The sequence below is a fragment of the Coloeus monedula genome (assembly GCF_965178545.1).
Source record: "Coloeus monedula genome assembly, chromosome: 2".
Taxonomy (NCBI): Eukaryota; Metazoa; Chordata; class Aves; order Passeriformes; family Corvidae; genus Coloeus; species Coloeus monedula.
The window spans coordinates 57518303-57640198 of record NC_138782.1 but is presented as its reverse complement, the minus strand read 5'-3'; the positions used below and the strand labels follow the sequence as shown (position 1 = coordinate 57640198).

The 121896-nt window shown below is 42.8% G+C and overlaps 2 protein-coding genes across 2 annotated transcripts; one reads left to right on the top strand and one right to left on the bottom strand.

The window, feature by feature from the left end:
- Positions 1–2527: 2527 nt before the first annotated feature.
- Positions 2528–31639, top strand: SYTL3 (synaptotagmin like 3; the record flags this gene model as incomplete). The annotated part of the gene is made up of 15 exons (XM_082302429.1): positions 2528–2637; positions 4054–4269; positions 8043–8107; positions 10688–10739; positions 12033–12099; positions 13031–13103; positions 16442–16566; positions 20025–20168; positions 22917–23095; positions 25271–25373; positions 27492–27662; positions 27871–27970; positions 29072–29180; positions 30066–30271; positions 31509–31639. The coding sequence occupies 15 exons, from the start codon at positions 2528–2530 to the stop codon at positions 31637–31639; spliced, it is 1851 nt and encodes a 616-aa protein (XP_082158555.1).
- A 1052-nt stretch (positions 31640–32691) lies between these two features.
- EZR (ezrin) lies at positions 32692–70171 on the bottom strand. The gene is made up of 13 exons (XM_082276667.1): positions 70070–70171; positions 52449–52532; positions 47354–47449; positions 46283–46557; positions 45407–45490; positions 44619–44765; positions 41168–41264; positions 37936–38099; positions 36875–37005; positions 36043–36203; positions 35642–35734; positions 34458–34709; positions 32692–34165 (listed from the first exon to the last, which is right to left on the bottom strand). Exons 1-13 carry the CDS (start codon positions 70079–70081, stop codon positions 34001–34003), a joined length of 1761 nt encoding a protein of 586 aa, XP_082132793.1. The 5' UTR covers positions 70082–70171; the 3' UTR covers positions 32692–34000.
- Between the last annotated feature and the right edge of the window lie 51725 nt (positions 70172–121896).

The window sequence follows — 121896 nt, the reverse complement described above, 5'->3', positions numbered from 1 at the left end:
GTTCTGTTGTTTAGTAGCAGGAGATGATCCATCCTTTGCGTCCTTGTCCCTGTTGGCATTCTACTGTTGGCACTCTACTGTTGGCATTAGATTCAGTGCTTATGATTTATCACCCAGAATAGGGCATGAAGTGTAGCTAGTTTGAAGTGTCATCTGAAACCCATTTGCCCAAACAGGCTTCATGTATGGAAATCTTTGTGCTCTTCTGTGAAGAAGAGAGGTAATCCTTTTTTAAAGAATTTGAAGGAGACATCAAATAGCAATTCTTTCTGTGCTTGCTTAACTGCAGGTGTTGCTCTTTGTAACTGTTTTACTGTGGCACATTCTTAATGGCTCTGTAAGACATTCATGTATTTTCTGTAAGATCACCAGAGCAGTTTTATTGGATCCACTTAATATTGACTGTCATGCACTTGCTAGCTTTTACTGATGCTTTAGTGGGATTTTCTGATGGTGTTTGAGATATGCCAAAATCTTAGGAGTTTATGGCAAATGTGCCTTGCCCTGTAGTGGATGTTTTGGTATCCTATGTAGGGCAGAGTGGCCAGAGTTTGTGCTGACTCCTCTTTAGATTATGTTGACTTAAATCGAGTTGATGGCTTTAAACACGCTCATCAATCCCAGCAGGTATTCATAAGGTAAAAGATGAAAGCAGGTGAAGGATGCAGAAGCCTTTGAAAATGACATATTGTGTTAAAAAAAATTGCTCAGGCTTTTTATGTTTCAAATGAGTAATTTCCTGTGAAACTGCAGTTGGTAAGGAAATAAAATATGATTATGCCTATCTCTGTCTCTTTTGTTTCCACAGGAAACCAATCTTTTTTTTTTTTCTTGAACACAAGCTTCTGTGAAATGCTTTGTCCTTTTGGTATCTGTTGAATGGTTTCACAAAAAACCCCCCATACACAAATGGAATGCAACCTGTTTGTGTATACATACTATCATCCTCTGCTTTTTCTGGGGGAAAATTAAGTAACTTAATTGGGGTAAGCTGCATGTAAAGTAATTCCCTGCACTGACAAAAGTACAGTGTCACTATATGTCTGAAGTTTTAGTGGGTTATTTTGGTGGTTTAGGTTTTTGTTTGTTTTAAATTTAAAACTTAGTATTTGAAAATAATGATCCGGCAATGCAGATGGTTGATCAGATTCTCAGCTGACATCCATCAGTGAAGCATCAGTAACTGCTCTGGGAAAACTTTACCCTTCTGTCCTAGTGTCTACACCTGCCTAGGGCCTGACCATGTGTATCTACTTCAGATTAAGTTTGAAACACTTAACTGGTTTCCATATACGCACCTTTTATATTGGTATACCATAAGTGGAATTGTATTACAGTTCTGGTAATATGCACTAAACATGAGACAGTAATGTTGAAAATTAATGTGGTGTGTAAGCTGGTTTAAGTGAACAATCTTCTTTCTCGACTTTGCTGCAAAGCATATTAAAATTATTTTATATTTTAGTGGGGGTTTTGCAAAAGTGAAGGTCACAGAATATATCCAAACTACAGTCGTGGTTCTGTTTTAATTTTAGACTTCTCATATATTAGTACATTAGTTTTATCAGTTTGGGACCAAAATTTTTAGTGCACTCAGTTGGAAATAATATATATTATCTTAACTTTTTAGTGTTTCTGTGTATTAGCAAAGATAATAGCATTATTTGGTGTCAAACTGTTTATCTGGACTTAACAGACACAGGTAATTGATGGAAGTGACTCAGAGGTCTTTTTTTCCCCTCTTAGTCTTGTGATGTCTTGTCTTTTCAATAAAATGAGATTAGAAAGGGACATTTTTTCTCCAAAATTTTGTCTCAAGCAATATGACAGTCGTGGGGTCTGTAGGCCTGTGTTCAAAACTAACTTAAGCTTTTTTATTGGTTGTTTTATGTTGACTGCATGAAAAATGTGAAGGTATGTGCCTGAGTGCAAATGGACAATATGGTGAGCCTCCCTGGAGAACAGGACTGTCTTAAAACCTCTCCTGTGTCTGAATTACTGCATGAAAGGTTTGAGTGTAACAAAATATATCCTTCACGTTATATGCAATGTCTTGAAGAGGTAATGTATTTTTTTTTTTCCTTAGGCCCAGAAATCCTAACTCTACAAGACCAAATAAAGAAACCCAAACCATTTCTGCCACTGCTTACTCCATCTCTTGACAAATTGTCCCTCCATCTGGTGCCAGTTCAAGCCCTATCTGGGACACTGCTGCAAGCTCTCATCTCTTTTGGGGCAACTTTCAGTGGAGAAAAGAAAAGGAAGTTAAAAGACATGTAAAAAAGTCAAGACTGCTGTGACCTGGATAACTGTTCATATTCCCTGGGTAGCAGAGACATGTAAATGATGATCTGTGCAAAGACAGACGAAGTTATTTTTCTTGTCAGTGGTATGACACAGTGAAACACATCAACAATCAAGTAAGAGCACAGGCATTTAGGAAACACCCAGACCATCATTCTGGATGTAGTGGAACCCATAGGACAGGAGTCTTATGAAACAAGTGAAACAGTGGAATTTGGCAAAAATGTCCTGTGAATTTAATCTGAACTTCCTTAAGGAATTGGAACGAGAGGCTGTTCTGGAAGTCCTATACCGTGACCAGATGGTGAGAAAAACAGAGGAGGAAAGAATAAGGTATCTGCTGTTCCCCTATTCCTGTTTTCTGTTCTTTTTTTTTTCTTCTCAATTACTCTTCTTCCACTTTGTTGTCCTTCTAAATGTACTCCCCTTTTGACTTCTTGTTAGCTAATGCCTTTGTATTCTCTGGGAAATCTAAGGTTATCCAGAGCCTCCTGACTTTGCCATTCTATTGACTTTACACTAAAGATCAGCAAATCCTGTTCACCGAATAATCTACTTGGTGAATTTTACTTCCCAGCCTTCACAGAAAGTTCAGTTGTTGGCTGTATTTTTTTCTCTTAAGGCTTTATGGCATTCTCATAATGTTCCTATGTACGCATATGTATAGTCTTGGTAACACGGAACATGTTCAGATCTTTGGCTGGCTTGTTCAGCTTACATTGTTCCAAGACAGGAGTTAAGAATCATTGGATACTTGTTCATTGTGCTAAATCCATCACTGTCCCTTCTCACACACAGCAGGTGGCAAGCATACCCTGCTGCCTTGGAGATTGTTACTTGTGTCAATAGGTGTCATTGGTTAGGAAAGGATTTTATTTACTAATTTCACACTGTGCAAGTATCTCAGCTAGGGAGGATAAAGGATATTTCTCCAGCACTTTATTTGATTTATATCTTGGCTAGGACAAGGATTTCCTAGTACCTTGTTTCCTGCTTTGTGATATTGCATCCCCCTGGAAAACTAGGTATTGGTGTGGATAAGTTATAAATATTTAAATCCCTTAAATGTGGAAACTTAAACTTTGTCTACATCAAACATTTACATAAGTATTACGGGACATATTAAATGAAAATAATAATAATTATGTGTAGGGTTATATAGAAAGTCTGAATTGGTTAGAAAATCCCTTTCAACTGGTGATGATGTTACTAACAATTAAAAACATAGATCTTGATTATTGGTACATGCACTGGAAGCAAAGTTAACAACAAGGAGAGGTTTTGATATTTTTGGCTGGTGTGCTCTTTTGTTTTGGTTTGGTTTTTTAGCTTTCAGATGATGCATTTGTTATGATTATTATTTTACTTGGTGGAATATTTAGTTCTTGGATAAATATGATAAAAAAAATATCAAATGGAAGGGAGCACTGTTTAGTCTCAGTTTTTGTAAGTGAATGCATAATCACTTACATAAAATGATTTCAGCACCCTGCCCTGAGTGGGCCTGAAATGAACAAAACCCCATTTATACTTTTTCTCTGTTAGTATGCACAGTTCTGGTCACACACACAGAGTCACGCAAAAATGCTGTGCGTGGATGTTTTCAAACAGTGCTCAACAGAGGTCACACTTGAGGGCATATCTCCCACTCAAAATGGTATTGCACAACCAGGGTATTATTAACTTGTGCTTTACATGAGGATTTTGTCCTCTAATTTTTTTCTTTTCCTTTCTTACCCGTGGGATTAGGAAAATGAAACTGCAGCTGCAGCAACTTCGGTGGAAGGGGGCAAAAAATGCAAGGCATGAATACCAGGAGAGATCTTGTGCTCGCTGTCAGAAGTCACTGGGGTTGTTGATGAACAGAGGCGCAGTGTGCAATGGATGCAGTCATCGGGTGTGCTCGGAATGCCGTGTCTGCCTGACCCCCTGCCTTTGGAAATGCACCATTTGTTATGCTCATGGGTAAGGAATTTTGCTGGTTTACTCCAGTCATCCAATGGATGCCCACTGGTTTTGTGTATCTGTTGCTTAAACAGTTAATGAAAATGTTGGCTGAAGTCCTGGTAGTGATGAAATGGTTGAGAACTTCGTGTGATACTTCACGTAGTCGGTATTTCCCTTCCTGTGTTTAGCAAAATGAATCCTCAGGGTAGGCCAGAGGTACTGTGAGTGTGATGAAGGTGAGAACAGCGAAGCATAGAAACAGTCGTGAGTTTCTGAGCCACACAGAGAACTCCTTCCCCTGACTCAATGTTGAACCAGTGCGTCCTCACAACCTGCTGAAGGCGCTGTGCTTTGATGTAGTATAGCCAATTTCTTGACAATTTCCTAATCATTATTTTCTGCCTATTACCACAGGAATGAGAAACCAGGATCAATGAATAATGTTGTCATGCTTTATAAAATTTTAAAAAGCAAAACTAATTAATATCATTGCTAAGATTTATTCAAATATGGCCAAAAATCCAAATTTGTTTACTTTGAGTTAGTTGGTTTTTTCTTTTACTGTATCACATTTTTGTATTTCAGGATACAGGAAACAATCTTTCTTTTACTGTACTGGTACTTTTTTAATATCAAAATGTTCCTTCGTGGTCCATTCTATTCATTACAATCTTTCTAAGCAAAATGGTTTAGATATATTTCCACATTTGATAAAAATAATACGTAGGCAAAGAATGAGAGTTTTGGAAATTATTCAGAAGCTCTGCTGGATTATATATATCCCTGTAGAAGGGGTGAGGATTTGGATGAAAATTTATTTTATGCCAGTACAAGATGAATCCACCACTCTACTCCCTCTGCAGGTGCAAAAATGATATTAAAATGAAGGGAAATATAAGGCAAAGTATTGGTCTCAAGTTAAACAAATTTGTACTAGTTTGAAGTAATTTTTTATAGTTTGTAAGAGAGTTATAAACTATCCCCAACAAGATATTTTCTGAATCTTCAGTTTATTTAGCAACTAATATGCAAAATAGGTAGATCAGCTCTATTTATACTTGATACAAAACAGTTACTAGACTTTGGTGCATGTGTTTTGCTGTGTTTCAAACTATATGCATTAAACTGAAAATTCAGAAGTTAACTTTCCATATCCTTCTCTAGGTAACCCTCTCCACTTCTTCTTGGTTTAAATTAGTTTCCAGTTATTTGGTGGCCACAGTGGAAATCCCCTATTGAGAGTGGTTGGTTGTTAAGCTGCTTTGTGTAGTGCTGCACACCTTTATTTATTTCATAAGCTGGTCCAGATATTTAATGGTAAAACCAGTAAAACATTATTTAGATTAATTAAAATACCTTTTTACTTTTTTTCAGGAAATTACCTTTTTTAAATCTTGCTAATACAGATGGATATGTCAGCTGTTAGTGAATTTCTCTTTATAGCGAAGAGAGAGCACATTTGATCTTTAGTCATGATGTAAAGTCAATTAAATTCAGTCAGACTTCTTCCATCGCCTTCAGCGAGCTTTACATCAAAGCTGCAAATCTCAAGAAGGGTAGGAAGTGCAGCAATGTGGTAGATGCTACTCAGCACCTTTTGTTTATCCTGGTAAGGGGAAAATAGGATGGCTAAGAAAGGTAAGAGCTTATTTTCAAGTCTCAAGTAGCTCTAATTTTGAGTCTTGTTTATCACTAGAGTAATTTTTTCCTGAACCAAACAGCAGCAGCAGCACTATGTAGATTCTCCCCTAGACACTGGGGTCATGTTTGTAAGGAACTTGCTTATACACCTCAGTGAAAGAGCAAGCAGGGATAAGCAAATTTTGTATTTCTTACAAAATAAGAAAATTTGCAAGCCTTGTGAACTGACAAAGTTTGTATCTTTGACCTGGAAGAGACATCTCTTGTGTGGAAGGAGTTGGTATAGCGTGTTGGGGTTTTTTTAAAGGAATTTTATCTTCTAGGAGTCTAGAATGATATTTTCTTTGGAGGAGTTTAGTCTATTTTACCTGACAAAGGTTCTTTATTAGGTTTGTTTTCATACTTTTGGTCATATCTTAATACACTCTTTATCCACAAAAAAAAAAGGTATTTTCATTCGGTGTGGTCACATTATCATAGAATGGTTTGGGTTGGAAGGGACCTTAAAGATCATCTGGGTTCCACCCACCCTGCCATGGGCAGAGGCACTTTTCTCTAGACCAGGTTGCTTAGAGCCTCATCCAGCCTGGCCTTGAACACCTCCAAGGAAGGGGTGTCCAAACTTCTCCAGGTAGATTCAATTATCACATGAATCCGTGCAGAACTGGAGATTAAACTCTGGCAGATAACCAGGGGCTAGTGGGAATAACATAAAGGAAGAGCTGGGGTTGAAAATCAAGGCACTATACCAATGCAAAGCCCTTGAAGGCAGAGATTTCAGACATTTGTTAGTTAATAGATGTCCATCCAAGATAAGTAAGTATCCTGTCTCAGTTATTTAAACCTAATTTTCAGACTCACCTGTGTTCAGTTATGCACAAGGATCTATGGTTAGGCATGAAAATAAATTGTACAGTTTACATGGGTAGTGTTTTTCTTTTTAATATTCTGCATTGCTACTTACAGAGTTACAATTTAAATGCCTAAAGGCTTTAAAATCAAGCCACAGAGCAAAAAGCATCCTACCTACAGTTTGTATGTTTCAACACAATAAGGTGAGGTGTGGAATGGCAGACCCAGGGGTTTTGTTGCCTAGCCATTGGTGGATATCACTTTAGCTCTTATGTTTAGAGATTTTGCTTTCTTAAGAAGATAAGCCCTACATGAATTTACTGTTTATATGCTGTTGCCAGTTTCAAGCCATTTTGGCAGAGGGAATGGTAATAAAGAGATTAATTTTATAGAAGGAAAATCAACTACTGGGTAGAGAAGAAAGTTTAGTAGTGCCTGCACCAAGGAAATTTTTGCAGTGAGACCTCATCTTATAATAAGCATCACAAAATTCACAAGGAAGGGAGATGTCATATACAAATTAGGAAGACATTTAGGTGAGAATTTGGAACCTGAAGAATCCAGAGAATTCTATTATCAGTTAATTTTTTTAAAATCTCTCTTTAATAATGGCAGAGTTCCAATTGCAGCCTTCAGCAAGAGTAAGATTTGCTGAAAATCTGATCTTGACAGAGCTATTTAATCTGATATAATTTTGTACTTGTTAATCATTACTTTTCTGATCCTGTGGTCCTGGTGCCTTTGACATCGATGTAACTGATGGTAGTCTCCACAAAATGAAGAGATGAGCCATGAAGTGCTTGTGCTGTCAGGCCTGTGGAGCTCAGTGCTCCCTGGTAGCCATCCCAAGTTCTGCTTGGAACCGTGTCCTCTACCATGGCCACTCCCCACTTCTCAGAGAAGCTGCAGCTGTAAGCAGCCAGCACCCCAGTCAGCACAAGTGCCTGTGCTGCTTTGCAAGTAGCTTGTACAGGCTGGAGTGCACCCAGGATTCCTGCCTTCAGAGCAATGCCTAGAGCAGTGGGTATCCTGTTCCATGGGCAGTCCTACATTGCAAAAAGGAAAACAAACTATCAAACAAAATTCCTGTCAAAACCAAACTAAAAGTCCCCAAAGGATTCCTCCCCTCTGTGTTTTTTTTCAGACCCACAGCAAAAACAGTCAGTGGATTGAGTAGTCATGGAATCTTAGTTTTATGGTAGGATTAAGAAAGGATGTTGGATTGTTAAGCAGTTACTGAAAACTTGGAAATGTACTTGCAAACATTTTGATTTAAATATCTTTTAATTGTTTTTCAGAGATGTGAAAGTAAAGGCTGGTGAATGGTTCTTTGAGGAACGAGCAAAGAAATACCCAGGTGAAGGTAATCCCTGGGACAGATCATAAACTGCTATATAATGTGTAGTTGTCATCTAAGTGAAACACAGAATGTAGTCTGATACTGTATCTAATGTTTCTTCCATTCTACCATGCATTCCATCTGTCTGTGCAGTAAATAAAACATGAAGACAAATTAACAGAATGCATTTAAAGGTAGAACTTATTTTGTCTGAGTGATAAAAATAAGAAAATTACTGACCCTGTAAATTCAAATTAATGAGCATGTAAGACTTCTAAGAAATACAATGGCATTAAATTAGTATAGAAATGTTATATGTACAGGAAGAAAATGATCTTGCATTCATCATTTGTCAAAGTTAAAATTTCAGTTGTTTTCACTGAGATGGTTCTAAAGTTTAAAGAAATGAGAGAATAGAATAATCACCCCTCCCCCCCATTTATAGCTATAAATCAGCAGAGAGCTAAATGCTTACTGTTTCATTACCTCCAGCCAGCTGACTGTGCCACTGCCTTGTGCTGGGGTCTTTTAAGTGCCATTGAAAGTACAAAGCCCTAAATGAAATTATAGAGGATGTGGATGGATTGCTCTATGGGGAATGTGTTTTGCCAGCCAAGGAGCTATTATTTTTTGTTTTCACCTACAATAATTAGCGAGGTGGAGAGGATTTCTTTCCTCTATCCCTTGAAGTTCCACTTCAGATGGGCATCTGTTTCATTTTGTGCCTGACTGTAGTTAAATGATACAGTTTTGCTTCCAGTATCTGTGGCTATGTTTAGGAGTAGCTGGTGAAAAGGAAGCAACTGGGCCTTAAATCTCTCTTGGGAAGCTTGAATAGGAAGAATTTTATAAATGGAAGAGCATAACCCAGCAAAGTTTGGGTTCTAGGTGTTTGTGAAAGGCGTCAGGCAGCATATTAGGAAACTAAACTAAAGTTCCTATTAAAACAATTAATTTAAAATTTGAAAGATTCTACTGAAGTCCATTCTAGCTAGCACAATTTCTCATTCTGAAATGTTAGTTGGCTGATTTTTTTAAAGCACAGTTTCATACAATAACCATTGATAATAATTTCCCCTCATTCTTCTCAGCGAGTCTAAAGCTGGTAATTTTATCAATCTCTCTATTACTGGAAAATTTTGTTCTCAGATACTGAATCTGATATTGCAAGGCACTGACTGTCTGTTTTCCCAGCAAAATAAATCAGATCTCACTTTGAATTATCAAAGCTTTATGGGTGCTTGAAGCATTTTGCTTAGTTAGTCTAATGGTAATGCTGTTGAAATCATGAAGATCTAAGGATGTACAGAAGATAAACCTGCAGGGAGAAAAATGTTTTGTTTAGTTCCTTTGATTAGACCAACTGATATATTTAAAGGGGTTAAAAACGTGACAAATTTTGAAACACAGCCGCCATTATGCATCCTTCAATCCTGGAGGGACAGTGCCCTCTTTTGGTTTGAAAATATAGCATAACTGAAGTAATCACTGGAAAGAAAGTGTAACTGAAAAAAAAAAATTTACAGTGAAGTTTCTCATGTTGTAGAGTAAAAAAAAATTACACTGTTATGCTTTTTATTCATCTTTTTGTATCTTCTACATAAAGAAAAAGATTAATATTTTCATAAAAGTGGTAGATTGGTCACTAAAGGCAATTAGTTTAAAATCTAAGATAGCAAATGTTATTTATCAATAAAAGAGAATTCTGGAGTTCCGATTGAAAATCGTAACATCCATGAACTGATTATTGTTTCTACCATTACTATGGTCTATTTCTTTTATGTAAGTAATGTTATAATTAATGACATCATCAGCAAAACATGGATCACATGCATGTATCAGGAATTACTAGCAATTAAAGTCCCTCCAGATAATTTTGGTTGGCCATTTGTTACGTGCTTTTAGCCCTTTATTATATTTGTGATCCCCCAGGAACAAACTACAGTGTTATGAGTCTTCATTGTTTGTGCCTGATGGAGCTCTTGCTCCTTGGTGTCTTCACATCATGTGGCTGCTCACCTGAGGAATGTGCTGTGGTTGCCATTTCCCTGCAAGGGATGCTCTTGGCAAAGGGTCCTGCTCATGTTTGTGAGCTAGTCAGGCATTTTCATCATTGCTCGTCTCTAGTAGGAAAAGTGAAAAGAATTTTTCATGAGATGCAAGAGTTGACCGTGTGCCTGCTCTTGTACAGGTTTTCAAGCTTCCCTTAGTGTTTGAGTTTTGTGGTTAAAGTGTGCTTTAGTGCAGTGGGCCTGTGCACCACCTGCACTTAGCAACCTGTAGGAATGGGCTTGTTGGCATCTGTATGTGATTGTCCTTAACATTTGTGAGGAGTTCATCTGAATGTGTCACCTGCAACAGGGGAGGAGGAAATCATGGTATGGTTTGAGACGTTTGAGGTACAGGAGAAATTTGTGTGTTGCTTGGCGTGTGTGCTGATACATTAGTTGGGAATTTACTTCACTCCTGACTTGCATGTGCATGAGCTTCTGTAAATACAGGCCAGTTCCTGAGAGGCACTGATTTAAAAAAATGTTATACAGGCATAAGTAGCTGCTGTTGCTGCTAAATGATCTTTGGAATTTTTCTTTTCCTCCTTCATAGGCAGACATGAAACAGTTGGTGCAAAGCTCTTGGAATCTTATCAGAATCTGAGGTAAGGCTCATAAAAGGACAAACAGTCCTAGGACACTGAGAATTTGTATAGGTGATCTATTTTATGTTATAAACCAGCCAGCAGTTTGTATTCCTTTATTATGAAAAAAAAAATCAATACTTTTGGAGTTCAAATGATAAAAGCATAGAAAATTTTTCCCTTTTAGTTGCCAGCAATCCATAGAACAGATCTGATGTACAACAGAGTACTTTACTCTTTGTTTAGAGTAATAGTATCCTACTTGAAACAAAGGGGCATGCATTATTTTTGTTTCATCTGCTTATGTTTTTTTGCATAATTATTTATACAATTTTTTGTTAAACTTGCAAAATATGTTCAAATTATTGTAAATGCAACTTATTTACTAGCTGTCATAACAGCATCGTTATTTGTTCAATGGGAGATATTGCTGATATGATAGTTTTACAATAAATAGTAGACAAGAAGTTAGACATTTTCACTTACCATACTTTAAAAAAATAAAAAATCTAGTTTACAGTGAATAAGTACTTTGACTAGAGGCTGAAGCATGACCATACTTAAATTATTACCAGTGATATATAATGATGTAACAGTCTGCTTAAAATATGTTATTTAAGTAACCCTCTGCCTTAAAATAAACCAAACCAAAAAACCACAACACCAAACAGCAGCAACAAAAATTACTACCAAAACCCAAACCAACTAAAAAACCCCCCAAAAGCCACATGTAAAATAAGATACGAATAAATGTTTTCAATTTAATATAATTGTCTGGCAAGGCACAGCTGTATAAGAAAGAAACTTATATTCAGCTGGATAAGATCCTAACCAGGACTCGATTTTACCTGGGTGTGGCAAAACTAAAAGAGAATCAAAAAGGAAGTTCACCAGCTACCTTAGGATCTGTGATTGTATTGTGATAACAGAATCAGTCAGATTGGTTTTTTTCACAGACCAGGACTATTGAGCACAGATGGAATGACAGGAATGTTTAAAGGGTCTTTAACAGCTCTGAACCTAGGCAAGGAAGGATCCTTTTAGTATTGTAAATAAAGATGACTGTTGTCTGAAAACATCTCTGGAGGAGACATGGGGTGTGTTTTACAGGAATTGTGATTTAGAGCACAGGACACAGACTGTAATACTGCCAGCCATATAGAAGTCTAGGGAGCCTGTCCTAAATTAGGTCTTCCTGGTAGTTCTAATTTAATAATTTTACCTGGAGCACCCCAAGATTGGGAAAATAGAAAGGTTATTCATCTGTTGGCATAATATATTAATTGTTGCACTGTTTATCTCTTAAATTTCTAGTAAAATTTCTGTCGTACCTCCAACTCCACCTCCTTTCACAGAATCAGCAGCAGGAACCAATGTGATGGTAAATGTATGTATCTGTAAAATACACATATAAGTGCACCACTTGGGGTGTCATTCATATGAAAAGGTCAGCCACAGCAATGTGGTAAATAACTGCTGTAATATCACCCTGCAATATATATGCAGCCTTTTGTTGATTTGTCTTTATTTTTATTCTGCATTGGTACTCAGAAAGAAGGTTTAGAGGCTATGAGGGCTGTTTTCCTTTAGTTTTCAGTTTTTGAGGGAAGTGGCTAACCACTCTACTTCACACTAGAATGTTGCATCTGGTTTTTGGTGCCTCATCACAGGAAGATTGGACTGAGATCTGAGCACCATTGGAACCTGAAGGATCCCATGTTCCCATGGCGTTCAATAATCATGTGTCACTTTCATTACTGAATGAAAAACAATGAATTTGATGGGTGCCTTTGCATTCCAGTTTCTAGTGACAGAATAGTAGAACGTGGCTTGAAACTCATAGAAATTGCACTAAATTACTGTTTCATTTAGTTTTGGATCCTCAGGCCCTGGTTTTGAAGCCCACTGCATTTCTGTAAACATTTTTATGTGCTTACCTGGAGTTTGATGAAAACTCTTTGATTTGGAGACACAGGAGCATCTTTAATAGATAAAAGTATTAAATACCTTGCAACAAATCAGTGATGTCATTAGTTGTATTTATGAACTCGCTATGTGATCTTTCTGCAAGGAGTTCCACTTAACATGTGAAGGACCATGGAACTGAAAAGATTACTTTCCATCTTCATCCATTAGTGTGACAGTTTCCAACCATGTCAATGTATGTCCTCAGAAGTATTTCTCTACAGAAGTGAGCAAAGGGCTGCAGCCTTACCATCTGATTGTTATGTGGTCTGTAGATATGTAATCATGGAAACTTTAAAATTACAAATATTTTGTGTTTTCTTACTCTTTGCGTCTCCTATTTGCAGGAACTTGGTGAGTCTAAAAGATTTAATAAATCTGTGGAAAACTTGTTTTTGTCTCTCACGACACATATAAAAAGTAAGTAGCTTTCATTGTCTTGTCATTCCAGAATAATGTAGTCAAATGTTTCAATTTTTTGGCCACAGTGTTGGCCAAGAAATTGTTATTAAAAAAGGCTATTGAGTAATGGCTGAAACAACTAATGCCAAGGCTGTGCCAATCTGAAAAATAATACAGTATATCGAATTCTCCTAGTATTCTGCCAGTTGTTAAATAACCTGATTATATCAACCCAGAACACCTTTCTTGTAAAGATGTGAAAAGACTGTATAATGTTTTTTTTTAAATTCACCAGGTGTTCAGATGCAGTATATTTAATTCATGTTAGAGTAATAACCAATTGCTGATCTTCATGTTATCTGGCTGAACCCCAGCTGACCCTGTCAAAGAGTCTATCATTTAACAGGAGTTTAATGTTTTCATTAACTGGCAGTATTCATGAGGACTTCCTTCCTCTTTCTCAGTCTAGTTATGTGGAATTTTTCAGTGCACATTTCTAAGTGCTATCCAGTCCTAACAACTCTTGTTCCATTCTGATGCTTTTGGTTCCTTCCATTCTCTTGCACTGCCTGCTGTTCCTAGGGGTGCAGGACTGTGTGTGCACCTCTAAGGCAAACTACATTGATGACAGTCAGCCTTTGTGCAAAACAAATTAAAGGCATCAGTGACCAGAGGAAAACAACTTCTGAGCCTTAGGAAGATTACAGAGGCTTGCACATTTGCATGGATTTGAACAAACCGTAGTATTTTCTTGCTAGCTTCAACTTACACAACCCCACATGTGAGATTAGACCTGAACAAATCTGGCTTTAGTGCCTTTCCGCCTTTCCCCCTAACTCTTTTCTTAGCTTTTGTTTGATCTTTCCTTGAGCTTCTTCCACCCATCCTAAAGACCTATTCCCCTTTAACTATGCAAATTTAATGTTGTGTCTGTGTGAACACAGTAAAGCTATGCAAAGACATGGTGACTTGCTCCTAAACAGAAGTATATGGTGTTGTAGGACTCTGCTACTGGAGGCAGTAATACTGGCAGCACAGAATAGGATGCAGAGTAATTTATTCAGATTTCTGTTAGTTTGAAGCCTGGCCATATCCCAGAGTTACTGGTAAAGACTGTCAGTTCTGCAGCAGAGTGATTTATTAATTCACTGCTACCAAAAGGAAGGTCCTTCTCCACTCACATCTTTCTTCTCTCTCTGTTTCTAGCCTTATGCTGCCATAATTGGCATCTGGGACCTTCTATAAACTGGTTTAGCTAATTTAAAGGGCAGAACATTAACCTAGACAAAACACATGGGTACTTTTCTGCTGTTTTAGTGTGGGCTCAAGGTAAGATATATGTTGGAACATGTGCAACAGAGTGCTGGTCCGTGTGATCAGGAGCTAGGGATGGAGAAGAGCAGAGCAATGGTTGCAGAGGGAGATGGAAGCAAGCTTTTAGTTCAGTTCAGCTGTGGATGAAACCCCACTCAGGTGCTCTCATCCTCAGTTACTGTGGAGCAGTTTAATTTGGGAGAAAATAACAGGCTGCTGCAATCATTGAAGTCAGTAATTAAAAAGTATAGGAAGTCTTACAGAGAGAAAGACTTGGGTTTCTTGACTTAAGAAACCAGATTTTTCAGACAATATGGCCTCTCAATGAAACCTGGTACTGTGCTGTTAAACGTTTTTTGTGACAAGTGTCTAAAGTTAGTACTCTGTATCTTATCTTGACAAAAATGTCCTTGCTTGCAGAGGTATTTAATATACCCAGCTCTTGTTTATTGCAGTAAATAAACCTGGAGAACCTTGTTCTGCCTCTGACTCTCTCACTGGAGCCTGTGTGTGTGTGTGTGTGTGTGTGTCTGAGAGCAGCGGGAACGAGGGATCAGCGCATGCAGCACAAAGCTGCCATTGTACAGTCTGCTCCTTTATGCTGTTACCTCCTGTTCCAGTGTGGCTTGGCAGCAAGAGGAGATTATAATCCAATGGTTGCCATTTGGTGAATGTAAAATGAATTACTGGTTGTAGTTTTATTTGCAATGAAAAATTCCTCTTGGCACTAGAGAGAGCATCAGTCTTACTGACACTTGGGTAGAGAAGCCAAAAGAGGAATAGATATGAAAACTGAACATTTGTTTTTTCCCACAATAACCTGTTCTGTAACCTGTTCATTCTAAGAGAATGTGAGGCAAGCTGGTGTTTCTGCCTCTTCTGCTGGTCAAGCTACTCACATTGTATCTATTCCATTAGAACTCTCAATTCTGGTCTCTTTTATGATCTCTGATTTCACTGTGTATGTTAAAATCCTGGTTTCATTTACAGAGATGGCTTAATTGAGCTTGCCTTTGAATAGGTCACATGGTGCCTTAATGGTGTACACAGAGTACAGTAAACATCTGAGGACTGATTGCTACTAAGAACAAAACTAACCCAGAGTGTCTTTAAAAATCACACCCGAGTGCCATTGTTTTTGAATACCATAATGTTGTACTGTCTGCTGTCTGAGGTTTTTCCACAGAGGCTCATGTTGTGAGAGAAGTGTTTATTTCTTCTGTATGAATTAAACATATGATAGCTATTTCATGTACTACTTATAAATTTTTAATTCTTCATGAGAATCTATCTGGGATTGACAACAAAGTATCTGCAGCTAAGCCTGCTCATATTCAACTTCAGAAGTCATGGATGAGTGCTGCCCTTCCCTTTAAGTGAAGTTCTGAGTGTACACTGAGGAATAAGAAGCGAAAAGTGGAGCATTAAATATCCAGTTGTCCTGTAGATTTATTTGCCGATAAACTACATGTTACTGAAGTGCTAATTCAACAAGGTGCTTAAGTATGGACATAAGCTTATCCGTATGAGTAATGTTATTGAAGTCAATGAGGGCTATTCACATTCTTAAAATTATATGTTGTTTGGGACCAGTGTGTATTATCCCTCCTGTCACCCATATTTTGGATACATTTCTAAATATTTTCCAGTATGATCTTCTTTCTACTTTTCATTATCGTGTTGCTTTATGTTGTTATAACAATCTTGCTTTTATCCTGAACCAAATCAAACTATACATAGGGACTGTAGTAGCTGCTTCTGCAAGGAAACTATATTTGATGGCTTACATTTCCTTGCAGTGGCTATAATGATAGGGAGCAAGGAGTATAATTTCCAGTTGAAACAGCATGAAAGATTTAGGCAGGCAAAATATAATTATATACAATATGACAAGCACTTGTCTTCCTATCTCTTTCTTACTGTTAGGAGATCAATGCTAAAGGTGCAGGATGACAGTTTGAAAGCTACGGAATTATCCTATAAATCTATAGCATTGCTTGCAAAGTTTGTTATAGTGACTTTTCTCTATGTTTTCACTTCAGAAATATCAAAGTCCCAGAATGATATGGCTGACAGGTGTGTCCTAACCACAGATTATGGGAAGAATGTGGAAAGAAGAAAGCAAAGAAGGAGCCAGTCTGACACTGCAATCAACATTACAAGCAGGGTATCCATATTATTATACACAGTCTGTAACTGTAAGAGCTGTTTCAGGAGTGAAATTTATTTGTGAGAGCAATCTGTACACAGTGAAATTTTGCATTTATTTTATGAACAGGATGTAGCTGATGTTCACTGACTGTGGTCAGAACTCTGATTCTTCACAAGGTTTTTGACAGATTCTGCACAATTGATTTCAGCTCAGAGTTGAAATATTAGACTGAGATTTTTGCAAAGGGAGGGAAGGATTGAGGGGATGGGGCATTTTGCTCTTAGGTGCTCACAGACACTCTTGACATTGACTTGATATCTGCTCTATGCGATTGTTGGGCTGCAGAGAGGTGCTCTGTCTTGTCTTCTTCCTGCCCCTTTTGCTGCTGAACAGGACAAGCTATGACTATCCCAAACCCATCCTGATGTTTTCAGAGCATATTTTAAGTTGGCAGGGAGAAAGCATTGCTGTTTGTTGCTATGCAACTTCCCTTTTCCTTTTGCTTTGGTTACAGTCTCTAGCTTTCAGTATTTCCTTGAGAAGTTTGAGAAAAATCCAGTCATCTGTTTTCCTACAAATTGTGCAGGGCTGAAGATGATGTCACATTTCTGTTTTAGAGTTACACTGAAGATTTTGTTTTGTACACTTTCAGCTCTCTCAAGTGACTGAACTTTGTCCATACTTAGTTTTCCACATAGTGGATACTTACTGAATTGCCTTGTTCATCTGAATGAGGTCAATGTGGTTTGCTAAGTGCCTGGATTAGATGCTGAGAAAAGGCCTTGCTTTGGGCCAGACCTTGTGGGACACATTACTCACAGCTCCCTTGTGCACTTTGCTTTCCTCAGAAGGGTTAGGTGCTGATAAATGGGAGAGACAGGATGTCAGGCTGCATGGACTGGGCAGTTTGAATTGGCCCAGCAAGGTCTGAGAACTCAGTGAAATTTGTTCTGGTATTTTTGTATGCAATTAAATTATCAACAGAATTGGCAACAATTATTAGTTATGAGTGCTGCTTTCATTGTGGCAAGCCACACTTTGGTGTTAACTTTATTCCGCAGGCAGAGCACTGCTCTTCTGGTGTGTTGTAAAACATTACAGTTGGAATTTAGACTAGGCTTCATTGCATGGTGGTCACAAACAATCTGCCACATTTAAAAGACGGATATGGAGTCTTTGTCTTCAGAAATTAATTAGCAGAAAAATCCGAATTATTTGTATGGGTTTTTAATTGCCCATTTAAAGATTTAGGACTTATGTCCACACTTTGTGTTGCAGGTTTTGAAAGATAGATTTCAATATTTGTGTGCCAGAGCACTATTCCTCTGAATCATTTGAATGAGTTGGACTATATTTAAGCTAGAATTTTAGTTTTTCTAGAAGTACTGTTGATTTTTTCCTTGTAAATGTCATTCATCTTTGTTTTCCTTTAGGAAGGGTAGCTGTTTACATCCTTACTAGAGCTATGCCTTAAGTTATGGGACAGAACCTGTTTTAAATTACACTTGCAAAACAACTAATTATATTTATAAGAAAATATCACGTTGAAATATTACTTGTTGTGATTTCCACCCCAGAAAGAACTTTCATTTTCAGAGAATGAATCAGAGCAGAGGGTTTTCCACCTAGAAATAGTGTATTTTGCTTTTAGGAATGACTGTGAAGTAATAACTGTAACCACAAGTTCGAATGTGCAGTGTGTAAGGCTGAGGCACTACTTAAGCCTCGAGAACACTGTCTGTTTTTTAAGTAAGCTTTCTAAATTTGTCATGTGTGCAGAACTTGATTCCTTCAGATTAAAGTTGAAAGAGATCATATTTAACCTCAGTATTAGTGAAAAAACCCAATCCAATGGCATGAAGTACCAGCCAGTGTAAAATCTGGATTTGGGAAATAAATGGTGTTTTCAAGGGCCTCTCATCATCAGAATCCCTAAGTTTATTAAGGGAAGTGCAGTTATATCTGCCTCACTGGGGGAACAAGCAGGCATGTGCCACGTTTGGGAGCTGTTTGTGGTGCATTGGTAGCTGTGGGATACCTCTCCTGTGGCAACAGAAACAGACATTAGAGCTGGCCTGGGCTTGTGACCAGATGCTGAGTTTAGCACTGGTAGCTGTGTTGCCTTGTCAGTCTCTTATGTTCTGTACAGCACAAGAGAGAAGTCTTTCTGATTCAAGTAGAAGCTAAAATTCAGTGTGTAGTAGGTTGTTTTGGTTAGCAAGTGAAATTGATTGTGTTTCAGCTTTTATAAAGCAGAAGACAGTTTCTGTGATAGGCAATACTATTTTGGGTTTGCTTGGGGTTTTTTTGAGGCTGTATTCTGAATGCATTTTCTGTCTGTTTCCCTCTCACAAGATAACTTAATTCTTGCATCTATTCTTAAGGTAGGACACTTAATAGACATAACAATTTCCGTGTGTTTTAATAACAGCAGACTGGTGAGTATTTTGCACATCCTGTTTTTTTCAGAAGTAATCTCCATCTATTATCTCATCTCTCGTTGTCGTTCTCTAGTGCTTTCTGTTGACTGTGCAGGAGGGATTCTCTCACATTTTCTGTTTCTTTTATGCAAATAAGTCCTAATCCTTTCTATTGATTCAGTCACACTAGACTCTTTTTAGTCTTTCAGGTAATCTGTTACAAAACCTTTTGAAAGAAATTATTTTCTTAGATCCTAACTATATACAATTTTACCTTCCTTTTTTCCTATCCATTGAGGTGTTAGCATACTTTTCATAGATTGTAATATCCCCAGGAAGTGGTGTGCCAGAAGCACCAATATTTTGAGCATATTTCCAGCCCTGTGTATTTGTGTTCCAGCACTTCATTCCATTAACTGTTGCTCTTGGTAACAGAGGTGGCTGTAGATGAATCTCAAGGAGTTTTGATTGATATATGTATAACTCTCTCAGAAATTAGCAGGGTTTTCATGGGAAAATTGGAAAGGTGAATGGACTTAGTCAAAGCAAAGTCAAGCTAAATAAGAACTTGGAAGTCTGTTTCTATTTTCAAATCTCTTTCCACTTATGTTCACTCTTGCATAGGTAAACACAGGCATGTGTCATGCATATTGCAAAATATAGTTTTTAATTTCCTGGAGTCAAGACTATTTTTTTCTTCCAAAATTACTGTTTTGTTAAGGCCTAATAAGGACTTTTATTAGTATATTGCTACTTTTGGTGTGTTATTAGTAGATGGCTGTTAGTAATTACTGTGGTTGTGATACTTAGATTAGCTGGTCCTATGTTGATTTTAGAGAATTATTAATATAATGAGTGTACCAATAACTGGGTTGAGAGAGTTATAAATCAACATTTAAATTAAGTTACTACATTATCTTTGAAGGTGTGCCACCTGCATGACCTTAATCAGTGTCAGTTGTAGCCATTTACTGTATTTTTTCCTGAAGAAATTGGGACATTTTTCTTAAATTAGAAAAAAAAAAAAACCCCAACTTTCTGAATTTCTTACAGATGAAAAGTACACCCAGTCTGCAACAGCTCATCACTGGGGCCCAAAATGACAGTGAAACTCAGAGCAAAAGTAGTTGCCAGGAGGAAGAAGACATGACAACCAGTCCTACAAGTGATACAGTTTTCTGTGATGGCAGAAAACATGTAAGTTAAGGGTGAAACACAACAGAAGAAGTGTTTAAAAGGAACAGATATAAAAGCTTGTGCAGAATGTTGGTGTATTTTGGATTATATTACAAAATGAAAGAGGAATTGTACTTGAGTTTGTATCTGATGAAAGACTGATGCCTTTGGCACAGTCCTCATAGTAACACTGTGAACTTTCTGAAGCATAAGGCAAATTAAATTAATAATGGATAATTGATGGATATATCCACTGGTAATGAATAATTGATAGAACAGCTTCTTATGAATTTTGCAAATGCAACTAACATTCTTCCCATTTGATTATTAGGATTGGGGTTATGAATGTGGTACTTTCTCACCTAGTATCTGGCTTTTTCTCTTCAAGCTTCATTTACTAGAAGGGTTTTGTCAGTCTGCAAGAACTGTGGTATTGGAAATGTCAGTGGAAACTCAAATGTCAGAATGTGAGTGAATGAAGAGGATGGCAGTGATGGAAGCCAGGGGAGCAGTTCACAGGCTTAGGGGAAGACATTGAACCATCCTCTGTTGGATGGCATTTTGAATACTGCAAATGAGAGAGAAGGAAGCCAGTTATAAATGAATTCAGCACATGCTTTAAAGCCTGTATGATTAACTGTGGAAGCTAATTTCTCTCTGTTAGTGATGAGGTTAAGCAAGGTGAAGTATCCAAAGAATTCATGACTGATCTTGTAAAGAAGGGAGCTAAAATGGCTTAGGGAATCAGAATTAAACCAGGCTACTCACTTGACAGAGAAGCAAACACACACACAGGGGCCTTGGTCCTCTCTCATAGTTTACTGCACTGTGGAGTCTGAGGTGTTAAGCTGACAAATGGAAAACAGTTTTGTATTACACTTGTGATTCTCATGACAACCATTTGAGCTGGGCTATAGAAAGCTCAGGCTTAAAACTGAAATATTTTCTACTATCTTATAAAGGTGGAGGTCAAATTCCATTAAACTTCCCTTTATATAGGGTAATTGTTGGATGTTGAAGGCAACTCCATAAAAAATATATCTTCCAAAACATCAGATGGCATTGCTTCCAGTTATGCTAGCAGAAGTACGATATGTTAAGTCATTGCTAAATCCTTGCTCACTGAACCAAAAGGGGTGACTTCCACCCATCCATGCGATGCCTTATCAGATGTGAGGCATATGTAATGCTATTCAGTCCAAACATCATTAATCATAACACCTATCCAGCCTTCCTAAATAAATAGGGTGTTCTGTGGAATAAATATTAGGGACTTTTGCAGAATTTTTTTTTAGGACATATGAACTTAGGAAAACTCTGTTTGCATTCCATTGCCATAAAGGATTTTGGTGGAAAATAAGCATTTTCTGGTCTGGTGAATAAAAATATGTCAGTGAATGAAAGAGCAAAGCTGAACAAAGCTGCAAGGGAGATTGATTACACTGATACACGTCTTGTGGAGGGGGCAATATTACCTGCAACAAGCATCCGGTCAAAGCAGTCCTTACACTTCTTTTGACCTCCTCAGTAAGCACTCTAACCCTTCTTTTGACACGTGTGTGTTGCTTAGAGCTTAAAAGAGAGAGCAGATAGCCTCTTTAATAAATCTTTTGGTGTGAATTGAATATTTGGCATGCTGTACAAAGGAAGAAAAGCATCTCCATAGAAGAGAGATACAATCTTGCAAACACTACTTTGCACTCGTAGCTGCTGGGTTGTACAATGCCGAACTCCTTGGTCAACCAGTCCTCTGTGGGTTGGTGTTTATTTTCAGGGGGAGGAGTGATCTAACACAGATCTCTTAGCAATCTAGGGCAGTGTTGCTGAGAAACTGATCCCAACAACAGTGGTGCCTTCGTGACAAATGCTGTGTAAAAAGTTTCTAGGGCTCACCTTAAAGAATATCATTATAAATGAATGGAGACCAAACTGTTCTGAGTTGATAATTTGTTACAGTGAAGGCAAGATAGCACCCTAAAGTTAAGTGTCTGGGCTGGGCCACACGAAGGATTAGTCTCTTCCTTCTTTGCAGTGTCCTGGCTTCTGTAAATGCTAGACATAAGTACTCTTTATATGTGTGGATGGACCATACATAAAGCATACAGACCTTTGCCCCAAAGGTGAAAGTAGATGAAGGGAGAACAAAGGGCTGAGGTGAGCTAGGGAACGTCATCTTTATGCACCCACATACAACAGCAGGAAGTATTCATATTTTAGTCTCTCTTGAATGGTCTGCAATACAGAGTATGTAGTTTTTATATAGAATTGGGACATCTTGTAAAATATTTACTGGATGTGCAGGCCACTTTGGTATTTCCTCTAATACATGGTAGAACTGAATGTACCCTACTATGAATGTTCCCTACTATGAGCTATGTATTAAAAGCAGTCTAATTCAATGGGTTTTTAATGTTTTTTAGATTTCAGAGGGTGTTTTCATTCCCTTTCAGATACCCCATTTTTTCTCATGGGAAGTGACATAGCAGTTTTATATAAAGACAGGTTCTAAATCTAGAAGTTACTTCAAGCATTTTCTCAGCCTAGAGAGTTTGCTGAAGAGAAGGGGGCAAAGCAGTAGAATTGCAATTACAGTCATAATTTTCAGGGATGTTATGAAAGCAATGGAATGTTTTATACAGGTTACCTTTAATTTCATGATTTGCAGTAGCTTTACAGTCATGTCTGTAAAGGTACTGGCTATTGAGGGAAATAAATGTTTTTTCCTGTTTGATCTGAAACTGCTTTTACCAGACATTTGTCTTTTCTTAGGGGAGTTTGTATAGTCTTAACAGCACTTGCACTGAGTCTGGCAATTTTGGCAAGGCTAACATCACAGGAGAAATAGAGTTTGCCCTAAAGTACAACTTCAGAGCTTGCATCTTGGAAGTTTGCATCAAGGGATGCAGGAACCTGGCTTATGGAGAAGAGAAGAAGAAAAAGTGTAACCCGTAAGTATTTCTGTAGAGAAGGAGAAGAAACGTAAGGAAAATATTCTGCTTTTTACAATTCTCATGTATGTTTGGAGTGAAACAGATTTCTATATGATTGTATGCTGAATTGGCACCTTCAGAACATCCAGCATACACACCAATGCTTTGCACACATACACACTGCAAGACAAACAGGTTTCATACCAGTGCTTATTCCATTTTGACTATTTTCTGCTAGGAATTTTCTTTCCCCGTCTGTGTGCAGGCAGTTGGGTATGTGTGTTGCTGGTGAGTACCTTTGGGCTTCAGGAATAGCTGTTCACCTTTTAGTTCTTAAGTTGTGGCTGAAACATGAGATGTCCTGTTTCTAATTTGACTGCTGACTCACTGTGGGGCACTGGGTGATTGCTATACTACTTGGGTGCTTCCATCTTCTGTGATAAAAGTAGAAATTTCAGGTGCTGCAATGTATTTTAAAATCTAAAGCTGTTTAATGATTATGTACCATTGTAAGAGGAAAAAATATCTGCTTCTGTGATTAAATATGCCATAGAAAATTTTGGTTGGAATAAGCCTTAGTGATTTCTCTCTTTATCACTAGAGTCTTCTCTAACCATGCAGTAACCATTGATAGAAAATCACCAGGTAGAATCCCTAACTACCTATTCTTGCCCCTGCTGTCTCACTGTATTTGAGCATTTGAGTGCCCACATTGGAATTGTGGACTTGCAGTCACCTTCACCCAGAAGGATGATGGGTTTTGTGCATCTTGCAGAGAATATTCATAAAGACAAGCTTGATGATGAGCAGTGCCTTGCTGGAGGAGCAGCCTGTGGAGAGGGGCTGTTTGGGAGCACCTCAGAAGTGGGTCAAGGTTCTCTAAGTCCCCTGGTAATTAAGCCAGGCAAACACTTGCAGGAAGCCTGAAGGGAAATGTGGGAAGTGCTGTGTAGCAAACGTTATGTTCTCTGTGGGTATATATTCATATATTTCTGTTGGTTTCCAAGCCAACTGAAAGAGTACAGCACAGTTATTTGACGTGCTTGCTGAAAAGCAGGCTTTTAACTGATGTTTAAAACCTGATGAATTATTTAGCTTATTTGCTGGTTTGAAGTCTGACTGGCTATGTTTTAATTAAAATTATCTAGGTTCATAGAACAAGAAGCTAAATCTTCTAGTACCTGTATATTTTAAAAAGTAGCTTTACCTATGGATCAGTTTGGAAAAAGTAAGGAATATGTGTAAGTTCTGCACTGATAATATGAGATACAGCTGATTTTGTTTACCCAGTAAGTTAATCAAGAGGCTGTTTTAAAATTCATTTAAGTCATAGTATCTGAAATATGTATATCTAGTTTAAAAATGGTTTGTATTATGTAAACAACCACTCCTTTCCCTGACAAGCTGGGAGAACTCTCTATTGCTGAAACTCTTTACTTTTGAAGCCATAACACAAGTACAGCACACTGAACTGATATTAAGGGGAATATTTAAGTATTAGTGTTCACTTGACCTACACTTGAGAAACTTTGGGTATGAATCATTGGTGCTTGACACTGGTCCAACTCAGCTTCCAGAAATTTTTTGGCTGGTTTTCTTTGAATCAATGTTAGGGCAATTTTGAGCCCTTTAGACAATCTCCCATTTTCATTCTAGTGACTATTAGAACAATTAGCGTTTGTAAGACCTATGAATTATTCTGTATTATTTATATGATAATGCCTTTTTCTCTACATGGTACCTGATGTTGTGAAGATGAGATTTTCTTCATGAACAAGCAGCAGTAACCCTAAAGTTGATTGAGTTTATATATATGGCATTTTTTTGAGCACATAATATGCTGTTTGTTTTCATTATAAAGCTGTCACTACAACTGACAAGGTGACTTCTTTAGGGGGCTGTTTTATCAGAGTCAAGAGTATGACAACAGGATTCCTATTCAGTTCCTAATCCTTTCCCAAGTACAATGGAATTGAAGCACATTAACTTGGTACACAAGGATCCTTAAAGTCTAGCTGCTTTTATTGAGAAAATATATAAATCACATTTTGTCATTTTATTGCTTGGGAACTTACAAAGTCAAAGTTGTTTAAGAATTAAGAAAAAATCTCCTCTCATCTAATTGTTTTTCTCATTTGATCCTCCCTACCGCTTCTGATCACTCTCCATGTATCTTTCTCTTTTATCTCCAAGGTATGTGAAGGTTTATTTACTTCCTGATAAATCTCCTTGGAGTAAGCGGAAGACAGCTGTCAAAAAGAGCACAGTGGATCCAGAGTTTGATGAGACCTTGAAGGTAAGGTTTGCAATTCCATGCTAAGTGTGCTTCTCTGTGGTACAACCCTGCAAGTTCCAAACTGACCTGATGGGGCAAATTTAGGAGTCACACACAATAATAATTTTAAAAATTATGTTTTTCTGTCTAAATAAAACGGTTGCTTTTGGAGCTGCAACAGTAAATTGCAAACCATTAGAAAAGTCTGCCTTTGTTCAAGAGAATAGTTTTAGTGAATATCAGTATTGTTCTGATTTACCTTGTGGCAAAAGTGTCTTCCACAGATGCTTTTACTTGTACAGTCAGAACTTGGGTGTATTGCAGAACAGCTGGAATTTTACACAAGTATCCCTTTCAAGTGATCCCCCTTTGGTCAGTGCCACTGGAAGTGTCTCTCTACAGTTAACTGTATGCCTACTGAAACCTCTAAAACATTGTCTGCTTCCTTTTCCCTGTGCAACTGATGCCAGGCCATTTCTTTGTACTGTCTAATTTCAAACATTAATAATTCCACCAGAGAAGGGTAGTTATGATTTCAGCTCCTTAATGCATCTCAGTATTGCTTCTTGCATCCTGGTTAGAATTCTGCATAGGAAATGGGAGCCATTATTCTTACTTCACAGACACTTCATGAAATACGAAGCTGAGTACTGTCAGCTGGGAGAGCCTGCATTAGTTGGTTGTTCCCAGCTTTCCCAGCTCCACTTTTGTACTCAGATCACTGTAAACCATTTTTTTGTGTGTGTGCTGTGGCGAGCTGCAGTAGAACATAAGATGATGAATTCTTCAGTAATATATTGTCTTGGAAGAGATAAAAGAAAGTTAGTGGAGGGGCAAACTTGTAGTGTTGCTTCTTGAACTACACAAAAGTTTCAGTGTTACCCCCAACTCTTAGTGTGTATGAATATCAAGAATCAGTAGTGAGTGAAACAAGCAGAATGTTTGTAAAGACCATAGTTAAAAGTTTCATAATAACAAAAAAGGATTTTTGTAACATATGTGGTTCTTATACAGCCCAAAGCCTGTCTGTAGGGTTTAAGTTGGGAGAAAAAAAGAGCCAGAAGTTGAAATCATTGGTCCTAATTTCGTAGTCCTTTTTCAATGCCAGAGTCATGCAGAAGTGATAGAAGGCAAATGAGAACCATGCCTGAGCTGGCTGCATAAACTCTAAAGGTGTTTACTTAGAAATACTTAAAAGTAGTTTAATTATTAGTTTATCCAGAGTAGCAAAAATGGTCAAAAGTGCACAGCACTACTGCAGGTAAACTCCCATCATGACACTGAGATCCAACTGGGTGGGATTCAGCTGCAGGTTAAGGTAGCTGCATGTGTGAGAGCGCTGTGCAAGTGCTCTTGGCAGTCACTGGAGCTCAGGGTGACTCAGGGTCATCAGCCACAGGGCCCACACCCGGCCTGTGATTCAGCAGCCTAAATATGGGTACTGATTTCCTTGCCTGTGCCATTGCCTCCAGCTTTCTATGCAGGTCACCTATGGGCTGGGTTTGCTAGTCTCAGTGGGTATATTTGATACCCAGCAATGTCTCAAAGGGTTCTCTAACTATGTTTGGAGAGTGGATCAAGGCTTTAATTACTGAGCAGCTGAATTGCTTCCTTGCCCCTGCTGACTGCATTTAAGTAATGCCCACTGACCAGAATGGGAGTTTAAGCACCATCATTAGATGTCTTCATCTTGAACTGGCTTTCAGAGCAGCCATGTTCTATTGGGAGTATAAACAGAAATATATACATATATATAAACAACAAAGCCACAGACATAAGTTCCCCCCCCTCCAAAAAAAAACCAAACAAAAAACCTCCTCAAAAACCCAAACAAAAAAACTCCCCCAAAACCCCAACAAAAGTGGTCAAGACTTATTTAAAGTTCTGAATTAATAATCAAAAACTTTAGCAAGGCAGGTCAAGTTATTCCTTGAATGTTGTTTCCTATTTGAAGGAGCATTATTCAGCATTTAAGTAGTTGGGGTTTTTTCAGGCTGCAAAGCACACTCAGACAACATGGTTCTGTCTGCATCCTGAGGCCTTCAGTCATGCTGTGCCTGGCCTTCCTGGGAGCAGGTCATGAGCATGGGCCTGCATTCATCCTGTGCATTGCTCTGTAAATGCTGTTTATCTTTCTAGTACAAGATTGAATACTCCCAGCTAAGAAGTCGGCAACTTCAGATCTCTGTGTGGCATGCAGGAGCCCTCAAATACAGGGTGTTTTTGGGGGAAGTGGTGATTCCCCTGGCAGCGTGGAATTTTGAAGAGGACTCGATGCAGTTGTTGGACTGGTACCCACTCAAACCCAAGGTACTCTTAAGTTTTCGTGCTTAGTTGTACCTTAAGAGCATGATGTAGTGAAAGCCATGAGAAAAATCACCCCTATGAGATTATTGAGGGGAAAATGCTGTCAATCCAGCCCATTGGCAAGATATGTTGGAAACACAGATAAGCTGAGAGAAGGATGTGGAAGAGAATGATTGCAATAATGCAGACTCCTGTATGTCCCTTTCTTCAGCTTGAGAAGCCTGAAGATGAGCTTATCCAGTACAGCGGTGAGCTCCTTGTGTCTGCAAGGCTGTCAGTGCCAGCCCAGTATCAAAATCTCCAGTTTGAAGGTATAAAATGTTTGGCATACATGAGTGCTTAACAGTTGCTCTTAATGACTTTAGAGGTCTTTTCCGACATAAATGATTCTATGATTCTGTGAATTCTTTGGCTAGAAAGGAATTGAGATCCATGAAGGACTGGCAAAGTGTCTATGTAATATTCCTGTATGGATTTTTTAACTACTACAGCAAATGGTGCTTTTTGGTATTTTATATCTTAGATTATTTAAAATCAAAACATTTTTAAGCTTTTGTATATTTGTTGTTTTTAATGCTAGCAAAAGTTGTACATTATAATGACAGCTGTATGATGCATCCAGCTGTTTTCCAAACTTGTGCCTGTCATGATGTTACCAGTAGAGATCATTCTGGAGGTGAAACAGCAGTTCTGCTGTCCAAGGCAGAGATTGCCAATTTAGGGAAAAAGTGGAAGGGAAGTATCTGCAGGGGTACCAGACCACTAAGTATTACTGTAGTATGTCAGAGCAAGCACCTGCTGGTGGAAATAAACACTTTGGGAGGGAGAGATAGGAAAACCTCCTTTTCCTTACCTCCCTAGACCTTAGTGAGGTGTACAGATGTTCAGAGCTCTAATAGTGCTCTCTGTGTCAGGACCACAGCAGCAGGTAGATACCAATAGGAAGCTCTAATTAGCTGTTTTGTTATTTTTGTTCCCTTTTCTTTACCAAATGGCCTTAAAGTTACCAGCTCAGTATCTTCCCTATGCCCACCTGTTTTGGGTCTCTGCTCTGTCCCTCGATCTGTGAGTGGAGCAGTATCACACCATGGGTTTGGCTCTCTCCCCTGCTTCTGACTGTTCCAGAGAAATGCTTCTGTGTGTACTGCCCCGTGTTTACTTTTCACAAACACAACAGAAACCTTTGTCTTTGGAACAGGGATCACAAAGCAGCCAGCTACTCACTGCTTGGTTTTCTTTGTGTGTGAATCATTCACTGTACAAACGTTCAAATCTTTCAAATGTTCCTAGTCCAGCCTTATGACTCCTTATCTCAGTAGTGCCACTTAGGCATTCCCCTACTTACTTTTAGCAGCCTTAAGCTATGAGCTGAACTAACTGGGCATTTCATGTGATAAGTGCTCCTTTTTCAGGAAACAGAGACCAAGGGGTTCTCAACTGCCAGCTTCAGGTTATGATATTTGGGGCCAAGAACTTGCCCATGCTGAGATCTGCTGGAATGCTGAACTCCTTTGTTAAAGGGTATGTCTGAGACCTAACACATCAAATAGAGAATGTCACACGTGTTCTGTGCAAATGTACATATTAACATGTTTTCAGCAGGAGACTGGCTTGGGAAAGTGGCATTGCCCCACACTCTTTGTCAGACTTCCTATTAATGGTGACCCTTGGGTGTCTGCAGAACAGCAGCAGTTTGCAGGGTGGTGACAGGTCCCACCTGTCCTTTTTGGTCTTGAACTTTAGATTTTAATTATATTAGATTTAGAGTTCTCTAGTTTAGGTATGTGCTCTTAGATATTAGGGGAGAGGGGAAAAAAAGGTGCAAATAAAGAGGGTGTTGTCACAGTTTCAGCTGTGCCTTTGCAGAATTAAGTATAGCTCTGGATACACTGAAACTTTTATCCTCTTCGTTCTTGACATTTTAAAGAGAAGGAACTGAATTTTTCTTCGGTGTGCTGAGTAGCTTGTATGTGGGATCTTTTTACTTCCTTGCTGTCAGGCATCAGATGCCACTGGAAGTATGATACTGGGGTAAACTTACATCTCATAAAGCCATTTCACCTCTTGTGGCACCCACCTTTGGTGAAATGGGTGAGCATTTAATCTCCTGAAAGGCAGGTTTCAGGCACTATTGGGTTGCAGCATGTAGAGCAAAGATGCCCTCAGCAGTCAGTGACAGCAGAGTCAAAGCAGACTACAAGAGCCTACTTGCACCTGCTCTAAAGGCTGGCAGGAAAAGGTGCAAGTCCCAAAATAAACACAAGAGCACCATGTTCTACCTTGCACTAAGGCTGAACTTGTTTCCTATCTAAAGCAAACCAAAGGGCCCTAGTTGGTTATTGAAAATGTTCCATTTTCTGGTTGAGAAGTCAGTAACCTTGCTGAACTGTTATTTTTTGGGGGAAGTTGTCTTATCCTTCCAGACCAAGCAGATGTAAAGCAAAAGTCTCCTGTCCTGAAGAAAGAAGCCTGTCCACAGTGGAAACACTTGTTTGTCTTTGATGGTGTGACCCTAGCTCAGCTGCAGCAGTCATGTCTACACCTGACTGTCTGGCACAAGTCAACTTTCAGCTCAAGTGATCAATTCCTAGGAGGAGCCAAGCTTGGTGCAAGTAAGTTCTTTATCACTGAACATTGAAAGTAATTTGGGAAAAAGTTCGTTTAGTTTATATCCCAAGCAATAATAATCACACTGTACTATTTATTGCTTGCTATCATGTGCCTAGACATACAGTCCCAGCCTCTTTCCTAAGCAACTTGCAGTCTTGGGCTCTGATACTGCAAGGACTGATGCAGGTGCTTCAGTTCAGGTCTGTGCAGAAGATCAAGGTTGTCACTGGAAGTTTTCAGGAAAGCCATATGTTAGCGTGGTGATTTTTAGGGTCAGAGCCATGCTAAGACAAGCACAGAAATGGTGTGGCTCTAGCTCACATAGAGCTCTACATATTTTTAAAGACTTATTCCTGTGTTTTCTATGAATTGGCTTATTTAAAATAACTTCTCATCAAAAGGAAGCAGGAGAACTAAGCATCTCATAGACTCTAACCTTGCTTATGTTTGTTGTTATTATTTTACATCCACAAATCAATCCAATCCAATAAATACAGGAGGTGAAACTTGCTCCAAAGGGGCTGTTGGATGTTTGAAGTTTTGGCCTATGCTCTAGCAGAAGTATGAGCTTTCTTTCTCAAGGCTGAGCAATGTCTGAGAAATCCTCTCCTCACTGACTAGGCCCTGTTGCACTGGTAGTGGAGCAGGGCAGCATTGTCCCTTGAAGGCTGCCCTACAGTCTCCCACCCTTGTCCTCCCAGTGCGTTAAGTGCCGTGGGTTTCCGTATTTGAGAGGAAAGGATCAAATGCTGTTTTGGTATCAGCATGCACTTTACAGGAGTATTATCACTGGTGGTAACTCAATGTCATGCTGCAGGCTTCCTCATGAACTTTTTTTGCTTATCCTGTCCAGCATTTGCCTTTCTGCTAGAGCAGGGACTCTCTGCTTGTAAGTGATCCAAGCCCTAAGCCTGGAAATGCATTGAAGGCAGTGGAGATGAATTGAAGCAGGACGCTTAGCAGAATTGCACTATTGTGGGCATGCACACTTGCTCTTCTGCTTTCAGTCATACAACCAAAACTTTTTCTTTGCTGCAAGTTGCACTCTTCAGAGAGTGATTCCAGTTTAACAGGATGTAAATAACTGTTCCAAAGTATAAACACCGTTTTTTGCTATTAGTGCCTTAGGAATTACAGAACAGCTGAAATGACTGTACCAGTGTGTGAAAGGGTTCGCCAGAAGCTGGGTAAGGCCAGGTGAAAAGTAACTCTGTGATCTTTCCTTTTGCTTTCTTGCAGAGGAATTTTTTGGGTCTATGGACCTTGTGTCTCAGGCAGTGCTCCAATGGCGGGAAGTGCTCTGCAACCCAAACACGTGGACGGACTTCACACTTGTACTGCATTCAAATAAGGAAAACTTTAAATCATGAGAGGTTATCACACAACAATTTTCTTTCCCCACATCTGATGTTTTAAACTGAAGTAGTACATGCACTTCAGGTCTAGGAAAACAGACACTGCAACAGCATCTATTCCAGTTTTTGGGGAATAGAATTATGTATTTGAACATGTGTCAGAGTCTGAATGTTTTATTTCTTCAAAAGTTAAGGCTTTAACCTCTGTCTCTTGCTGGAATGTAAGGATAATGTTGTTTCTGCAGGAGTGACAGCCTCAGTGTGAGATGTATTATGCTGACAAAGCAACAGTAGCCAGACAATATGCAGCTTTCTATTTCCAGGCCTAGCAGAACTGTTACAATTTAATTTAAAGCACAACTTGGACTACTTCAGAAAAAATAACTGTTACAGCAAGGCAATGACATTATTTCGCTCTGCTGTTGATGTTTTAGGCGCGGAATTCAAAACCAGCTTATCTTTGTCTGCTTGCTGCAAACGGGTGATGCTAATGTCTCTGTGCTTCAGCATTATCTACACTGCCACTATTTCATGTGATCCTAAAAAGCTTTGGCCTGTGGCCATGTCTCTCAAATGTGTGCTATCGCCTGTGCTTAGAAAGTCAAATGTATAAATTGTCAGTAGCAGTGTGGGACCACAGCCAGTGGAATAAGGGTGGGCATAACAAGTTCCTTCTTATCAGCTGCCACTGTAAGACATAGGGTTGTACAGCACATGGCAAGAGTTTAGCTAAGTTCATCATTTCTTCATGTGAACAGGCTTAGGGCCAAATTCCTGTGTCAGTTTGCCTTGCCTTGGATGTAGCTTTACAGTCAGCAGAAACTTCTTGTGTACAACTGTACCAAGTGCTGCTGAGTTATACTTTCAGTCCTGACTGCAAGTATTCCTCCTTCTTCCTTTCTAGGTCAGTGTGGCTTTTAATTATTTGAGATTCAAAGACACAGGGACCCATAAGCTAAGCTCAGGAACTAAAAAAGCAGTAGCACAACTTACACAAAATACACCCCACACAAGAAACACTTCACTCCATCACCTTTGTTACTTTGCAGATCTTTTATTTAGATGGTTGCTGCTGCAAATAAAAAAAACACCCCACACAAGATTCAACTCAAGTATAACGCAGCACAGATATTGTAAATGGAAGAGAAAAGGTGACAACATACTGTATCTCACTTTCTAACAGATTTTCAAGGAAAAAGGGGAGAGTGGGGGAAGGATGGTCACAGAAATGCTCTCTACTAGAGAGAATACAACTGTGATATAAACAAGCAGTCCCTTCATCTTTGGAGTCTGAAACTTTAAATCAAACATTTAAAAAAATTAGAAAATTTGTTAGAAAAATAGGTGCAGTAAAATTGTATATATTGGATCATGTGTACATCTAACAGTTTCCATTAAGTAAAAAAAAGATCTTTACAAATAATGCTTTATACTAAATAATCAGTTGCACTGTATCAGACTACAGTCTTGTTTAGGCATTTTTACAGATGCAAGTCTTATTAAATCTGAAAAGTAACAAAATATACAGAGCAAAACTATTTCCCTTTAACTAGTAATGCAATTCATGTATTGCATGTTTTATATATATATATAAATACTACACTATAAGTGATCAGTAATGAAGCTGGAATGCAAACACAGTGGTCTTAAATTCCAGGAGTATTTGCTTCTTGTTACATGAAGAAGGTATCAGTGTCCCTATGCCACTTCTGAGCCATCACTGCACTGTTTCTCCAGTTGAAAACAGCAACCAGAAAATATCTAATTTCTACACAAAGTAGGTCTGAGGTGTTGTCAGTTCTTTTGTGTGTGGGGGGGCAGGGGAGGGAACATGGGCATCAAGACCAAGGGAAAAACAGGGTCTACAAGCACCTGTGTGTGGAGGAACAACACCCATACAGGTGCTTGCAAATCCTAAGTTCTACAACCTGTCTTCTCAGCTGTCATACTTTACACTGTAGCTAATACTAAAAAGATATATTGGCACAAAATTCACCCACAGATGCTTATCTTTAGACCAGGCTGAATCCAGCACCTGCACAGGACACACATCTTTAAATAGAAGCATGGCCTGTTAAAATTTTCTTGCTTAAAGAGAGATGTGACATAAGGCCTTTTGGCACTAAGCAAAGGCATGAGCAAGTTACCAGGATCTGTGGTACATTAAGTTTTAAACTATACCAAATTTCACAGAAGGTTCAGAATAAAAGGGAGATTCAAACAGCTCTGGGTTTAGAGAACATTTGTTAAGTGTCATACAGTGACCCCTCCTCAGAAAAAAATACCAAACCAAAAAACCAATACAACAAAACCCCAAAACAAGAACACAGCATTAAGATCTGCCTTTCCCACAGTCCTGTCTTCTTACAAGCATCTTTACATTGCCTCAAACTCATCAATTCTCTGCTTGGTGTTGCCTTGCCGGATCTGCCGCAGCGTCTTGTACTTGTCCCGTCCCTGGCGCATGTTCTCCGAGTGGATGATATCGTTTTGGGTCCTCTTGTTCTCATCTCGAGCCTGGGCCAGCTCATCTGTCAGTGCCTGCAACATGAAGAACATTAAATACAGGTTAGATGTGAGAAGTTCTCAGCTCCTGACAGTTGTTAATGCCCGGACAGAGAAGTGACGTGGATACAACACAGGCTTTCTATTAACACTGTGGATGATTTAAGCAATGTCAAAGCTTGAGCAATGAGAGTAATCTTTATATACCTTGCCTTTATTTCAAACTTCCTATAGGAAATGTAAACAAAGAGAAACTGCCATACTTTTTGTGTTTAACCAAGTGGAATGATTGTTTCAATTGCTCTGCCTCCTCCAAGCAGTGCCTTACCCTCAGCTGGCTCTGTACACGTGCGTTCTTCTCCGCCTCAGTGATGCGCTTCTCCTCGTTGCGGTCATTCCTGATGCCCTCGCTGGAGAACTCAGCGCTGTAGGCAGAGTACTCAGAGCCCTCATCTTGCAAGTTGTCATGGACATGGTAGTTCACTGGCTCATAGACAGGGGGTGGGGGTGGAGGTGGAGCAGTCATTACCAGGTGTAACTCCTCCTTGGTCTTTACCAGATCCTCTTGTGCTTCCCTGGCCTTTGGGAAAAGAGTGAAAAATATTTTAAATGCATTTCTTGCTTTAAATCAGCTTCATGAACACTTAAATGCTTATCTTCCCAGTTTTTTTCAATCTACTATGAAAAGTAAGAGAGGATTAAATGTCTGCAGCTGATGGTACTCTATTAGAGAACTTTTTTTTGCGCTAGCAATGCTATCACCATCATCAGGCACTGTGTAATGTTCAGGGGTCTGAACAAAGAATATTCATCCAATAAAACAGCCCAGGAAAAGGTTCTATGGAAAGCTACAGTTATCTTCATTCTGTTCTCCATCCATGAAGAGCTGTAGGCTGAAGAGACATGTGTTCCACAGAGTAAGAACTTGGGAATCTAAGTTGGCATTTTTAATGAAATTACACACCAGGCAGTCACATTCCCTGCTACTGCAGTGGTTCTGCCCTCCCATGTGTCCCATGGCGCTTGCTGGGGGACACTGGGAGCCAACACTCCAAGCCTTGTGGGGTTTGTCTTTGGTTTTAATGCAACACTTTATTAAACTCTCCTGATCCAGGTACCAGGAAGCCACTGACAACAGCACTCACTCCTCAAAACAGATACTTGCAGTGTGGCTGCATCTGCAGCATCTTCTCTGGACTGACATAATGTTTTCAGACATTGTATCATGGATTACATGCATTATTTATTCATGTGCTCCTTCCTCTCCAAGGCTCCAAGACAATGATCACATTTTTAGGTTTTATACAGGCTTTCATTCTGACTTGTGATGAATGTGCAATATGCCTGCAAAAACACCTTTCTTCTAACAACCCTTCAGTCAAAAGTTTGCCCTTCTTCAGTGCTGTACAGATGTTTGCCTCCACATGTTTGAGAATTCACACTGGGCTAAGCACCACAGTATGCTCTGCTTAAGCACAGACCTTTAGAGCAACTTGTAAAGAAGATACTCACTCTGATTTGCCACTCTTCAACTTCACTCTCTTTACGCTTCCTTGCCTCTTCAAGAAGTGCTATCTTCGCTGTATACTCTGCAAGCTCTGTAGCCTGTTGAATAATAAAATGGAAATTATAAGGACTCTTAACCCCCAACCCAACCAAAAAACCAAACACAACAAAAAATACATATATATATTATATATATATATATATATTAAATACAGTAATAGAGACTGAATAGGAAACAAAGAACTAAAAATTACATTGCTTATGATAGAAACCAGTGCCACAATCATGCCATGACATGGTCTAGTACTTCACTGCACTATGTTTTTCCCTGGACACAATGGCTTTGCCTTACTTAAGGGCACAGTAACATGCCTGTATATCTTGTTCTCAAAATAACTGGGTCTTACCAGCTGTTCCTGGCTCTTTATCTGGTCCATAGTTTGTCTCTCCAGCTCTTCCTTGGCCTGCAGAGCTGCCAAACGGTCAGCTTCCAGGCGTTCTGCCTCCTCCTGGGCTCGTTTCCTCTCCTCCTCCAGCTGAATAGCTCTTTGGATCTGATCTGACAGCTCTGCAAAGAGACAGATCAATGTGGTTAGTCCACAAGTCTGGTCAAAGCTAAGGAACTTCAGTCTCTTAGGTAACTGCAGAAGTCATGACAGGACTTTACTCCCTTCACTGTGCACCTCAAAGTAATTATTTGCATAACACACCAAGTAACTGGATTCAGAAGCAGTCAGATGTACACTGTAATTAAATCTTCTGTAAGATGTTTATACTGAAGTCTGTAACATTGACAAGACCCTGCTGCCCTTAACTGACAGTTTGCTGCATGGACCAGATGTTGCTGCCTCCAATGTGCTCTTTTGTGCTTTGAAACAGAAGCGTCCATTTCACTGGAAAGACTTGTTCCCAAAGTATGTTTTCTGTTAGGAGTTAGTAAAAAGTACTTGGGGGCTGAACTCTTGCTCACTGCTGGAAGAGGCTGTGCTACTTAAATCCTCCTGGCAACAGGGGAGAAGAGAGTTCCTGCCCTTTGGTTCCCAATTAAATCTGTAGATTTTATGCTACTTTCATGTTTTGGATGCACATCTGTATATCTAGCTGTATAGGCAGACATTAGTAAGTCTTGCCAAGAGATCCCAGTGTCACCAGATTTAGGCAAGGCATAGGCAGCAACCCGTACAACCCCTCTATGGAGCACAATACACGTGGTCTGGTCAGCCAGGACAAGTACTTTACCTTTCTCTGCTTTCTGAGTCTTCACTTCATACTCTTGTAGCCTCACCAGCAGCTCCTCCTTCTCCCTCAGCATTTGCTCTTTCTCCCTCTCAATTGTCTCTCTCCTCCTCTTTTCATCTTCTAGTTGTTTCCTGTTAGAAACACATTTCATGCTGGAAGCTCACTTTCAGACCCAAGCCACTGCCAGACAAGAAAGCAGGCTGGGAATCTCTCCAGGCAGCTGAATGGGAAAGTGGCTGCCACAAAACAGGAGCCAGCAGACAGAAATAGGCCATTCCTTCATCTCTTCAGAATTTTTGCTCAGTTTTAGATGCCCTGTTCCATAAAAACATTTGTATTTTTGTTGGTTACCACAGAAATTTAGAACACCAAACAGCTGCTAGACCCAGAGAAGAAAAACAGGACTTGTACTGCAAGGCAGAGCAGATGTAACTTTGTTACTTCTGTGGTATGGAACATCAAGGAGGTGTGAAAACATCAGCACTGAGGGAATGGGGACAAACAATCCCCAAGTACGGGAGAAAAGCAGCACAATTTCTTGAATCATAAGCAACCTGCAGCCAGTGGTAGAATTGCTATTCCCATTTCCTTGCCTGTACTCCTGTTCCTTCTGTCTTTATAGCACACACACATGCTCCCTGTGAAGGTTTCCCCTTACTCCCAACCATCCCATGGCCCAGCACATAAATTAGATACCAACACTCAAGAGTCAGGAAAACCCTTCTCTAGGCGCACAACACCACACCAGAGCCTGCTGTGCCTTTACTTGCACATTTCCTTGCAGCTCTTGAGGCTGCAGCCAGGACAGTTGACTGTGTAGACACAGGGCCAAGCAGGGAGAGTAACACGGTTCCACTCAGGACACCCCGGTGATCCCCCCTGTACTCCAGAGTTCCAGGACCACACGTGCTCCTCGTGAGCCTGGGATGGCTCAGAGCCTCTCCCAAGTGAAACCCCTGTTACTGACACCTGCCCAGCAGGTACAGCTGCTTGCTGAACCCCAGCACTTCAGGGTCATCTATTTCTGCCACCCCATGTCAGCTGCCTTTATCCAAGCCCACCTTTCCATTTGTTTCTGGTGCTTCTCCTCCCGGGCCTGGGCTTTCATCTGCTGCACCTCAATGGTGTCGGGCTTCCTGCGCCGCATGTACAGTTCATGGTTGCCCATGCAGAGCTGCAGGATCCTCTTGTTAATTCTCAGACGAGGGGCATAAAACACAAAGTCCTAGGAGAGAGACACCACAGTCCTTTTTTTCCAAACACACTTTCTCTTCTCCCAGCTAACTGCAGACAACATCTTGCTACTAATTTCATTCTAATTCAGACATACATGCAAGACCATTTAAACAATAACAGCAGGGACTGCAAATGTGATCTGAAGCCAAAACTATTGTGATTTATATTCCCCATTCTACACAGAACTGACAAGTCACTCTTCTAGAAAAAGCATCTTTTAGAGAAAATCCCAAGTTGATGAAGTCTCATTTAAATGGAGATTGTTAGATGTTGCAGAAGATTCTGGGCTGACAGGTAAACACCTGGGCAACACACAGACCTCTAGTACTGAGTAGTTTTTCAGTTTGCAGTTTGGTGACTGAAAGACAAAGCCCAAACTACAAATGTAACTGTAGAATTTCTTGATCTATCTGAATCAACCTTCAAGGCCCCACGTGTGTTTTTTCAGAAAAAAATGCCTTTCAATATAATTCTTTTCTGTTCCATGGCATTTCCTAGTTAAGTTGACCTAGGCTGTTACAAGAGCGTCAAATGAAAAATAATTTTTAACCACCAACCACATGGGTTATTTGGAACACCAGGTTGCAGGCAGTAACAAAACACAAGATATTCTAAAATTTCTGGTTCAATAAAAAGGACATTCCCAAATTTCTCATTATATGTTATAATCAGACTTTTTACAGAAACTATAAACCAGATTAGATTTTCTAGAAGAAAACCAGCTAAGGAAGGGATAGAGGAGGCCCGAGTTCATTACCTCCCTTGATGATTTTTCTGAATCCACAACCACACACATTTACAACACAGTCTGAACTTACACAGTAGACAAACATTCTTGTCCTTTTTCTGTGTACTACAGGGACAGTGGGCAAGATGCCACGTTACCACCATAAACCAGTGCCCATTCCTTGGAATCACTCTCCTGTGGATTGCCTCACTTTTAGCCATAGATGGAACCAGGAACAGAAGCACTGATCATGTTTTTAACTGCTTGAGCTCAGAAGCACAACTGTGAAGCACAACAGTCTCTGGGAAGACTGGAAGTCACACTAGAACAATTAAAAGCTCCCTAAGTGGTATTAAAATGAATGTGCAGACAAAGACTGATTTTCTCTGATGCATTTCCCTAATGCTCACACAGGCTGCAGAAGAGGCAGTCAGGGCAGTGTGTTGTGCTCTCCCTCTAAATCCTGCTGGAGCCATTCCAAGCTGCACAGGTCTGATCCTGTGATCCTGATAACTGACTGTAAGCTGCTCATCCAACCTCCTACTTCTGACAAGTAATTGGAAAAACAAACTGTGCTCATTGTGCTGAACAAGTCCTATGCTGAGGCAAAGCTCACTTACATGGAAGTAAATACTGAGGGCATGGATGGTGCTTGCATTTGTCATTTAAGGCCATAATCAAGGGACAAAATATTCAAATAAGAATATAAAAGAATTCCTTTCTTTCCTCATCCCCAGCCTACTCCAGATCTCACCTAACTGGGAGCATTGCATGTCAATATTTTAAAGATAATGTGCTGAAGACCTTGGAGTATGTGGGCAGACAAGCATAAAAGTTAGAAAGCTTATTCTGGGCAAGGTGCCACAGGACTCTACCCTCTACATTACTGTCAATTTAAATACAGGCATGTAGAATCCTCCAAATTAAAAAATTAAAAGAGCACTTCCAACCCACATCTTGGTTGGACTGAGTATTTTGCTGTAGTTATAATGCCTTTATCCTTTTTAAAAGGAGACACAAGCACATGAAAAGACCCAGACAACTTCCTGAATATTCAGAATTAGTGCCCAGATAAATTCTTTTTTTAGGCACAGCTTTAAACATACTACCAGCCAGAGGGAAAAGAACAATTGACAGAGAAGGAGGAAACATAAGTGAGGTTTTCAGTGTTAACACCTTTCTGCATCAGCCTTTTGCAAGCCTTCCATTTCAAACTCAGTCAGATTTACCCTCTGGGGAGTGGGTGGCAAGCCATGATGTGTGTTTTATAATTATGTACAACACATGCAAGAGGCTCTTCTGTTGAGAAAAGCATGCCTGACAGACCAGCTTTCTGTCTCTGGGGAGTTTTGTTGGTTTTCACTAACAGCATCACAGAAAAAAGCTCCTCTCCCCCAGGTTCTTATCTGGGGGAAGGAAGAAATCCCTGCAGCACAACTGTGCATTAGTATCATTTCAATTACTGCAAGGATCTTTTTCTGTTAGAGATATTTATAAGCCATCATCCTTTGCCAAAGCCAGGCTGCTTATTATTTCTCAGGGCTGTACTTACCCACCAAGGCCAAGTATTGGGGTGGGGGAAGAGCAGAGGAGGTCTTTCTCAACTACTCCAGTAATTTCACAAGACTGACAGAATGACATCCACCTATACCAGTTATTCCACCTTATGTTCTCCACAGGTCAAAGTAAGTTTCTAACTCCTCGCTAAACTAACTCTGAAAACGTACTTTTAAATATTGAAAAGCAACATTCACAGGTACCTACATTTCAGTTCTCCACCAAAGTCGTATCCCTGAGATTTACCTTGGTGTTCAAGAAAGCAAATGAACACCACATTTTACTTTCTCAGTAGTGTGGAAGTGAGCAGTGATGAATGGGAAGCCATATGTGTCCACGTGGTTTTGCAGTAGCATTTGAACTACTTTTGTAATTTTTTTAATGAACATTTTTGATGTTTGGGTTTTTTTTAAATGAAAAAACAAAAATAAAATTTACCTATCAGCTTCCATGCACTGAAAGAAATCCAGAGAGGACTCTCAGAACTAGCAAAGAATTTCAAATTTGAGCATGAAGATACCTAGTTTGCTACAAAAAAAGGAGACCCTGCAGTTGTAAAATCCTTATCTTTTTCCACATTAGCTATCACTATAAGCCCTTCATTTATGCTGCACAGAAAAACAGACAGCTCTAAGTACACTCTAAATAAGAATGCTTATTTTGCATATAGAATATCTGTGGCTTTCTCCTCTCCCAAGACTACTTTATTTTGAGAAGAAACAGTATCACTTGTTCAAATGCAATATCCAGGAATCCTTTCTAGATATACTTACTGGTGCCTTCTTATCAATAGGCTTTATAACAAACTTCTTGTCATTGAAAGAGATGTTTCTGATTTCACTCCAGGGGAACCCAATCTTCGGGGTTAGTCTGAAAAGAAGAAAAACTTGTTTTAAGAGATGATGCAATGAACATTTTTCTCCCATGTTGCTTCTAACACACAGACTTGGTGGAATGCAATGCTTCACAAAGCTCTCCCAACAGAGAGAAGACAGTAGTTGAACCAGAATACCACAGGGAATAGGAAAAGACCAGTAGCCTCCCTTTCTGAGTCTCTTCTAATTTTCATCAGCCACCCTACTGACCTTTGACTATGTAATAGGGATGGTGTCTACTGAAGCCACATGCTCACCTGCTTTTAAGCTTGTTTTTTTGAAATCTGGGCCCAAAATCCACAGCATGCAGACTTTATGTGCAGTGCTTCCCAGAGGCCTCTCGCACACCATTGGGAGGCATAAGCCAAAGTAACTGAGCTGCTCCCCACACCTTACAGCAGCCACAGGCAAACCTACCCTGCTGTGTTACAGCTAGCCCAGTCACCTCCTGATGCCTTCACTCTGAAGTGCTGGACAGGCACAGTTGGTAGGAGAAGATTTATTTTCTTTTGTTTCACAGAATCACAGAATGGGTCAGGTTGGAAGGGACCACAGTGGGTCACCTGGTCCAACCTCCTTGCTCAAGCAGGGTCATCCTAGAGCACATGGCACTCGATTGTGTCCTGAATATCTCCAGTCAGGGAGATTCCACAACCTCTCTGGGCAACCTGTTCCAGTGCATGGTCACCCTCATGGTAAAGAGGTTCTTCCTCATATTCAGGTGGAATTTCCTGTGCATCAGTGTCTGCTCCTTGCCCCTTGTCCTATTGCTCAGCACCACCAAGAGCAACCTGACTTCATCCTCTTGACACCCTCCCTTCACATTTCTCCTCCCCTAGATTACAGGCAATGTTAGTAACAAAGGGCCCTGTTCTTTCCTTCCATACAAACTGCTCTTTCAGCCGATCCCATGAGTCACCAAGCAGAACTTTACTCACTGGTCATGCAACGAGCTGTGCCACGTGGCTCCCCACTACTGAAAAGCTCCCCTATGAAGCAAAGGGCAAGATTCAGACTCCCAGCTCTTCCTTGCTGCTGAGGAGTCCAGGTCTGTTGATTTGTTTGAAATTGTTTCTATAAGACTCACTAAACTTTAGTTTTAGATTTTCCTCTGCCTGAATTTCTCCAGACTTTTGCATATAAAAAGCATCCAGTTTGTCATGAGATCAAATGTTTCTGAGCCATTCCAAATCTTCACCTCACACACCTGATCAGCTCTGCAGCCAGTTGTAGCATTACAAGGACTCGTGTATTTGACTGTAATAAAGTCCTTTAATTCCCCCAACCAAATATTTTGTTTTTATATTTAATATCACATTATTATTCTTTTATTCTTCTCTTATCAAGGGAGGGTATATTCTCTGGAGATAACTGTTAATGATTAAGAATTGTGTCTTACATAAAAGATAATACCAATGAGCAATCTTCTTGTTATTGTCTAACCCCTCCAACATGCGTCTCTGTCACAATTATTCTTGCAAATGATTTTAAGACACAAGATTTAATGTTTAGCACTTAAAGAAATGTCTATCATCACAGTGGACCACTCGAATTCTGTAAGACTTCTATGGACTACATTGATTAAAGAAAAAAGAGCAATTTTGGGAGGAATTTCACTCAAAGAGATGGAAAGCTACTACATCACAAGATCTTGCTGGGTCCAAGCACAAAAAACTCTTTTTTTAAATTCAGACTTCAAAAATAAAATTCATCCTCTTCAGAACTTTCCACTCCCTAACCTCTAACTCAACTGCAAGATTATGCAAGTGTATGTGTGTAACATTAAGAACTGTAAAGAAAATCATTTGATTAGACTAAGATTAACTAATTACTCCAGCCTCCATCATATTAGTACAAGTGCTTAAATTCTAGATAATACAGTATGACAGACAACTAAAATAATTCACTCATTAGTAAGTTCTACTGCAGATTCTCCTCTTTAATGCATGAAAAAAAAAGCTTGAATATACCTGGAAACAGGACACTGACATGCACTGCAGTATAGAGGCTCACACACCTACAGCACAGCCTCATTTTCCTCACATTGAACTTCAACAATGAAATCTCTGCTTTTTCACCTTTGCCCTCAGTCCACAAATTTTGCACCTACAAACCAGAGGTGCCATACACATCACTATTTTTCTAGTCCCCATATCTGCTGCAAAGACTTAATTATATTGTGGCAGGAGTTACAGCAGAAATAAGCAGTTTATTCCAGCACTGTATTTGTTTTGCAAACGCTCTCGATAGCTCTTTACAGTCAATGGCTACACGCTGCTTCTGCAGCTCGAAAAACCTGTTTGGGTGACCATGGTTACATAGCAAGACCAGTCATTCAAGACTGGAGTATTACATGAGCGAAACTACTTTTCTTTCAAGTGACACTCCTTGTTTTCTGGGTGACAGCACATATTAGCATTGCAGAAAAGACTGCTTTCTCTTTGCCTTATCAAGTGAAGCTCCAGAGAGTTCCAATTAATATTTGGGTTGCATTCAAAGCTTTTTGGAGGCAAAGACATGGAACAGGTGAAATCCCTTCTGCATTTCAGTGATAGCCTGTTACAGATTAGTGACATGAAACAAAGGTTTGAAACATCAGGGGGAGGAAAAGAAAGCAGTCTAGACAGCAATGCTCCATCTAAAAAATATCTATTTTAGCTCCCTTCAATCCTTCAGCTGCAGAGTATTAGAAGAGACTAGCAGGCTTAGACACAGCTGTTCTCACCTTCTTATTATGTTTATTTATAGATGTAGTCTATCATTTCCCACCTACTATCCAATTAATAGTGGCTCTGCCTTTACCAGAAGGGCTGATTAAAACTGTGCATACCTCAGCAAGCCCTTATTTCATTCTTTGTTCACAGTAACTATATAGGTTAGCTCCTCCCTGAGTTCTGGGTGTCACCCAGCTTTGCTTTTGTGTCCACCCCATAAACTGCCGTTTTCAGAACCAGGCAGCTGCACACACATCCATCATTAACTTCAGGACAGGAGTGTCCTTAGGTGTCTGAACACTGCAGATACCTTAGCCTAGCCAGGTTCTTGTGTTGTGGCCACTGATGGCAAACTCGGTGACCTGACTCAAGGAAAAGCCTGGTAAACTCCTCAGTTTGGGGTTCAGCTCCACCACTGCACACTATTATGAAGATGGCATTGTACAACTGACATCTCTCTTTATACAGCAGGTACTGTTAGCAGGTCGGGAAAGACATGAAAGCACAGGTGATGTGAAAGCCCATTTCCTAGCTTCACCTACTGATTCAAAACTCAAACACAAGCATTCTTGTAAATGAGAAATGTCCCATACCAGCCCTTTTTGGAAGATCAAAGGTGAAAACAAAAGTCTTACTTATCATCCTTTTCATAGATGTTGAGCCCCAAGGCATCGACTCCCAGCCAAAGGTCAGTTCCTTTCTTATTTTTGATTTCAAAGTAGTTGATTCCATACATCTCCAGGTCTTGGGCAATCTTCAGGTATTCCAGCATGGCATTCTCTCTGATTGAGACAAGAAAAAGTCAGATAAATGAGAAACCAACATCTGCTCTGTCTCAGAAAGCACAAACACCTCGGAAGAAAAAAATAATTTTTCCTAAACCTCACTTCAAACACAGAAGTTAAAACTGAACATTCACCATTTGGGATTCACTTTAGAAGTTATGATATCACATCTATCAGCAGACACAGACAGAGTATTCCCATTTACCAATCCCTAGTATTTCCAGACAGAAAATTAGCAACATTCATCTCTCTCAGCATTCATCCTTGTCTCATGGTACAGTGAGTAGGAAAGGTATAGTATCTGAGCTTTCCCCATCTGTCAATGGAAATGCTTCAATGACTCTAAGGTTTGACATACACCTTTACTCTCTTTCCCACTCAAAGCTATCACTAATACAATGTACACAGGTCCAAGATCTTCAGGAAGCCACACTGTTCTCAGCACCAGTACAAAATACACTGCTGTGTTTTGCCATGTGGTTCAATACTGAGCTAAAAAACCACACCAGGAGTAGGCTCACACAGGCAGCTCAGAGTCTAAACCACAGAGTAACAAAACCACGTTGCAGAAATGCAAACTTAAGGTAATCAAACAAGCGGCAAGGTGACCAGTCCAAGGACCAACACAAAACACTCACTTGAGCATGCCACTGTGTTCAGCGTGCCACACCTGGATCCGTTCTTCCCACTGCTCTCTGGAGAGCTTATGCTGGTCCATCACCCTGTACAAGGAAACAGACATGAGCGAGATTAGATGTTCTGCAGTATCCATTGATGGGGATCTTTGCTATGGTCTTATTCTCACCCTGGTGGAAGCCTTACTGTAGCCAAAAGGAAAACCCTACTCAGCCCAAAGATGTTCTCTGTGAAGCAGAGCAACTCAGAATGAACAATAACCCTCTGCAAAGCCATTCTGGTCATTGACCAGACACATGAGAGGGTATAAGCAAAACACTGCAAACAAATCACACACATGCTGTAGACACCAGGGGATTAAAGCAAAGCAAAAGTTGGCACAATCCCTGGAATCAGACATTGCTGCAGTGTCATCAGGAAGTGTAAGCAGAAGCCATTGGTCTGATAACATCCACTGATCCTGTGCGGGGATGGACTGTGTAGCTGCAAGACATGCTTTCCACATAGAAGATTTTTAGGATTGTACATTAGGATTAAGGACACACAACCCAACCTTTTTCAGGAATGACATATTCTTGACTTAATGCTGCTCTTTTCTTCTTAAAGAGGAGACATTCCTACTGCTACAGTTACCAGTACAGCAGTAGTGTTTAAGAAATAAAAGCTGAATACAAAACTGTATTTCCTCTCTCTAACCAACCAAGGAGGAGCAAAAACATACTCAAATATGACAGGTAGATATAAAATAAGGGAGAACCCCAATTGTATACAGTTCAATTAAAAAAACAAAACAAACCCAAGCATGCTTTCAAATGAAATTCTTTGTATTTAACTTGAATTCAAATTTTAAAAAAGACTGCATCAGCCAATTCCTTCACCTTTGGGGGATCAGACGCTCTGAATTGAGGTATCCAGGCTTGTGCACCTCTTTGTTGTAATCTCCAAATTTGGCCTGCACAGCATAGGAGCCAAGAAGTACTGCTGTTTCAGGAGGACAGTAGATCTCATCACTGAGGATCCCTTCCTTCACCTGCAGGAAGAACAGCTTCTGCGTGATGTCCTGAATCAGCTCTTCAGACACATCTTCAGGGAAGAACTTGGCACGAAATCTGAACTGGAGGGGATTCTCCTTTCTGATTTCTTGAGCAGAAACCTGAGGACAGAGGTGACACCACAAATGAGGAGGTGTTTTTTTGCAAACATTAGAATAGATTGCTTTCACACAGAAAAAAGGATTTGGGGCATTTGTTGTAAGAGGCGAGTGACTGCCAATTCCTTAGTGGAATTCCTTAATTCTGGCTGTTTACTAGTATGAGAACACAGGGCAGATGCATTATGTTTTCTAAATAAGCCAGTTAAATACTGTCTGTACAGCAAATACTGGTCAGTGGAGAATGATTTACTGTGCTGTATCAGACAGCAAACCCATCCAGCATTGTGTGTTTGACAGAGAACAGCCCCCTGACACTAAACAGGTGTGTCACTGACTGCCCCATCAAGAAAAGCAGTTCATGCCCTCATAAGAGCTGGGAATGCACAAACAGCAGCACATCAGAGGTGTCAGCACTCGACTGCCCAGCCTGGAAGTGCCCCTTTACCAATTAGTGCACAACTGATCCTACACTGGCAGGGCCTAAGCCCATCATCAGCTAAGGTGCTCCTCCAGCCACAGAAAGCGCAGCTGCTTCATCCCAACAAAGTACAGTATCAAGCTGCTGCTGCACATCTGGCAAATGCTTCCTGCAACTCAGAGAGTGAAAGGGCAAACTTCTACCATGCCACACCTCACCAATGGAGATCACAAAGTAAACTCTATAAACAATCCTGGTATTATGAAAATTAGGGAGCAATCAACGACAGGCACAAGGTGTATAAAGTTGCAGCCAATAACACATCAGGAAACATACAAGCTTTAACCTTTGGCCAGCAATTAGCCCAAAGTCTGTTACCTTTTTATCAAGCTTCAGCCAGGTCTGGAATCCTTTGTTGTCCACATACTGCAGACCAAAGTACCACACTTCTCGCAAACCTATGGTTTTAACCACCTGCAACACAAAGGTAAAAAAAGAAAAAGTTATTGCAGCTGAAACTTCACTTGAGGTCCAGGTATCCTTTCGAGTCCCATGTCACCTGTGATGGGTGCAGGCAACAGCCTAAGCCTACTCATTTGGCATCTCTTAATTTCACCTTGTAGACAAAGATACCCATCTGCCATAGTAGATGACAGCATAGGCTAAGGTACTTGTCCCACCCAGTTTCTAGAAGATGATGATCTTGGGGAAACTAGGTGAGACAAACAGCAAGTGACAGGCCACCAGCTGCTGGACTGATACACTGGCAGCAGGTGGGGCTTCTGCTTGCCTTTATCTACTGTCCCATCTTAAAACTGTACTTAGTGAAGCAGACGAATTATGTCACCAAAGTTGTTGGTGGGATGGTCTCTAATGGCGTTAGTACTAACTACAACTAGTCAGCAGTACTAATGGCTCAAGTGATCTTGTCTACCAGTCACCAGAAATTATTCCTTCAGGAGGAAGCACCTGAGAGATGCTTCATATCACTGCTGTGTGGCTCAGAGTTATAACAAGATGCAAGTATTCTCAGTCAAGGTTATTATTTTTTTAAACTCCCAAGAAGGGAGTTTATGAAGGACAAAAATACATTGATGGCCCCACATTAGGACAACTTTCATTTCATATATTATAAATACTAACCAGCTGAAAGATGCAGAAACACCACCCATTGACTGGATGGCACACCTACTAGGAAAACCAGTCCTGTTTGTACATGTTACTTTTCCTCAGTGGAGGATAGAGCCTAACTGCTCCCTGACCTCCTCCTACTCTTGACAGCTTGTTCTTATAGCCAAGTGCTTGGCTGCCAGCTCATCTACCTGTAAAGTTGTGCTCTAGACACAGCCAAAATCTGCAAAGATCTACTACATACACAGCTGGATCACTTCCAAGATGTTATTTGCAGAGTAGCCCCTCAAAAAGTGATGTAGGCATTGCTACAGGGAGTTCAACTGAGTGGAAGGCAAGAAGTTTTTAAAACCACTTTGCAGGTTAGGGAAGTGTGACAGACTTGAGAACCCGTGCTTCAGCAAGTCTAAGATCTCAACCAAGGATCTGTTTCACCCCCACATTTATGGTATTGCTGGAGACACTCTGGCTGGAGAGCAGACTTGAGAGAAACAATGTTATGTTAGCTAAGACTAACTAGAGTTCACCAAAAAGACAATAAAACCCACCAATCCAACAACAACAAAACAACCCCAAGACCCATGTCCTTTTAAAAAGAGCTGGGGTCTGAAAATAATTCAGCTTTAACTTGACTAAAATTCCTTTTCCTTCCTCCCTCAAAGTGGCTTGTTTCATCATGGAAGAGACAAGTTTTCTGACAGCTGGATGTATTTTTATGAAGTCTAGCAGAAAAGCAGGGGTATGTTGAGTGTGGTACTTCCTGTTGCACAAAAGAGTGTTGCAACTTTGTTAAAATAAAAAAGTTGCATAAATCAAGCAGTTATCAGGTCATTATCTCTGAATGTCTCTTCCAAGAGAAAAAGTACACTCTTCCTAAAAATAGAGTTAGAAAGCTTGCAGAAATTATGACTCCTCAAGTTCTTCGCAAAAACTTAAAAGCAAGGAAGAAGAAAGTATTGAGCCAAACTTCACAATTTGACTGTTTGAGTTCCAACACAAAGAACAAAGAACAAAGAACGTTCTAGCTGTACTGGGAAATGCTCTGTAAACTTCCTCCATGGCAAAACAAGGAAGAAATAAGAAATGAGGCATTATATACAAGATGGGAGACACCTCCTCTGCTTCCTCAAATGCATGAAGCAGCAAATCTTAAGTCTGCCCATTCCACTCAGTAATGCATTTACTTCCAGAAAATGCCAGTTACACTCTCTTTCATTTGAATTTCTTTTACTCATGGTCAGAAGGGCACATTACTACCTGGGAGATACTTCAGCGAGCTGCAGAGTCCAGGGGGCTGGTTCTTGGGACACCTCAGACCTCACTGCAGCATAAACTCTCTACAGGACAGGCTTGAGTGGAACGGAGCTTAATATTCCCAGGTTTCCACTATTTTCCCTCTCCTATAAAAGGAGCTCTGATACACCTTACATGCAGGATACAGTCATGCTAGGAAAGCCTAAAACACAAGGGCACAGAGTAGCCCTGTTAGCTGACAACCAGGCCAAGAAATCACCCTGTAGTATTTAAAAATAGCTGGCTTCTTCAAAACCCCCACAGTGGTTCTGCAGTTCACCTTGGGCCACTCCCCATACCTGTGAAAACCTGTGGCCTCCACAGGCTCTATCTGAGTGTAAACTCCACCCAAGACAAGGGCCTAGTGAAAGGTTTGCTCAACAGAACTGAAGAGAGAATGTATGGTCTTCACCTTTTCTGGTTTTGTGCTGCACACTTCTACCTCAGCCTTCCCTTAATATGCAGAAGTACCCCCAAAAAGGTACGAAATATGGACAAGAACTTCCAGTCACAGCTTTTAAACCCAAGCCATTGGATATAAGGAGCAAATCTTTATGAGGAGTAGATCTATCCCAATAATGCACTTAGTGCTGTGACAAGCGTTCTTCAGAAATCCCAAAGTACCCAGACGGCAAGCTACAATAGAAGTATCTTCAATCTGAAACATCCTGCCTTTTCCATGTCTCAGGATTTTGAACTTCTCAGCTGAAGGCAGAGAAAATAGCTTCTCTTCTGCCAGAGAGATGACCCTGTCTCTTAACAGATGTAAACATTAGTTAATATATATGGGGGGGCAGGGGTGGGGTGGAGGGAAGTACTTGTTGACTGCTTGTCATAAGGACATACTTACAGTCTAATCTAAAACACTGCTTTTAAAAGCCTGGCTTTCAATACTTTGGATTTTTGTACTGTCAGAGACAAAATCTGATTTCTCTGTTTTGGATTAACATGAATGGGCTGAGGGAAGAAGTTACTCTGATGCAATGGTGACCAGCAGTGAATGGAATCATAGAATAGCCTGGGTTGGAAGGGACCTTAAAGATCACCTAGTTCCACCCCCCTGCCACGCACAGGGACACCTTCCACTACACCAGATTGCTCAGAGCTCCATCCAAGCAGGCCTTGAACACTTCCAGGGGTGGGGCATCCACAGCTTCTCTGGGCAACCTGTTCCAGTGCCTCACCACCCTCAGAGAAAAGAATTCCTTCCTAATATCTAATCTAAACCTGCTTCTTTCAGTTTTAATCCATTCCCCCTTACCCTGTCACTAACGCCCTTGTAAATAGTCTCTTTCCAACTTTTTTGAGGGTTCCTTTCAGGTACTGGAAGGCTGCAGTTAGGTCATCCCAAAGCCTTCTCTTCTCCAAGCTGAATAATCACAATTCTCAGCCTTTCCTCATAGGAGAGGTGACCCATCTTCCTAATCAACTTGGTGACCCTCCTTTGGAAGATCAAACATCAAATGCTGGTTCCATAAAAATGCAAGTTTCAAATGCTCTTCAGCAAATTTCCAGTCTCAGAATCGTGGAATATTCTGAGTTGGAAGGGACCCACAAGGATCATCAAGTTCAACTCCAAAATGAATGAACCACATGGGGATTGAACCCTTGACCTCCGTGTTCAATGAATACTTGGTCTTTTTCCCACAGCAGTAGTAATCAGAAGGAATTAAAGTTAGATTTAATGCTAAACCCAAGCTGGAGTACTCGGTTTTGTACTGTGAAGTTCTGCAGTGATTAGAATTTGATTTCCTTCTTTCACTCCTTTCAAGAACCCACTAAAAGTGTTTTTGCCCTATTTGTTTGTTGGGGGTTTGGAATTTTGTTTGTTTTTTAAACTGGTTTGTAGGTTGTTTGTTTTGAGGGGTTTTTTGGGTTTTCTTTTTAAGTACTTCTTAATGCACAATTGCCATAAGGCCTAGCAAGTTCTAGTTAACTCACTGAAACAAGAAATCGTACCAACAACAGTTCAGAAGGAATGGACATTGTTTAGCTGGTACTGCCTACTTGAGTTAAAACTCAACCACCCTTTGCTATCAAGGTTAGTGGGTACAAGGGGAGAAGTGCAAATAACAGTTTGTGATCACCTTAAAATGTGTGACTGAAATCTGCATAGACTAAGTCTTATTTTTCTGGTCTACAGTAGAAATGGCTAGAAGCAAGTATTTTCTTTTTTTTTTTTTTTTTTTTGAGTTTCAGAGCAGTAAGTGTTTTCTGCTGAAATCTAGGCCTTGCTTCAGTGTTATAACAGCAAGCTACTTAAGACAATAATAACAAAGTTTTATAAATAGCACATTGTTTGTTTTAGTTGTCTTTATCTGACCTTTGTAGGTCCATCTTCAAACAGACCTGTACATTGTTAATGCAGTAACAGGAAGAATAACAGTAAGGGAGAAGAGTCTTGGCCACTCATGCCCTCCACTTCCCTGGGAATCCCTGAAGGCAGGCTGCACAAATCTCTGCTCTGTCCCACTGCACAGGGGCTTCTTACAAGGCATGTTGCCTGTAAATGCTGCACAGAGACCACGAGCTCTTCTGGTTTTCCAGTACTATGGCAAACTCAAACAACTGTGGCAAGTGGTTCCTCAAACCCAGCATTTGAATGAATGTAGCCGTGCCAACACCCTCATCAGCCACCTGAAGACCTGATTCTGAAGAGTTTTATGCACAAGAGCATAAAACCTTAGAAGCCTTAGAACCATTTTAACCTTAGAAGTTAAGAGCTATATAAGAGCTAAGCTGTATTTCAAAGCAAGAGGTGCATTTTTACATGCTACCTATGCTGTCTAAGCATTTTAGATCCCTTGTGACACTTCATCATCTAACATGCTAGGAAGACAGGTTTCACTGGAACACAACATACCTGCAACGGTTTTTACCTTTTACTTCTACTGTAATGAAATTTAGAGATCTTAGTTCAGAGTGGGACCCTTTGATTAGGAGGTAGAGAGAAGAAAGACAGGTTTGGAATCCAGTCTTAAGAAAACATTATAGTCCAAAACATACTCCAAAATTAAATGACAAGAGCCCACACCAACCCTTCACTGACCTGGTCAAACAGCTGTTTGCCTGTAGTGTTTGGCTGGATGGCAAACTCCAGCTCTGCATCCATAGTAACAACTCGAACGTTGATCTAAGGAGAAAAACAAAAAGCATTGTTTAAGATGCATTGGAAGTTTTTCTAGGTGTTAACACAGTACTTTGTGTACAAGAGTCTCCACGCTTTGATGCACTCCCGTAACCTCTATAATAAACACACTTAAGACTCAATTAGAATCGTGTTATCACACCAGCAAATTTAATTGGGGCACTCATTCTGCTGTTTTAACCAAATTGCACCACAGGTTTTCCTACTCAACACAGGATTGGACAGATCTTCTGGTTCAACAGGAGGGTATTTTAGACTTGACCCTTTCCAGGCCTAAACCCTCTTGGACTAAGAGCTACTGTGAGTGCACAGTATAGCTGCCTGCAGGCCATCCCTTGGATTACGAAAGGCCCTAATGACTAAATTAAATTTAAGACTTATAATTTAACTTCCATTTATATTAGAGCTGGAATTAATCTGAGGTTTTAAAGGCAAAAGGCTGCAGATCATTCTTATAAAGCAATCAGCATTAACCGGATAAACATTCATTCTTTCCCTCATAAAAATCTAGTCAGCACATAAAAACAGCAGCAACAGGTACTGAATGATGCTACAGGGCAAGAGTTCAATAAGCTCTTGCTGTCAGTGAAGAAACAACATAACCAGATTTACTGCAATGGCACTAGACTGCAAGACAGAGGTTACTACTGAATGCAGAAGCCAAGAGTGTTTAATGACTAGAAAAAGTGTACTAGCAGTTAATTGGGAGGCAAAAGCAGCACCTGATCTTGCAGGGAATGGCATAAGGACCAGCAAAATGGAAAACTGGGAAAGGATTATCTCCAAATGTTCTGACTATAGCTTGCAATATCATACTACTTCTCAAAAAACCCAACAATCCCGCCAAAAAAATCTAAAAAAACCCAAACATGGATGATTGTGTGGTATGGTTATGCTAACAACTAGCTTTTTAGCTCAATATTTTCAACAAAAGAGACAAAAAAATGGACATGTAAATACAAGGCCAGACAACAGGTAAGACACAGGCAGATGAGATTTCATGACAATTTCCCAACAACTTGTAAATGTCACATTACAAAAAGCCAGGGCTAAGAGACCTTCAGAGGTGTGCCAGGCTCTTCTGAAATGAGAGGTAAAAGAGGCAGGAGAGGAATAGAATCACTCTATACAAAGCTTTGACCTTCAGCAGTTCCCAGCAGCTTAATTATGTATGTTTAAACTCTAGGATAAATGTCAGATGTAAGAATGTTATAATTAACACAGAACTGTGAATAAAACAAGTTGCTTCAGCTAGGTTTAGTAAAATACGTTAGAAAGTTTTGTACTCCTTTTTCAGTGAGACACTAAATGTTTAACCAACCTTCTTCAGTTTAATGGTGGGTCTGGCAATGTTAGGGTAATAGCTGAACTTGATCTTAGAGATCTTTTCCAAACTAAGTGATTCTATGAAGGCATCAAGTATCTTTATAGAATTGTTTCTTTCTTCTGTGCTCTCCCACCTGACAGAGGACCCTCCCAAAGAAAGATGACTGAAGGCAGTTTCCAAGTCATGGGACCCCAGAACTGAACCAGAGAAGGTGACTTAGTGATGCCACTTTCAAGTTGTATTTTTAGAGCGCTGTCTAAATTAGGACTTTAAAAAAAAATCTCTAAATGCAAGATGAAAGAATAAGCAAGAAGGTAAAAGGAGATCTTGGAAAACCTAACTGTAGCATTTGGGATCATAATGGGGCATGGAATTATGCTTAAGGTTTCCTTCCCATGCCTTAAGAACCAAAGGTTTCCCAAGAAGTGTTTCCAGTGTAGGAAGGGAGGGGAAATTCAGTATCAAATTCTCTGGAACAGCAAGGCTGCAATTCAAAGATGTGACCTTAAAAAACACCTGTTGCTTAATCCCTCTCAACAATAAATCCCTAATCATATTCTAATCCCTTTCTACCCACTTCAAGGAAACATATGCTTGTCGTCTTCAGTTTTGTGCTGTGCAAGTTATTTGTACTTCTGGCTGGAACACCACAGTGGTGTAAAATAAGTATCACTTTACAAGCTAAAGAACTTAAAATGAAGTGCTTCCTACTGCTTACCAGAAAAGCTGCAGAATGATGGCTGAGTACAAAGTTCCAGCTAGTACCAATATGTATGTGTTTTCCTCTATCTCTCCTTAGTGGTTAATCTGCTAGTAAAAAAAAATTAAAACTCCCTAGTCCTGTTTTACTACAACACTAAAAGACTGTAGGATCAGCTATATAGTGAGCTATTTGGTGCTAAAGCCATTTAGCTGCTACATATTTTGAGAATTATTTTAGTATTAAGACCAAAAATTGTAGTAATGTGCTTTTCCACTTCAATCATCATTTAAAGTCAGAAGCATGCAGGAACATGACTACTTACTTGGTTATCCAAAAAGCTTTCAAGGACACTTGGGCCCTGCAGTAAAGGTTAATTTCTGTGTTCTTTAAGGGCTGCATAACCGTCAGGACAAAGAGGAATTCCCTGGTGTGCCCTCAGACAGACTGCCAGCCACATGATGGGCAGAGCAAGAAGAGACAAGGCCTTCTGTCCCTTCAATGAGTTGGTGACTGCCTGGGAATATCCTTTGAATCTCCTTCCTGCCCTATTAAGCCCTTCTGCTTCTCATCTCCAAACCTTAACCTTGACTTCAAGAACATAATAGTTTTAACAGTGTTTCTAAATGGATGTCCTACAACCACTCCATACAAGCTTTTAGCCGCAGAGAAGCTCATAGTAAAGCAGCAAACAGAGCTTAACCCACATGAAACCCTGGTTTAGACAGTCTGAAGAAACCTTGATGCCTGTTACATTGAGAGTCAATCAGTTTGGGACTCAGGTCAGACCAGATGAAACTCCCCATGGCGCCAAGATGATTAAATCAACACCCAAAGTGCTAACCAACTCAGGTATTGTTGGGGAGGAAAACAGGGAACAACTCAAACTAATTTCCATAAGCAACAAAAAGAGCAAGACACAGTAAACACAGCTTTCACAAGTGAAGTCGTGCTCACCCTGTCTAGGCAAGGCATGTCCTTTGTAAGATCCTACCAAATCCTGGCAATAATCCAGGACAATGTTGAAGCCATAACCAAAATGAGAACAGTTTTTCATTTTTAAGAGCACAGGGGTGTGGAGGGAAGAGAACAGCATATGGCTGTTATACATGAAATAAGGGTTATATTAAAAAATATGTGCATTTAAGCACACAAAGCATGCTAAAAATCCTGGACAGTAAGATGTGACTTCTTTCTTGATAGGCTAATGTCATAACACTTGATTATTCTTGGGGTTGGAAATAGATTATATTTAAGGTCCCTTACAACCTTAAATATTCAGTAATTCTACTTTTATGTCTGAGGCTAACACACTTAAAATGAGAAATAGGGCCTTTAAGGTTTGCTTGTGCACACAAAAACATTACAAAACACAAGTTTTTCCTCTTCGCCTGTCTTAGGATGCATAAAATTGCTAACAAATTGGATCCACAAGAGCATGCTGTGTAAAAGGCAATGCCATTTACATCAAAAGGAGAAACTCTCCATGAAGCTGAAGATCTAAGTACACTGAAAGACTGAACACCAGTTCCATGACTTGACTGGACTGCAGCATGTTAGCTACCTTACCAGCTCGAACAAGAGAGTAGAAGATGAAGGCCAGAGCTAGAGAGAACTTCAGAGTAAAGTTTAAATGGTTGTAACACTATGGAAAGCTGTGGTAGTTAGAATGGAATCTTCTGTGCTTCAGCAATGCCCTTAAGTCATGCATTTGCTCGTTGTTAAAACAACATCTTTTCTAATGCTAGGTCAGTAGCTCAATCTGTGGGGCAGGTGCAGCCTTTCAAAGTCCATGCACATCAGTAGAGTATCTAACTTGAAAAATTGAAGTGCCATTTGAAAAATATTCGAAGGAGGCAACACACTGCCAACCAGCTGAGTGGCACCATCTCTTCAGAAGAATCAAGGCCCAGACAGGAACCCAAGATGACATTGCCTCTTCAATCCCTTTCTGTCACGAAAACCCAGTTTCTAGGTGTGTTGGACACTATGAATGCACAGCTGTAGTTTTTTCTAACATCCGACTCTTGAGTGCCTTGGTGCAGAATCTGTCTCTGTTTGCAGGCAACACGGTATCTTTGAAGTTAACCATCCTCTCCTGATACTGCAGCTCCACTGAAAAAGATCCCACACTGAAGGGAAAAGGGCAGGCAGGACAGGGAAAAAAAAAACAACCCCACAGCTCTCAGACACACTATGCCATTGTGGATATTTTGCACCCTGATGCATGTAATCTAATAGTTCACTTGCATAATAAAATAGCTCAGTGAAACCATGAAGTTGTGCAAGTCATTTAAGTAAGACCATACAATTCAATTTCAGTGAATACACAAGATAAAGGGCAGTAAATACCAACTTTTACCCATTAACACAGGACAAACCAGTACTTAACTGTGTCACTTATCATTATCATTAGCAGCTCTAAATGCCTTAGACAATGCTCAGGAATGTTTTCTTCCTCTTTCCAAGGAGAAAGAAAGACCAGAGTCTCCTAAACAGCCGGTTTCCAAGTGCAGTATCTTTCCAAGTGGTGGCAATTCGGAGTAGAGAGCCTAGATAGACATGCCTCCTTTCTTCAGTCGCTGGGTGTCTGGAAATCCCAGGAGTCACTGGTACGTTTAACCACATTTTGAAGTGCTGCACTGCAAAGCACACTCTATGAAGAGCAGCGTGCAGAGCTGTTGAGCCTTCTCGTGCACACACAAACTGACTGTGTACATATGGACTTGCTTGTGCTGAAGAAATACCGAAGTCTTAACAAGCAAGAGGAAGCAGTGGCACTAATAATATTGTTAAGAAAGTAGTAGCATTAATCCTCACTCCTGCAGGTCTGCTCTTTCGCCATACAAGCAGCAACTTCTAATGGAATAAATAACAGGCAAGCTTCTTGGCCTGGGCTGCAATGCATCTGCAAGGACAAAGTAATCTCATTTTGACCTTAGCAACCAGAGCTGTTCATAGACGCGTGTAGTGATTAAGTGTCTGGTAATAGGAAAAACAACTTCATGTAGCAGCATCAGAAGGGCACTGCAACTGCTCTCTGTTCTTCCACATTCCATTCAGTAGTGTCCACGGGTTCCAGGTCCAATAACAAAGAAAGATATTGTGCTAACTGATGAAGTAACTGTTGTGCCAGCTCCTGGAAACTGTTATGGGAAAATTTTCAACTTAGACTAGGGAAAAAAAATCTTAGAGGCTTCAGAGCTCAGAGCTAGTCTGCTAACACTTCAGTATCTGCATTCCTCTGTCCTCCACAAGTTACTTAAGTCAACAGGTAATGGTTCAGAGACTGTGCAGAGGAGAAGACAACTCTGAGAAGGTAAATAGCACAAATAACTCAGAAGCAACTGCAGAAATATTAGTTCAATTTATGATATTCTTTTTAAGAGCTTATGAACACCAGCATGTCAAGAACACAACACCTGGAGACAATTCTGTTTCTTCTCTGACAGAATAACCTGCCTGATGGAGCAAATCTCATCTAGCAACATATTTGACATGGTGCCATACAACATAGACTAGGCATAAAACAAATCTGAGCCATGTGAAATTACAACCAAATGACACGTTGTGCACCCACATTCTCCACAGCTTCTTTCAGAGCAGGAGACAAATGTCATGAATATCAAACAAATGATCAATTCCATTTGCTGCTGCAGGATTGCCAAAACACAGCTCCCCTCCCAGTTGGGCTCAGCACCTTCATCTTGCTGGCACTATTTCAGGGACACATACTCTGACCTTTTCCTGTCAAGCCAAGGTCTTGAAAAGGGGATGTGAGTCTGGTGGGATTGAGGAATAAGAAAACAAAGTTAAGTACTCTCACAGAGTAAGATCACAAACAGCACCTAGTCAAAAACAAGCAAGAAAGACTTTTGGGAGGACAGGGCTGGAATTCAAATATCTTGGTAGGTCTGGAAAATAAGTTACAGGTGTTACACTCGGAGAGGTGAGAATGGACAAAGGGCAGAGATGAACAAATTACAGCCTTGCCAACAATGGGCTACAGCAGGACTGTAGACAAGGATGTGTTCTATTATAATCCCCAGAAAAACACCACATTTCCTGGTGCGATGCTATTACACAGAAGGGAAAATTACATTCTTGAGTGTATTTGTCACCGGAAGCATTACAGAAGGTGACTATTCTGTTCGGCCTGCCTGATGACTTGCTAGTTGGAATGCTGTCACCCAAATTTGAATGCTTCTTTTGGAAGGGGGCAAGTTCATCAAGGAAAAGCTACACTAATCTACAGGCCAATAGTTTCTGGGTTGGCTGCCAGTTGTTTTTTTTTTAATCTGTGTGTCTATGAGGTTCTTGGTTTGTGGGGGTTTTTTTTGTTTGTTTCAAACTAGATTTTATTTTTAAACATCTCACTGATCCCCTTCCAAATGGGAATTGTCTGAAACATGACACATTTTATATAGAAGACAGCAACTTCTAAAGCCACATGGAGAAAACCAGTAAAAACCTCTCTTGCTGCAGGCTGAGTAATATGACAAGAAACAATAATTGCTGGAGTGGTAAGATACTATGATATTATGTAACCACTTCCATGCAGCCTTCAGAAAACACAAGTTCAAGTCCTTCTCAGTGCTACATTTTTATGATTTAAATGACGTCCAAGAACCTGAAATGAGAAGGCAAATGACAGACCCACCATTTCTCTTCAGTGGGAAGGAGAATCCAATTTCTATGAGAATGGGAAAGAACTGCACAGCACCAAAAAAAGCCTTTCACATGCTCTGCCCTGCTCCCATGGCAGAACCTGTCATGCACTGCCTGCCCAACACGGAGCATTTCAGAGAGGGCAGCACAGCACAGCAGCCATGAGCCATGAGCCTTCCCCCCCACACACTGGGGAGCACAGTTTGCTGACAAGGAAAAAAAGAGCCTCAGCAGTTCACAAACTGTGAACAGGGGATGGCCTCACTGGCATCCCCTTGGCTGACAAGGCAACCTGGTTGCACTCATTTGACCGACCCAGTTTCTCAAGTATACCATGCTAAATTGAAATACCCATCTGTGAACTGAAGGACGTGTTCCATTTCAGACCTCATTGTGTTAAACATTGCTTCCTCATTGCAAATAAATGGGAACATTAAGTCATGTTCCAATGGAATTCCTCAGAGTCTATGAAGCAGTTAGGTATTGTTGCATTTGCAACAGGCAAAATTAGAGCTGAGTAGGCTGGTCTTTGCTCCTTAAAACCTTGCTTACCTTCCCAGGAGAGGGAGAAATACCACTGAGGGTAAATTGAGTTGTATATAATAATCTATAATCTAGTAGTTACTTTAAAATTGTCCAGTATGATTGTTAGCCTTAACTACTAGTCAGCTTTAATGCAACATCTTGCACAACGATATTTTTGGGGGCACTAGTCCTCAGTATTTAAGGAGCAATAATTATATCAGTTATACTAAACTGAAATTTCTTAAGTTTAGTCAAGACAATAGGAGCCCAGGTATTTGCTGCTCTCCTGTATGGTGAAAAAGACTCATGACTACTTCTGTAGCAGTTTTTCAGAAGAGGAAATAAAGTACTTTGAGGGGAAGCTGAGAAACATTTTGGAGTGAAATCTGAAAGCTAGACTTCTGGATGAAGTGGAGGGAGGGGAGGGGGGCTCATATGAGCAGGAAAACGTTCAATACCCAGATGTGGGGAGTCAGACAAATTTCAGTTTTAACAAAGCAGGTGGAATTTTCAGAATGAACTTCCCCCTCCCTGCCAGCACACACAAACAGGTCACTAGAAAGCAAATCATCAAGTTCGGTATTGCAGCCATGTCACTTAACTCTTCTTTGTAAGATAGCACGAAACCTTTCTTATAATTAAACATGAACATAATCCTAGAATGCAAATTCAAACTTTTTTATGTTTAGATGTGCAGAAGATGCCAAACTAAATTACATGCCTATCTCAGATCCCTTAATGAAAGCTTGCTATCTCTTCTGTCAGCATGTACTAACTGCATAGTAGGCATCTGCGTGAAAAATCAAGAAGCAGCCATGGCTGCAATTCAGTTCTTTATCTTAGGTCAAGCAATAGCACTTTGCATGCCAAAAGATCATGAAGATTTCATGCAGGTGTGGCAAGTGCAAGTGACAGTACATCTCTGATAGCCCTGGCTCCCAAATGCCTAGGCCGCAGACAGACTGCCAGCATTCTCCACCTTTGGTCAGATCAGTGCAGTTAACAATAACAGCTCAGTGAAACAGTAAAACTAAGCAAGTACTCTTCCCAGGGGAAAAAAAAAAAAAAAAAATCAATCTGCATCATTCTGCATCTTGAGCTAGGAACAAACTGAAAAACAGAGATAGAGGCCTACCTAAAACTTTAAAATTCATTTTTTTTTTAAATGTAAAATTACCTAGGCACAGTTCTATGTTCTGGCAAAACATAAAGCAATGCAGACTAAGTCTGACAGGCCCCAGGATACTGCCCTTGAACAAAGCCCTGTACACTTAGGGAGCCCAGGTGTTTTTCATGCAAAACACTTGCCCTCACTCTATGTGGAGGATGTAAGAATTATTTACTTTGAACATGATATTATGAAGAAGCAGGAGGGTTTATGGTGTTTCATTGAAATACATTAATGTTCACTTTAAAGACTCTCTGATGCTGTACGATACTCCATTAGCATTTTCAGAATATCTGTGTACAAGCAGCAGTCTGTTCTTTAAAGAAGGAACACACAGCCAGTGACAACAGGCTCAATGTAGCACCACTGCCTGGATGTGTCACTTGCCCTCAATGGATGCTAGGATGGATTTAGGAACACAGAGTGCAGCAACAATAGCTCCTTTGTACGTAAAGAATAAATACAGAGGAAAGCTAGAGGCCACTGGATCAAACTCCTGCATACACAGACTGTTTTATCATGACAGCTGTTGCATCTAATTAAACATAATGAAGTAGTGAGACTAATGCTTTACACATGAAGTTTAAAGCAAGCCCCACAAACAATCCTCAAATATGCTTTATCTCAAGAAGTTGCTCAGGGTCCAGAATGGCTTAGATCTTCTGCCATCTTCCATCAGAAACATAAGCATGGGGCCAAGTGCAGATAATATAGAGGTTTGAGAGCTCAAGTTTTACAGTAATTTCAGAGACTTCTAAACAATTTAACATCTCCAATATTTACACTACATAAAGCAATATCATCCTTCTGCAATCCCCATGAGAGAAAATAAAAAATAAATGAGTATCTTATGTTTTGATCTGGAACACAAACACCATTTCATACCTCTGCTTGGCTTTTTCACTTGAAAGCAACAAACACACAACAATTTCTGCAAAAGGTGAACTTCACAGTACCAACTCACAACAACCAGGGCAGGATCTGAAGGTGTGTATAACCTAAATAAAGCTATAATAGCCTCAGAGCTTCCCCTGAATCCAAGCACCAATACTGGTGCCTTTTATTCCAATGCTTGTGCAGAGATCTATGTTCCAGAGGGCAATGTGCATGGAAAACCCACAGCCATTACAGAGCCAGAAGTCTGACAGCAGCAACACAGCCTGACAGCACACAGTTCTCAACACTTTCAGTAGACCCTGTGGTGGTTGTTCTGGGGTGGAAGAGCCACATTGCCATGGAACAGGGTGAGCTGAGTGAACAAAAGGATTATTATCTGTGACTTACTCTCTCATAGGAATATGACCTGGGAGTTTAAGGCATCCAAGAAACAACTGTTGGAGAAATGTTCTCAGTAACTGTACTCTTCCAAGACGGAGATGTTACAGGAGGCAAAGAAGTATTTTCATCAGATGTGAACTGGAAGAAGGTCAAGGATGCTCAAATAATTACCATGCAAGGATCGGCTAAGCTAGCTAGACTTCTCAGTTTGGAAGAAAATTAACTGAGGCTAGGACATAAGAGCATATAAACTCCTGAGCTGCATGAACAGACTAGACAAGGAACGTGTGTTCATGGTTCTACCAACAAAACAACTACAGGGCACCAACACTGAACAAGAAAAAAAAAAAAGCACTGTAGCAAGGAGGTTTGTAGATCACTTTCCAAACAATGTGAAGGTTATCTAGGACAGCCTTTGTTAAAGTATACTGTAGATGCTGGAGTTCACAGGGTTTCAAAGGGAGACTGGACAAGTTCACAGAAATCCATTTAGTAACTCATTATATAGGACCTTTCAACCTCCAATACCTCAGAGGAAAGCAATGGTGCATATCTTTGAAATATTCTTCCTCAGGCATCAGCTTTTGGCCAACATCAGAGATGTACTATTAGGCTGCAAGGGCTTCTGCCTGACCTACAAGGCCAGCTATGTTCATACAGACATCAAAGTGCAGAAGGAAAATGAACTCCATTTACTTAGGGAGAAATAGCAACGCAAAAAGTCACACGAGGCCCAGTAATGATGTTTGTTCACTCTGCATTCTAGATACAAATCCTTTTGTCAGAGATTTTTTTTTTGTTTGATATCTCACCCTTCTGTTTTACCTCTTCTGTATCAGCCTCTTTCATTTTACTCACGGACTTCAGTGGAACATACTGCATGGCATTTGTGCAATTCATCAGTGGAGTTATGTGATGTGATTGCCTCTGACAGCTTGATAATCTGATCTATGTGCAATACACTACACTGCTTCCACTTCTCAAGAAGGTACTTCAAACAGCATGCAACAGGTACTATTTGCTCCCAGATAAAGATAGGTCATAGCAAGTCCTGGAATGTCACCTAAGCACAAAGATATTGCTCTTGAGCAGTTACAGATCATAAAGGAAAAGTGATCGCAAGGATTGGCCAAGTACCCTTTCCTAACCCCTAAAACAGGTTAAGGACTTCTGAGATGAAACTCTTCCCAGTCCCCTCATTATAGATCTATGATGGCAAACAAATATGCTCCAGCAGTTCCCAAAGTATACCCTGAGCACAAGGAGGGCAGAAAAAGTACCTTTCACAGCTGTGACAGTTGTTGTGGAGGAAAAACTATTCTCCCCCACACTGAGATCATCGAGTATCAATTATGCAAATCACCCCACCAATTCACAACACAGTTTGTGTAGCAGGAACTTTGTATAATCACTTATCTCCACAAAGACAAAAAGTCCAGCCAGCTAAGTGTATTCAGCTAGGTGCTGAAGAACAACTTTAGCTCCCACAAAAAACTCTGAAGCCCAGAAATTACAGTACAGGCTTGAAGTTACCTACTAGGCTACACAGGCTAAATTCAGGTGCCTGGGTACAAAGGTGAGATTAAAAATCTCTACTTCTTTAGGTAGCAGGTAGCTCACAAATCTGCTCTCTGCATCTACACAGCAGTGGTCTCTTGGCAGAACCGAGCCGCTCTAGAGTAATTTTGTAAGCCTGCTCAAGATTCAGCAACAGGACATCCATCCACTCATCCCCAGAGAGCTCTCTCACACTCATTTTGTGCTGAGGTTAGAACAACTATAGCAAGCTTGGACTTCTTCATGCAAAAACAAGAGAGAAGAGATGGTGATAGTGACACCTCAGAGTTTTACACTATAGCTACAGCACTTGCTCATGAAAGTGACAGGGAGAAATAAATGCACACAAACCAAATAGGGCAATCACACACTCCATTCTCAAAGGTAGCAAAAGGCTACAGGCCTTGTGTAGGGGAGTCAGTATTGCTTCCACTGAGCCTACACAGTAGGTAGCCAAATACAAGTCCATGGTCATCAAAGCAACAGTTTCTCTTACTTACTCAAGTAGAAGAAGGCAGACTCCTGCATGTTAATGCTTAGAGCTGGGATTTTTACTTTAATGGACACCTGTTATTATGAGGTGTCCATCAGCCCCAGCTGAGCACATGGCTGCTACTCATGCTCTTTCAAAGATGAGAGCAGATGCAGAGAAGGCAAGTGAATTTCCCCACTATGAAGTAGGAACTAGAAAGAGAAACAAAATCTGGATCTGAACAGATGAGCAATATGGAGGCAGCATGGTTAGTTGTTACACTGAGCTATGCCTTGTTTCCAGCCTCATATAGCAACAATTTTCCCCTCTCCTCCGTGCAAGGATCCCATACGCTGCTGTTCTTCTGCAAAGAGCTGTACTTCTTAGCTCACAGGCTAAGTGTTATCTGTTGCAGAAACCAGGCTTCAAAGCAAGCACACAACACAGCTAAAGTACATTACTTAACAGTGTGCAGCGTGGTTCAGTGATCTTGGGCAGCACTGCCTTCCATCAAGGTCAATCGAGTGATTAGGGGATTTACAGTCCATGTAAAGCTCTTTGGGCACAGTGTGCCAAACAAGAATGACACTGATGTGGAAATCATCAGTGGTCATCAAACAGTCTTATTCTCAAAAAGTCCTGACGTATCACAGCTTTTTTTCATGGACAAAGAAGATGTTCATGTGGGTGGTGGAAGGGAGCCGAACAGGAAGGCTTATCTCCCTCCTTTTGACCTTTAAGAAGGCTAAGAAATTCTTTAATTAGTGACTAACATAACAGTTAACACCCTTGGTTTCTCTGTAGCAGCTAACATCCCACAAGAAACTGCCCTCGGAAATGCTTATTCAGCTCATGCAGTAAATAAGGGGTTTGGCAAGACTGTGAACTCATTCTCTGATAACTTTAGTTATCTCCTTAAATTTACTACTCATAGAATCCTCCACCTTTCTTTTGCAGCAGTGAGTGACACATTTGGCAAATGGAAGTTTCCTTGGGTTTCCATTTTGCCCCAGAGTGAGCATTCATCTCCTGGTATCAAATACACCACATACTGTATCACCTGATGGACTGCAAGTGGTGCTTACAAGGGCAATATTTTATTCCTGACTAAATCTATAGCCATCCATAAGCTAAGAGTATTTTAATTGATTATGAACACTTGAGAATATGAAAAAGTATTTTTACTTCAGTCCAGTTATAGCAATCTGCTGTGAAGAGCTCTGAGATAAAACCACTGTGTGTTGTTAGAAGATATACAGTCAAGAATAAATTGAGAAGATCTGGGAATGATCATTATTATTAATTGTTTATATTTAGAAATAAATTCCTGTCACTACACTTGCATATTTTTTGGGCTGGCTTATTGAAAACTTGTTAAATTTTAATGCCATAGTCTGTTCAGAGACAGATAAAGGTTACAAGCCGAAGACTTGTATTCTGAAAAAAACAACTTGCAGACAGCATGCATGTATATTCAACATCAAACAGGTATGGAGGACTTGTCTAACCACTTAATGCCTAGCAAAAACCAGCACACTAACAACACAGGGCTGGGAAAAACCTTTTGAGACATCAGTTCCAGTTCCCCATTCCTACAAGCAGCAGCATTAAATTGTGTACTTGTCAAAATTTATCTTAAGGGATGTTAGGTCTTGGGATAGTCTTCTAATAAGATCAACAAGGAAGGCAAAAAAAACCCCTACCCACCCATAAAAAAACCCCCCACCACACACACTTAACTGTTCCAAAGCTTTAAAATCTCTTAAACCACAAATTCTGCCTAAAGCAATTCTTTCTCCTCTTTGGCATTTAAATCCCTTACATTTTACACAGGTGAAGGAAGAGAAAACTCCTTGAATTCTACCAGGCTAAATTAGCCAAGCACCCTCTTATCTTAAGGTGGATTTTTGTCTCTGGTCATCCCAAACCCCCTCTCTAGGTTTTGCTTTGAATTTGTCTCTCCTGGACAGAGGTAAGTACCTATGTTAAAGGAAAGCTCTCGCTAGAACCTTCTGTTGATGCTTTCTGATAGAGAAGCCCTACACATTGCAGATGACATGCACAACAGGGACAGTTGTACTACCACTGATTAATCCATCTCCTTCCACCCTATCCTAGTGAGAGACCTTCTTTCCCCACCCCTCCACGTTTAGCTATATGCAAAGGGACCTTATTACCCCAGTCCTTCAATCCCCTTTATATGTTGGCCCTCTGCATCAATACCACCCCCACAACAGCATGGCACTAACAGATTTCATGACTACGCTCAGCTTTCTGACCACATGCCATTAATGAAGGTATTAAAAAAAGATGCCTCTGGATATTATTCACTTATATTTTCTCTTTAGCACCAGAAGTTGTGAGACTGCATTTACTGCTGTCCTCTCTTTACACAGTTTTATACACATTCAAACAAGTATTAAAAGTTCTTGTGCAACACCACATCAATCAAATGCTGTGTTGCAAAGTTGACTTAATTTCTTGTGAAGTTTTACGTTTTTCCCCCCAAGAGGAAACAGAAAAAAACCCAAACCAAACCAACCAAACAAAAAAATCCACCTCCAATAAAGTAACCAAGAACGCTGGTAGATCAGATCAAATTAACAGCTCTACAGACCTGAGATCACATTTCCTTCTCCTTCGGTAAGCACTGTTCATTAGCCCGCAGCTGTGCTGTTCTAGCCACAATTTATTAGATTGGTTTGTTTTGCAAGAGGATATAATTCACCTAAAACATCATCCATTCAAAGAGTCAAAAAGAAATAAACTAGTACCATGAATCTAGGAAAAATGCAGAGAGCACACAGATACTCCAGTAATGAAAAGAAGCAAGGCTGAGCAAGTAAGTTTATTTAGCATTTCACTCGTTTCCAGATAACACAGCAAGATTTGGACAAGACGATGCTTTTTGCATTTCCTTACAAAATAATTCACTAGCTGTAAAGCCTAACGAACCTCTGTACAGACTCTATGGAAATCATGCATCTGAACTGTTGATGAACTCCCAGCCATAAACCCTCATGAACTGGCTATAGGTAATATATTTATAGCTTACCTTGGAGAGATCTCTTTACTTTGTAACTGTTACACGTGGCAAAATGTCTGTGTTAAATTACATATTAAAATGTGTCTATATTAACAAATATACTAATTTCACAATTATTTTCTGGACTTTTACTAAAATTTATTTTGAGCATGGTAAACACGCATCACATACTACGAACTATGACCAAACGTTACCACAGACCTGGGAATACAGTTGGCTTTCTGGCACTTCACTTTGGTACTCAATTAAAATACAAAATCACTAATGCTCTCATGTAAATGGACTCACTAGTTGTTTACTGTGAAATAATAAATTACAAACATGATCTGTAAGCTTTGTGTGTGCATTTATAATTTTTCTTAAAACATTAGCTTCATATAAAAGTTTAGCTTATTGGGTTGTGGGGGGAGGGGCAAGAGGGGAAGTTATTGCCAAAATTTTGCTTTCTGTCATCATCATCTTTACTTGTAAATAACTGATGGCCAGTGTGTGAGACTTCACACACAGCAGCATGAAGTCTGCCAAGCAACACCATATTTACTTATGCCATGTAGACAAGACACATGCAAACAAGCACAGGTAATAAATATTTAGCATCCATGTCAAGTACCCAGCAGAAACACCCTGCTTCTCTGTGCAGCCCAAGAGGTAGTGCTATCATTCCTCACACATGCCAAAGGCTGTTGTCACATTTGTCCTGAGCACAGTTCTGCCACTGGAGTGACAGCTCTACATCCTCTCTCCATGCAAACTGACACGAATCCTATTTAGCTGTATTAAGATTAAATGAGCTGAGTTGGGAAGGATCCAAATCCAGTCTCAGTCTAAAACAGACAGACTGAACAGTGTGTTTTACTAAAATAACCTCTGCAAAATTCCTCTTTTCCATTTACAAAAAGGTGGCAGTTAGCCCTACTGAACAGCAGATCAAATTTTAAAAAAAGCTTATATTTACAAAGTATTTACATAGAGTCTTGTCCATAAATCCCAGCCAGTAGGTCACATCTCAGAAGTCTTTACAGTACTACTGTCCTTTCCCAGTGGAAGGTGGTTTACACCATCCACCTTTGTTATTCACTGGCTAGTCAGCCAAGAAACAAAGAAAAATCACCATCTCTGAGGGAATAGAAACATAGCCCTGCCAAGCAAAAGGATAAACACAGCTGTATTTTTTAAAGAGATTAAAGAGTTTTTGTATACCTATCCAGGGCTTCCAGTGCAACTTAGTCCTAAACCAGGATTTCAGATTATTCTAACCAGGATATTTCAAGAAAGCACTCTGTAATTAGCAAACAGCAACAAAGCAGAAAGAGATTATTCACACACAATCCTCTGTATCCATACTTTGTAAAAGATACATTTGCTTCCCCAGTTACAGAAGGGTCCTTTCAGTTAGACATTATTATATGCAGCAATATATCACATCCTACTGATGAAATAGAGCCAGGGGGACTGAAGATTTATCAGTTCTTAAAAGGACTGAGCACAGTTTGGTTTTGGCATGTTTTTGTCTTTTGTTGAGTTGTTGATTTTGTTGGGGGTTTTTTTTGTTTGTTTGGTTGGTTGTTTTTTTGGTAGGTTTACAGGAACTGCAATGTAAGTTACCCTGAACACCTAAAAAACAAAGAAAAAAGTTCAACTAACTTTATTATGGTGGTAAGGCATCAATTACTTATTACCACAAAGATAAGCTTGTTTGCTCTTATTTCACATTTCATTTATGTGAGCTAATACTCACGTAAGTCCTTCACTGCATTGCATTTTAAGAAATATTGCCTCTGTTGAAAACAGCTAGTAACAACAATCTGTTCTGATTATGCTCTTCAAAGTTCAAAAGTGCGTCTGCTCCAACGAGTGCTCAAAGCTCTGCATTAGGCAGTTGGCTCCCCAAGGGAATTACCGTCTCTAACCGGCACAGTAGCAACAGACTTTAAAATAAAACAAACAAAAAAACCACTAGAAGGTCGGAGGGAGAGGCGGTGAGGTGGTGCTGGTGTCAGGAGAAAGACGGAGGCATGAAACAGACCGTTCAATTAAAAAAAAAAAAAAAAAAAAAAAAAAAAAAAAGCCAAAACCAGAAATAGGTCTTTGGTAATGACTAGTGAAGACCAGTGTGGAGAACTTTATTAAGAGTCCTCGGCATTTAGTTTTTAGATCGCGGAACAAGGTTTCTCCTATGTTTACAGACGCATACATGTTTCCTGTAGATAAATGCAAAGGCCACAAGCATACTAAATGCCAGCCAGCGCACTTATATCATTTCTCGTTAAGCGGGAGTGTGATGAAAGCTCTTCTTTCGAGAGTTGCTTGGGAGCTCTGTGCGTGTCTAGCACGGAAGCGCTACACAAGACGGAGCAATCCACCGCCTGATCCCTGGAGCACAGCTCCCGGGGTTCCGTGCCCCCCTTCCCGGCGGCAGGACGGCGAGGTGATCCTCCAGCCCACCCGAGGCGCCTCTGTCCTGCCCGCGGCCCTGCGCCCGCAGGCAGCCGCCCTAGCGATCCCTCCCGCTCCAAGCAGCCGCTGATGTGGCTCCCGAGCGGGGTGCCCGCCGCTCCCTCCCGGCGCCGCGCAGAACTTCCCAGGGCGCTCGAGTAGAAACGCCCCTTCCCGGGCAGCGGGGACCGGGACTCAGCCCTTCTAGCCCGGTAAAAGCCCACGCCGCGGCACCCGGAGGTGACCGCCCTGCCGGGCGCTCGGGCTCGGGCAGCCCCCAGCGCCGGGCGGGCGGGCCCCGGTGCGGCCCCGCGGAGCGCCTCCCTCCCGCCGCGCCCCACTCACCGGCTTCGGCATTTTGAGGGCTGCTGGTGCTTCTGCTACTCCCGAGACAAACGTTCATGCAGCGCCTGCCTCGCCTCTGCCGAGCGCCCCGTGCGGAGGAGGTGGAGGAGGAAGGAGCCGCTCCCGGCCACAGCGGCAGCACAGCCCGCGAATGCGGCGCCGGCCTCCCGGCGGCGGGTTAAGTACGGCAGGTGGGGCCCGGCGGTGACTCACCGCCGCCGGCCATTGCCCGCCGCTCCCCCCGGCGCCTGCCGAGCGCGGCACCGGCCTCGCCCAACCGCCGGGCACCCCCGCCGGCTTCGCTTCGACGTCCCCGGGGCGCAGGGGGCACCGCGGCCCGGAGCCTCCGGTAGCCCCCGCGCCCCTCGCGGTGAGGGCCGGGCGGGGCCGCCCGCGAACCGGCGGGCAACAGGTGCTGGAGCGCGGGGGCGGCGCCGTCCCGACCCCCGGGCACGGCCGAGCCGCGCGGAGCCTCCCTGCGTGGCCCGCTCCACGCACGGCGCCGACCCCCGCGGGGAGACCCCCGCCCCACCGCCACGCCCGCACCTGCCGGGGCCGCGCCGGGGCCAGCGAGCACGGCGCCGTCCGGGGCTAGCGCCGGGGTCGGCGCTTCCCAAGCCGATGGATGGCACGGGGAAGGAGTCCGCCATAGGGGAGACAGAGGACCCTGAGGAAAGGCTGTCGTACGTGGGGTCACCGAGTCCCCAACTGCCCTGGCCTCCATCGAGCCCGGGGAACGGGGAATGAGTTCCAGCTTTCTCTAGTGATGGGCATCGTCGCTGGCCTATAATAACTGTCACTGTGTTTCTTGAAGAGCAAGGTCGGAAAATATGATTACTTAACAAAATACAGGCTTGCTTTGTGTAGTAAACCATATTTTCAGCAATGTCAGCAAAAGAGGAAACTTTGAAAATCCATCTAAGGTCAGAAACTATAAAGCATAGGGTATATACTTCAGTTGGTTCTGACTTTGCATAAAGCACAAAAAAGCTCATGCAAGTAGCCTAACAGTTGATAGGCATACACAGATAACAAAGTTTGTGTCTCTGCCCCTCGTTCCTTCTCCCTCCTCACCCATTAATGTAATGCACTTCTGTGGATAGTGTCTGCCAGGAGCCGCTGGCCTCCCACTGCATCTCCTTGCTTGGCTGGTCACGGGAGCACATTGATTTACATAGTCGTGGACAACGGCCTGTAGGACACAGCTCTTCCACTATGCCAGCAATGGCATGTAGTTGAGCTGTGAGATTGAGGAAATTGTGCAGCCTGTACTGAAACTGCTGTCTGCAACATCCCACTTCAACCAGTGTCTGTCTGTTTGGCACAGGACATAGCACAGGAACAGGGAGGCACAGAACAAGGAGAATAACAACCCACTACATGGAAAATATATAGGGCAGGAGAGAGCCTGGGAAATATCAAGGCATGGTGACAAAAAGGATGGCCCAAACAATACAGGTCCTGCTTTGGCAGAGATCCAAATGCTGTCATCCCTCAGAGAGTCCACCAAGCAGCAACTGGTTGTGCCACATGAAAATAAAAGAATCATTACTGTGTCAGGTCTGTGAAAGAAAGGGGAGGGGAGCTGAGTTGAAGGCTGAGAGAATTCATGGTAATACTCCTTTCTTGTTGCATGATCCTCAGAGTTTAGAGGTGGCTTTACCATCAAAACAGAGCCATGGGGGTGGCAGCTTGCCAACAGCAGGTGGGAAGAAATAGTCTAAGCTGAACAGCTTCCAAGAAAAGAGCCATGGGATCAAACATCCTTGGGAAACAGATATGGCCTCCATTTTCAGTTGAAACAATTCCACTGAGATTTACTTGGGTCAGGTTAATTTAACAAAATATACTGACATTCACTTGGATCAGGTTAATTTAACAAAAATATGATTCGTGGGGACACTTTCTATGCTCTTCTGTTAAGCAATAAGTTTATGGTGGGATTCATGCCTTATTCAGTAGGATGACACTGGAAATGAACCAGACCAAATTATCACAGTGTTTTGGGTAGGCTGCCAAGCCGAAGGAACAACTGTTCCAAATAAGAAGTGCTGTAAGAACCCAGCTTCTGCAGCTCTCACTCAGATGAGTTATTTTCATGCCTTAAAATCCAGTTTTAAAAATCTATATTTTGTCTGTGATTGGAAAAAGAAAATCAAAATAACTATGTGTGTCTGCATCCCCTTGAAACAAAGCATTGCACGGATCTAATGGGAAGCCCATTGCCATTCTGAGAGATTTTCATTCCCCAAATCCTCTCCTGTCCATAGCTCAACATGGGCTCAGAGACCATCACCCTGGGGCTTCATGTTGAAGCAACTCCATGTCAGAGAGATGTCTCATTTAATAGATCATATTTAGTCAGGTATTTGTTTCCATATGTTAGTTACATATCCAAGCATAAACCCCTGTTTTTGTTGGGTTTTTGTTGGGGTTTTTTGTTTGGTTGGTTTTTTCCTTCTAGCCATTGCTTCCTAACCACACAGACCTAGGGGCAAAAGGAATTTAGGTGACTAATAATTAAGTGTGGCAACATACAATCTCTAGGTTCCTGTTTGCCACAGCACATAACCTTCTGCTATTCTCCCACAGTCACCTGCAATGCATGGGGAAAGGTAGGTACCTCAATGGCATCCGTAACTACCAGCTTGCCCAATACCACTCCACCCAAAACCGGCCACTGTGACCATACTGAGCTTACACAGGAAGAATTGTCCTCAGTGGAAGGAACCAGAACAATTGCCAGTTTGGAGTATGTGTTAGGCACCCTTCGCCTCCTTCCTGGGCTTTTGCCTTTTGCTAGGTGTGTTTTCAAACCCTCTTGCCTGCAGAGCTCCGTACCTTATTGTACACTTCGCTGGGTAGGTGTCTTTGTGACAGTATGAAACTCTCTTCTATAGCTGGGTCACTCAGCTCCTTCCTTTGTAGTTCTCTCCCAACCTCCCCCCCTAGAAGGATGGGAACGTATATGATGCAAGCCCCTTCTTCCTTTTTATACAGGAGCATTCTCATCCTTTCCAGACACAAACCAGTTCCCCTCTGCTCCACAGTGGGGGTAAAAGCCCTCAGTTCTCTGTTTTTCCTGAGAGTGTCCTGAAAATTGGTATGTTGAACTTTGGGAGTATGGACATCATGTATAATACCAATAAGCATTGTCTAAGAATGCTTAGAGACTGGATCCACTTTGGAGTGTGTGTGAGGGAATATTGGAGAAGGCATGAAATGGGCATAAAACAATCAACCCACATCAAGACATCCTGGGGCAGAAGTACAAATATAGAAAAAACAGATACAAATATATAATCTGGAGAAAATTCCACATGAAAACTCCATGGAATTTGGCTGCTTCTAGATTTAGGCATTAGCAAAGCCAGAGAGAGCTTTTATGGCCACCCTAACAACATCATCTTCAGTCAGACCTCACAATTAAGCATAAGACCCAAATCAAAATGAAGCCTTTAAATTACAGGATTAAGATCTGCCTTAATCCAGCACTTACTCTTAACCTGTTTTATTAAGAGGATAGCATTACTAACCATTTACAGGAATTAATAAGGCAGAGGAGGTGATGAAAGAATCCCGACTGCTCAGCAGGTCAGTAGCAGAACCCAGTTTCTGTCTTCTTCCCTGTAACAGTTCCTGTGACTTACTGACCCCTAACCAAACTGTGTCATCCTCATCAAGCCTGCCTTCCCTGTTTTAGAGAGAAGACCCATTTAATTTTCCTCTTATACTTTAATCTGTAATAACATTTAAACTTGATGTGGGTCATTTATGTATTCCAAGTACTTGCCTGAGTTTGCTCAAGGAAGTCCTTTCACTATAAAGTGGCTTTTGCTTAACAGGCTTCATGCCAGCCAATTTTTAGTCAACATAAAACTTCCTAAGCCAGCTCATCCTGGAACTGGGAAACATGGAATCTCATGCCCTAAATCCATCATTCTTGGTTGCTCTTGCAGAACAGATATACCTAAACTCCCTGTTTCTTGAATAGAAAGCTTCATCCAGGTAAGGTCAGGCATAGCTGGAGGAGTTTTGCAGCATCTCTGCTGGTTTGTTTGCAGATTTACTCCAGGGATTTTTTTATTAACAAAAATCTATAGTAGCTAACTCTGTCCTCCTGACAACTCATAGACTGTGCATTTAGTATAGCAGCTAAAAGAAAGGATATTCATTAGAGCAGGTAATGGAAATGATGCCATGTTCTGAGACATGTTGTATAGTTTTAAGGAGGCTTGCTGTCATGCAGGACAGTCAAGAGTCTTTGATTTTCTTTGTCAACTGGAAGAGTTTTAAAAGAAAAAAGGACCATATGGTATTACTGACAATAGCTTCTCTTTCATTGTGCATAACTGAATAAGCAGCTTATTACCCATTGCACTTTCTGAAATTTTGGCATTATAATTCCTGAAATGTCAGACTTCAGGAAGAAGAGAGAGCTTTTATGGCCACCCTAACCACATCATCTTCAGTCAGACCTCACAATTAAGCATAAGACCCAAATCAAAATGAAGCCTTTAAGTTACAGGATTAAGAAGCCATTCAGGAAGAATGACCAAGGACCTGGCAAGTTATAGTTCTGTCTGCACTGAGAGCTACTTCCCCCACTACCCCCACTGAGCTTGCTGAAAACCTGACGGATTGAGGTCACAGTGGACCAGCATCTATTGACAAAGCACTCTTGAGACATTCTCTGGGTTTCTTATGAAGGGGACAAATGGCAAAAAAGAGCGCCTCATTTTTCCTTTTTGTTCCTACAAGAAGCTGCTGCTGCCAAGTTCAGTTGTTTGTGGCTCCTACATAAAAAGCTGCTGTTGCCAGGTTCAGTTGTTTGTTGTTTTGCTGTATTTTTTTTTTCAGTAAGCATAGATTGGTTTTTTTTTTTTCCTGCACCAACAAGAGGTTAGGTTCATTCAGGCCTGGAAATAAACCTCATTAAATGATCCAATGGTTACATGCTGGGAGATCCTTATCTTTGCAACCATTTTGTCTTCCAGCAGCACCCCCAAGTAGTCCTTGGGATTATTTGACTCTCTGATTGACCATCATGGAGCCCTATGAGGACATGGTAGATTACGAAGAAAAGTATATATGATGAAGTTTATGAGGGATTATTTTAAAATGTTGTAAGAAAGAAAAATTAGCAGACAAGACTTCATGCTTTTATCTGCTTTGTTCTTACCCATCATAAAAGGAGAAAAAAATCTTCAAGGAAGATTATGAGAATGTTTCTTCTCAGCAATTTTTGAGAAGTCCCAGTTTGTTTTCAGTTCCCATGAGAGTTGTCTTAGTAACCACTCTAGTAACACATTCTTCTTCCACAGGAAACTTTCACAGGGAGTGATGCAAAATGTGCCATAAAATCTTCTTTTCAACTGAAACAAAACATAATCTGGCATTTACATTTTGTGTACACTGAGACTGAGAAATTATTTACCATGGATGGGGAAGGCAAGTCTTAGTGGTAGGTAAAATACAGATAAAATATTACTCACAGTAAAGGCAGGTTTAAACATGAATGTGACCAGGGAAGGAAATTCTATGGTAATCATCTTTGTAACTGAAATCCACAATGAATTATTGATTTACCAACAAATAAACAAATAGAAAAAGCACTGAGACTTTTCAGAATCTGTTTAATGAGAACAATCATGTCACAAACCATTGTTTAAGAATCTGTAAAATGATGAATGAAGTTCATGACATACTGAATTTGTAGAGATTATACCACATGTGTAAATCCAGCCATGTTTGTCCAAGGCTCAAAGCAAATGGAAACTAAGGCCAACGCAGCCTTTACGTCTTAAAATGAAATTATGATCTTAATGCTTATGATAAGAAAGGAAAGAGGAAGGGAGTTCCCCTGGTTAAGTAATCTCTATTTCACCTTGATATCTTCCTTTGTGCTTTCTATTTGAAATCTGATTAAAAGCAGAGCTGAGTGCCATATACTGCAAATACCCCCTGCACATATGAGCACTTTCTATGGGACCAGCTTGGGACCAGCTCTTTTAGTGGCTTTTTTTTTTTTGCTGGTGGTGTTTTTTGTTGGTTTTTTTTCATTTGGTTGGTTTTGGTTTTTAACACCAAAGTAAGAGATTTGTTAAGATGGTGCTGACAAAAACTGCATGTCAAATAACATTAACTAACTTAGTTCATGCGCTTCGTAGACAGAGCACAGATCTGTGTTTAGAGCAAGATGAGAGTGGTAAGGAAGGTGGAGGCAAAACAAATGTCCACTGGTTGATAGCGGGAAAAATAGTTCATAGTCTATGTACAGTTGTTTTTTTTTACTCCAAAACAATTGTTTTATAATTACATATACTGCTGACATTTGTATTGCTCTGACTGTGGGAATGAGGCTGTAAGAGTTCAAAACCACAAGTAATTAGCTATTTCAATTTAACTAAGGGTGCCCAAACTCAGAATTCCAGGGATAAGAGTGCAAAGTTCAATATACAATTAATAGACAGGGTACCTTTTCTTTTCCTGTGATATGATACCCACACACACCTTTTAAGATCAGTTTTAAGATCACATTGTTTGACTTTCAGTATAAACTAAGCTCTTGAGTTTCGCCTGGTGATTCTCAAATCCAGTGTGTAACATTAGAAAGGCCTCAAACCCCAGTCTCAAGACTGAATGGCAGTGATTCTACCTCCTGACCAGTTCTCTCCAGAGCCAAGTGCTCTTTCAGTGTAAGCTGTGAAAGTTGTTTGCATTGACTGGTACTTGTATTTCTCATTCAATTTCACAAGCTGCATTATCTGTAATGCAGTTCACAGTTAAATATTCAGCGAAAAATAAAACATCTTGCCTTAGCTAAGTCAGTAATATAAGCTGGGCATTACTGTGCAGTTTGGTGCCAGACCATTTCTTCATATTTTTCTCCAATTGAAACAGGAAAAAATTCCTAGATGTAAAGGTTACTAGGTAACGTTCAGAAGTCCCAAATATCACTCTAGCCTATTTTGCCACTCAGGACTGCCTCTTTCAGGTATTTTCTCATATTTTGCCGAGCCTGATTTAAGTGCTCTATGCAACAAGGCTCTCCTCCTTTGAACATTAGAGATCAGGTTTATTTTGTAGTGTAAGACTAGTTAACCTTAAAGACTGCATCTAATAGTGAGAGAAACAGAAAATATGTAATACTGGGGATGCAGTTTATTACTGGTCCATATATTATCTCTCCTACTCTGCATCACTTGCATCTGCTGCAAACATGAACATTTCCAAGTGCCCTTAGGAGCTGAAGTTATTTGTGCTCCCCTCAGATCATAGCAGTGCAGGCTGCACAGGGAGCTCTCAGCACTGATCAGGAGAGAATATACTAATGGAGATTCTTCACACAGATAAAAGAGTTTTGACCTTAGTGTATCATGAGCAAGACACCAGGCTGGAGTCTGAAGTACAAGTATCCACCTGTCTCTTGGGAAATCCTCTGTTTGCTCTGTGATAGCAATAATGCTGAAAACAGGTGGACACTGATGAAGATGTAAGACCAAGTACAAGAGAGGTACAAGCAGATTGACATTTCTAAACAAAGCAGCACACTGCCTACCTTCACCAGACCTGAATTTTAACTCTGATAGTTTGCAAGGGCTTACCTTGAACTGTACCTCAATTAAATATTCATTCATGAGAAAAAAATATTTGTGTTTCATAGCAAACAGCTCATATACGATTTACAAATGGCTACATATATCCTTAATTGGTTTTCAACGACCCTGCTAAACACTGAGGCCAAACGAAATCCATTTTTTGTCAAGGTTGCAGATACACAGTCACCTTATCTAATCAGCCCCAGCTGCCTTAAAGGCAGTAACTCAGAAACAAAGAGGCTACCAAACCAAATAACTTCTGTAAGGCCTTGCTGGAGGAGAAGGGGATCAGGTTGATTACTGTTCACCTGCCACACTGAGGCATGCAGGTAACCTGAAACAAAGGGAGTTTTCAGTGCTTCCCAATGACACACCTACCCAGTGAAGTAATTAGCTCTGACGCATGACACAAAAGATAAACACTGAGTCTTGTAGCATGTTGGCTAGCAACTCACCAAAACACTTTGGAAAATATCAGCATGCCTCCTTTAAAATACTGGGTGAATTTCACGTGTTCGCAGCAGGCAACTCAGGACCTGAGTATTAACTGAGTAGCACTCAAGCTTTCAAAATAAAGTTGCTGTGCTGCCTCAGATGTAACCAGGATTTCACACAGACTTGATTTGCTCCTAGGAAGAACACAGCTCAGCAGTTCATTTATGTAATAAGCTTGTTATCTTTTACAGGTGCATGATGAATTCTTTGGTCTCTTTTAATAAAACACAAATGTCAAGATGAAAGGGAAAAATCTGTCATATGTAATCTTATGAACACCTTCTGCGCCATGGTTTCATTTGTGTGATGTCTCAGCAATCGCTAGCAACACCTTTGGAGCCAGATTCATTGGTCCACTGCTCTGTTTCCACCTTCAAGCACTTCCAGTGTGGGAGGAGAAGGGTGAGGTCCTGCTGGACTCCAGAAGTAGGGTGTTGTGTCCTTCCACCTGGTATCAGTTGAGGGTGAGGACCGGGTGACTCCAGAGCTGGTGCTTCATGAGCTAATTGTTCAGTATGTTTAATTATCTTGGAACAGTAAAAACATTGTCATTGCAGCAATCAGAAATGAAGTAGAGTTTCTGTATCCAAGAGGTTTGTCTGGTTTTCCTACCCATGCCATTTGGCCTTACGGACTTTGCTTTGGGTAATTTAGTACAAACATATATCCATTAGAAACCTTCAAAGTCATGCCTTGGATCATCTCCAAAGCCAGGCTCAGTTTGTTCCTGAGTGAGACCAGGAGCACAAGAGCTGGGAACATCTTGTAGTCCTGGGTGAACCATATTGTCCCTAAGGCATGCTACGCTGTTACATGCAGCATTTTCCTGTGAGAAAGTGGGTTGCCCTTTGTTGCTCTCTCTGGCTGTGTTCTGCCTGCCGTGGCAGATGTAGAAGGAGGGGGAAGCACAGTGTCACCTGTGGCCATCTTTTGCAGAGTTCTGATGTAGAGCCATTGCTGTGAGCACTTGGGATGCTGTCACAGTAAGGGCCATGCCAGGTAACATGGACTGTTTCTGACCCAGCGTGTTGAAGCACCCGGGACAGACTCACCTCAGAGTGTCCAAGTGCTCTGGTTCCAGGGATGCAAGTGGCTTCTTGCCTGCCACTTATAGGGAATGTGGTCTTTGAGCCCTGTTCGCGAAAGCCTGCAAGAAGGGCTCGGCTGTCTCCATGTCTACATGGCAGTCCAGACCTGCAGCCCTCCATGGCTGCTCTGCCAGGCAGGACAGCAGCACAGAATGGGAAAACTGAGAGTTCTGGCCACTGGCCTGGTTTCCCTTTACCTGTCTGACATGGTGAGGCAGGAAAACACCAAAAGGGCCTTAGAGATGACAGCAAAACAGGGTGTGCATGTACAGCTGATTCACAGGGTGGAGTAACAGCTGGACACACTGGCAAAGCAAGACACTGGTCTCACAGGCGGGGACTCTCCATAGAGAAGATGTGCCTGGGAGGGTTCAGGGACATCCTGGAGAACTGCACCTAAGGTGCTCCCAGAAAGCCACATGGACAGGTCTAATGAAAGCACTTCACACACTTTATTTCTCTCCCACTGCAATCATCTCTAACAACACACCATTTTTTCCATTTGTGTTCAAAGTGATGGGAACTCTCCTGATCCCTGTAGGAGGCTGTCCTGTAAGCGAGCAATATAACAGCAAAGAATAATTTTATAATGTATTATCTTTCCAGGTATCTAAATGTGCTCCTTCCCTGCATTCCTCTTAATGCCCTCCACCCCTGTCGCCTGAAATAACTGCTCACTCATCACTAAAGTTTAGCCATGCTGTGCTGTACAAATCCAGAGAAGATAAGAAACAATATTCTTTAGATAACAGCACAGAGTATTGCACAATGTTCTTTCTTGTCTCAGAGTTCAGTCTGCACCCTTAGTTAAAAAAAAAAAAAAAGAACATTAAAACAAAAAAAAAACAACCCCTCTTTACAGAAATTGCCTTAAAATGCAGCATGCAATATAGTTAGTGCAGTGCTAAGGACTTTTGAAACAGTGGTGTTGTTTCAAGTAAGATTGTGGCCACGATTTTCCCCATGGTTTCCAATGTGTAGTATTTGAAACGATCTCTTTTTCTGTGCTTCAAGTAGCAATTAAGTATTATGTTTCAAATGCCACCACACAGCAATGGTGAGTAAATAATGGCTTAAATAAGAAGTAAAAAAAGGTTTGTTTGCTTTTGCAGGTGTTAAATTTCAGCAGGACAATCTAACTCAAACAAAGTCCTAAACAAAACTTACTGGAATTCCCGACTGACAACCTGAGTTTCATGTTAGACAAGGCAGATAATCAAAATAATCTCTGCTGGCTCTAAAATCTCTAACCACTGATTCTTACTGTGGCTGTAAATTTCTGAGATTGAGTTTTTTAACTTCAGTTAAAACAATTTTGTTTAAATTGCTATTGCATGGGAAAATGATTGCAGAAACTACATGGTGTTAAAAGATTTATTTTGTAATGAGTATCCTCAAAAAAAATCAAGCAGTAAAACTCACACTGAGAAGTACATTGCAGGATTTAAATGTGGATTTAAGTTATTTTCTTTTTCTTCTGATAACTTGCTTATTTCTCCCTTGAGAAGAAATACAATGTTACATATCCAGTACCCAGATGGATTCAAACTTATATCCTGTAAGCTATCTCAGAATATTAGGAAAAACATCACGAAAAAGGTAACTGAGTAATTTTTAGACACAGTAATTAATTCTGCATATCCCATTTATGGTAAACTCAGCTGCAGTGAAACCCTACTTGAAGAGAAGAGAATGAAAGCTGGAGGTTGTTTCAATGCAAGCTAGTGATGCTTGTAAGTGAGCCCCTTCCACAGGACTCAAGCTTGACATCCTGTCAGAGCCCTTCACAGTCAAGACAGTGGGACCAGGCCTGTAACCGAGAGGTTTAGTGCAGAAAATTCCATGACTTCACTATGAGAGGCTTCCATGGTAATTCTTAACTGGTTACTTTAGATTAGCCTCTCAGCCAACTCTTGTTAATGTGAAATGATAACCTTGAACTGTGTTCATGGTTTAAGTATAATCCAAAGACCTGCATGAAGTGCACAGGGACAAAGTCAGAAATTATTTTGCACTTGTGTGAGGTCATAATCAGGCTGATTCTGACAACCTGATCACAGGATCACAGCAATCCAGCTGTTTTTGGGCCTTATCAAATACCAGATTAAAAGTTTGTGGGTGTGCCAGTCATCTGAAAATAGATCTTACCAGCCTGATTCTGCTGCTGGTAGCCATGGTGCTATTACCTGATTTCTTGTGCAATCTTATTTAAACACAACTAGAGGTGGAAGAGGTGAGTTCTATATTTCTTAGAAAACTTGAAATGACGTGAATGGAACAAATTAGTGGTTCAGCAATTACAAAAATCTGAGGTAATCAGGGAAAATTGAAGTGGTCCTGGTCAGTACAGTTGCCCTGTTTATTTTCAACTCAGATTAAATACCTATGCCTGTTGTTTGTCCTAGACAGAGATAGAAGAGAAATTATTTAAACTAATAGATTCCTTTTAATCTGATCTATAATGTAGTGATTCTCAGGCTGGCTCCAAGTGTTCTGGGCTAGAAACAGGCTGCTGTAGGTTGTGCCAGGGCCTTCACCAGAGCATGTGTACAGGGCAGTACATGCAGGATGGAAACGGTCTGCTACAGCGGTCAGCAAACTTTATATTATCCTAAAAGTATAACAGGTTGGTTTTACTATTCTTCATGTCTTTTTTTTTTTTTTTTCATTAATCATCAATATTCAGTTAATACAGCAGTGAGAAGAATGTACCCACAGGTCTATCCATAAAGGAAGTAATTTACTGCCTGCTTTACTACAGCGTTGTGTAAACACTTGAGTTGCATTGAGTACTGCATTTCTGTGGGAGTAGTGGCACATACAGGTGAGCAAACACAACACTTTAGAGAAGACCAAGCACTTTTGGTCCAGCCTCAGACTACACTGCAACCAGCCTGCAACAGTGTAAAAATAAATCAATGTTGCTAATAAAAAAGATTGAGGAAGTGAAAATTATCCCAGCTCTTTAAAATTCAATGTTTCTGTTAGTTCCACAGCACTTCTGCTCTGTGCAGCCTCAATATAGCATTAGAGTGACCCTGGTCTTACTCCAAACACTCATGGGTTTCATTCAGTCAGGGCCAGGCCCAGGATGGGTACTTGAACTGAAATGGTAAGAAAGAAGTCCAAGAGACTGTCAATTACTTCCCAGCATCAGGGTTGTTTCTTACAAATGCCTTAAAATACTCTTCAAAGTTAGAAGTGTTCATAAATAAATAATTCTACAACCCCTGTCTTGTCCTGTTACAACTACCCCTGTATGAGAAACAGATCTGGAGTCCTCTATTCTTGATCCTGGAAATCACAGATCAGGTTTCAAATGTCATTATTCAATTGTTTCTTTCTTCACAGATGTAACACTGTTTCTCACAGTGCAGTTTCACTGCTGAACAGCAAACGGAACTGACCCAGACGAAGACTGGGATCTCCTTGAATTTGCAGCATTCCCACGGCTTAAGGTACATATCTGAACTGTCTCTGGGACCCAGTGGCAAGGCAGGTTGTACCTCATTGTGAGGCTACTGACTTCAGCCTTGATGGCATTCTCCAGGATTCAGTGAAATTACAAGACTTGTTTAACCCTGTGCGTGTCCTTTAAAAGTCTTGCTGAACTGGAGCCTGAATAAAGCCCGGGCCCAGCAGGCATTCCTGTACATACTCAAGGATAATAGTTGACTAATGAGTTCAGGGAGAGCTGATGGACAAACTTATAGTGACTGTGATCTTCAGTACAGCTAATTTACATCCTTAACATTTTTAGAATTTCAGTATGGTGTCTGTACATCAGAAGTCACCATGGCATACATTCTGCCCTGTTTTCTTGCAGACATAGGAGCTTCAAATTCTTACTCTCAACCCTCCTACATTCCAATGCAATTCCTTTCCTTAATGAGCATGCACCCAAAATGACCTCGTGTTCCCTTCTGCAAAATGGTGCACTGTTTCCCTGAATGCTGGAGCTCATATTTTCATGAAAAAAGTTGCAATTATTTTTCTGTGCAGCATGATTTGCAACAACACTGGCTTGCAACAACACTCTCATTAGGCTGACAAGAATTTGGTCAGCCTGGTAAGAAATCTTTTGCATATGGCAAACTAATTTTATTTGAGCACCCCTTTACATTAGTCTTTTAAAAGAGTCTTCTGAATGCAAAGGCACATACTACTCCTCAGTCTGCCCTTCCCTGTGCACTAGAAATTGTTTATTAATGAGGCAGGTAGAATCTGACTTCATGCAATTGATCATGACATTGGGTTAACCACTGTAATATAAAACTAGCTCCTTTCATGAAAATAACATCATTCCCAAACTTCCCTCCATCACATGCTATTCCTTATTGGTTTCAGTTCATTCTTTGTCATTCCAGAGTCTCAGAAAACCCTGAGCAGTGCACCTGCTGACCAAGGCAATGGCAAGGCAGAAACTGGATCTATCTAATCATTAAGCACCACTCAGTCTTTTCCCGCCCCCCAGTAGATGAGATTCAGTGAGCACAAAACCTCATTGGCATTCCTTGATGATGTCTTTGATTTGGTGGTGGTGGCAAAACTGCTTGTCCCAGTAACCTACAATTACTACAGTTAAGTGATAAAACCCACACAAATCAACATCTCCACTAACAATGCAGTTTCACTATTTTAATGTTGTGGAACTACTTGCATTTTACTTTTGGTACAGGTTCTGATTTAATTCCAAGTTAAGTCAATGACAGCTTAGAGAATCCTTCCCTTTGCTTCAGTGATAGTGCAAAAGCCCAGCAGTCAAGGTTTATTCTCCAAATATTAGCAGAAATGCTCCGCTTATCAAACAGTTGATACTGTTAGCTCAAAGGCAATAAAATCTTTGCATCCAAATATAAACTTTTGTTAGATCTTAGTTGACAGATGGATTTATAAGTTGATAATACAATCTTGAATTTCTTCTAAAACTTTGCTAAATTGAAGCATTTGGGAAGTGTGGATCTTTCCAAAACAGTTCCTTGAGGAACAATACTGAAATTGTGATGCCAGTGAACCTTGACTTTCCAGACATTGTAACCTGTCTTTAAATTAAGACTATTATAAAACTGGAATCTAGTTTTATTTTTGTTTGGATAAAACAACGGAAGACACATGGACAAGGACAGAGCTAACCAGATATGAGGCAGATCTATACTAAACCTGTAAACTTAACTTTCTGGTCCCTTCTGAACTTTTTCCCTAGTAAAGACAATTTAGCAGTAGGCTCTATAAAGGATTCCATGAACCTTTATGCACTGAGGGCATGTCCTCAAGCACAGTGAAATTCTTGGAAAGACTCTTACAGGTTACAATGGACTTGTAATCAATTTCTGAATGTGAGCATCAAGAGATTCCCAAATTTCATTTTCTAGATATGATCAAGAGTGGTAGAAGTGCCCAGCTTTGTGAAATGTGTACAGTTTTATAGTACACTGTTGTATATGGCTTGATAGTGGTGACAGCTTGGGAACCCTCATAGAATAGTACATGTTAATTCCTGAGTGAACAGCTTTTCAGAAGTAGATTTTATTTAATGAAATAATGAGCAGCAGCTGTTGGGAGGAGTGCATTTCTCTTTAACAGTGCTTCATATGCAGAATAAACACACGTAACTTGTGCCTGTACAAGAATGATACGATTCTAAATATATGGACAAAAGTCCTATAGCCAGGATTGTTCTTTAGACATTACAAAGCAGTGCCAGGCAGACAGTAGCATAATCTTTAGTTTAAACAATTCAGTACTCCTGGGAATAACTTTAAAGCCATAACATAAAAAGGCTCTGAAACCCTACAACAAGAGATGGACAAACAGAAAGAGCTTCTGCAAAATTTAGATGTTGCACTCCACTTGCCAGAAGTGTCGTCTAAGTCATGAAATGGTGTGAACTAAACCATTCAAAGTGCAACTAATTGATATTTTACTATAGCTGCTAGCAGACAAGAAATGTAAAATGTCCTTCCCTGTCTGTGTGCTTAGCATGTGATAGACCTATGACCTGGCAGAAACTGCCTGGGAGTCTTTTGGCTCAGGCTCCAGATTAACACAGAACTTGCCTGCGCAGACAAAATCCTGTGAGCGATGAACGGCTTACACAAATTACTATTTCAGGGCCATGCCAATATGTTGTTGCTTTTCCAACCTGTATTGCTCCCAGAAAATGCTGGGAGCACCTTTTCTACTGGCTGTAGAAAACTGGGGATTTTGGACACCCAGCTCCATGTGGCTCGATTTCTACATTCTCCTGAGAGTTACATCCAAGAACTTCAGGGATGATGACTCCTGTAAGACTTAAGGAAGGCAATTTGCACAGCTTGTTCGGTCCCATGCTACATTTGCCAAGCCAATAATTGCACCTTTCTTGAAGCGCTGTCTTAGCCGAACAGAGTTGGTAAACTGGAGAAACTTCCACACTCATGTAACAATACTGGGCAATTGGATCTTGACACTACTTACTGTGGCGCTCTTTGACTACATGAAACGGCAGTCTGCTCTTTCACCTTTCCCAGTGGAGTTTTCTGACCCTCCTCTCAGGTGTGCACCGATGTACCCACCAGGCCTACTGGAGACCTGAGGACTGCAGCTGCCAAAAAATGTATATCCCACCCATCATCACACACTGTCTCTATAAATGGAGCATGAAAGTCACACATGGCTTTTATGGGCGAGGCATGGTTCTGGAGGCTATTTTTGAATGGCACTGATTTGAATGGCACTTAGTAACATTTCTAGTAACATTTAGCCCATTTGTTAAATGTTTACAAAGCACTCTCGAGATGCTCCTATCTGGAGCCCTAAACCAGCAAAGCTGAATTGAGGTATTTTAAGGTCCAGAAAAGGGCAATGAACCTGGTGAAGAATCTGCAACACAAGTCCTATGAGGAATGGCTGAGGGAGCTGGGGTTGTTTAGCCTGGAGAACATGAGGCTCAGGGGAGACCTTGTCGCTCTCTACAACTCCCTGAAAGGTGAGGGTTGGTCTCTTCTCCCAGACAACTAGTGACAGGACAAAAGGACATTGTCTTAAATTGTGCCAGAGGAGATTTAGGATGGCCATTAGGAGGAATTTCTTCACAGAAGGGCCGATTAGACGTTGGAATAGGCTGCCCAGGGAGGTTGGTGGAGTCACCATCCCTGGAGGTGTTTAAGAAAAGGCTGGATGCGGCACTCAGAGCCATGGTCTAGTTGACAAGGTGGTGTTTGGTCATAGGTTGGACTCCATGATCTCAGCGGTCTTTTCCAACCTAATTGATTCTGGGAAGGTAGTCTGTACACCTACAGACTGACACAACCTGGCTGCTCCCTGCAGGTTCCTTTTGCTGGTGCCACAGCACACTAACACTCAGACCAACACCTAGGGCAGCTGTGCCTGCTGTCACCGCTCCCTCGCACCCACCTCCCATCAGGCTCATACCTGAGCCCAGCTGCCCCTGCCAGCTTTTCATCCCTGCGCTGCCCCAGAGACAAGTGGCTGCCGATGTTCTCCCCCTCTGCAGGTCGGCTAAGGATGAACGGCCTGATATACGCCCCTGCCAATCCCACCCTCGGCGCTGCTCCCTTCCCCAGCAGCAGCGGGCGGCCGCTGCCCCAGCCGCGCCATCGTGAGGGGGCGGCGGCAGCGCCCGGAGGCGGCAGAGGGGCTCGGGGCGGGCCCGGGCCGTGTGTCCCCCGCTCCGGCGGGGCAGGGGGCCGCCGCGGGCCCTCGGGGCTGTTCCGGAGGAGCAGCGCCCCCGCCCCGCCGGCAGCCCCGGGGCCCGGGCATGCGCACGGCGCGCGCGGGACACCGCCCGTGCCCCCCCGGCGGCGGGAGCGGCGGGACTTTGCCCCGGGCGCGGCGGTGCCGTCACGCGGCGGCGCCCAATGGCCCCGCGCGCCCGAAATAGCGCGCTATAAATGGCGCGGCCCAGGTGTGGCGGAGGCGCAGCGCGGGGGCCGCCGCCCCGGGCCCCGCCGCCGTCGCCCGCCCCTCCTCTCCCCTCGTCGCGGCTCACCCACGCCCCGAGCGGCCGACTGGGCGCGGTCCCGGCCTGCGGGAGAAGCTCCGAGCCGGGGTGTGGCAGCCTCGGGGCTCTTGGTGCCTGGCTTTGTCAGTTTGTCCTCCCTCAAGGACTCGGTGACTCTTCCTGCAGGTTTCAGCTCCTTCCTCCCTTCAAAGCGTGCCCTCTACCTTCCTCTGCAGCAACCGAGGGGAGCCGGTGCCACGCCATTGTGAAAAACCCAAACCTGTCCTGGCAGCCGTGTCATGTGTGTGCTTTTAAAACAGCATCTGTTTGAGACCTGAGACTGCGTGTTCCCAGTGGAGGAAGTGGGCTGATAAAGCTTATCGCCTTGGCCCGAGCTCTTCCATCTCTCCTGCATTAGTCTGAGCCGTGGTGCCACCGGAGAAGGTTGCAGAGATAGTGCAGGGCCAGGCCCTTTCTGGGTAGGATGCTACTGAGGCCCACCCTGCCTGGGGCTCAGGGGTCGGGCTTCCCCATCCTATACAGACATGCACGATGAATGCATGAACTCTCATCCACCAATGGAGAAACCTAAGGTGGGGTTTTCTTTTTATCTGCTTTCCAGCTGGGGAAGATGGGAATGCATCACAAGCAGGTGAGGAGAGGAGAACTGTGAAAACTGATATGACTCAAAACGAAAGCAAACGGTTTCCTCTTTGAAGATGTGGGCCTTTTTAAAAAAAGTGATACAGAAAATGTTAAAAATAGACCAAGTTCCTGACTATACTCAAGATTGCATGGGCTGTAAGTGCAGTGGATCCCTTCAAAGATGTGTTCCTGCTTGCTTAAGCTGTGCTGGTTTTGTGGCAATGCTCCCAACATATGTGTTCTCAGTCTGCACTGTGCAAATGTACCTGTTCTCACCCTGCTACTTGCACACAGTCCTTTGCTACTCTCTGATAAGGTAAACACGATAGGATCGCCAGGTTTGGTTTTTTGTGGGTGTTTGGGTGGTTTTTTTTTTGTTGTGTTTTTCTTTTTTTTTTTGGTGGCTTTTTTGCTTTTTTTTGGTGAGACCTTGGTAAGATAATAAAGAATATGCATTTGCTATTGGGGAAGATACCTTGCAGAGTATCTTGTGACTATATATATATATATGCTTTCATGCAGCTGAATTCTCTAAATAGGAAGTTTATTCTCTTTTTTTAGCTGTCACTGGATTCAAGGGGAGGTATTTACTGAAATGCTTAGCATAACAGCTGAGGGAGAAGAGTGATCATCAAATGAAATTATGGGGTGGCAGGTTCAAAAGAAGGTGCCTCTTCAAATCTTGGAACTCACTGCTACAGGATGTCAGGAAGCAGTTCAAAAAGCAATTAAACATGATCATGGAAGAAAAATCTGTGCAGGGATGTTCAACAAAACCACCTCTGATTCAGGAACTCTTTGAGGTGCAAATCCGCATCCTGCGGAAGTGTTTTGGGGAGCAGCCTCCCCTGTGCTCATGCTGCCATTAGGCAATTACTGCTGGCTGCTCTGGAGATAGTCCTGGACTGGGCTTGAAATGCTGCTGTTCTGACCCAGCACAGTCATCCCTACATTTAACTGTTATTTCATTCAACATGGGCTTTTTCAAAATCTTTAATTAGTCATAGACAGCAATTCTTGCAATAAATCTTTGTGGCACAGAAATGCTCTTTATGCTCTGTACCTCTCTTGTTCTTTCCTGCCTGGTACTTTGATTGAGGGATGGAAGGTTGCTTTGCTGCATGGTTGTATAATGCCACATTATCGAGCTGAGCACTGCTCTGCACCTGTATTTCCTGGTTAATTATTTGATATAAATAAATATTAATAATCTGTATTTCTGAAAGTGGCCACCAGCCAAAAGGTTCACTGCTTGTTCAAACACTCGAAGCATCTTGGGGTGATTTTATGACAATACTGTATTTCCCTATTTTCTGCTTTATGCCCAGAAGCGGGTCCTGCAGCTTTAGGCTGGGTCTGAGGAAAATGGGGGGGGGGGTTTAAGCCGGGCAAATTCTTCAGTGCAGTTTGTGTTCAAGGACTCACTCTCCCCTGTATTGCTCGACTCTGCTTGCAGCAGGAGAGCTTATTCCTGCTTTTAGCTAGCCTGTTAGCTGAGGCCAGAAATTTTCCCAGGACTGCATACCGGCATACCAAAATCCTCTGGTAACTTCTTCTTCTTCTGGAACTGTTTGGTCTAGCTATGATCCGAGGACCAGATCATCAGACCCTGTGGACCGACAGGGAGGCTGTGGGGATGCCACATCCTGGCCTCAGACCTCGGGAGGGGCCAGGCCAGCTACAAGAGGGAACTCTAAATCCACCAGCTTTCTCCGCAATGAGGAGGTTTAATATCTAACATTATTATTTTTTTCCTCTGCCTTGTGGCACTTTGTTAAATAATTTTTTTTTTTTTTTCACTTTACTCCAAGAAATTCCTTTCGTATTGGTGGGGGAGGGAGTGCTGAAACCTGTCTTCTGTGGAGGAGACGTTCCTTCCAGAGCATTTCCCCCTAAACTTGTCTCAAACTGAGACATGAAGTAAGAAACTGTGGAGCTCCAGTCATCGTTTGCTGGCAGAATGAGACAGATGGGCCGTTTGAGAAAGTGATTGAAATACCAGCAGTACCTGCCTAAACAGTTAAAATTCCACACTCCACATCTGCAAGGGCTTGCATTTATTATCTAGGCTGGGGACCAGACCTTGTGAACCTGCTGACTCTGAAGGGTGAGAGCAAGAACGAGGTGCTAGCATAGCAGAACTGGCATGGGGGGCTGAGTGGTGCCAGCCCCCAGCTCTGCCCTGAGCTGGCTGAGGGGCCCAGAGGGAGCTCCTGTTCCAGCCTTGCTGCTGGAAGGAGATGGGTTGCCACATACACTTTCTGTCAAAGAGTCAGTTTGGCATTGTTTGCGGGGTTTTTTTTCCCAAAAACAAGACAAATTTTAGTGCTCAGGAGTGGAAGTGCCCTGAGATCACATGGAGAAAAGGAGCATGATCATCCCATTGTATTGAACAGTATTCAGCACAGGTCTTGTGAAAAAGATTCCTTTCCTGTCAAGGCTGGTGAACTGCTACAGACTCTCATGGGCTGTTTAAAATGTAGTGGAAATCCAATGTATCAGTCATAAGGGAGATGGCAATAACCTGAGGGAAGGCCACTTCACTAAGGAGAAGTGAAAAGAGGACCTGTTGCTGCTGAGGAGTATCCTTGCCATGTGGATTGGATTTTACAACAGTGTACAGCTCTTGGGCTGGAGGCAGAACTTCCCACATGTACAAGGATCCAGCTCAGGATGGATGTGGGTAACCCAGCAAAAGCCAGACAGTAGAGGTGTTGTTCTTCCTATTTGTCTCACCTGTGTTCCCATTGCTCTGCTGATTTGTGGGGGATCAGAGAGAGGCTGCATACATACGGAATGGGAGACAGCAGCTACTTACAAAGATTGACCATGGAAGCCTGTCCTGCTGCAAAGTCATGTTTCTTTTACATGACTGCCATCTGTATTGCTGATAACCACGCAGACTGTGGCTTTAGCAGCCCCTCAGAGGTAGCTGTTTCATGAGGATGAGTAGTTCTTCAATAGCTGCTTAAACATGAAACTACCTCGGGCTCGGATGCTTTGTATAGCGGCTTTTCTCCAGAAGTGAATTAGCATATGCTGTAAATAAAGACAGTAAAACTGAATTTATTCTTTAGTTGGAGGGCACAGGCCTGGAAGGGGTGGAATAAGTCACTGAGCTCAGTCTTACAGAACCAGCAGCAGGGATTGGGCTTCAGCCCAAAAAAAGGGCTGCAGAACAATTATTCCACCTGCCCTGCACTCAGCATACATTTATACCACATTGGCTGCACACCCATAGCCGCCTTCTCTACTTCCCAGTAACTTTTTAATGAACCTCAGACTGCTAGGAGGTGTCCAAAAGTCCTAAGTCTGAAGTCACATAGGAGGAATGAAGAGGTCAGGGGCGCTGGCACAGTGTCCCTGTGGTTGACATGTTTTCCAGTCTCAAGTCCCACACTGCTGTGGCCCTATTAAGCTCATGCAAAGTTCTCAGAGTAATAGGGAAGAGCTCTCCTGACTCCTGTGAGTTTCAGCTCCTGAACAAGACGTGGCTTGGATTCCCTTTTAGTTTTCCTTCAGCTCATCCAGCCCATTCCCACAGGCGCTGCTACAGCCTTGTACTGTCTGCAAGGCCAGGGAACTCCTGCAGCCCAGGCACGGGGTGTAGGTGTGTTCCCATGGAGCAGTTCATCAGCACAACTTTTGTAGGAACTGCAAGTCATCTATGGCTGGGATGGCAGGAGATCTTGTGTCTCAATAGCATTTGGAGGGCAGCAATGTTTCCTTGGAGTGGGGGCAGTACCTGAGACTCTTTGGAAGAGGGAATCTTTGATAGATTGTCTAAAGATACAGAGATGGTGCCACACAGGCATAACGAAAGAAAAAAAATTAAAATAATATATTTTTTTAATTTTCTAAGAGAAAGACATCTTTATTCACTACTATGTCTTCAGACAGTATTGATTCACAGACACATATATAACATTTTCATTCAGTCGGTGTTTTCGCAAACCAGAACTAGACGGTTTGGGCAGTTATACACATGAAAATACATTAATTTGTATTTGTAATTTTTACATTTTAGTGAGTCATACTTTTGCTCTTCATTTGGTGTGTCAAGCTAACATTGAAGGGAAATTGTAATTCAAAATTCAGAAAACTACAATCTTTAAGGTCTTTGTTGGAAATAACGTGGGCATACTTACCAAAATAATATATGTTTATTATGAATCAATGTTTATTAAATGAAGGTAATATACTGGATTTGTGAATTCCAGTACCAGTGAACAGATTATTTGCAAACCCCATCTTCTTAAGATTTTTAAATTTAGTACGTTTTTATACCGGTGTGAAACAGGAAAATACATTTCTCAGCTATTTCAGTTATGCTCATCTAGCATTACATGTGACCTCGGTGGAAGAGGCAGGCTTTGGACAAGCCCAGAACTAGTGACACTGCCAGCCTGCTCTGTCTGCAACCCTCTGCCACAAACCCACCCCTGTCCCCAAGAAGTCCCTGTAGCATTCTGGTCCTGTGTCCATCCTTGGCATTGCATGGAGCAAGGACACATGAGGCTTTCTATAGGCACCTATGACATGTACTGTGTAAGAACCTCGAGGGCCACTGTGGCAAATCCTAATGCTTGTGGTTTTGGCTTTGCCACATCAGTAAAATACCCTTCAAAAGGAGCTTATGCATTGGGAAGGTATTTAGGAATAGAGATCAGAGGTGTCCAGCAGTGGATCCTTGGGCAGGACAAGTGTGGTTCCCAGGGCTGGAGCGGCCTCACAGGATGAGCAGTGGGTTGTGCAGGCACAGAATCTGCCAGGGGACCCCAGGCACCAGCACTGTGTTGCATGAAGGATGTTGGTAGAGGTGGTTCCCCAACCCCATGGAGAGCATGGGCCCATGGGGTTCAGGTAAACCCGTGCTGGAGCTTTCTCTTCTTCCTTAACCTTTGGCCGTATGAGGGTTTTGGCAGGCAGCTTGCAAGGTTGGTCACCCTGGAGTAACCTCACTTCTCCAGCCTCGGGGCATACACTTGCCTCTGCTTCCCAGCAGAGACCCCAGGGCCAGCTGTCACCTGTCAGGCACAACTCTTGTACCCTTTAGTACCCCCCAGCTCCCTGCCCGTATGTCAGCTTGTCCCTGCTGCACGTTTCTAGTGCTGCTTTGTGCAAATGTTTTGGGGCAAGTGGAAGGAAATGCAGCAGAACCTGCCCAACCACTGATCTGTCTACTAGCAAGATGCCCTCTCTGGGTCAGTGCAGCGCAATTTTATTGGCATAGGAGCCTGTCTGGCTCCTAAGTAAATTCTGTTGCTACTGCTATCTTTAAGTTGGAGCAAACTTAAATAATTCCCACTCAGCCGAAGGAATGTGACTGCCGGGCTGACTGCAGAGCACAGTCATGTCCTTCCACCAAGAGTCACTTGCAAAAGGTGTCTTGGGAATGGCCATTATAATATTTTTCTTTTAAACTTGGGTACACCTTATCCATGTGAAGAAATATTTTTCATCAAATAAGCATTCCTGGTGCCCATGCTGCTGTTATCATTAAACAAATATTTTATTTAGGGGGTATGGAAACAGATTTATGAGGTTTTTAATCAAACATAACCATTAGCTGTTGACAAAAGAACACAGATTGCACCATATTTTAGGGTTAAGAGAATTGGCTCTCCTATTCTAATGTATTCTGCAAATTTATTGCAAGGTAATTTTTACAGTGTAGTAATATTTTCATGCCAATTTTTTTTTTTCTTAAGTGCAGATTTTAAAGTGTAGGTATGATTTACAGGCTTGGATTTATTTGTAAATTCTAGTGAAGTAAAAATGGCACTCTCATGTGCATGATGCTACAGGAAAAATATCAACATGTAAGTTCTCACATAACTTTCCACAAGTGCCCTCTGCCCATACCACAGCAGGTAGAGAGTGAGATCCCAAGCAACATCAGCTAAAACACCTTAGGCTGACCTTGGGTGTTTCTTGACAATTTTCACAACATAAAAATCCAAACAAACTCTTCACATTCTACTTTAAAACAAAAAAAGTGATATGAAGTCAGGAGCCTGTCTTTCGAGATATAACCAAGCGTGCTTTCTTTTCTCTGCTTGTGCATTGTTTGTCTCACTTCAGGTAGGTGAGGACAGGGACTTTCTGAACAACACTTAAAATGTTATGTGATGATTAGCAGTGATATACAAACTTTGGAATTTCTCTTCAACGTGTTCTTGACCTTTCATAAACCAATATTACTGAATTATTGCAACGGATATAATTCATTAATTTTTCTTACAACAATTTAAGAATAAAAATAATATCACAGACAATTTAAATACAACAATTCAACACCCTCTAACTAAATTTTCTGGCCAATAAAACACAAAGCAGAAATGGCAGAAATTAAAATCTTCCAGTTGACCACTTTTCCCTTGGGCAATTTCTAAGACAAATATTAAAGTCAGCATTCAGTTGCTTGAATCTTTTTGCAAATATCCACAGCAATCCTCCTAGTGATGCTTAGTCCCTTGTAAAGTTGCGAGAGGACATCCAGTAATGAGTAATCCCTAAAACTGACATTTAATATTCCACTAAAGACGCTAAAATATTACTGTTCTCACATGCCACACCTTAATGTCCTTTTTATTTATTTTAAACCAGATAAAATAAGCCATAATAAGACTGATTTATATGAAGTCATGATAGGAGTCTCCATTCTCATGAAAACAAAACTGTTGTAAAGTCGTGGTCCCATTGACTTCAACACCTAAACCTAATTTTCACTGCCAGCCTTTGGCTCCTGTCCTGCATGTCACCAAAAGAAACAGAGCAATTGTTCTCAAATACTAACAGGCAGGCGGGGTGAGCATGGAAGGTTCTGGTTTCAGAGAAATGACATCTATTTGGATACTTTTAGGAATTACTGATAAATGAAAATATAACACAGTGTGTTGAATTGCTGTGATGTAAACCCCAGAGTTTACAGAGGAACACTGCATCCTTAAAACATGTCTGTGATATGCTAGCCTAGTTTTGACCTCAAACCATCTGATTACAGATACTCAGTTTAACACATTCAAATCTGCTGATCCTCAAACCACTGAGTGGATTTGTTGATAGTTACATCTCATTACTTCTGTTTTTCAGCCACCCACAGAGAGGGTGACACCTTCCAAGGGAGCTTTTCCATGTAAGCAAGAGCTGCCCTGATTATCACTTGATGGTTCTAGCCCTGGATGGGTGGAAGGCAAGGCCTGCCTTTGAAGCCACAAATGTAAGCGGTCCAGTGAGGTCCAGTGGACCCTTTTGAGGGTGTGGGGTGTGGATCGGTTCCTTGAACGGTGTCATTCCTGAAATTCTGTTCTCGGACTGGGATCTACCCTGCTAGGTCAGCACATGTGGCAGACAACACTCTGAAGACCTTTAGGAACAGTAGCCTTTGCTCCATTGCCTGCTGAGGTGCCCATGTGAGGCTCTGTCAGGGCACAAGAGGCAGATGTGATGATAGCTTTCCTGTTAGTCATTTCTCAGGTCCCTGTCAGCCCCCAGGCTGGGTTGGTCTGCTCAATCTGCCCTGGGCAAGGCGGAGAGGGTGGCTGCTGGCCTACCCTTAATATCAGCCACATCAATCTCCATGAGTGTCTCTCTAAAGATGATCCTAATCCTCTGTTGCCCACTAGAATCATTTTGATACAAGTCCAGAGGTAGAATTTTATTACCATTTCAGTTTTCAGGTTTTTGATTTTTACCTTAAACTATGGAAAGTGTGTTTTTTGGTACCTTGCCAGGTTGCATCAGTAAGCCTGCACTGGTCTCCCGGTCACTGCCACAGCTGCATATTTAGGGAAGCCTGGTCCCTAAGCTTCTGTCCATCCAATCTGGAGAGATTCTGGAGAAAAATATTACACAACCTGAAATGTGTGATAAGCAGGAACGATGCCAGGAAGGGCTTTACACTGAATAAGCTCTGCATGACAAATGCTAAAGTAATGTCTGCAATGTCAACCACCTGTGGCCATGGTGCAGACTGTGGGCAATAAATATGTGGGTGTGCAAGCCTGCCTTTGAGGGAAGGCTTTAATCACAGGTAAAGGTGCTTTGCTTAGTGTTATCAGTGACATCTAGTGGTAATATACAGTAAAGTCATTTCAAATCTTTCCAAAGGTTGTGTATGAATTTAAATGGCCCATCCCAAATGAACTATTTTACAAGGATGTATTTCCCAAAATGTATTTCTTTCTGACAAAACCGTCTGGTGGTTGTGCTCCATGCCAGGAGCAAACACTGAGCAGGTCTGTATATAGCATGGGATTTTTTCGTGGTGGGAAACACTGGAACCAAGAAAGCCACCAAAATATTTAATGTGCCTGAAAAGCAGTTGATAAACACCTGTTCTTTGTTACTGTTAGCTACATATAGCCTTGTAAGTGTTCCAGATCTCACAGCCCTTCCAAATCAATGAACATGGCAACAATTCAGCAGGTGCAGGTGGGGGACCGGTGTCAGCTGAGGCAGAGAGAATCATGAGTGCTGCTGGGGGCTAAGTAGTGAGTGGGCTGGAGTGAGACACCACACACCCTCCCACAGCCCCTGTGCGGACTGCCAGGGAGAAGCCAAGCACTTACCTGGACCTTATTTCTGTGTTCTTAGTCCCTTCTTGGGGCTGGACACATTTTATAGGGGACAGCATTTCTCAGCGATATAGTTCTTAGCTGAAAGCAGCAGAACCAGTGCACATGGAAACACATCTTCCTTAATTTTGCACTTAACATCATGGTGTAAATTGATGACTTTTTTGTTTCAATACCTTCTATGAGAAGAAGTTCCTTTCTGATTTTTCCCCAGTTTTGCATCAAAGCTTGTTTCATACAGGAGGACTTGTTTTGACAGTGGCTGGGGAACTGCACCTCTCCTTTTCATATTTGCATGGCCACATGTACTCCTCTTTCTTCTTGGGCAAAAAACGGAGAGGGCTGTGTGTCCAGAAAGGCACCTTCTCACTCCCTGTGTGCACCTCACTTGCTCCTCTTCTGAATGCAGCTCTAGAAAGTAAAACTTTGGACTTTGCTGTGATTTTAAAACCTGACAATTCAGTAAGGTAAACATCCAATAAATAAACAGTAAAACGAAACAATACCCAAAACTCAAAACCCAACTAAAAACATACACCAGGCATCTGTGCATGCTGTAATGTCATGTTCTCTGTAATGTGTTCTGCTCTTTTGAAAATGGTTCTTGAGAGGACGTTTCACACCACAGACTTCTGAAGCCAGCATCGAAACCTTCAAGTTTCATCTCACCTTGAAGAACAAACAGTTCTTGAGGCAGTTAACTTTGATAAGGCAAGTGCAAAAAAGGACATAGATAGGATATCAGCTATGCTGAGAATGTGTCTTTCTTTCCATAGCCTGTTCTTCCTGAGAAGCAGTGGCTAAGTAAAGACCTCTAGAACTGTTTGGCTGGGAGAATGATCCTCTCTTTGGAGCCTTCCAGAAGGATCCTTGAAATCTCAGCACATCTGTAGCAAAATATGCTTGAATTAGATGTTTAACATTGGGATTTAATTCTGTTTTGTGAGTGTTGTAATTTTGAACTTCTGGAAGGTGTTCCTGTAGAAAAACAATCCATTAACATATTGAAGTGTCAGAAAATCTCTGTGTTTCCACAGATATATTCGCATATCAAATTCAATAATTTGGCCCAGCAGCCCCAGTCAGTGACATCCCCAGTCCCTTCTCATACCTGTGGAGCTGTCTGTGTGCTCTGGTGAGCCCTCAGCCAAGGCACAGGCAGGGAAAGCAATGTCTTCCTCAAATATTTCCGAGCAGTTGTTTATGAGGAACTCCACCAACACTGTCACCTGCACACAGAAAACAGCCCATTTCAGTCAAGAGGGATGAAAACATATTGCAGACTCTTTCCTGAGCCTGCCTGCTGTCTCTGTAGGAAGGATGGTGCAGAGCAGGGTGGCTTCTGCCAAAATCCTGGCTTACAGTCTGAGGGTGGGGGATGAGGCCTGGTGTTGCAGACAAATGGATCTGCCCCAATACAGACAAAACACCACCAGCCCCAGCTTTGGCCTCGCTGCCCAAGGGCCCAGGGGTGACGGTGCCCACGGGTGGCCCTTGCTCTCCACATGCAAAGTCTGCAGGAGCTGTGCTGTGACTTAGGGGGCTGCAGGGCAGCTGCTGCTTTTGCTCAGAGGAGGCGAGACCAGGGGCAGCCTGGCCCATCCCATCGCGGGCTGAGGGACACCTGAGCCGAGGGGTACCCCCAATGTCCCGGGGTGCTGTTCTGTTCAGCTTCCACAAAGGCAGTGGGATCCCTGTGGATGGCTCTGAACTGCCGCCGAGGGAGGGAGCGGCTGCTGGGTGAGTTCCACGCACCTTGTCGTTCATCTCCTTCTGCACTTCCAGCGGGAGCCCGTTGTCTGTCCCCGGGCTCAGCATATTTGGGCCAATGCAGATGGCCAGGTTGCCGGAGTCCATCCTGTTGGTCTCGGCATTTTGGCTGATGTGGTGGAGCAGAGAGAGCAAGTGCTTGAGCAAGACGAGGTTTGGTCTTGGCAGCTTGTCAGCCACCCTGCATGAGCACAAATGACATGTGACGTTAATCGATGGTGCAGTGGCCTCTGCTTCTTGATTTGAGCAAGTCTCAATTAAACTTGGAGCGACAACACTTCCTCCAGAAAGGGGCACGTGTGTGCTCACTGTAACTTTCAGAAATCCCCAACTGCAGCTGAGCATGTGGTTAATTATGAGACCTTGAATTACAAGGTCCTGACTGAAAGGCAGCATTGCAGAAGCCCATGTCCCTGGGTAGATGGGATGCTGCCAGGAGATGTCACTGGAGGCTTCCCAGCACCCGTGGTTGTACTGTGGGGCTTTCAAAGCACTCCCAGTCAGCCTCCACACCTACTGTTCCTAAAGAGCAAAACACAGTGGTGGTCTCCATGTGCCCAACTCCACCCCCAGCAGATGTGAGAGCTCCGTGGCAGTGCCTGTCCCACAGCACCGTGACAGCGTTAGCTGGGGCACTGCAGCCTCTGCCCTGTTCCTATGCCATTCATTTTGTAGAGCAGCCACCAGCAGGGTCTGCCCTGGACAAAATGGAGTGACTGATGAGGGTGTTTTTCCATACTCACTAGTCAGAGGCTCCTTGGGAGGGTTACAAAGTACTCAGAGACATGTAGGTAAAGCAGAACATTGTGAGCCAGAGCTGCATGAACCCAGGGGACAGGAACATGGAGAAGGATAGGGACATCCTCTTCAGAAATCCTATGGGCTGCCACCACTAAGTCCAAAATCAAAAAGTCATTAAGAACTTCACGATGCTTTAGAAAAAGAGACTGTGATTATGTGATCCATCACCCCAGAGCTGAGGAGACACAGAAATGAAGGTAGGCGGTTGGGTGTGTGTCTTGGCTTCCGGAGGGGCTGCTGCTCCCCAGTGCATGGGGTCTGGCACACAGTCCCTGTCTGCACGTGGGTCTGCACAGCCAGGCATGGGTGCTACAGGGTTCCTGGCTGCTGCAGAAATTGTCAGCTGCAGGTTTTTTTGAGCATTGAGGAAAATTGCAGTCCTGGATGTGTCAGCTGGAAGGAAACATCTTAGACTTTGTTTTTGATAAGAAGCCTGCCACCCCTGTGGATTTGATAAGAAGCCTTTCACTTTCCCACAGGGCTTCTCCCCCAGTTTGGCTCTGCACTTATCGTCGCAAAGGGGAGGCTACGGGGGTTTCCAGCTCCTGTTTCCTACTCAGAGCCACAGCATCATCCCTTGAGTGTGAGTGTGTATGTACACGGGGGAGCAGAGAGCGGCCAGAGGGAGCTGGCGCTGCAGGCACTAGAGGGCAGGACAGCCCGCGGCAACCCGGCTGGAGAAATGGCTGGAAAGACATTAGGAATGTCACCTACTACACATTGCACACCCTGCCCTAGTAATACCCATCTGGACTTCTCTCCTCTGCTAAACCCCAAAGGTGTCGACCCTTTGGAAAATCTGGTCATACTTTTAACGTGAGGAACCAAAACTTAGGGTCACCCTACAGAGTCCACAGTAAGAGCACAGACTCAGAATGGTTTGGGTTGGAAGCGACCTTTAAAGATCATCGAATCCAATGCCCCTGACAAGTCCACATGTCCTCTGCTAAGTCCACACCACGATCGTGGGTTTCAGGGCTTTTTAACTGCAACTGCTGAATGTTTCCACACCACACCTCACCTTTCAAAAAGTTCAGCAGAGCTGTTTCAGTCTGTCCTTTGAGTAAGGAAAAATTTCCCTGGAGGAAAAAATACCTTTCCCTTCCTATATTCAACCATCTTTTTGGATGTCCGAGTAAGTAGCCCTTGTCATCTCCTTGCCAGAATTTGGTGTTTTAGCTTTACACCACCATTATGAGGTGACTCAGCTGAAGGTGGGAGAAATCGTGCACCACAGCTCCAGCACACTTTGTGAGAGTGAAGCAGAGGCTTCAGCACTCAGAGAGGTACAATGTTGGATTTCTGGTTTTTTTTGTTTGTTGTTGTCACAGAAATCTTCCTGCAATATTCGTGAAGAAAAAGGATATGGCAAAATCAAACCACTGAAAACCGGAAGTTATTCTCTGGAGCAAATCTTCCAAAAAGTTTGTATCCCACATGGGCTGCCAAAAAAACAAATTTTCAGAAGAGCTTTATCTTCTGGCTGCTTTGAAAATTTGTCCAGGGACATTGTCCTTGTGGAAATCCAGTCCCACAGCTCAGCGGAAATGACAAGACACTCCCTTCTTTCTACTGCTTAACTTCTGAAATCAAATGCACAGATCAAACCTCAATTACATGTAGAGCAGGCTGTATAAAACCAAATGAAACACTCAACAGCCAGCTGAAAAATGTGTGCTGTACCTCAAAAAGCACAGATTACTGTGGGCTCATTACCAAACCCTGTGCAGGGAGCAGCCTTGTTCTGCTTGCACACTGCATTAAACTCATTTAGTCTGCAGTCCCAGAGCTGCCAGTGGCGATTCATTTCCTCCAGCCTCTCTGACTGCTTTCCTAAGAGCAGAGCTCCTGGCACAGACCCTTGACACTACTCTTACCCCAGTCCACAGCAAAGTAGCTGCCTGCATAAAACACTAACATTTTCTTCTCATGGAGACCTGGAGGGAAAGCTCAGCAAGCATTATGCAATGTTTTTGTAGCAGTGTTTCCATAAGGAATATATTCCTGCTGTCTCACTGCTCAGGATCCACCAGCAATTCCTCTGGTGCTCTTTGTCTTCGAGGGACAAATTCTCCCTCATCCCGTGCTGCCTGATGCCAGTTTCCCTCCAGACCATGGGGCACGGGACTGGCTGCTTTTACAAGCAGCACTTGCCAGTCAGGGCTGGCAATAAGAAAAGGATGCAGATGTGCCTCTTTTCCAGGGTACAAACCCTTCAAGATACAGTTCCTGAGCAGCTGTTGTGGAATATCCTGGCATATGCAGATCCAAGTCACTTGCAGTGCCTGATCTATGCGCAGCAGCTCTGGGAATGATCTATGACACACCTCCAACTTGTTAGCTGACCTGAACAGAAAAGTCCATCTGGGGATGACATGAACTCTGAACTTGGAAATAAACACCAGGAGCATCCCTCAAGAACAACTGGGGAGCTGAATGAACCAACCTAGGCACAGAGGTTGCCTTACCCACACTGCAAACGGCCACCAGCACTGCAGTGAACATTTCCCCAGGTGTAAAATGTTCATGTGGCCCGATGCAAGAATCAGGTGCTCTCTGTTGCTAAATCTCCTTCCATCCTACCTGCTGGGCTGCAGAGGGACACTCCTGCCCCCAGCACACACACATGAGGTAAGACACTCCTTCACTGCATGGTCCCTGCCGAGGGCTCAGCAGATCACGCTTCCCAGCCCTTTGATCCAACCCACAGGGCAAGCAGCACACAAAGGAGAGGCTGCACATCTCTTTTAATGAAAGCTCAGGGAAAGAAGGATTATGGTGTTTGTCTTCCCAAGCCACCCTTACGCGTGCTGAGGCTCTGCTTCCCAGGGAGTAGTTGGGCATCTGCCTGCTGATGGTAAGCAGGGAATGAATTCCTCTTTTTGCTTTGGTTGCATGCGCAGCTTTTGCTTTTTATATTAAACCGTCTTTGACCCTTGAGGAGTTTTTTAATCTAATTTTCTCCCCCTGTCCAGTTGGGGGGGGGCGAGGTGTGAGAAAGCATCCAGGTGGATGTCTGGCAGCCAGCCTAGATCAACCCACCAGTCCTTTCTCTTGGGCACGAGATAAAGCCAGTTTTGATCTGGGTGTGCTATAGCTCTAGTAGCTGATAATTGGCAGGCTTCTGCGTGGCTCACAGGCTCGCTTGATTTACAGTGTAACGGAGCCTCGGGCTCTGCAGTGGCTGCTTTCAGCTCCTGTCTTTGCTGCAGCGTTTATCTCTGTGTTTCGCTGTGCCTGGAAACATTCTGATAAAAGCAGCAGCCCTGTGCTTGGCCCTGGCATGGGCACTGCTCCTGTGCCAGGAGGGCTGTCCTCTGGTGAGCTGAGGGATCACACCTCTTCCTTCCACTCTGGGACTGATGTGTCTGCCTTCCTCTCCAGAGGTCCTCACCACATCCTTATCTAAGCTGCTTGACTAATGTCATCTTTTTGCCATTTGCATAGAAACTAATTTTGGTCTGGTGTTACAAGGAGCCAGTTTGCCAGTGAGGTGACAAGGAAACATGCCTTTAGGCCACTGATCCCTGGGTGCCTGCATGGTGTGTGGGAGGACTTGGGAGGGTGCCTGACATGGTTATCACCTCCCATAGACTGTGATCTTGCACCTCTACTGGCGTGTAATCCCGCTGAACTGGCATACTTGATGGAAGGGTGCCTTGCCTGCCACAGTGAAACCTAGCAGCTCTTGGCACTACCCTGGGGCTTTCCTTGTGCTTCTTGAGCCTCCCTTCAGCCTCATGAGGGGAACACGGTTGAGACAGAGACCCAAACCACATCTGGGAACACCATGGATGAGATAGGGACCCAAGCCCCAGCTACAGTAATTAGCATAGCAGTCATAAAGAATCACTGGGTGCAGAGGTCATGGGTCCATACCATCAATTAGTACAGGAGCAGGAGGAAGAAGGATCTGATCTGGCAGCTGGTCCTTCAGCAAGGAAGCAAGAGGAGGAAGTGAGAGAAATGACCAGCTCTGAAACTTAGGCAGACTTCAAAATATGCTAAAACATTACAGCCTCCAGACAGGCAAGCAGGTTGCTGCCACTACCACTGAAGAGGGCATCCAATATCTGAGACAACTAGCAGTGCTGGAAAGTCTTCTGCAGTGGCCTGGATGACAACCATGTCTCTCCAAAGATTCAGATGGCCACTGTACATGAGCAAGTGCAGAAGGGTTGTCTGGAATTCACCAGCATTTTATTCCATCTGCCTGGAAATGATTCAAGGACTGACCTTGAATATACCAGCTGTGGAGAGAGCATCCCACTGACTGGCTTCAGCAGAAAACCTGTCTCTCTCCCTGTCCCCATAGGTCAAAGCAGTGGCTGTCAGGGGCAACCAGACACATGCCGTGTGCCACTCTCTGGTTCCCTCTGAGTGACCTCATGAGGAAGTAGGATGGTGATCCTCCTCCAAATTAGGAGCCCAGGTACACAAATTAACCAGGAAGACAGATGATAAGGACGGCCATCCAAGACTGCTGTCAGTTCAGCTGCTGTTGAGGTGGTAGAAGGCAACCAGCAGTCTCCCTGGTATAGAAGAGGACTAAGAGTGCCCCTCTTGATTTTGGTGAAGGGACTTTTGGTCTGACACTGCAAGGGTCTCCAGCCTAGAATAGAGGGTCACTGCCTTTGGTCAGGAGGAGGAGAGGGGTGACCAGCTTTACTGGGCTGTGTGGATTCAATGGCCTGGCACACTGATCCACAGAAGTCTAAAGCATTGCTAGACCCTGGTGCACAGTGTACCCTAGTGGCATTATGACACATCAGAGAGGAACTCATCTGGATTTCTGGATTGACAGGCGGATCCCAAAAGATGTCTATGTTGGAGGCTCAGGTGAGCTCAACAGGAGACAAATGGCGAAAGTACCCCACTGTGACCAGCTCAGAGGCCCAATGTATCCTTGACATAGACTGTCTCAGGAGAGGATACTTCAAGGACCCAAAAAGGCAGTGATGAGCTTTTGATGTAGTTGCCATTGATTCAGAGAAGGATAAACATCTGCTTGCCTTGCCCTGCCTCCTGGAGGATCTCTGTGGACTGCTGCATGCCAAAGGACAGGAGGTGCCCATGGCTGCCACGATGGTGCACCATTGGTAATACACATCAGCCAACGCTCCATGGTTCCCATCCATGATTCACCAGCTCAAGAGCCAAGGAGTGATTAGGAAGACCCACAAGGTTTTCTTTTAAATCTACTTTTGTCCCCGTGTCCTGCTCAGGAGGGAAAATGAGAAAGCATCTGGGTGGGCATCTGGCAGCCAGCAAAGGTTAACCCACCACACTCTCGTGCATGTACAAACTCACAGGCTGGTACATATGTTCATATACCTGAACATACAAATGTTCCCCCCGAGTGAATTTGCTTAGTTACAGCAGGCAGAGAAGACTGAGTCAGCTTCAGATGGTGCAAATAAATGTGAAAGAAATTTCAGGTTGGAGAATTGACATAAATTCTTTGAACTAATTATTATAATTTTATTATAATTGTCATTATTATTAGTAGTATCATTAATAAAAACAACGACAACAATAATATTGCTACTGTATTGCATAAAGCTTCCAGGAGTGAGAGCAAGCAGTGTTGAGTGAATGTCAGTGAAGTGCTGTCCCAGTCCCAAGGAAAACCCGTGTGCTGGGACAGGTCCTGCACTGTTCAGGTGGTCCAAGCAGTGCTGTTGGGGACACCTGAGGGGAACTGTCAGCACAAGTGATGGTAGCAGAGCCTGGGTCTCAGCACATACAAGACGTGGCAGATGGAGTGCAAAAGCAAACGGGCTGGCGAGCAGCAGGCACTTCGGTAATGAAGCGTCACAGGAGCTCGCAGACTCCTCTCTGATTTTACTGGGCTGTGTTCCAAAGTGCGTCTTCACCTTTTTTTTTTCCTTAAGTATCCGCAAATTAAAACCTGCTAAGCTCTTGGATTAGTGTCTCTTTAACTTCTCAGTCTCTTATGAATTTCAAATAGCAATTTTTTATTATCTTAATTGGTGACTGCCTGTTTTAATTAGGCATCCCAGTTAATCTTACTCTGCTAAAACATATGAGGCTTTGTGCAGATCAAAATGGTTTCTTTTTTTAGAGTAAGCATCAAAAGAATATGAATTGTAAGAAATAAGGTGACCATGTTTGCAATTCTGATTTCTCTCCCTGTAGTCTTCAGTTTTCACCTTTAAATTATCCAATATTTTACATGCCTAAAGGTCCTGGCCAAGATGTTGTGTGAGCTTAGAAAAAATTTCTTCCCTTCGCGGCAATAAAGAAAATATTTCTGACCTAAACAGCAAAGCAATGGTCTGTCTCACTTCTCTGGAGGTCTGTTATCTGTCCAATTTGAGCTAATGTAAAATAATAAACACATTTGTAAATGTAGAAATCAATCACTACTGATCATGCTGTCCGGGAACATATTGCAACTTCCTGAAAATCTGGCCTGCATTCATGTCCTGGAGGGCTTAACTGATCCTTCACAATAGTTGCAGTGATGATGCCAAATCTCATGTAACTTCCCTGTTGATTTTTTGCAGGCTGCCAGAGGATGTCACAGAGAGGACCCAGCAGCTTGGAATGAAGTTTTGTTAATATTTTATACAAGTGATGTTCCCAGTAATAAAGCTGAAAAAATACAAGAGGAAAAAACCCAAACAAACCAAAAAGCCCTCCAGAAATCCTTGGATCGCACAGAGCCAGGAAGGGGAGGAAAATGCTGGCAGAACTAGGTGGCTGATTGACAGCAGCTGGCTATACACAAGCAGAGGCAGAGCTGCTGTCATTCAAAGCAACTTAATGCAGGGATCTCTATCTACCTGTCCTTTAAACGGGTCTGAGTGGTTTTGAAAGGTGCTGTATTTTGCTGTTTTGTTTGGGTTTTTTTCCCTAAGGAGTGCCTTGTGGACAGTCAGGGGCATGATAATTCACCCCTCCCTCTCCTCAAGGACAAACTGGAGCTCTTATCAACCAGCCCATATTTGACAGGACATTTGTCCTTCTCATGGGAAAGGGCAGTTCCTATGCTTTTTTTCCTAGTGAAAATACCATAATCCACTTGCAAGAGCAAGTGTCCCATCTGGAGACAATTCATCATTACTTGAAACAAATCCCGCAGCTTTATCTCTAGCTGCCAAGCAGCACAACTCAGTGAGAGCAGGTCACTTGTAAAATATGATGGTTAAGTACAGGCAAGTCTGTAGAAGAAATAATCCACTTTGAACTGATAAAGCTTCCCAGTGCTTGGGTCACTTAGATTTCAATAAGAAGATGGAGAACTTTGAGTAGCAGAAAGTCAATCCCAGTTTCTTTATAGCTCTGTGCCATTCTTACCAGAATTAAAAGGGTGATTCCCCAAACTGTGCTCAGGATGACAATGAGAATGTGTTTTCCAGGACTAAGTGGACACTTGTATGGATGATGAGTGCATTACAGAGTTTTTACATCCAGGCCAGTGGTGATGCAGACCCCTGTCCCTTATGCCGCTTGGTCCCATCCCTCATTCCTTTATGCCTGATGGATGCAGATTTGGACTGAAAGTTGCCCGGCGCTGGTGCTCGTTATGTCCGACACCCTACGGTGTTACATTCATATCTGCCACGCTGCCTCAGTAATAATCTTGGCAGGGAGGGCTTGGCTCTGAAAGGTTGGCTGTGAAGAACCCGTGAAGGGTTTTCTCTTCGTAAGTCACTTTTCACTTCATTTCTCCCTGCGCCTATTGATTTTTGCCTCCCCTTTTCTGGCAAGCCCTGCCCGCGGCCCGCTCGGCATCCCGGCGGACCCCCGGGGTTTGCTGCGAGAGGGAGCGGCTCCTCCCTCGGCGGGGAGGGCCGGGGGCGGCCGGCGCCGGGGTCTCCGCTCACTCGCTCCGGCTCCGCGCCCGAGGCGCACCCGGACCCGGACCCGGACCCGGACCCGGACCCGGACCCGGACCCGGACCCGGACCCGAACCCGGACCCGGACCCGACGCTACTGCGGCCGCCTCCCGGCGCGATGCCGGGGCCGCGGGCAGGCGGCGGCAGCGGGGTCCCCGCGCCCGAGGCGGTGAGTGCGGGCGCGGCGCGGCGGGCGGGGAGCGGGGCAGGGCCGGGGGGGCGCGGGGCCCCCCGCTCCTTCCCGGGTGTTAGAGGGGATGCGGCTGCTGCCGCTGCCGCGGGTGACTTGAGCGTAGGGATAGCTGAGGATCTGCCGGGGATCTGAGCCTGGTCCTGAATCCGGTGACAAGCAATCCCCAAGACTTCCCGCGCTCAACTCCGGAGATGCGCTCGCAGGGCACTGGGCCAGTCCCGGACTCCTGGGCTCCGCGAGTGCGTGGTCCCTGCCCCGCACCGCAGAGCACTTCTCATCCCGAGAAAGGGGCCACGGGAGCCGGGTGGAGTCAGGGTCAGATAAGCAGGGGCCAGGTCGGCGTGCAGTCCCTCCCTTCTTGCCAGAGATGGAATTTAAAGAGACCTCTTGGCGATATCACTGCACTGTCAAACTGCTCTAGCGCCGTGTCAGGGGAGCAGAGTCTTGAAAAATGGAACAAACCGAATAAAACCCTCAGCCACGAGTAAATGGACGTTGGTTAAAATAAAACTGGCCGGTTTCTTGGTTATATCTTTGTGAGGGGAAGAATTTAAGATGGGTTTTATTTTGTTGTTGTTGTTCTTCTTGAGAGGTTTTAACATCGTTGCAAGAAACATGTTTCACGTTAGTGCATGCTGTGAACACTGTCCCACAGCACCTGGTAGTCTCCTGGTGCGAGCCCAGGACCAAAGCCTGGTCCCCGGGGGGGTCTCAGCTGCAGCGAACGCTCCTGTCAGCAGGGAGAGAAGCCCCGGCCACCAGCCCATCGATTACGAGGCCAGAAGGGAGCGTTACATCATTTACTCTGACCTCAGACAGGAGCGAGGTGCTGGCTGGGAAACAAAAAGAAAATTGCCGGGGACTGAATCTCTGCTCTGAAACGTATCATTTCTTCATCACATTGTCAGCTCTGGCAAATCAACTTTTTTGCAAAAAATGAGGGGCTCTCTGCGTGGTTTGCTTACATGGAGATGCATGGATCATAAGTGGTAGCTTCAGTGCTTCCAAGTATAAAACCTGGAAGAGTATTTTACGCGACAACTGATCTGGTTTTCCATTGTTCCTCCTGCTCTTCAAAACGAGGGCTGCTAGCAGAAATGAACTATTTTCCAATAAGAAAGAGCTTACATTAAAAAACCAAACCAAAACAGGAAGGAGTTAAGAGGAAAAAAGAGAAACAAATAATAGTTACATTTTCTTCAAAGTTGTCTGTAGAAACATTGTAAAAAAAAGGAAATTTCAGATATGCGTATTTTTCCCTCTCTTCTTCCCATTTCTTTCTTTTTAATCACTCTTTATTTTTCTGTTTCTGGTGAGAAAGTAAAGAAGGAATAAAAAGAAAAGAGTAGGTGACTGTTTAGCAGAGAACGTTGGGATGCTGGTGGCCCCAAGATCAATTTTTACTTAACTTTATTCAACCATTCAATATACATTGAAGAAAATTTGCTATTTTCTTTAGACATAACACAGCCCTAGTACTTACACCCATAGCATGGGAATGGATCCATTTTACTGCACTTTGACACTTCAGGTTTTGTGGATCTGTTTTGTTAAGCCTGATGCTTTTTCAGAGTACCAGCAGTCTCTGAAAATGGAGCAAGACAGTACCAAAAGAGGCTCTTCACTCTACCTCCCACTGTTTTCAATATTAACAATGTCCACAAATCCCTTGCAATGGCACCGGAATGGAGCATCACAAGGAGGGCCAGGCTGTGCTGGGACACGATCCCAAGAGGCAAGGAGGGTGACTAGCCTCCCCAGCTCTGTGCATCCATCAGTCCAGTGCACCATCTGCCACAGACCTGGGGGTCCTCCTGGGAGCTTGAGAAATGCGTATCTGCTGCCGATAGTCATGGATGTCTGGCTTGCATGGTGTGGCAGGAAAAGGGACGGCCGTGTTTGTGGTTAATGAGGTCCAGTGCAAAGCTGCTTCCCGCAGTAATTTATTACCTTGGAAGGCAGGGGTGTGATGCCAGACAAATAACTGGCCCCGTGGGAGGTCAGGACACCAGGAAGGCAGGATCAGGAGGGTGGGAAGATGAGGGGGAGGAACAAGGTCCCACAACCACAGCCGCTGTCTCCAGCAGCAGTGTCCAGCTTGGGGGGGGGGGGGGAATTTGTCACAGCTGGGTCTTGGAGAGCCTTCAGCAAGGCCCCCGTGGAGACTCTAAATCACACTGATTGCACAGTCAATAAAGGAAATCTCATCAGTCCCCATAACCAGGCTGTCAGCTTTTAAACCTATTTAGATAAAAATCTGTGTATTGTTAGAAGTCCAGAGTAACTGCACTGACTCGAGTGGTGATAGTGGCACAAAGTTGCTTTGGAAAAGAGTTTTACTGTGGACTAGCTCAAGGCAAATTCCAGTCTTGTTTATTCTGTATAAGACTGGACCGATCACCTTGGGATGGCTAGTTTAAATTGAGTGCTGCTGCTTATTTCAGAGGGACCACTCTGCCCACGCTGACACAACCAAGACCAGAAATCCTCCTCTTGCATGCAATTCTAAGTTCCTTCCCAGTCTTCTTGATTAAGCCAAACCAGCCCCTAGGGAGCATCTGCAGAGCAGCTCTCCTGGGTACTGCTGGGGGCAGTGAGGCAGCAGAGCACCTAACAGATCCCAGGGGGTACAGATGTGCCCTGGTTCATGAAGGACAAAGGAGCCAGGCAATGCCACACATCTGTGTGCCACTGGGAAATACTCACAGAGGGCTGCTCATCTGAAATGTCAGCTAGTGGGACTGGCTGCAGAAATGACCAGGGCATGCACAATTCATGATTTGCCTGCACTAACAGATTAAAAAGCACTTGAGAGTGCTCCCTGGCACTGCAGCATAATTATCTAAAATCATTATAAATTATAATATCACACATAAACTGTTAAAGCCAGCCCTGAACCCTCTTTGGCCCATGCCAAGTAGCACTGCCATGTTCAACCCCTGCCATCTTCGAGGCAGCAGTGTCCTGGGATCTTCCCAGTGGGAGCAGAGCCCTGCCTCAGGATGGGCAGCACTGGCTAACACAAGCACAGCCTGAGCCATGAAACCAGCAGCATCTGCAGTGGTTTGGTTTGGCAGTGCAGCACTTCCTTGAAGAGTGTTTGGATGGCATCCCCATACATCTCTTCACCTCCTTGCTAGTGACCTCAGGTGAGAGACAAAATTGGGAAGAGGTCCATGAAAAAGTTCATTTAAAGGACTCATTGCCTTCAGGAGCCCCTTTTCCTTTCCTTTTTTGGCAGCCGGATGTGCTAGGGTGATCACAACTCCCCTGTCCCAACCTCCTATGCATGTGCATGTGCATGACATGGCCGGGAAAAGGAAAGTCCCTGGGAATTTCATTGTGTTCCCTGGGAAAATCTGGTCAAGGAAAGGCAGGTTTACCTGCCACCACACCTCCTGGAAATCCTCTTGGCTCTCCTCCTCTGCTTTTGGTGTCTTGTGGGCTTTGGGTTAAGTGATCACTTTATGTGAACTGTGCTTCTGCTGCTGATGGATTCTTTCAGGAGCAGAAGAAAGGACATGAGTTTGCTGTTTTCACAAGGACTCTCACCGAGTGTGTAAAGAGGCTTTTAGTTTTTCCTTAAGGATTGTAGAAATATGTTAGTAGATGTGGGGGCATTTCTGAAAGTCATGAAGAAACAAAAGTCCAAGGTTTTAGAAATGGCAACTAGTTTTCAGATCATGCTGGCTGTTACTTGCTGAAGAATCTGGCCACCCAAAAATCCCTTCAGATGGCAAAATCATGTCCCTGTATACACACTCTGAAAGGCTTTCTGAATGAGTAAAGACAAGCAATGCATTTGCTTGTCTATAAACCAACAGGACATGGTTAGGTCACCTGAGGAATAATGACTGAACTCTGGATTTTCAGGCTTTTTGGTGGAGTGCTTCGAGATAATAAAAGAGATTTGATTTTTGTGCCAGTTTCAAAAAGGAAATCATTTGGTGCAAGCATTTTTCAGCACCCTCATCCCTATATCCCACCACAGTGTGCAGAGCACTGGGATACTTTTTTAGACTTTCCTTCTGTTTTTCTGGTTACGGTTGAGTCTTCAGGCAGCTCTCCTTGTGGGTGCCTGGCATGAAGCCCTTGCCTGGGATGAAGCCCTTGCATGTGCATGTAGGTGATTTCCTGGAGCAAATGAATCCCCATGAGTGCTCTCGAAATTCTGCCATCTGCAGATGCCATCCTTACATTATCTGCTGTGTGCCTGGGAATGAGAGCAGGTCACAGGCTGGAGTAAGAAGGGCTGGAGCTAAACTTGTGGCAGAAACTGTGATATCCTCCATGAAGAGAGAAAGTATGATGTAATTGACAGTGAATACTGGCATAACTCTGAATTCTCCCAAGTCTTGGAGCACAGGGCAAAGTTAATTTGTCCTCTCTGCACCTGCTGCAGTCTTTCAGTAAAAATCACATGTAGTTTTTTCCACCAAAGTAGCAACAACACTGGGGAATAAAGTTTTTCTTCATGACATGACATGATCTTATTCAGTAAACCAAGTAATAAGTCCCTTGCTTTTGGAGTGAGAGGAGGAATATCAGGCCTGATATTTTCACTTGTATCAAAAGATGCATGTGTGTACATATATCACTTGAAATACACAGCTTGTTTAATCTTTGCTATATGCATTTGGCAGGCGAAATTGTGCCAACTCTAGAATAGAGTTAATGTAAGAATAACAGTAACAGAAATAATTTGCTTTACACTGTTTTGGGGAGAGAAACAAAACCATTTTCCCCCACAGTGCAGCGCTCTTTGCTTGCTGTCCTGGTGACACACTGATCCAGGCACCCTGAGCATCCTGCTGCCAGCAGCTGTAACCCGCATGGCCACTCTGGGAGGATGCCGGGAGGGCTGCATTTTCCTGAACATTCCCTGTCTGCTCTGCAAAGAGAGTGCCTTTTGGCTGGTCCTGGGTGGGTTCAGAAAAGAATCCTGGCTGACCTCTCAGATGTTGCACCAGATTAAGAAACTGGTGTCTGCCCTCCCAAGTGTATCTTGTTTGGGAGTCTGCACTGAGCAGTCCTTGTGGGTTTAAATAGAGGCGGGATGACAACACTGACAGTGTTATAAGCTGCTGTGATCAGAGCTCAGGATACAAGGGAGTAAGCTGGGGAGAAAATGGGCCTCTGCCTGGGTCAGGATTCATTGTCATTTCCCCTGCAGGGAGCAGCTATTTCCATTGCTCTATCACTAGGCTGGTGTTTTATCCTGATACTACAAACCCAGTGATGAATAGACCATGCCTTCCATGCGTATGGTATTTTAATTGGAGCTAGAGAACTACCCCCAGCCAGAGTCTCAGTGGGCTTAAGCATGAAGACAACACCCTACAGCATCTTAGAATGATCTTAGAAGGATAACCTTTCTCCAAAACACATTTAACTCCATGAGCTCTGCAGTGACTTCTGTGAGAGCAGCACAGGCTTTGTCACATACTGACCTTTTGTTGAGCAGCAGACTGCAGAAGAATTTCTGGTCATAATGAGTCAATACTTAGAAAAGCAAAGACCTGCTGCTCTGATAACATGATTAGTAATTTCAATGTTAATTTCTTTGACTTCAGATTGCATGTATTTAGGTATTTGTCAAAGGTAGGCAGCAGAAAGGCCATGATGGTACAGACATGGGAACAAACATTGCCATCAGAAACCAGCTCCTCTGCAGGTATGAAGCAGTGTCACCTATGCCTGTCACACAAGCTCCTGCATACAGAGAGGCCACTGGGCTAAATATACCACTGTCAAACTGGTATAAACCAGGAGTAAATATACAAACCACTCCTGTCTTTCACTCTTCCTAGCAAAAAGTGGTTTTCTGGTATCCCAGTGCAGTGCTGCTGCAGCTTCATAGCTATGTGTGCCAGCACTTTTCCCTGCAGGCAGAGTGAGGTGACTTCTCCTGCTGCTGCTTTACTTTTTTCTGCTGATAATGATGGGGAAAATCACTCATCTCCTCTGGGAAACTGCATTTGCTTTGGGTTACATGGGCTGTGGCACCATGGGGTGGTCTCAGCCAGCTGGACTCCCAGTCACCCTTCTCAGGGCTTGGTCTCAGACACCTTCAGGGAGTACGCGGTGCCTCCAGCTCTGCTGCATGTCGTGCAGTTGCCTGCCCTTTGTGCTGAGCTGGTTTGCACTGACTTGGTGAGATCTTAGTAGAGAAGATCTGCAGACACCACCAGGGCTTGTTTGCCATTTGTAAACTGCATGGGGTGGTATGCTGCTAACATACTTTCAGGAGTAAAAATTGAGAATTAGAGGTTAAAGCTGATGAAATTCTGATGAATTTGAAACAAAGTTCAATAAAAAGCAGATGGTGTTTTTAATCATTCTTTTTCCATTCAGTTAATGAGGCTAAATGTTCAGAAAGTTCTCTGTAAATATATCACCCTTCTTTTCAAGTATCTCAAAAAATACTGTAAATACAACTTTAATAAGACAGGCGTCCCCCCAAAGGTTGGTAACCTGCCCTTTATTGGCCTCATGTCAACACTTGGCAGCAAGGAGCCATTTCTTGCCTCTGATGCTCCTCTGTTGTGTCACTTGTTCCTAAAATAGCCTCATTCCTTAGCACTCATGCTTGTGTTCAGATGGCGGGCAGCCATGCAGAACCTGCTGTCCCGAGGCACAGATTGCAGGGATTTTAGATCTTCAAGAGGCATGGAGCTTCCCTGTGGATTTGGAGGCAGCAGCTTATGCACCTCTAATTGAAACCAGCTTGGTTGCCTCTGCATGCTGGGCTCACCAAGAGCGGCCTCCTCTCACCCCACGTTTCAGAATGCAGAGGTCTGTATCCAACCCTGTTGCTCCAAAGGCCTTTTACAGTCAGGGCAGAGAAGCAGGCACTTCTGGGAAAGGACATGGTTCCTGTTCTCCCAAGCCTGCTGCAGAAGCAGGGAGGGAAGAACGGTGCCCTGCAAGTGTCCATGTCTCCCCACTGCCCGGAAGGCAGCTCGTGTTGAGCAGCCCCTGTGCAGACATTGGTGCCGAGCCTGCCCCAAGTGGGGGGTGCCTCAGCTGGTGGCCCCAGCGCTTTGCCCACAGTGCTGTGGCTGTGTGCTGGCCTTGGCCACTGCCCCCGAGGCCAGTTGGCCCTGTGTGACAGCAGCTGTTGTGCCGAACACCATGGGGCTTGGAGCCTTGACACTCGAGGGGAAATTTGGCAGCATCCAGGAGTCAGGAGCACAAACAGACTGTATTCTCCTCCCATACACACTTTGTAACAATGACTCCTATACATGCTCAAATCCCTCACCTTTGTGGGAGCTTTGCTGGAGGATGGAAACTGATAACAAACTTATTCTTGTTTTCAGTCCCTCAAGACTGTTCCTTCCCGCCGGTGTTCAGCACCATCGCTTCTATTCAGCAAAGGTTTGAGCAAGCCATGGTTGCCTTCAGCCAGGTACGTACATCGAGTGGCTGCACAGGTGTTTGATGCCCAGGAGCAAGGTGATACACCTTGGCTTGCCCATGCATATGTGCTGTCAGTGTTCTGCACTAGAGGACCCCAGGAGAGTTGCAGGTGTGGGAGTGTACATGTGGTGCCTGGGGTGGCTGAGCTGGCAGTTGTGGCTGCAGTGGGGGCTGCTGGTGTAGATGGGATGGATGGGAGAGGTGGTGGGAACTGCACTTGCTGGCATTGCACCCAGCTGCTCTTCTCGCCCTCCCACCAGGCCTGTGCAGCAGGAGATAAGCCTCTTCCCTCCATCTCTCCAATCCCATGCCAAGGGCTGCCAGTGCTGGCTCCTTGTTCTTACTAGTGCTGTTGAGAAGTCTCCATTGGCTTTCTCATTGGTGCATTCTGATTCTTTGTTTTCTTCCTGTTCTTCTTTCTTCTGGATAGCAAAGCCTCCAAAACAGGCAGAAGAGTTGGCAGAGTTTACCGCCTTATTTTGCTACAGGTCATGGCTTACCTACACAAACCAATGGGAAATACCTGCTGATGTTAGTGGCAGTGCCTCCTTCCTTGATTAAACTATTTCCAATAAGAAGATCTGTTATTTGAGCTGCAGCTATTTCACCTCAGTGCCCCAATTTCCCCTCAAATAAACCCAGAGCAGTTAGTCAAACAGCACTGCTAACTGGGCATGGTGGTGTTGCAAGTGGGCTTGTTACGTATTACAAAAAAGTCTTCAGGGGAAAGGCAGAAAGGGCATCAATATCTTTGGTCTTTGTCTTTCAAAAGTCTGAGGCCTTGAGCACTCCTTGCATGGGGAAGGGGGCAAGTTGTGCTGTATGAGCACTTACTCATTAATTATTTGTCAGTTATGTCTCTCTCCAGAGAGAGCACATTCTTTTTGCATTCATTTCTTGACATGAACATCAGGAGCTGTCAGACTGTGAGAACGGCTGAGTTTAACACATTTTTCTTTTGCTGGAAACATTCCTGATTGAAGTCTGTGAAGTGGCTCTGTGTGACACCTCCTGGCTTGCCATACGGCTCCATCTCAGAGCCCAGAATCATCCTAGAGCCCAGGAGGACAGGAGGAGCTCAAATACTGAACGAGTACTTAGGATTCACTGCTCTGTTTTCACTGGTGCCATAATTTGGTAGGTGTTACGAGTGAAAAATACTATCACACACCCCACCCCACCCTCCTGCCCACAATAGCTGCAAACTATAGATGCCTGTGGAAAAAAGGGGCTGTTGATGTCACTATAGGAAGAAGACAGCAGCATCCCTGTGTTAGCTGGTGATGGGGGTGATCAGCTGGAGGGCAGTTGTGCCTCTTGTCCAGCCCTGAGTTCCTCCCTCCTTCAGCCTCTGGCTTTGGTTTTTGGACCTCTGTCCATGAGAACAGACTGTGCTCGGCAGGAAAGTTGTCCCAGTGCCTCATCCCCACTTCATGCTCAGTGAGAGGCCCTCCCTCTCGTTTCCGCAGGAGGCAGCATTTACCAAGAGCTCCTGCAGAGCATTCTCAGTGGTCTAATCCACATTGTTGCTGGTGCCATCAGCTAATTTGCAGCTCGTGCCAGCACCTAATTTTGCTCCTCCAAGTGGCAGTTCAGCAGTAGCTGCTGCCTCCCTTTGCCCCAAGCCTTGCCTTCACAGTGCTCTCCGGGAAATGTGGGCAGGAGAGCTGTGACGTTTTCACACTCTTTGCTCCTGTGGGTGGGTGGCTGCCTGCTTAAACCTATCCCTCGAGCTGTGCTAATCTCAGTAGCCTGGACGGAGCCCCAGCTTCCTCATCGGCACCTGCCTCACAGCACTAATGGCCATCAAGGCCTTGAAGCAGCTCATCTTACGAAATGAAGTAACGTTTCTACTGAATACACTGGAGTCAATGATTACACAAAACCTCTGAGGTGCAGAAGAGGCTGTTGTGAAAGTCAGGTCACACCCAGCTTCCTTTGTGCTCCATACAGTCCCTCCCCGAGACCTCACAGCCTCGTGACAAAGCCACTGGTGGCTTCACCATGACATGAAGCAATGGAGGAGGCCCACAAAGCCCCATGGAAAATGATTTTTGAGTGTCTGTGATCAGCACAAGCTAATCAGCCTTTAAATGAAAAATATCTTTTGTATTCCAAAAACACTGCCATCTTGGGCAACATTCCAGACTTGCTGTCTGCAGACATGGTCTAAAGCCCCTGCACCTATAGAAGCATGAAAAGGAAAGCCTCTATTACACTTCATAGCAGGAAGGTGGAATTTTAACAAGTAACCCACCTTCATAAAGCTGTTACCTTTCAGGATGGAGAGCAGCCACAGATGGAATATTCCCTGAATTTTTTTCTGTGCAGGCAGTAAGCTATGCAAGTACCATGGAGCACTTACTGGAACACTATCCTGCTTAGCCACTATACATTGAGGATGAATTTCACATGGAGGCAATAGCATTTGTGAGTTTGTTGCCAAACCTCTGAACCATCCATGTTTTCAGTCTAAATGTGATTTTTCCTTTCCCCTACGGAAATTCACAAGCAACTAGACTGGGCTAATGCAGGTGATTGTTGGGACTGAACCATAAGTAATTTCCAGAAAATGGATTAACTTATTCATCCTGCAGGTTCAACAATCTAGAAACTGTACCCTCCAGCCCTCAAACCAATTCCTTACTGCAGTAACATGCAGGTTATATTCTAATCAACTAGTGCAGACCCAGGCATTGCATGAAGAGTTGGCTCATGAGATAAAAGTCAGTGAAGTGTCTGGTTTCTGAACCTATTGAGCAATTATCAGTAGCATTAGGAAAAGGTAACATGAGCATAATCCTGTGCTTACTATCTGGTTATTAACCAACAGGCCAATCAGAAATCCTCAGATTTATGTTGGAAAACTACCAATGACAAACCTCAGGAATTAAGTAAGGCAAAGTTTACTTTAAAGCCAACAGCCTCCTAGCAAACTGAGACCCTAAAGAAACTTATTCCTTGGGATGTTGTCCAGAGGATATTTTCTGGCAGTTGATGTTTATTTTTGTACCAGACATCTTGTGTACCTCTGAGGCTGAGTTTGCATATTGCTCATTAGGTGCTAACTTCATTGCCCACTCCTGACAGGGAAGACATTAGATAAGGTGCATTCTCTTCAAATATTCATGGGGACAGGATTCTTACCCCACAGGTTTTTCACCGAGTGTTCCACTGATGTTGTGTTGGAGAAGTCAAGTAGACCCAGACAAACTCTTGCTGTGACTGCAGATGCAATTGCAGGAGCTGAGAGGAGTAGTGTACTGAAGACAACACTCAACTGGCTTTTAGGAAAGTGAAGCAAGTCTGATCTGCAGCCCTTAGTGTGACATTGGGGAAAGTCATTTAACTAATCACTCTCTTGATTTCCAACCTGATAATGAAGCTAGCACTGCATTTCCATGTAGAGGGAAACATCATTTTGGGGGTTTCTTCACACTGAAAGAATAAGGAATGGGGGATCTTGGGCTCTGTGTCATCTTTTCTAAGTTACCCTGGCTCCTTTTCCTGCCTAGGCAGCCAGGTCTGAGCAGGGAGGCACATCATGTACTGAACTCTCCTACAGAGACACTGGATCCCGTCCCAAAACTGACAATCTGATTCCTGTCATCATGCAACCCCATTTATTTGCCTTTTTATTTTTGCCATGGCAAGCTGAGAAAGCTCAGGGAAGTGTCTGCAGAGATGCAGAGGGGTGAGCCATGCAGAGCCTGGGGGCTGACAGCAGAGACCCTTGTGTGCAAGGCTGTGGTTAGGGGAGGTAGGAGGGTTTCTGGCTGGCCACAGGACTGAAGTGGGCAGGTGTCAATGAGTCAAGTGAAGGTTACTGCAAAACACAGTCTCTGAAGGTGAAATCAGTGAGGTTGCTGGTAACATCATGGAGTTTTATGGGTCAGCTTGAAGCTTCAATTTCTGTTCCATACTCTCCCACGACTTCTTGACAACCATACTGCTCCTGCCCTTCACTTTTTCTCTTCATTCACTTTTACTAACTTCCATTTTTCACCCTCTGTGTGCTTATACTAGCGGAATGTTTTCGCTCTCTTGTGTAACCAGCCGATAATAGTACTGTGAGTTTTCTTTCATAGACTAACTGATGGGAAATTAATGAACAAAAATCTAATACTATCACAGCACCAGCTGAATGGAAGCATAGCAGGCAGGGTGCTGCTTTTTAGGGGAAGAGTAGGCATCCGTTCCCTGCTCTGGTTCAGACAACTTTCATCATGACATTTCACTTCTGCACCACAGGTCCCAATCTGTAACACAGGGCTAATAGTGCTGCCTTTCCTCATAAGGATATGGTGAGGAAAGAAGCAGTTAAGACCTCAACGGAGTGATGGGGCTGATTAATTTGGAGGTAGGTATTAGACAATCAGGGACTGCAGAGACCTGGAGCAAACCAAAAAGATGAGGTATTTTCAGGGTAAGACTTGTCCCTTTATTAACTCTTAGCATAACAGGACTCTGATCCATGCAGGATTCCTCTCTTTTTATAATACAAGTAACAAGTGAAAGTACTTCATATTAATTAAGAGCAATTTCCTTGAGAAAGAGTTTTGTGAAAACAGATCTATTTATAAACACAGAATAATGTATCCAGCTTGTCATTCAAAACAATTTATAGAAATTGTTCTGATGAGAAACTCAGAGGCTGGCTGACATTATTATAGAATGTGTCTGCTTTCTTTGGAAAAGTTACATTTGTGTTGAAAAAAAGCAACACTGAAAATATCACCCAAACTGAAAAGCTTCTCAGTGGGAAAAAAATGTCATTGTTGTTGGTAGAGACCTTTAAACTTTCATTCTACCTACGACCTAACTTAAATGTGAGCTTTAGAAACTTGGCCTGTGTGATTCCTCATTGTGCTTTTGATAAATTACAGTTTCATGAAAGCTGCAACCCAAATGTATTCAATAAACTCCAAAAAACATGGAAAATAAACATGTTTTGAAAGAATACTGCCCCAACGCTGGTTGATGTTGACACAAATATGTCTGTGACTCCACGACCAGTCCCAGTGGGCTGTGATGAGATGAGTTCAATGGGGTGAATTGGGAGCATGTCCTACACAGGCGTCAGCCTGCAGCAGCATGGTCTGCAGAGCCCATGCAGCTGTGCAACAAGAAGTGTCCAAGTTGCAGTGGCCCATAAAGGCATCCACACAGCTTTAAAAAGACTGGAGAGTCTTCAGGTGTTACTGCCCTGTTCCCACTTAACACCATTCCCTGTTTGAAAGTTATAAACAGCAGCAAATGCTGGTGGGTGCTCTGGTATCAATTCTGCTATTTCTGTATTACAATTCTGCATGATGGGGCATGAAATAAGATGGGTATTTCCCACTGGAGATAAATTTGGGAGCACTCACTTGTTCTGTTTCACTTGCAGACAAGTGGGAGCAGAGTTCTCATGAGATGGCCAGTGACAAGCCACATCCAGCTGCTGGGCAGCAGCTGCTTCCCTCACAGATGCTGACCTGAACAACTGTTCCACATGGGGCAGAATCTGTACTTCCACCAACACATCTTGTTTAAAACAGTAAAACTTTTATTATGTGTCCAAGCCTCAGTCACAACCAGCTTATCTCTAAACAGCTAATAATTTCATTTTACTTCTAAATGAAACTCTGAGGCAAGCCAGAAAAGGTTTTCATGACCTTTCTACATACACACAGCTATTCATATCTGTGTGCCACAGGGAACGTGCTGCAGCATGTGCAATGCTGTCTAGGACTTATCTGAGTCCATCAGCACTGCAGACATCAGGACAAACTCCAGAAATGGCCAGTGGTGCTCATGGGATGCTTGTAGAATACAGGATTCTTCATTAAAATAAAAAATAAGTTGCACCTAGAGAAGACTTCAGAGGGATGGGGCTTCAGTGCAGTGACCCTGTTAAAATCTGGGTCTGAGAAGAGAGAGCCTCAAACCGAAAGATGCACTGATGAAAATCAGGAGCATCGCGCTGTGGGCTAATTAACAACCATGACAGCTAACATCCTGTCTGCTGCTGGAAAGGAAACATGCTGTGGGCGTCCCGAGGCTCACACTCACGCCTGCCATTTCCCCCGTGCTGCTGCTGCAGGGTGGGCAGCACAGCCAGCAGTGTGCCAGACATGCAAACCACTGCACCATGGGCACTCCATCCAGGACCCTCCTATGCTCAGCAGCATGAGGCAGCCCCAGAGGTCTCCTGGGGCTCACCAGGGCACCTGCTCTGCCAGCAAATATGGTGCTGTCAAGGACTTTCCCCATCACTGGCACCCGATTGATCGTCTCAGAAATTGTTCAGGTGCTCCCAGCACAGATCTGCCCAGGCCAACCAGCCCTTGTCAGCAGAATCTTGATACCATCTGGAAACTGGCACAAGCTGGACATCTCCAGCAGGCAGCTTGGGTAAGGTCTCCTTTGCTTGGCAGGATGATAGCCTTGGACAGCAAAAATGCAGGCTGCCCTGTGCCGGGTCACCACGGAACCAGGCTCGTGCTGTATTGCCGTGGTCAGTATTTAGCATCTCCCCAGTCGTCAGGTGAGGACACTATGAGGAACCACCCTCTGCCTGAGGCCAGGGTGTGGACAGGGCCCAACCATGCCAGCAGTGTAGCCCTGGTCTCTTTAGCTCCCTTCTCCACTTCCAGCCATGAAAGGACATTGCTAATCTGCACAGACCCGCTCCAGAGCCCTGAGCTGACCTAGGTGGGACTCCAAGGTAAAGCCAGAGCAAAGCCAGACTAAATGTTTCAGGCTTAGGAAAGTTTGTTGTTTTCCTATTCCACGTTACTTCCAGTCCCGCTGGAGTCCAGATTTCCTGCATGCCCAGAGGAAATTCACTTTGTCATCCTCCTCAGCATCCTCTCAGGGAGGAATACTGAGATTTATGGGTGAATGAAAAGCATATGAAAGCTGAATCCTGTTGCTATCCCAATGCAAAGGCACTTGGCATGTCCTTGTGCAGCCCACTTGTGACAGTGGCAATGGGCATCTTTGAGATCAGGAAAGACAGTGGGCTGCAGGGCCATCCCAATGCTATGAGAAGCCCCCGGGCTAAGCTGAGCCACGTAACACTCATCCTCCCCTTGTTCAGGTGTGCCTGAAGCAGTGCCTGTTCCCCAACAGGGAGTCTTAGGTGCTCATTGAAGCTAGGAGAGCCAGGCATGTCTCATCTCATCGGGATGAGATGTCTCCAGGTTTGTTTGGAGATCAGCTTTGAATTGCGCCTCAGTGTCAGCCTGTATGGACTAGAGTGGAACCAGAGGGTTTCCTCCCACTCCCCGCCTGTGCTGTCATATTTGGCAGAGCTTTTAAGTTCAGTCACACATGAACTTATGCAGTGCCTCTACTGCCAGGCAATCTCCTGCTAGCCAGGCCCAGGAATACTTAACTCCCAGGTTTAACCAAGCATGGGTGCCTGTAACCTCATGTGGTT

What these genes read in the sequence shown, in the direction of transcription:
- EZR (XM_082276667.1), bottom strand. An exon ending in CTATTGATAAGAAGGCACCA is followed by an intron (nt 38,100 to 41,167) that starts GTAAGTATATCT and finishes TCTCTCTCCTAG; the next exon opens with GACTTTGTGTTTTATGCCCC. An exon ending in TTGAAGAGTGGCAAATCAGA is followed by an intron (nt 34,710 to 35,641) that starts GTGAGTATCTTC and finishes CTTTTCCCAAAG; the next exon opens with GCCAGGGAAGCACAAGAGGA.